Genomic DNA, 144,179 nt, shown 5'->3' with positions numbered 1-144,179 from the left:
AATCTTGTCTTACTTACATTTTTACATATGCCATGTCATGACATAGCATCATTAAATTACCATCTAATAATGGGCAAAAGAGTTTATTATTTATTTATTTATTTATTTGTATTTGTACCTATGGTTCTCTAACCATATAGGCTGGTGTAATTTGCCCCATGACTAAGCATTTAAAGAATTCAGGGGAAGCATTTAAATAATCCTTTGAATCCACTTAAATAATGCAGAATCGGATCGTTATAATCGCAATCGAATTGAATTGAATCGAATTGTTCTAAATTGGCAAAAATCATTCTTGAATCTAATAAAAAAACTATGAATTATGAATCAAATCGAATCGCTGCCTACCCAAAGATTCACAGCTCTAATCACAAGGGATCACTTGCAAGTTCACCATTTTATCCCTGAAAGAACACATATCCGGGCTGGGGTCTCAAGACAATGTGAGAGTCTACTGGACCAAACTGTAGACATGTGGATGGATCTCTCTGTAGGGCCTGGAAGACCAAAGAGAGGTCCCAAGAGGGGGTAAGGTGCGGTCTTGGAGGATTCAACCTCCGTGCATTTAAGAAACCTAATGATTAGGTCATGCTGTCCCAAAGACGTATCACCTGCAGTATCGATGGTGTTACCACTGCCACATTCAGGGTGGACGCAGAGAACCACTTCTCTAGGCCCTTCCTGGAGGAAGGAAAGCAATGTCCCAACAACATATCTATGTGGGTCTTCACCTTGGGAAGAATACCATGTAGTGAAAAGGTATCACTTGAAGACATATAGTCATCTTGAGGGGGCTCTTGCTTGAGTGATGGCATCTATCAATGTTTGTGATAGCCTTGTGAATTCCTCCTTGTCCCATCCAGGGAACAGACATGAAGGTTCCAGAGGTCTGGGGGCAATTGTCAGATTGTGACATGCTCTTGAGAAGGAAGGTTCCAACACCATCAGTGTGAGCTCTGATAACCAAGTCTGTTTGGGCCACTATGGTGCAACCAATAGAACTTGTTCCCCTTCCTCCCGGATCTTGCACAGTGACTGTGCGATGAGACTCACTGAGGGAAACACATACTTGTGCAGACCCCGGAGCCAGCTGGGTGCCAGTGCATCTGTGCCAAGGGGGATTTTACTCCAGAGAACTGCCACCTTGGGAAATGGGGGCTCCAAGAAAGCGCACTTTCTTTGCATCCTGCATCTTTGCAAGGTTAAGCCATAGGCGACGCTCCTGGACCACGAGTGTGGCCATTGCCTGACCCAAAACTTGGACTCTATGTCCGGGGGAGTGGCTGGCATGCAAATCAGCCAATTTTTATAGGCCTTTTCTGAAACATCAGAGGTGTTTGGGGCTCACAAGTGCACCTACCAGTGTCAGTAATTTGACACAACTTAAGGAAGTATTTAGTTTGGTTCATTTTGTAATAATGACCAACTGACTGTACATTATTAGGGAAGTCGTGGCCTAATGGTTAGAGGGTTGGACTCCCAATCGAAGGGTTGTGGGTTCTAGTCTCGGGCCGGACGGAATTGTGGGTGGGGGGAGTGCAGTTCTCTCTCCACCTTCAATACCACGACTTAGGTGCCCTTGAGCAAGGCATCGAACCCCCAACTGCTCCCCGGGCGCCGCAGCATAAATGGCTGCCCACTGCTCCGGGTGTGTGCTCACAGTGTGTGTGTTCACTGCTCTGTGTGTGTGCATTTCGGATGGGTTAAATGCAGAGCACAAATTCTGAGTATGGGTCACCATACTTGGCTGAATGTCACTTCACTTCACTTCACTTCACTTATAATTATATCTGTTACGATCGGGATCCCAGTGAAACGCAGGAGACGAGAGATCCAATCGCAGTATGGGTTTTAATGGGTAATCCAAAGAGAAATCAACAAGCAGGGGTCAAAACCATAAATCACTTCATGAAGGAAGATGAGGAAACCGGGTGACGGAAAGAAAGGACTCCATCCAGACAAACAGAAAAGGACTGGTTAATATAGGGAGGATAATGACTAACAAGTGAAGACACCTGAGTGCAATTAACAGGAGTGCAATTACTGTGATGAAGGTACAAGGCTTTGTGGGAATTGTAGTGCCTACAGTGAGGTGCCTATGGGGAAGTGAGACCACTAGTGGAGACTCAGGGAAACAGAGATCAGACAGCATGACAATATATATATATATAAATTATTTTTTTTATTTTTTTTTTGCCTTTACATATTATGATTAATGTCTTGTTAACATACATTGTTCACAATAAGAAAAATTGCAGCTTACATATTAAAAATAATTGTTTTGAAGAAGAACAACTGTTCCTTTAACCCTCCATGGTTCCAATTACTGATTTACTGATTAGGTTTCAAATCTCATCTTTATCTTAGATTAATGACACCAGTCCTTTTAACTGCTAATAATTCTACACTGAAAATAAATAAATAAATAAATAAATAAAATAATACTTTGAAACCAACTTTAGATTAACAAAAACAAATCTCATTTTTTTTTCTCTAATTATATTTATAGTTTTGTTCAAACCATAAATTCAGATTCCTTTAAATTTACCTTAACTTTTGTTGGTAGTGGTGCTCCACACTTAACAGTGTGTTTATTAGTTGTTTATCTGTCTGTGACATCACCAAATCTGGTGACATCCACAGAAAATAATCCTTAAATATAATGCCTCCACGTATTTTTCAAGGGGATCTACTCATATGATGGAGTTTAATTGTCTAGCATAAGAATGGATGGCGCTGCTTAGTTTAAAATGCAAAGTGTGGACATTATCTGGCCTGAGATTCAAGCACATCCATCACGCTATGCTAATGTAGCCAGTTGGTTAAGATATTCCAATATAAGCCACCCTGGAGATGTAGTGAAATTAACACTGATAGAGAGGGGCGGCACCGACACAGAAGGGTCAAGAGATAGAAAGAGACAGAGCAACAGTCAGGAGACATGATTAGCCGTAAACACACACGCACATGCACACACACACACACACACACACACACACACACATACACACACTCAATACTAGGCTTCTCTGTCCAGTACATCGCCTTCAGTAAAACTAACAAAGATTTGGGACCATTTATGATCCAGACACTTTGACCCGAACAAGTTTTATATGACATTATGCACAATAATTTATTTCTGACACAGTTTAACTCTGGGATCTGTCCATATTTTATTACCATTTTCTTAACTATAGCAAATTAACTGTGATGATGCTTGAAATGTTGAAGGTGTCTGAATAAATTTTGGTTTGACCTTACTTCAGTTGCTTACTTTTGTTTGGAACAACCCTACAAAAAGTGTCCTGTGGGAACTGGACACTTTTTGTAGGGTTGTTTGAAACAAAAGTAACAGTTTATTATTGTCTAAGTTGGCAGTTGTTGGCCAAAATAAAGGTTCGGCCATATTTACTGCTGTTTAGTGACTTTTTAGTGACAAATTCACACAACTGCTAATTTTGCATAATAAAATAATTCACAAAGGGTTGTTCAAGGTTTATAATAGTTACCTAATAATAATAATTAATTACAAGTCATAAAATAAAAATAATGAAATAAATCTATATAGACATACTTAAGAATTATTAAAACCAAACTATACATTTAATAAAAAAAAATGAACCACCAACCTTCCAGTTTGTAGACAACCTACAAGAACCACTGGACTCACATATATGCCACACATATATATATATATATATTAGCGGTGGGCCGTTATCGGTATTAACGTGCTGCGTTAACGTGAGACTCTTATCGGGCGATAAAAAAAATATCGCCGTTAATCTATTCTCAAAGTTGGGTTGAGAGCTGGGTCTATACTAAGCAAGCTATGATGACTTTCACCTTGATATTTAATATAACCGACTGGCTGAGGCCAGCCTAAAAAGATGCTCAGGACAGTTTACGAACCAGTGCTGCGCATCGTCACGAAAGCTTATCTTTTTCACGTGTGTGAAACAGGCGTAAGGTTGTTTGCACCTTGTGCAATATGGAATTAGTTTACAGCTTTCTCAAGCACTTTGTGATGCATTTTGGACACAGGAGATGAGCCCCTTTTCTAATGCACCACCTATCTTGATAAACCCCTTCTCAAAGACTTACTGTTTGTCAATTTTATTTGGGTAACACACATATTCTGAATGCCTTCGGCAGAATTCGAATGAGCCATTTTAATCTAGATTAATCTAGATTAAAAATTAAATATATATATATATATATCATATAAATATATATATGAAATATAAAATATAAAATACAAAATATACAAAAAAATATATGGTTTTGGCTTTGGTTTTTACTCTATGGACAATAACCTTATTTTGGGCCAAAATTTACCGTGATACACCTTGAGCTGTAAAGCAGACCAGACTGTATGCTGGTAGTCAACAAGACTGACTATATGTACTGTACAGCAGCTCCAGTGAAGAGAGCTCTGTTTGCTCCTCTACTCTCCAGAGATATCTCATCTTCTCCCCAGAGAGCGAGTGGGGTCTCTCACGTGACACGTTGCTCTAATTCCTCCCTGGCCTTTACTTCACTTACCCGAGCTGCAAAGGAAGGCATTATTATCATTATATTAATGTGACATTAATTGCTTTTACTTTTTCACTCCATTAAGTGTGCTCTATCTCTTTGGGAGGCAGGCCAGATGGTTTATCACTCGCGGATGTTGCTAGCACCATTAATTGCTGAAGACACTGGCCTATAAAACCATTGTGCCAAAGTGTTGAAAACATTCACAGGGCTAATTGAAAGCTAAATGTGAAGGTAAAGTGCTGAGCGTCCAGCTGTAACGAGCCAGATTATTGATGAGGAGGTGAACACGTGTCCACATGTCTGGAAGGAATCAAGCAGTTCAAACGGATAAATTCACCAAAATCAGTTTCCTGTTAATTGTTGACAGACTCTTGAGTTGATGCAAACCTGTATGCTGTTAACGTTCTTTTGTTAAACAGAGAAATGTGGAATAATCTTTGCACAGCTGTTTATCATACCAAATGACAGCTGTTGTCAGTGAAGCAATTACATATAGTCTTAACCAGGGTCATTATAGTATAACCTAAAAGTGAAACCATACAACAATTGTTACAAATAAAACTGTAAAAACATTTCTCATTTTCATATACAGTAGTTTAACTACTGTATGTACTCAAATTAATAATGAATAAAAAGAACAAATATATATAAAAACTACTTTATATATACATATTAAGAAAAAAAAATATGAAAATGACAAAGAGCACACTACAAATTTACTAAAGCTTTCCAGCAGGTTTATGAAACGAAATCCAAAAATATGACACTTTCTAATTAACTGAGAAAAAAAAATGTCAATGTGATTCTCAGGAGCAGAAAATACTTGTATGTCGAGAAATAGCCATTTAATGTGCTAATTAAATTTGCTGAAATTATTTTATACATTTTATTAATCTCTGGAGAAGATTATAATAATAACACACATAAATAAATAAATAAATAAATAAATAAATAAATAAATAAATAAATAAGACTGGCCTGATGACACTGCCACACAAAATTCAGCACCGAAATTTTGAAAGAAGATTGAATTTGGACATTTTTATTTTAAATCAGAAACATTTGTTACGAAAATGTACAAGTAATATTCATGAGTCAAGCACCAAACTCAACAAAAGGTATCGTAACGGTAGTTCATATGACTCACTATATTGCAAGTGTTCTGATGCTTTGTGTTTAAACAGACCTACAGTCTTTATTAAGTGAAAGTCTCCCCCTCTGCTGCAGCTCTTAAATCTCATTCTCCATTCAGTGTCTTTACAGCTGGCACGACTTGCTTTGTTACACGTGCAACAATCAGTGTCCCTTAGCATCAGTGACATCAAACCTGGTGTGATGCATCAATGTGCCATTTTCTGAATATGAACATGAATACAAATGAGATTTGAGAGCTTCGGTGGAGGGGAAGATTATCAGAAAATGACAGCTTGTGTTTTTATGGTGGGAACGCATGCATGATATTTTTAGCCCTTTCTTGTGATCTTTTGGGTTTTTTTAGAGTTCAACAGATAAAATGACAAAAGGCTTCTTTTAAAATTATTGCTTTATTGCAAAAATAGCAAATATTTACTACTTCATATACTTTATACTGGATCTAAACATTCTAATTTGTTGTTTTGTACACATAATTGTAATGCATCCCCAATTATTCCTGAAGTAGTGTCATTCTACAGATAATAATTACAAAAATGAGGAAGGCTCACTGATGATAGTCATCCTCACTTTGACAGTCATATTACATTATTAAGCATGACCATTAACAGCACATCAGACCCATAAAAACTGCACATATAACTGCACTTTTACGTGTAGCGTCTCCATCAGTGGACGTATATGAAATACATGTATGATTTTTATGCTTTTGGCATAAAACATCAGTGAGGGATCTCATAATTACTACAGTTTTAATGATTGCATTGTCTACAGTAATTTCTTGTCTTCATTAATTTCTAATGAGTATTATATGCAGGGCCGGCACATTAAAATGTTAAAGAGATCAAGCTGCATTGTAAAATATCATTAATTAAGCAATTAATCAACTGCAAATAACCGAGTGAACTTTTACAGCACTAAGATATATATATTTCCTGGCCAATTGCTAATTTAATTTAGTGTCGCTTATAAAATGGATGTCCTGTAATCAAGAACAAAACTTGTAACTATTTCTCTCCCTTTATTATGAAGCACATTATTGAGAAAATAAAAGGGGATTCCAGGTTTTTGTTAAGCCTTGCATTTTTCTCATAAATATACATTATACAGTGATGCCTTAAAGGCAAAGATGTGTCTCATAAACACATATAATCTACAGTGCTCATGACATGCTGCCCAGCCTGGATGAGAGTGCATTTTAAGATATTAAAAAATACAATGAATGCATGTATGTTTTCAAGGTGCTTTCAAGTCTTCTCATGTTTAATAGTTGTAAACAAATGCTTTAAACATTTAGCTCTGAAGAGGAGCTCAATGTCTGAAGAAACTGTTGCATCAGCACTGAGTGCTGCATAATGTAAAGTTTTCCTAATGCTGTTTCTGAGCACAATACTGTATAACAACAAACACGATGTAAAACGACATGATAGATGCAGTGCTTTTGTTTTATTCTTGTGGGTTTATGTTTAAATCTGTAGATTAGAGAGAAACCTCCGACTATCCATAATGTGGCATTCACTATCAAGTGAATAGTAAATAGCAATAGTGAATAATGATTTTGGATACAGCGATGCTATTTCTAAATGTATTTCAATTGTTCTGTGTAGTTGTATGTTATATAGGCAGAGAAAGCCTCTTAATTCATCATTGCATTACATTGTGAGAGATGATGTCCGGCTGTAACACACTAAAGCATTATGCCTGTTTGCACAAGACGACTGTTAAAGGTGTTTGAAGTGTTGATATGGGCATTCACTTAAGCCATCATTACTGAAACAAAGCAGCCTCTCAATGATCAGCCTCTCATCGACTCAACCTTCCTCACCTGTCCACCGTATCGACACACATTGAGCGGCGGTGAGTGAGTAGATTGTTGTACAGGGACTATATGCATTAAGGTAAAACATGCAGGACCATATGATGCTACAAAAACTTATTTAATACAATCATGCTGGACAGATTTGGGGAATCTTAAATAAATTGTAGAATGAAAAAAAAATGGTGTAACAATTGTGAAATTGTGAAACAATTTTTTACTCACAAATTGCTAGTAATAATTACAATTAATAGCAAGCATGTTTAATTAAACTCAACATTTTTAAAGGGGGGTGAAATGCTATTTCATGCATACTGAGTTTTTTACACTGTTACAAGAGTTGGATTCCCATGCTAAACATGGACAAAGTTTCAAAAATTAAGTTGTACGTTTGAAGGAGTATTTCTGTTCCCAAAATACTCCTTCCGGTTTGTCACAAGTTTGGGAAAGTTTTTTTCGAGTATGGCTCTGTGTGACGTTAGATGGAGCGGAATTTCCTAATATGGGTCCTGAGGCACTTCTGCCGGAAGAGCGCGCGCTCCCATATAGCAGAGCACTGAGAGCACAACAGACTTCACTGATCAGAGCGAGAGCGTCGCCAAATGTCACAAAAGAAGTGTGTTTTTGGTTGCCAGGGCAAGACAACCCTGCACAGATTACCAAAAGAGAAACAGCATTAAGGGACCAGTGGATGAAGTTTATTTTTACAGAGCATCAACGGAGTTGTGCAAGTGTTTGTGTTTGTTCCCTGCATTTCGAAGATGCTTTTTTTACAAACAAGGCCCAGTTTGACGCCGGATTTGCACATCGTTTATTTCTTAAGGATAATGTAGTCCCGACGTAAAAGGGTCATGATCATGTGTTGGAACCGCATGTGGTGAGTAAAACTGCTTCAAATATCTCTGTGTTGTTAACTTAGCTATTGGCGCATGAGCACATCAAGTAAACAACATGCGATGTTGTCATCAAACTGCACTTTCCACATGTACAGCTTAAAAAAAAAAAAAAAAAAAAGACGACATAAAGTGGAACTTAGTCATTTTCCAAAACCGCTAAGCAAATATATACAGTTTCAGTACATACCACATAGAGACTGATTGCTGATGCTGCTCTCATTCAGTTTCAGCCTCTGGATCTGATTCTGGATCATAAATATACGCTTAATCTGACTGTTAGCCATGGTTTGTTTTGGATGTTTTTTCCTCAAGGTAATGTCACAGTTTCCACATGCTCTCAACGCAAAAGCTTACTCGCGCTCGTGATTCTTTAGCTCCGCCCACACGTCACGCCTCCAGCCGCTCGTGTTTTTCCGGGAAAAATCGGTACAGACTATCTTTCTCTTATGAATATAATAAAACTAAAGACTTTTTGGAGTTATGAAGGATGTAGTACTACTCTATAGGTACTCAAGATTAACAGGATATTGAGTGAAAACGAGCATTTCACCCCCCCCCCCACCCCCCCCCCCCCCTTTAAGTAAAATGACTGAATTAGTATTTTCTTATAAAATGACTATAAAACAAACTATCCACAGAAGCATCCACTATAGTGCTTCTTACAGCAACACTGAGAATGCAACACATATTTGTGCTGTGCTATGAATTGTGTTTCAGGTCGTCAGTTTTATCGTTCTCTGCTCTTTTCTCTCAGAAAGCAAACAGAGGGACACACACACACAGGTGAAGTGATTACCAGTGTGAGGTCAGGAATAGGTTTTCCCCTGGCAGCCTCATCTGTAGTGTACAGAGTGAAAAACTCTTTGAGAATCCCAGCCGTGACTTCCTCTGCTCTGCCCTATATACAGTAGCTATACCATCCTCTCTCTGTGTTATCAGCACAGAGGCAGAAGAAATATGGTAATGATATTTAGCCTGCTATGGTTTGACTGATGAGAAGAGCTTAGATTGAACCAGAGTTAGACATTTTCTCAAGAGAGCATTAGAGGTGACTGTGTGTGCAAAACTCACCACCATAGTACCATAGGCCAGAGTGGTTACTAGGGTGATCTGGGTTGCTAGGGTGACCTGGGTGGTTGGTAGGTTGATCTGCCCTCCTGAAAAATCCACCATAAACCATCATGATTTCCATGCAGGTCCAAGCTGGTTTATGCAGGTTAGTGCTGGTCCAGGTTGGTTAATGCTGATGTAGTGCTGGTCTAGCAGGTGGGACATCATATTCATGCTGATCTCAGGTCAAATGGAGCTGTTAAAGCTGGTTCCCCAGCATGGTCTTGAAGAGTTGAGTGTGATTAGGCCAGCTGTTTCTATGCAAACAGTGTTTTGTGAACTAGAATCATTTAGCTTGCATATTTCTACATTTAATAGTTTAAAGGGTAACTAAACCCCTGGTCAGAGCCTGACTCCACCCACTGGCAATATTTGAAAATTGCTGAAAAGTGGGCAGATCACAGCAGAGATAGAGGGGATGAACCGAGGGCGGGACTGAATGGGTAACACGTGAACCTGAGACCCGCAGTGATGGATTGATTGACAGCTGCTGTCAGAGTCGCTAAAATGGAGATTGACTGTAGTGACCCAAGTAGCTTTGCAAACAGAGCGTTCATTTAAAGTAGAGGACTTTTCTCCCCACCTTCACCTGAAGTGGAGGATGTCGAGGTGTCTGTGGACACAGGGCCAGGACCTGAGCCATATCAATTTGAGCCGCTGACTCAAACTGCAGTCTTAACTACCGCATCGCGATCGGCATCCGACCATGCTAGCACAGCTACTTGCAATTCTAACTCCTGGCTCGATACAGTGATTATGATGGGACAAGATGGTTTTATACTGCCAAGGGCGTAGTAGCTCGTACCAAGGGCGTGGTGAGCTGGAAACTGCTTACGTCACTTGCCACCGCAACATCCAATAGGAAAAATCAACTGCAGTAGCAACCGTTCAACCTGAAGAGGGCAGCACTGAGATGTTTTTACACCATATACCGTAGAATTAAAACACTTCATACTCAAATGTCAAAAAAGTTACTCGAATCATTGAACAGCACTAATAAAGCCCCATTCTTACAGATAATTATCTTTAAAAAGTTGTTTTAGGGTTTAGTTACTCTTTAATGAAGCAATACTATTTATTTATTGCAATCTTTAATGATTTATTGCATAATCTGATTAGAACTTTGTAATTTATTTTGCTCCCTCTGTCAAAAGTGGTAGAACTAAAAATGTTTAATTGTTTTAGTCATGCTATTCAAAGTTTTATTATTCTATTATTCTAACAGTAAAACCTTTCAAAGTATCATCAAAGAGACTAGAAAACCAAGGAAAATGCCAAATACACGCATAATTAAGTAGTTTGTAAGTATGTGTAATGAAAGTCCACTGAAGGTGATCGTTGTGAGAACCCAAGTGTAGCTTTATTTACAGTGATCCAAACATCCAAACAATAAACAGACTTGACAAGGCATGAACCGACTTGACTAGACATGAACAGATTTGACCAGAATAGACCTGACATGGCATGAACAGACTAGACTCATCAACAGCAGGTTACAACATCAATACACCACAAGAGACAATGGCAAAGACATGGCTACTTACAGCAAACAATGAGGTTCACATCACAAAGACAAACCAATGAGGAACAAGGCACATGACTAAAGCAACCAATGAACAAGCAGAACTGATAATCACATGACAAGACAATAATCAATGAGAACATGATAATGAACGAAAGGAACCATGAAGACAAGAGGGCAAGGGAAGCATGACAAACAGCATTAATCAAACTACAAAATAAAAGACATGAAAACAAGAACATGAATCAAAACCCACCAAAAGTCCAGGAGGGTTGTAGATAGAGGTGGAACTGGGAAAGGGACGGAGGGCCAGGCCCATGAAGCAGAGGCAGGTCTAGTCTGTGGAGCAGAGGGGCAGACAATGGAGCAGAGGGGGACCTGGGCCATGAAGCAGATCCAGTGCAGATCCAGTAATTTCTGCTCATCTCTTGTCTTTTTTTCTTTGCTTGTTGTTCCTCTCATCATTAGTGATTCTGCTTGTTAACCACAGGTGTCATCACTAACAGCCAGTCAACACTTGTAAATTGAATCTACTTCATTTTCTTAACTACAACACTGTTTTAGTGTTCCTTTTACTCTCTATATATTGGGATCATATGAAAACTGAGCAGTGTTTGTTTTTCAGTGTAACTAGATTTTACTGTGTACCAGTAAGCATGTAACCAGCAACATCCATTTCTCTTTATTAAATAATTTATTCAAAACAATTTTTTAATTAAAATTTTCTTGGAATATGAAGCGATGAGAATAATACCTGTATGCGAAGAAAACTAAAATAATTACTTTATTCAACAATTTGTCTCCTCTGCATCAACGTAGTGCCATTTTGGAGAATTGTTGAATAAAGTTGTTATTTTTGTTTTCTTTGTGTACAAAAAGTATTCTCGTCGCTTCATAACATTACGGTTGAACCACAGATGGCAGATTGACTATTATGACGATGCTTTACAAACTTTCCTGGACTTTGACAGTGTAAGTTACTTGGCAGTCTATGTGACAGTCACAAGACTCCTGGTTTTCATCCAAAATATATTAAATTATGTTCCAAAGACTAACTAGGCTTTTACGGGTTTGGAACAACATGGGGGTAAGTGATTAATGACAAAATGGTAATTTTGGGGTGGAGTATCCCTTTAAGATGATGATTCAGTGACTTTCATGCTGACGCGCTGTGTTTCTGAAAGGCCTGTGTGCCGTGGCTGTGGACAGCTGTCAGGTGACAGAGCTCAATGTGTCATGTGCACTCATTTGCCAGTGTCACAAGCATATTGTTCATAAGGTATCGTCCGCTACCATTGTCTCAACTCATTTATTTCAGTCAAGGTCCACAGATATAAATAAAAGGAAATGTTACTGGAGCATTTTAACTGCATGGCCAGCCTTGAGCGAGGTAATGCTGTAACCTATCATCAAGAGTGCTGGATCTCCCTCTGTCACTGAAAGTGATGTGCAGCTCCTTCAAATGCTCACCATATGTCTAATTCTCACCCATGAATATAGCGATTAGACCGGTAGACCAGTCAGGCCCAGTCAGCTGGCCATGGTGAGGTTATCCGCACTGTGGCTGATCAACAGAAGGTAGTTCTTAACCACTGGATTATTAACTATTCTTGTTTTGTTGTCATTCTGAGTCAATTTTATGTCAGCTATTTTGCTGTCATTATTTCCACATACTAGCATTATGCACTGTTCACTATCAGCACCAAACACTGAAATAAAACAACACCACATGGGTCACCCAAAAGTAATGACAAAATAAAAAAATAGAAAATAGATATGGGTGTTTCTGTATCTGTGTGATCCAAAGTATCTTGCTTGATTATTGTGGCTTTTTTCAGCATTTGTGTGTGTTTGTGTGTTTGTTCTGAAAACTCATCAGTTATATAGTTGTACAGGACATTTACTGGCAAATCTTTGAGTGCATAATAATGAAATACACCTGCAAATATCAGGTTCAAGCGTTGTTATTTTAGTATTGATTTAGGATTGATATGCAATAGACATACTATAAACATACTACAGTGCCTGGCAAAAGCATTCATACCCCTTCATTTCTTTTTTTATCACATTTTGTTATGTTTCTGCCTTTTGTTGGAATGCTTTAAATTACTTTTTTTCCCCACATCAATCTACACTCAATGACAAAGCAAAAAACAGGGATTTAACATATTTGCAAATCTAAAAAACAACAACAACAACAACAACAACAACTGTGACTCAGCTCAGCAGCATTCAAATCACTTGTAGATATTCCTACTGTATACTTGGTGTGTTATCCTGTGGCAAATTCAATTGGATGTGAATGATTTGGAAAGCCACAAACCTCTCAGTAAAAAGCATAACAGCTAAAAATAAACATCAGAGCAAAAACCAAGCCCTGAGGTCAAAATAAATGCCTGTAGAGCTCAAAAACAGGTTGCATCAAGCCACATCTGCAGAAGAGTTCAGAAAAAAATACAATTCTGCTGCATTGAAGGTTTGCAGAAGCATGTCATTTCCATTACTCTTAGTGAAAGGAGTTTAAAACAACCAGGACTCTTCCTAGAGCTAATTATGATAGCGACAGAAACTTTTTAAAGAGAGAAACACTTCCCATAGCTTTAGATGTTGGTGTGAAAGCTTGTTTCTAATCAAATAAATTAATCTGTTCGACAGCACTGATCACTTTTGCAATTCAACAAGTGGTCTACAGATGGAGCTCTTCTTCTCATTAAAGCGTATTAAGGCTTGATCACTACTGGCTCCTGGGAGGGTGAAGTGAAATGCATTAGATGTGTGACCCTCTGCAAGCAGCGGATGGTGAAAACGGTGGCGTTTATTAACATAGGACTCTTTTCTCCTTTACTTAACAGTCTGCACAGCATCAAATGTGTCAGTGGGAAAAGTACAGTTGTCTTGTGTCCCCTGAAGCACAATGACTTAATTTAGCTGTCCATGGAGATCTTATTACAATAATGCACAGAGAGGATCATTCAGTGCTGTACGACTGCTTCACAGGTGCTTCGCTCACCTGAGAGGGAAGACGTCACAAACACACGGACACTGGAAAGAAACGAACACTGCACATGCCAGTGATGCCACGAATCAATGCTGTCTGACAATCAGTGTCGTCAAACCAGGTGTAATGCTGAAGAAACTAACTTAAGTCAAGCAAACCTCTAACACAATTACGTTGTTATAACTCTTATAAACGTGTACATTTTTTTTTTTTTTTTTTTTTTTGACAAATGACAAAAAGTTGTTTTGGAGGTAAGCTGATTGAGTATCACTTTTAAAAAGTACAGCTAATTTGATGTCATTTTCTATGATTCCCAGTTTTATTAAAGGCGGCTAAATCCATATTTTTCTGAATAACTGTTGAATAAGTGAAGGGATTGGGGTTTGTCAGAATGCAGCAACTATGAGCATGTGTTTTCTGTTGATCTGAAGTGAGCGATGTAATCCATTTTGATGTGACATCAACACAACATTGTACTGAACTAGACTGAATAGATCTGAGCAGTGCGACTGTCTGCTGTAGAGCTGCTTTATAGCTGAATTGATGAATTTTCCAAAATTAACAGTCCTTTTTATTAATGTGCAGCTTCTTTTAAAACTATCTGTATTTTGTAAAGCACTTCAGAAATAAATGTGACTTGACAGCACAGATTGATTAGTGTAATAAAGCTGTACTAACACTGTAGTTAAGCTAACCACTGTAAAATAACATATACAGAGCTAAAAAAAGTTACACCTGCTTTAGTTGCTGAAGAGGGAATTTTTTACAATTATGCCCTTAAATATTTTTCAGAAATAAACTGATTGATATGCAAAGTATTTGCATGAAGTGAAACATGTTTAAAAGCTTTTACTCCACTACAGAGTGATTTTTAATAATTGATTTGCATGTAAACTGTGATCGACCTATATTCTGTAAATTGCGTGTCATTGGCTGCTGTCTTTCTTGTCTCGGAGCCTGTGTCCACACCGCCACTTCATGAAAACGTGTTTGGATTCACTTTGTTGGTCTAATTGATATTTTGTGAGAAATCTATGTGCCAGACATTCTCGATTAGCCGTGTGGTGACAGTGCTAATTCTCTTGAAATGCCTCCCAAAAAGCCTGCCAATATGTGCACTTTACTAGCCCACATTCATTAGAGCAACGCCGCGGCTGTGAGCAGGTGTATTGATCAGAGTGTGAATGCCATGGCGCTTTTCTTTGTGCCTTTGTGTCGTGCCGTGGCAGCCTGATATTGTGAAAGACACTTTACTGCATTACAGCCTTTTACAGCGTGCAGAAGCTCTCCAGTGTCGAGCTGTTTTCTCCTAACGGTTGTAAAAGAGAGTTGACTGATGGACTCGGGACTGTCTGCGTCTCTTCTGGTCAAGTCCTGCAACAATGCCTGATATTAAAACAATCTAATAATGGAAAAACACTGTAATTATGGACAGTTAATAAGGTCAGTAATTAAGGTCATCTATTTGTATCTAAATAATCTTTTCAAACGTGTATGTTGTCTTGTTTTCACTATAACAGCATTAGGCACCACAGCTGAATAAAATGATATCTAAAATATCACTTCCCCATTTGATTAACCACAGTTGCATTACAGGTTTTCTGAAATGTTGTTTGCATATGTAAATGATGCAATATCTAATTCATATTCACACTTTTTCATAAATTCAATAAATGTGAGCAAAATCCTCTGAAGTTATTTGATTTTGTTGACACGCTGGAGCTAAAGGTTTTCACAGAGTGGATTTTGGATATCTCTTTTTATCACTCCATAAATCAGAAGATACAGTATAATAATAATGAATAAAAATAACCAAGTTAATAAAATAATATGTTTTATAAACTAGTGTTATATGAATAAACTCCTTTGTAAAAACCTTCAGAATATAGATAGGAATACAACTCTAAAGTTTGGTGCATGTAAGAGAAAAATCTCTTTAAACGCATACTGTAGATTGGAATCGAAATCTACAAACACACACACAAAAGTGTGATACTAGTCTGAAATAAGATATAGACAAAACTGCAATCAAAATGATTCAACCCGCTTTACCTGCTGCAGAGAATTTATAATTTTTTTATGAAAACAATTCAACAGTAAACTATTAGAGAAAGTGTTTTAATACACATTTGAGTGATTCTGGGAATGCAACGCTGATTGACTCTAAACATTCATGTTCAAAATGATTCAACCTCCAAAAGCTGAATTTTGTGCAGAATTTTTTAAAATTTTAAAGCCACCAATAAACGCAGCCTATAAGAGCTCAGAAGCCTGTCACCTCTCCACTGCAGTCTCTTTCCGATCACTGATAATCTTTGGTTTGCCCATTGCCACTGCTTTCTTCAAATTCAACCAAATATTTTCACTGAGAGTTAAATCTGGACACTGAACAGGCCACTCAAGAGCATCCTCTGACTGATCCCTGAACCAAGCAGAAGTAGATCTGGATGTGTACTCTGGGATGGCTCTCTTGCAGGATAGGCCATTGATCATCAGCTTCAGTCTTTGCATCAAAGGCATCACAATTCTTGCCAAAAGGTTTGACCATGTACTGTAGATGGTGATCTTCTGTGTACAAGCTTTGCTTTTTTTTTTTTTTTTTTGCAGCAGCAGCAGACATACTGCCTGTGCTTTTTCTTTAACACCCTAAAAGGTTTTCTAGTACAACACAGTTTAAGCTGAGGAATAAGGCTACAAGCTGTTTCTATAGGAACTGTTTTAATGTTTTGGAAATCTTCATGTAGCCAAAGACTTATGCCATAGAAGTATTTCTTCTGTGGCTTTTGAGAGAGCTCTGTTGAATTTACATATTTGCTACCCATGTCACCACATGCATGGTCTAAGTTTATGTATACATTTTCTAAAGGATTTATTGTGTTTTTACAATTTTGTTCCTCACCATACACACACACATACACACAAAGTGTAAAACAGCAATGTTGAATAATTGTGACATAACTCTGTTATTATGAAATCCTATAACAATAAAAACAAATATTACATTATATACTGACATTATCACTTATAATATGCCAGTAAAATGTTATAGATGCAATTTTTATAAAATCCTGGATCCTCAGAAAAGCTTGTACAGGTGCATCTCAATAAATTAGAATGTGGGAAAGGCAGGGCAAAGCAAGTTTATTTATATAGCACATTTCGTACACAATTCAAAGTGCTTTACATAAAATAAAGTAAAATAATAATAAAGAAAAATAATAACAAGAATAAAACAAGCAATTTTTTAATTTGTAAAATTATTAAAGAATTTACTTATTTAAAATGAATTTAAAACAGTTAGAAAATGTTTTTACATAAAAAAAAAAAAAAGTGAAAATATAGTGCACTCAGTTCGGACATAGCACAGTGCTCATTCAATAAATGCACAGCTAAACAGATGGGTTTTGAGTCTAGATTTAAATGTTTTAGCACATCTGATCTCTTCTGGAAGCTGATTCCAATTGCAGGCAGCATAGTAACTAAAGGAGGACTCCCCTTGTATTGTGTGGACCCTTGGTATTTCTAACTGACTCGATCCTAGTGATCTGAGTGCTCTGTTAGGTTTATATTCAGTGATCATATCTGAAATATATTTCGGTCCTAGGTCATTTAGTGACATGAAAGTGAAAGTGACATGACATACAGCCAAGTATGGTGACCCATACTCAGAATTGGTGCTCTTCTTTTAACTCATCCAAAGTGCACACACACAGCAGTGAACACACACACACTGTGAGCACACATCCGGAGCAGTGGGCAGCCATTTATGCTGTGGCCCCCGGGGAACAGTTGGGGGTTCAGTGCCTTGTTCAGGGGCACCTCAGTTGTGGTATCGAATGTGGAGAGCACTGTACATGCACTCCCCCCACCCACAATTCCTGCCGGCCCAAGACTCAAACTCACAACCCTTCAATTACGAGTCCTACTCTCTAACCATTAGGCCACGACTTCCCTACCTTTTTTATATGCCAGTAAAAATACTTTAAAATCAATCCTAAATGTAACTGGAAGCCAGTGTAAGGACCTGAGGACTGGTGTGATATGCTCAGATGTTCTGGTTCTAGTCAGAATCCTGGCAGCAGTGTTCTGGATGAGCTGCAGCTGTCTAATGGTCTTTTTGGGAAGGCCGGTGAGGAGCCCATTACAAGAGTCCACCCTGCTGGTTATAAAGGCATTAACAAGTTTCTCCAAGTCTTGACTGGAAACAAAACATCTAATTCTTGCAATGTTTTTTAAATGATAGTATGCTGATTTAGTTACTGCTTTGACATGACTACTGAAACTAAGGTCTGTCTCCAGAATCACACCAAGATTACTGACTTGATTTTTAGTTGTTTGACCCCTAGTGACAAGGTATGCATTCACCTTGAACACTTCATCTTTGTTTCCAAATGCAATGACTTCAGTTTTTTCCTTATTTAACTGAAGATAGTTCTGGCACATCCAACTATTAATTTCATCAATGCATTGGCAGAGGGAGTCAATGGGGCTGTAGTCATTTGGAGTTAAGGCTAGGTAAATCTGGGTATCATCAGCATAGCTGTGATAGGTAATTTGGTTCTTTCTCATTATTTGACTTAGTGGGAGCATATACAGGCTAAACAAGAGCGGTGCAAGAATTGAGCCTTGTGGGACTCCACGTGTCATGGACGTCCACTTAGACCTATGCTCTCCTATACTCACATAATAGCCTCTCCCTTCTAAGTATGACCTGAACTATTTGAGTACCATCCCAGAAAGCCTGACCCAGTTTTCCAGGTCCTCTAGTATTATGTTATGATCGACAGTGTCAAGTGCAGCACTGAGATCTAGCAATACCAGCACCGATATTTTTCCAGAGTCAGAATTTAAGGGAATATCATTTATTATCTTAATGAGTGCTGTCTCTGTGCTGTGATGCGGTCGGAAACCAGATTGAAAATTGTCTATTTTTGGGTTTAAATATTGTTTAAGTATTTTTTCAGCTGATTAAAGACTACCTTTTCTATAATTTTGCCCATGAAAGGAAGATTAGATATTGGTCTAAAATTGCTCAAAATGGTGTTATCAAGATTATTATTTTTTTTTTCAAGGAGGGGCTTAACAACTGCAGTTTTTAAGGAGTTTGGAAATGTCCCAGAAAGAAGTGAGGCTTTCACCACATCTAAAAGATCTGCTTCTACGCAGTTAAGCACACTTTTGAAAAAAGATCAGCTCATAATCCAAGTTGCTTGAAGTCCAGTGTTAAGTTTCCACAGTCTGTGATGATTTGGGTGCAGTGTCATCTGCTGGTGTTGGTCCACTGTGTTTTTTGAAAAACAAAGTCACTGCACCCATTTACCAAGACATTTTGGAGCACTTCATGCTTCCTTCTGCTGACCAGCTTTTTGGAGATGCTGTTTTCCTTTTCCAGCAGGATTTGGCACCTGCCCACACTGCAAAAAGCACCAAAATGTGGTTGCTTGACTTGAATTTTGCTCCAGGATCAACAAGGGCATTGATCCAGGAACATGTTGTACTTGGTGAAATCACGCTCACCGAATCTAAAGAGGATGATGAGTAACACATGATCCCTGAACAACATTCCAATCAACCAATCAGAATTGAAGGATAACTTTTCAGGAAATATCTGTTTTAGGCTTACGACCAGGGTTAGGCAATTTCACACTGATTATAGACATAAATTATGGGTAGGGTTATGTTCAGGGGTAGGGATTGGATTTAGACTATATTTTTGGACAGTATTGACGATCCAGGAACATGTCTTACTTAGCAAAATCATGGTGACGAGTATTGTCCAGTTCAGACTTCCAGCACTGATCTGACTGAGGATGATAATGCTCAGGAAGAATATGAATGGCATCTACACAGCCACCTATTTACGAAAGCTCCCTCTCACAGCAAGGTCACCGCGGCCAAAGACCAGAGACGTGATCCGGAGCCCAAGCACTGATATGAACCAGAGCAGCCGTGCACTTGCGATGTGAATAATATTCCTGCGTGAACCGCCACAGACTTATTTATTTACAGCGTGTTTTGCACTGAACTCATAACACTGTAAATTACCGGCCGGTCAAGGCTCCTTTCTCAAGCGCGAGACGACAAACTCTATGATCTATAAGACATTTAATCCCAGAATCACATATGATCTGCCCATTTCCATATATCAAGCTTTAAAGGTCATATTTTAAATACAAATCACATTTCAGAATATAAAAGTGTGAATTATGACTGCTCATATGCATTAAGTAAATTGATGAAGTCTGGAAAAGCGTTCGACTTCTTTGAGAAGAATAAATGTGCAGCTGTTTTGCTTCTCACTCTTATGTGAACTTTTCTTTCAAACTGTAACTATGGAATAAATGTGTGATAATGATGTTTATGTGAACAAGTACAACATAGATAATGCTATCTACTGACCAAAAGTTTGAGGTACATGAAATACATAAATCATATACATTTTATTTCAATGAATTAGTGCCAATGATATTTATGTATCATTGAGATACTGTTATAATTTGTTAAGATTTTGAATGTTGTTTGAAGATTTTCTGTTTTAATTTTAATTAAAATTTTGTAATTTTTATTATTTTAGTTTTTATTAAAATGTTTTTATTTTATTATTATTATTAATTTTCATTTCAGTTGTAATTTTAGTAGACCCACATCAAGTATAAGGTCAAAATGAAAAATGTTCCCTTTTAACTATCTGAATTTATTTATTTAGACATTGTGAAAGTTATATATATATATATAATACCCCTGATTAACACAGTTTGAATATATGAAAATGAACGTCAAAAATCTACTCTGCATGAAACATTTGCAGTTAGGGATTTGCTGAAAGATCATTCAAATATTTTCTACTTTGAGGCCTTAAGCAAAGAGAGGCGAGTATTGAGCAGAAATGTCAAGAAATGATCAGTTAAGAAGCAAAGAGAGTGAGACACAGACAGCGAGGGTTTGTGGGTCATCTGCAGCTTCCCTCGAGAGCGTCTGTGTGCAGCTGGAGACAGATCTTCACTGTAACGGCAAACAAGAGCATTTCTTTTAAGGCCAGTGGAGATTTCTAACCTTTGCTTGACATGCAGAAAAGGTCGAGTCCATCCCGTCCCAGAGCAACACATGCACCTTCACTAAAACACCGCATCAGCTGCTTCTTTCTGCGCTCGCGCCCATGACCCAATGCCTTTAATTTTAGCCACTTATTTCCATAAATGGGCCACAAAATAGATGGTCAGTGAAAGTAGCATCTTTCAGAGAAGAGTGTCAAATTAAATATATTAGTAATTTTAGTCTTTATTTAGTATTTATCTAAACTGAGATTTGCAATTTCTCAGAACATTCTGAAAAAGGTTTTCTCAAAGTTATGAACGAATGTGCTTTCAGTAGCATTCGCTCAAAGTTATCTCGTCTTTAATAATGTTCTAAAATATTATCATAAAAAAAGGTTATTAATACATTGTCCATGTATCTTATTTATGTTTTTCTTAAAGATCATAGTTGGACATTCTTCTGATGTGTTTAAATGTTACATTTGCAAAGTTAGAAAATGGAATGTTCAATTAATGTCCACATGACTAAGAAAAAAAAGTTTCTAAAACCTTTTTTTTTTTTTTTTTTAACTACATGTACATAGGCAAAACGTTCTTAACACATATTTAGCTTGGCTAAATCAATAAGCAATTAACATTAAACAGACATGATAAATAAACTGACATTTTACTATAGATAAATGTGAGATGGGTAATGCCAGTTCCAGCTTTATTACTCTGTAACTCAGAGCTAAATAATTAAAGTAATAATAGTAAAAAGTAAAGTAATAATAGTGTATGATTTGCAGTGCTGTATACAGGTCAAGACCTTTGAGAGACAGTAAGCAACATTTTATAACAGTTTATATATCTTAATGTCCTAAAAAAACAACTTTATTTATTATATATATATATATATTTCATATCTATTCATATAGTCTATTTTAATAATGAATAAAATGTAAAACTGTTATGTGGAGCCTTGTAAATTCTAAATACAATTCAATGCAATACTGCAAGACACAATATACACTAAACCTGTTGTTTGAGAATCATCAACATTTTTCAGATCTATTTCTCAAGTCAAATATCTAATTTTAAACTAAGAAAGCAGCTGGAAAGTGTTAAACACCTGCGTTCTACATTCAACAAGCAGAAGCAGAGCCGGAGAGCAGTGAGACACGCGCTGGACCAGGAGAAGCTCCGAGACGAGAGCCTGTTGAACGATGAAGCCTTTTATTTGATCTCTGAAGCAGTGGCTCCTGTGGGATTTCTGCACGCTCCGCTTCAGTCCTGAGTGTAGTTTTTACTCTTACTTTATGCGAAGTGTAAACTGCAGCTCAGTTCTTCCCTCGGCCATCAGCGCTGAGAGTAATGGAGATGTGTTAGGACGGATACAAGGCCTTGAACACGTACTGATGGGCATTCATGCTTTGATGAATACAAATCTGTCCACGCAATGTGACGCAACACTGCATGCTGGGAAAACCAGCTTTGACTACATCGAACAACCTGGGCCAAAATCAAAATATTCACCCCAATAAAATTGTATTTCCAACAATATATAGTAATGCTGTAGTTAAGTGTTACTAACACTATACTCACAATATAAGGCAATATCCTAAATGAAATGCAATTTCAATGGAGATTGATGTTAGTAAGTTTTTTATATATATATACACACACACACACACACACACACACACACACACACACACACACACACACACAACAATTTTAGTTTTTGCCCCCGTTTTTCATGAACTGAGCTCAAAGATCTAAGACTTTTTCTATGACAAAAAGCCTATTTCTTTCAAATATTGTTCAAAAATATGTCTAAATCTGTGTTAGTGAGCATTTCTACTTTTCCGGGATAATCCATCCACCTCATAGGTGTGGCATATCAAGATACTGATTAGACAGCATGATTATTGCACAGGTGTGCCTTAGGCTGGCCTCAATAAAAGGACACTCTGAAACTGGCGTGCTGACTGCAGGAATATCCACCAGAATTGAATGCCTTTGAATTGAATGTTCATGTCTCTACCATAAGCCGTCTCCAAAGGCGTTTCAGAGAATTGGTTTTCACTGTACAGGGCAGATTACAGACAGCGTGTATGGGGTCGTGTGGCTGAGCGGTTTGCTGATGTCAATATTGTGGCCCATGGTGATGGTGGGGTTAGGGTGTGGCCAACGAAAACAGGTGCATTTTATTGATGCCACTTTGAATGCATAGAGATACCGTTATAATTATTTGGGTGTGCAATTCACTATATTTTCTATAAAATTGTTTTTGAAAGACAGCAGATACTTTATTATGTGTGTGTGTGTGTGTGTATATTATGCTTTTTATTGTATACTGTATTTAGTTTGTGTAATGTTGATGACTCCTGAGACTTACAACAATAAATTAAACTGAACCGATATGTCTATAGATATGTGGTATATTATATATGTGCAATATCATATAGCATGTGTTCATTAATACCATCCAGGATAATGACACTGAAAGCGTGGCTGTGTGTGACACACTTCAGATCAGCAGCAGGGCCGAGTGTGTTTTCTGCAGCACATGTCAGTTCTGGGCTGTTTGCTCTGCTGTCTCTGGGGCTCTGCGGGTCGTCCGGTGTCTCGGAGGACGTCCAGCAGCACTTACACCTTACATTACTGAGCCACGCTCGCTCTCTGAGAGACTTCAGCAGAGCACATAAAGGTCATCGTCATCCGGCTCCACTGACCACACTTACAGGACAGTAATGCGTAAGTGAGTTCAGCACATGGCTTCAACTCAAAATCATGTGCAGATAAGTCCTTAACAGTGCAAATAAAAGATTAACTTCATTCCTTAAAATCATTAATTAAGGCATTCCTGTAGCTCAAACAGTAGAGCGGTTAGACACGAGTAAGATTGTCGAGGATTGCATGAACTCATAAAATGTAAATGCAATGTAAATAGCTTTGAGTAAAAGCATCTGTCAAATGCATAAATGTAAATTTTCGTAAATTTGATGCATTAATTAAAACATCCTTCTAACGTCTTAAAATATCACTTCTAAATTATTGTGCTGTTTAATAATCAATTTAAGAAGTGTAATTTGTTCAATAACACACTCACAAATATGAAAATATATATTGTCATGAGATCTTACCTGAAATAACCTCCATCCTTAATGAAAAATATATTTTTGTTACATACAACATTTATAAATATCTGGTATAAATGAAAGTTATTCTGGCAGGATGTTTTGAGAGGAAATGAACAGCAGTCTATCAGAGCTTTGAGAGTACGCCTTTGTTACTTTTTCATTTGTGACATAAAACAGAAAGTGACACAGGTTTTTGTTAAATGAACAATATTATTGTACAGTACAGTGTGGCCAAAGTGATATAATATACACAATCAATATCTTGAGGAGAAACACAAAAGCCTTCGTCATTTTGAACATTGAGGGACCAATTCTGACCCTGACATGCTGCAGAGAAGCAAATAAATAAAAGACAGCATTTACAGATATGCATCTTTTCCTTCCTAAACCGTGAACGGAGAGCCACAGATCAACATTCATGCCACTCACACATTAATGTGTTTTTGGGTAGATGATGAATGTGTCCAAGTGTCCCGTTGTCAAAAAAAGTAGAAAAAAAGCACCTAGATCTGTTCACCAAACAGGACATGGTAAGAGTGTAGTGTGCTTTGGTGGTTAGTATGGTATGAGAAGTTAACCTACTTATCTAGTGATACCAGAAGTTGTGTTACCGTCCACACGACAGAAACGGGTGAAATAAAGGGCACTACAAAACAGAGGAGTATTTACAGAATGTCCAGACGTGGATGAATGATGAGGTAGCTACGTGAATGTTGCATATATGTTCATTACTATGTGTTCATCTCAGTGTAGGACTAACAGATGTTCATGAAGCATTAAGGTACTATTGCGTTATGTTATGAATTGCGTATTCAAAACTCAGTGTCATGTGAATTTAGCATTTGTGTGCTGTAGCTTGAAGCATGATTTCAATCAGAATTGATCCCTAATGCGAATCCACACAGTTGCGCCGCTGCATATAAAATGAATCCCTGTATTATCTTCTCGCTCGCTATCTCGTCTGGTCGGCTCGAGATTGTTGCAGAGAGAGATTCGACCTTGGGTGCGTTTCCCAAACATGACAAAACTCGCTGCTTAACCACCAAAGTGCAATGCAACTAACTAGTCACAACTGTTTCCCAAAACCGTAGTAGCACGTTCACACTTCCGTCGCTGATAACAAAATAGACCCGTCGTTAATGATTTCACACTCCAGTAGTGGAGTAATAATAACTGCTAATTATTCAGTTCAAGATTGCAAACAAGATGTGGTCACTTTTACAGGCGAAATCTAATCATAATACGCGTTATCGAGAGTTTTGCAGTCACGCAGATTTAGTTCACATGAATATACCATGCAACAGCTTTGAAAGTGCTTCAGACATTTTTGATAATTTTATTACTTTTACCATACATTTAATGTCTGATTGTTATAGTTAATTTCCACGAACAACAGAAAGCCATTTGTTTTTTAAATCACATTATCATGTGTTATGTAATTGGTTGCTTTATTTCAACATTTAATCCAAACAATTGAATTGAAAATGTAAATGCAATGAAGGCTATAGAATGCACTGCATGTTATCTTGCTTAATGTGAAAACTGAGCACGATCTATTGAAGTCTATATCATTCCAACAAGACACTTATGACCGCAGGTCGAAAGTTGTATTTCCAGCCACACTAGCTTGTGATGGTCTTCGCGAACATCTGGCTTCGGGAAACACCGACTCGCTAAACGACTGTATGTTGGTGACCATAGCTGCTTTTGGGAAACGCAACCCCAGGACACAATCAAACCCTGTGACCCTTCAGTCACAGCATTGAATCCATTCCTAATGGATATCTCGGACTAATGGCCGTACAGTGGTCTGCTGTCAAGTGGATCGAGGGGTAATAAGCTGTTTATGGTGCCGGCGAGTTCGAAAGCCATTTTCGAAGCGATGCTATTGTGTCAACATGAGGTCAAACACCCCTCCTGTTCAATCTGCTGTCGACTTCCAAGACCTAAAAATAAAGCTGGTGATAAAGACCTGCACCTGCCGCCCACCTTCATTCAGATACATGGCTATAAAAGTCCTGGCAGGGTCTGAGCAGATGATGACGGGCACATCGTTTCCTCCGCCGGTGGCTTAACAAGCCCAAGATAGGTTGTTTGACATATGGGCATCTGATTGTTTTAACACGGAGCGTCCTGGACTTCTGCCACACGTCGTAAATCCTTTGAAACTACATCCAGGCCAAAACATCAGCGACAACAATAACAAGTCGTTTAAAAAAGCAGTACAGTGCAACTCAAGAGGTGGCGCTCCTCATCGGCTCGATTTATTGCTGAGTTACTAGAGTAAGATGACTGAGATCCCGGATGAACGCGTCACAAGCGTCGTCCTCCCAGGATTCAAGAAGAGGTATTTTCAAGGACGTCAGCAAGTTCACATTTAGGGAAGAACCGGCAGCAGCTTCCACATCCAGCCTCGGCCAAACCCTGCCATGAATATTTACAAGTCCTCAAGGTGTCCTGGCGTCGTCCGAGGGCCGGACTGAGGTTGTTGGCGACACGTACGGAGAGTTAGCAGAAAGAAAAAATGACTATTTGCTGAACTGAAATGACTTACAGTGTCTTCCATCATATATAAGCACAGATTAAGAACAAAAAGCATCACTGTACAAGTACATAGTATTTGTTATAGATTTTTAAATTATTTTTCCATTTATATTTATGCTTTAAACCCAGTTATTATTTTTTTCAGGTCTTTAAAAACGTCTCAGGCTGTGCTCCGCAGTCTCTGGCTCGATGATGTCACGCGACGAGCAGCCAATCAGACCTTGGCCTCCAGCATCTCCAGGAAGAGTTTGTGCATGGGCACCTTGCCCTGCATCTTGATGCTGTAGAAGTGCTGGATGGCCTTGGTGGCTGTCTGCCGGAGCAGCGGCAGCGTCATGAGCAGCTTCCCCGCCCGCCGAGGGTCTTCTGTGTGCTGACAGCTCTCGTAGTCCTGCAGCGCTTCGTGAAGGGCGTCCTGGAGCTTCTGCACCGACTCCACGTCCTCTATGTGCATGGAGTCTGTCAACAGAACAACACACATCACACATGCTCAGTACACAAACCTACATAGTATTTTGAGGTCACTTAGGATGTAAAATGCAATACGCATCACATATTTTCATGATTTCTGAAGATCATGTGACACTGAAGACTGGAGGAATGATGCTGAAAATACAGCGGAGCATCACAGAAATACATTACACTTTAACAGAGATTACCTTTTCACTGTTTGTTTGTTTGGTTTTTTTGTGTTTTTTTGGAAGATACTTCTTTCAAATTTTTTTTAAAATTATTTATTTTTAAATCCAAATTTTTGGAAAATGGTGTAAATGGTTATAAATATGATCTATACGACGGTTTAGAGGATCCATATGTCCTGTAATTAATCATGTCAATAATTAATAATGCGCATTACAAAAAATAAAATAAAAAAAATAATAATAAAAAATAAATTGTACAGTGTCTTAAGATATTAAGTCTTGTTAATTGAAAATGTATATCAAATTTAAGTGATTTCATGTATAAAAACAACAACAAAAAAAAACAAAGGGTCAGAAAAACAAACCCAATTCAAATAGAGATAAATTTTTTGACTCTACTGGTTTACACATTAACTCACTTAATTTTGATTAATTTTTTTCAGTTGTCATTTTTCAGTTAATAAGACTTAATATCCTTCTTATTTAGCTTCTCAACTTTTTTTTAATTTAAGGCAATTTAGATATTTATATTGGAAAACAAGACAAAAATACTGAGGAAGAATCACGTTTCACAGTGTGAAGCAGAGAGAGAAAATGTGTGTGTGTGTCTGTGTGTGTGTGTGAGGTGGAGGTTAAAAAAACACATCTGAAGAAACAATTTCCTTGCAATTCATCAGAAAGAGCCTGTCGATACGACTGATAAACTGCTAATTACAAAATCAATGGCTATGAATTTTCACAGCTGTCAGACAGCGGCAGTCCCGCGAGAGCCATCGGACTGAGCGTGTCCCTCTCTCTCCCGTCATCCCGCGCGCGCCAGAGCACACCATCAGCGTTTTCATCTCTCAGCCAGACAAAGAGCGACGCAGAATAAAACGAGGCGCATGCGGGCCGCATTGATCAGGAGAGGAGAGGACGGGGCCTGCCTTCTGAAGAGCCAGCTGTCGATGTCTTCTCCTCCGAACGCTCGCTGATACTCATTCCATTCGACTTTACACATGATATTGACAGCCCTGGTGTTCCTAATGAAATGCTAAATCGGGCCCCGTGGCTACACTTATGAAGAGAGAGAGAGAGAGAAACGGGGCTCTTCATGTCACCAGAAACGTGTGAGTGTGCTCGAGTATACTGTACTGATAAATAACGCATGTACTGTACACATCAGGTAGGCCAATCTCTGTGTGCGGCTCCTTTTCAAAAATTTAAGTGACGCAAATGTAACAGAGTAGAATTACCAATAAAAATACAACATTACAGTCGCTATTTTGGTTTTGGTTTGTGTACACTTTCAGTAAAAGGTGATATTAATAAAAATGGACTGGGATTGACTGGGATTCCTCTCTGTTACTGTAAATGTAAAGGCTGAATGTGATGAGGTGACATCGTGCTTGTCGTTATTTAATAAAAATTCTTACTTGATAATTATTTCATATGTTCATATTTATCCCATATTTTAGAGATTTGTGAGTTAGGTTAATTGATTTTCTGTGCAATTCTTGTCTAACAGTGAAATGTGTATGAGAGGAACAAGTGAAATATGATGCTAAAACATAATGCCCACTGTATTTTCAGCATCATTCCTCCAGTCTTCAGTGTCACATGATCTTCAGAAATCACAATAATATGATGATTTACTGCTCAACAAACATTTCTGATTATTATCAATGTTGAACACAGTTGTGCTGCACACTATGTCTGTAGAAAATTCACAGATGAATAGAAAGTTCAAAAGAACAGCATTTATTTGAAATAGAAATTGTTTGTAACATTATAAATGTCTTTACTGGCACTTTGGATGTGCAATTTAATGTTTCCTTGCTGAGTAAAAATATTAATTAAAATAACAACAAAAAAACGGACTCCAAACAACTAAATGTTAGTGTATGTAAAGCAATCAGATCACTCGGCTGAGACCTGAGTTGGCGAGTGCGATGGCCTTCAGCGTGACAAACTCCTCCTTCTCCACCTTGAGTTTCTTGTACTTGCGCACGAGCTGTAGGATGGACACGTAGAGGTCCAGCAGGCCCGTGAGCCGCGAGTGCTCCTCGTCCATCACATAGTCCTCGGCGTACACCAGCTCGTCCTCGTAGGGCAGCGAGCGGAAGACGATGCTCAGGATCAGGATCTCCATCCATGCGCTCTGCAGTAAACTCATCTGGTCTCCCAGAGACAGGCTGGAGAAACCTGAGCAAGAGACATCAAACCATTAAACAGCCTGGACTCAGTTTACTGAAGGAATGCAACATACTGTATATAGAGCATAATATACACACACATATGTATATAGAACGGCAAGGCCAGGGCTAGTGCATGACAAACCACACTACAAATACAAACCATACTTCATTTCCCCACCAGCAGTGCTGTGTTTAATACAGGAACACCCCAGCAAACACAGGATGAGGGCATTATCATTGTGTTTCCTCTGACAGCTGTCAATAATGTGTGCAGCACATCTCCTCGACACCTCCAGCTCGCAGCGCTCTGATGATTAAAATGATTGCTTTACAAGTGGACTAAAGAAGCGCTTCTGCTCCGCTCGCCATTAAAGAGCTGATAGATTACAGTATTGATCGCCTCACCCCGCCACACCTGACCCCAAACTTTCATATGAATGCAGAGATGAGCGGCCGATGTCTATCTGACACTCGGGAGTGTTTGTGGGCTGAGAGACAGACAGAGCCGGAGGAAAATAAGAAAGCGGCAAAAAGAGAAACTGAGTGTTTAATTTCCTTTATCAGTTGGGTGAACAGCGGCCGGGTGTGCTGGAGGATACATTAATTAACAGATTGCGATCAGGACCTGACAATGTGAAGAGGGATCAATAAGGGCCTCAGAATGGAGGTGTGGGATGAACGGGAGCCGCTGGAGATCAGGTCAGCGCAGACGTGCTCCACACATACAGTCACAAACACTTCTTACTACACTTAATGTGAAAGACGTCAGTGATCAGGGCTCAGGACTGGGCTAATGTGAGCTGATTCAGATGCAAAGTGCATTGATTGGTGCATGAATGCCACACGTCGATCACGGCCACCTTTTCCTGGAAGGCCACGAGTGTCTTTGACAAAACAAATGGACAGCCAGGAAACACTGTACACAACTCATGTTACGTCCACAGCGTAGGACATAGTCTTGAGTTACACAGGATATTAAATAAGAAGAAAAGATGGGACTTGAGTTTAGTCATGGAGAAATTATTGTTATAAACCAGAGTGAAGTCATACCTGAAAGGCAGTGTAAGAGAGTAATATATGTATATATATATATATATATATATATATATATATATATATATATATATATATATATATATATATATATATATATTTCTCTAAGTAAATTAATAAGATTATTGAAGCACGTTTTAAAAGAAAACACTACTTTATTATTATTATTACTTAAAAATTTAATGTTTAATTAATTGCTTTGATATTGTTATTTGTAAAATATGCTAGCAATTTCTGAGTGAATTTTTTTTAAAAAATGTTTTCATTTTAGATATTATAAAACAGATTGTTATGATCATAAATTCTGATGAGCTGCATTTAACAATGAAATGCTGATTTATGATGCATATTTTATAAGAAACCTGAAAAATTGCTATATTGCTTGAACAAGAAAATGCTTACGGTTAGGCTAATAATACTTGGAGGTAGAATTGTTTTTTCTGATAATTTATTTATGTTGTGTCTTATACAATATAGCTTCTTCTCAAAGCAGCTTCATATTAATAAACAGGATTTTAATAGTCTGTGTTATAAAGTTCATCAGTTAAACAGCAGCTCTACAGAAGACCACAGTGTCATTATTGAGCTCAGTTTAGTTCTGTGTTAGGATTCAATCAGGTTTATAACAGTGGTGATAACCACTTGCAAAGTTAATATCATTATTCAGTTCAAATTTTGTTCTCATTCAATAGTTTAGTACAGTTAAATCAATAATGCTACTGATTATTAATATTAATTGTATTTTAAACCCCAAATGTAAAACACTTTATTGAACATTGGTGTCTTTTAGTGTCATTTTGCTGTTATTGAGGTTTGCATTGTGGGTGTTTCAGTCAATGTTGAAAACACACTTCTCTTCAAATGAGATTTACTTTATAAAAACCTGCTTTGACTTCATGTTCATTTACCCGTGTTGAAATGTTTCTGAAATCTAGCTTTTTACTCTCGATGCAAAAGCAGCTGTCATTGTGATCTAACTTAAGCACTAGTAAAAAATGTAATCAGGTTTTAGCTTGATTTTATGCAGCCCAATGAAATCCACTGCTGGACACATCTTCTATAACAAAGACAAGCTCGGCCATCTCCCCGTGATATATTTCACGCTCGCTAAATCAAAGCCAGCAATTCTGAAAATAGACAAAAGCCGAAACCTTTGCAAAAAGGCCTTTTATGACTCCGGCAGCCTTTTATAAACAAAATAGCCATAAAAACTGACAAGTTTTAATCTACCGGCATTCACAAGCTTATGTTTGAAAATGTATTCCTGTCAGTTTATGGCTCTGGTCTCCTCCTCCTCCTCGTTCTGATGGTTTGTGGTTGGAGTTTGTGTGAGTTTCACTGTCAATCAACATCCTGTCCCCAATGAAACTCTACACCACACTGAAAATAACAGTAAATCATTCTTAAGACATTTGCATTATGCACATATCATGCCGTGCCAAAGGATGTTTGGTGGATAAGGAGTCCATCTGTGAATTTAAGGTGATTAGAGCACCTTATTCTCAGGGAATAGCATTTACAAGTCATATGATGAAGTCACGACCCACTGGCTAATAAACAAAGTCTCGTTTGTTTTAATTAGGGCAAGATATCAAAGGTGAATAGAATAAAAGTTTAACATATATACAGTATCACCATACTTCCCCAGCTAATGAATCAGTACATTAAGACAACTGTTATATATGACATCATTTCTGAAATGTTATGTTTACATTTGCAAATAATTTAATAAGAAATGACATAATTTGCATGGTTTTCCAGAACAGAAATCTGAAGACTGGATAAAGCCAGGTTTACAGAAACGTTCTTGTTTGAATTTGTTGACACATTAAAGGTTTTTCCAGCGGGGATTTTGGATTTCTCTTTTTATCACTGATAAAACTATGACTATAAATCTGAAAATACTGACAACAGACAAAAACATTTTCACCACGTTTTTGGGAATATAATGTTAAATATATATCAGTGTGAATGATATGTGAGCAAGGCCCTCAGTAAACCCATTGAGAATACAGATAGGAATAAAAAAATGTTGTTGTACTTTATGTAAGTGCTATATAAGTGCTCTTTAAAAATATGGGTAGCACTTTATTTTACAGTCCTGTTCCTCATGCACATACTAGGTATTTATTATAGTAATTACAATAACTATGTAATAACTAGGTACTAACCCTGAACCTACCCCTAAACCTAACCCTACCCCATTGTAGTTACCTTGTATTACCAGAACTTTCTTAGATAAGTACACTATAAGTACATGTAAGTATATGTACTGTGAAATAAAGTGCAACCAAAATATGTAATGTATATAAATTGGCTTAATACATAAATGATGTGTTAATGAAGATGTTTGTGTGAGGGTCAGAGTATAGAAATGACCCCTTACTCACTATAAAAGCTCACTATAAAAGTCTCCATTCTGATTAAAACAAATGTTTGTTTGCGTGATTCCTCTACATTCGGCATGACATCATCAGCTGCGACCCAATCAATACATGTCTGCTCATAAATTACGCTGCTCCATAAATAATTTAAGCATCTGTCTCACCTCATCTCACGCCAACCACGACAGAGAACACAATCAAATAAAAGCAAATAAAAGTGTTTATGTCATTCCTGATCATATCAGCCAGAGGAACACTGCTACAGTCTTATTAAGTAAAAAACGTCTAAAATTTGACATATCAGAACTTAATTTCACATTTCTGCCCATTCAGAATCAGAAAATACATACAATAACCTTGAAGTTTAAAATGAAGTCAGATTTCATAATTCATAGTTTCAATGTGAATGATTCATCAGTGACGTTATTCCACATATAAAATGTCTGTCTTCATAATCTTCCTTCAAAATGTAAAACTTACTCGGAATTCCTTTGTTGAGAAACCATGCCTTTTCTTATGTTCTAAGAGTATTTTGCCGAAGTTCCAAATGAGTTATGCAAACATTATTTCCATTTGCTTTCTGCACATTTAAAATGTCCTCTTTTTTAATGTATTTAATAGTGTTCTCATAATGTTCGCACAGGAGCATTATTTTTATAGTGTCCATGAAATGTTTTTTCTGAAACATGTTAGTTGGGCATTTTTTTTAAAATGTAATTAATTTTTATAGAAAGTTCAGAGAACATTCAAAAGTGAGGTTTCCATAATGTTTGCAGAACAATAAAATGGCATACCAATAGAAAAAAAAAAAAAAGATTTAAAAAAAATCTGCTGTCAACAAATGTTCTATTACTATCTATCTATCTATCTATCTATCTATCTATCTATCTATCTATCTATCTATCTATCTATCTGTGTGTGTATATATATATATATATATATATATATATATATATATATATATATATATATATATATATATATATATATATGGAGCTGGTTATGAGATGAAACCATCAAAATTATTGACAATGCAAGGTATCGTTCAGAAATAAGTCTTTATTAATGGTTAATTTGTCCCTGTAATCATAATATGCTTGAAAGGGAATACAACTAGTTGGGAGAGGCACGTTTTTCTAATGAGCCTGTGTTGTCCATTACGGAAGCACAATGGCTTCTGAATCCCGTTTCATGTTGAAGATCTATCTGTACTTTATTAACGATAAGTGTCCCATCAGAACCCAGTGCAGGGCTAGAGATCATTCGGTCAGTGAAGCATGAATGATATGACGTTTGGTTCTGTTAAATACAGTATTACCCTTGTCTTAATCTGCTTTCCCTGACCTCCTGACCGGCCCGCACCACTGCGTACTCGTCCCCAGAGACACCGCTGGGCCTGACATGAGCCGCTCAGCCTGATGACAGGCCAGAAACGAGGTTTAATCATTCATGTAATTACACATCATTTATTTCCACTGCTAAACAGATTCTGTGGTTAATGAGTAGCCGTGCAGTATTGACGGACCTGACCCTGCAAAACAGCTTCCTCAAGGGATTGACTTGCCATGTCTTCTGTGTGTCTTTAGCTTTGAATAATAACCTGTAACGGACAAATTAACGGAAAGGAATTTATGTGAGAGTGAAAGTCACATTTCTGAAGTGCATTTTCAGTAAACTACACAACACTTGGACAAGACAAATCAAAGATTGAAGTTCAGTTAAGGCCCCTATATACTCAGGGCAAAGTTGTTTTTTTCATTCCTTGCTTAGGGTTGGAAGGGAATTTGAAATACTGGCATCACAGACCAATGGTAGATCGAAATGTAGCTTTTACGGAAATGTAGAGTCTGATCAAGCTGTTTCACAAACTTCGGACTAGACTGATTTTGTTTGAAATGAGGTCACACTAGTTTATTCTTCGATTCGATTGTAATTACCATGGACCAATGGTAGTTGAAAAAGTGTTTCAGCCTGGGTGAACTTTTCTAGAAATGTTGCTTTGGCAAGCTGTTTTAAACTCTTGAAAAAACTGGACGTGAACTTCAGTTTGGCCTGATTTTGAGAGAAATTATGACACACCAGTATGGTTTTTTAATTGCGCTTGTAATCGCTTTAGACCAATGGATGGTTTAAAGGGGTTTACCAGCCGGAGCATGTTTCAAACTTTGAAACAAACTCAAAATGAACTTCTGATGTTCACGAAGAAGACGTCACACTAGTTCATTTCCTTGGACCAATGGTAGTTCAAATGTTTTTACTAGCCTAAGCAAGCTGTTACAAAAAGTAACTTTGGCAAGATGTTTAAACCCCTTTAACTGTCACCCCCATTTTTGAACACAGACATCTGAACATTTTTTATTTTTTTTAAAGAAGACAATCAGCAAATTATTGCAGAAGTGCAATCATTTCAAAATATTAAAGTATCTAAGTTATAGAGGTTTAAACTTACTGTAATGAAAATGTTATGTACTATTTTTATTATATAAAATAACAAAATTTTACTCTAAAATAAAAAAAAAATTACTAAAAAAATAACTAAATTATTATATGACTAAATTTTATTACGTCTAAATTAATTATGTTGCAAATTTGAAGTTGATAATAAAAAAAAAAAAAAAACTGAGGTTCATGTGAAATTCTATTTAGGGCCATTATACCACAAACAGCCACCAGGTGACAGCCAATCTACATTGCATTTTTAGATGCATTATTACGTCAATCACAAAATAATAGCCAAATATGGAATCATGAGACTCAAGATTATGCATTTTTTGAATGGGTAACAAACAGCGACAGTTAAAGGGTTAAACTCGCGAAACAAACTACTTTCCTGGGCAAGTAGTCAACTAAGTAGCTCTTGTCCTCTGTGGCAGATGCCCCTCACTCACCTCTCCCATCTCACACATGGGTGAGGACGGGGTCAGATCTGAGCTTCGATTGCCCCATCCATCATGATCACTGCTGCTGAAGCCCGTCATTGGTTAAATTGAATATACTAAGGTCTGTCGGTCGGTGTCTATATTTAATAAAGGCCGCTGATGAGGTGCTGATTTATCGGCCGGCAGTATTCACACTCCATTACAAGGAGATTACACAGCTCGAGTTGGATCAGCCCCGGCAACACAGTAAGGAGATTTCACCGTTTAATGACAACGAGAAAACAGCAAACCCAAGAGATGGGCGGATACACGTGGAACCACTCTATGAGCGAGGGGAATTATCTGCTGTCATGAGGAGGGATGTGATGCCTGTTAAATTTAGGCTTGATGCTTGTGATTCAACTGCGTAAGCTTTGTCAATCATCAATGCCAGTCTAATGAAGGAGCCCATTAATTTATTCTGGCTCAAAAAATATATATAAAGACAGGGTTTGGTTCTGGCACTTCTTCAGGTAAATTTCACGGGGGACAAAAAAGGTCAATCTTCTCTTGTCAATAGTGTAGTGATGTATGAAGCATGGCTCACATAGAAATTGCTTTCAGACCAAGCAAATCTCTGTCGAACGTGGGGAAATTGCAGACCAACTGAACCCACTGCGAAATCTGCATGGGGAACTTTTTCAACCTGAAGGCCTTCAAATGCTGCCTATGTAGGGAGCTCACTGGGTTTTGGAACAGAGCCATTATGTGTCAAATCAGTACGCTCCTCTTCAATCAGAATGACATCTTTTGAAAGCAAGACAGCTATCCTGCCATGTGACTTCCCACAGCGGACGCTTCAGGTTGGGAAACAATTCTACACATCCTCAACCGCAGAATTCCCTGCTGGAAAAATCCGGCCCTAGGAGTCAGGGGTCCGGAGGCAGGTGATCACCAGCTGTCTAATCTGACAGGGTTACGGTGTCTGACTGGTAACGGAATGTAAAGCCTTATTCCAAACCACATCTGACAGCTTCTGTTGTCCAGAACACGTCCAAATCATCAGACACTAGTTCTGCAGTTCCAGTGAAAGGTAAGCCGTCACATTACGCATGGCAGCTTTGTCCGTTCTCAAGCTTCCACAAGGCCTCATCAGAACTGCGATCGTGTGGTTTTTACTGTGAAGCGGCGTTAGTATGAGAGTAAGGGATCTCCAGGACTCAGACAGACTGAAATGCGACCCACCCAAGAACAAGAAGCTAGTGTATGTATGTCAAAGGTCTTTAGCACCTTAGCGGCAAAAAAGTCGTCTGTCAACATGTTCCACGCATCAGCTTTAATGAGACGCCACTCAAACTATTTACAGAGACCTCCTCTCTCTGCCGTGCCAAGCAGAGCCCAGACATTCAGCGGAGGGATTAATTAACAATTAATCAACGGCTGATTCGATATGGCCTGACCATACCAGGAGGCTGTTTATGGCCGTTTACTGACAGATGAGATGGGAGTCTAAGCGCGGTGTCCTAACGTGCACTATAAAAGGCTTCACTGTGACACATAAATATGATTGTACTTTGGACAGGTGCGAACAGGGACCCGCGAGTACAGAAAACCAGTGTGTAACGCGTGTACACTAATAATATTAGTGAAAACCTCATCTGAAAGACACTTGATGGATAAAAACAAACCCCATCCGACATGTCTGCCTCCTTCACTTAGAATTAGATCACCTTACCAGAAAAATGAGTCCTGCTTTAAATGCATGAATTGATATCATAATGGATATTTGTAAAATTGAGAAAATAACAGCAATTGTAAATCACAACATGGAACAATTTGTTTTACACTGGGAATATTTATCAAATATGCAGCATCTCATAGACCTGATATAATTTTCTTTATCAAAATTCCTATGTAAAGGAAGATTACTCCCTATATGTCCATAGTTTTTCTTTCTTTTCCTTTTTCTTTCTTAATATCTACACAACATATGAAATCTGTGCATTTCAAATCATGGGCACATATAGGTATGTACATGTAAATGTGAGTGTAGAAGTGTATTTGCTTACATATGAATGTATTGAGAAAACTAACAATTTAATGCTGTTTAGTACAGAAACTATAATGAAAGGCCCAATTAAAGTGCAGATGAATCATATTTCTCCATCACTGACTGTAAAGGCGAAGACTAATGTCTGCTGTAAATGTGCTTGTTTTGTTTAATACACTGAATATTGGGATAATAACACCTAGTCCTGTTATGTAAATGGAAAAATACTACTGAACAATACGGGATAATTTAACATCTGATATATTTATACTGAAAATATAATGACAGCAAATACATTTACTGAAAAGCTGAATCTAATATATATATATATATATATATATATATATATATATATATATATATATATATATATATATATATATATATATATATAATAGACAGAAAGCCAAACAAAACAAATATTTTGAATTTAAGGGGTGTGTGTGTGTGTGTGTGTGTGTTTGCAAGTTTATCCTCTATTGTGGGGATCACAATAACCAGAAATATTTGACATTGTATGTTTAGCCAGCGGGAAAAAAAAATGCTTAATGATTATTGTGTGACAAATGTAAAAATAATAGAAGTTTACTGTGAGGGGTAGTTTTAGTGGATAGAAAATATTTTTAGATCTGTATATAAAAAAAAAAAAAAATAGAAGTCTATGTCAATTCACCACAAAGATAGCCGTGTGTGTGTGTGTGTGTGTGTGTGTGCGTGTGTGTGTGTGTGTTGAGGAGCAGTTTGAGGAGACTGTGTTTTTGGGTCAGAAGTGATCCAGTCGCTGTAAGCTCCTTGCTGAAAGGCTCTCAGTGCTGACGCAGCACTGTGTGTGTGTGTGTGTGTGTGTGTGTGCGTGTGTGATTAAGGGGGTCAACATCCTCCTAATCCCCTTACTAGATAGCACTTCAACCAGCTAATGATCCCCATCTTCCCTAAAACACAGCACTGAGTCAGCATGTGTACACAACTCTTCCTTTAACTGCCACACAGCTAAATGCTTTCACACATATTGTATGCACAGGTCTCTAGGCAATTCTCCATGGCCTTTTTATTTGTTAATAAATAATAATCTGAGCTCTGCAGGTGGTAAATATAGATTTGCACAATGAATCGGGCGTGTGCTGGTGTCGAGAGCGCCTCCACTGACCTGGGATGTGTTTGGCCCAGCCGATGATGACCACCAGCTCGCGGTCGGCCAGGTCACACAGCGTGGTCAGCGCTTTGATGTCGCTCTCAGGCATGGTGGGGTCTGGCATGGCGTAGATCTTCTCTGGCTCCGCTACCAGCAGATGGGACACGATCTTCGTCACTGAGGATGAGGAGGAGGCACAAATAGAGTCATGATGATGTGAAATCACCCGGACCATCATTTACACTGGACATGTGATGAACAATATAACTTTAACTATGTGTTTCTGCCTCCCTGCAGATTGTGACCATTGTGTGATCATGTTCATACTCATTAATAAATCATTATAATACATTACAACATACAGTATCAGAACTTTCATGTGCCACAGTCATGATTTTTGATGTTCAAAATACTGAGTATTGAAATACTGATGAGAATTGATATCTTTTGTTATGCTACTGTTTGTGTATAATGATAAACAGTACAGTAATAAACCATGCTGAATGTTACTGAATGTTTGAATGTCTTTCAAATAGGATGTATTTACATATTCACAAGTGTGACATTCAATAGAGCAGTTACTGTAAAACTTTTGGTCATGTTTGCAAAAACATGCAAGTGTAAAAAAAAAAGAATAAATCATATTTGAAGGATAATATATATATATATATATATATATATATATATATATATATATACATACAAGTTTATTTAAGGTTTATTTATTTATTTCTTGATTAATAACTAAATTAAATATGTGAGCGTGTGTGTGTGTGTGTGTGTGTGTGTGTGTGTGTGTGTGTGTGTGTGCATGTGTGTGTTTGAGTGTAAGTGTGCATGTGTGTGTGTGTGTGTGTGTGTTTTTGAGTGAGTGTGTGTGTGTGTGTGTGTGTGTGTGTGTGTGGGTGTGGGTGTGTACGTATGTGTAAGTGTACGTGTGTGTGTGTGCATGTGTGTGTGTGTGTGTGCGCGTGTCTGTGTGTGCGTGTGTGTGCGCGTGCGCGTGTATGTGTGTGCGTGTGTGTGTATGTGTGTGTGTGTGTCCTCACAGGGTTTTTTGGCTGGCGGTGGCAGTGTGAGCCCCAGGTAGGCTGTGTTTTCTGCATCCATTCTCCTCTTGTATTTCTGTCGGCCTCCTCGTACGCGATCTAGCCGAACACCTGATCGAACACAAACGATATATCACACACAGAAATACACTTTAAAATCAATACACATTTAATCACATCTGTGAACAAAATGTTTTTTGAGTCTAAAGAGCATACACTTTTTTTTGACAAAATATTCACATGAGTGACATGAGAAATCAAACTACCAAAGCCGTTTAAAGAGGATTTAAAAGTTTACATCTGTGTCAAAGTTCTGTATCATGATACACACACAAATACAGCATCTGGTACGAGATATAATGAAACATGATAATATGACTGATAATAAGACTCTATTATTGATATACAGTTTTATTGTAAGATGATTGTTCTACATCTTGCTTTTAAGAGACATGGTCACAACTGTTATAAAAATAAATAAATAAATAGAAAGATTTGAAAGCGTTGTTACATTAAATAAAATAGTCAAATGAATTGTTACTGTGTTTACAATTTTCTATCAGGACTTACTTAACAATTATCATTATTATTATTATTATTATTATTATTTTTACTGAAAGTACTGTATGTGTTAATCAAAAACTGTAATTTAATATAAAATTAACTTTAACTGTAATTAAATAATAAATTTATTAAAAAGGTAAACTTATTTTAATTCAGCTAGTTGCCCAGGCAGCATTTCTCATCTTCATTTAGTTTTTGATGCACTAAAATAATTAAAACTAATATAAATGTATATAAATACAATTTAATAAAAATAGATAAATAAAATGACATAACAAAATTACTAAAATATTGACTAAAATTAAAATGAAAACATAAAATAAAATAAATAAATAAAAAGTTTAATAATATTAATAAAAAGTATAACAGTATCAGTATCAGTATAATGATACTAAAATAACACTCAATGGGATTTTTTCATGTGAAATAAGAGGGAATCTGTGTAAAATATGTGATATTTTAATATTAATTTGCAATTGGCCCAGTATTTTCTTTGTAGGTTTTTTTTTCTTATTTTTTCTTTTTTTCTTTTCTGAGACACACACAAACACACACACACAAACAAGCCTCTATAGTAACAGTATCAGAGCTTAAATAAATCATTTCTCCTTTAAGAGAAATTTAAACCAAGGAAAGAGCTGACAGATTCAGCAAAACAACAACATACAAGCCTGAGAGGCAGACAGACGCGAGCGAGGTATCAGCGGGACGAGTGCTGCGCTCTCAGCGTGTGACCGAGGTGTCAGGCCTCCATATGTGACACTACACGCCTGCCGCACATCTAAACAGATGAATATTTAACACAGGGTCAATGAACTCACAGACGGACCTTCTCATTATTAATCTTATCAGCAGCACCGCCGAGAACACTCATATACGCCATCAGCTGCAAAACTGGCCACTTTCCACCGCAAAACAACAGCTGTTGAGCAGTCGTACTTAAATCACACAAACATTTTTGAAGTTTTGCATGCTTCTAACACACACGCTATAAATGCCACACTAACATCTTTTTTATTATCCAATTATTTGATAAGAATGCTTTTACATGTGTACATTACTCACCACTCTTAAACCTGTAATACTTGAGCTGTTTGTTTATTCATTCACGTCAGTTTAAATATGAGAAAATGACTGCATCTGAATCTAATTCTGACAGATGAGGGTTATACTGTACACACAAACCTAAAATCAAGCTCTAAATCAGAAATCTGGACTGTTTTGTAGAACTGGACAAAAATAACAGCTGAAACTGTGATTGCAAAGACCAAAGGTTTGTGAATGAACATAATTATTTTGGTTAGTATGTTAAGCATGTTGTGTTTTTATTTTCTTGCAAAATTGCATTTTCACCTCCATCCATTACATTTATATCACAGTCAGACAGAAAATCTTGTTGGCAAAATAATCACATTTTACACATCACATTAATTAAAAGTGTTACTTGCTTTTTCTTTGTAATTATTTGTGAAATTCACTAGTAATTTCTGAGCATTTTTTTTTTTTGTACTGTATATAGATTGCCTAAAATATATAATACTATATACTATACTAAACTCTATTACTATACTAAACTATAGTGAAATAAATATATATACACATGTATACAGAACAGACCAAAAGTTTGGAGACACCTTCTCATTCAAAGAGTTTTCTTTATTTTCATGACTATGAAAATTGTAGATTCACACTGAAGGCATCAAAACTATGAATTAACACATGTGGAATTATATGGAATTATATACATAACAAAAAAGTGTGAAACAACTGAAAATATGTCATATTGTATGTTCTTCAAAGTAGCCACCTTTTGCTTTGATTACTGCTTTGCACACTCTTGGCTTTCTCTTGATGAGCTTCAAGAGGAAGTCAGCTGAAATGGTCTTCCAACAGTCTTGAAGGAGTTCCCCGAGAGATGCTTAGCACTTGTTGGCCCTTTTGCCTTCTGTCTGTGGTCCAGCTCACCCCTAAACCATCTGGATTGGGTTCAGGTCCGGTGACTGTGGAGGCCAGGTCATCTGCAGCACCCCATCACTCTCCTTCTTGCTCAAATAGCCCTTGATGCCTTCAGTGTGACTCTACAATTTACATAGTCATGAAAATAAAGCAAACTCTTTGAATGAGAAGGTGTGTCCAAACTTTTGGTCTGTACTGTATACAACTCTAGGATGTCATCACATGCTATAGTAAAAAAAAAAACAAAAAAAAAAAAAAAAAAAAAAAACACAAGCAACCAGTTAATGTTCTCTAGTGGCTAAATGATTAAATCCCTCTACAACTAATGTGTCAGAGGAGGTTTGTGTGCCACTACAGCAAATTACACTCACACAATTCTCCCTGCTCCCTCTTTATTGAACAATATAGAGTGTAAGATTAGAACAGGGACAGAGGAGAAGAGAAGAGAAAAACACTGAGTGGAGGAAAGCACACATAATCAGCCGACAAATGAGAGCAGCAGTGTAAGAGCTGGACACTGTTGCATCAGCGTAACTCAGATGCAATGACCGCAGCCTTACAAACCTTCATTCGACTGTATACACTTTGCATTTGAAACTTTTCCCAGAAATGTACAGCTGCTAATTGCATTTGATCTGAATTGCAATGTCTGTTTCATCAAATATGACACAGAAAGCGCAACAAAGAGCAGCGACAACAAACTGCATTATCTTTTTAGAAGTCAAATCAGGAGATTTCTTCTCCTTATACAAATTATTTGATTCCCTAGAAACAGAAATCTGATTAGGATTGTCTTTCAATTTCCTGACACTGACAACCCACTAACCTAATTACCCGCTGGTCCCCGTGGTCCTACTCTTCCTCGCAAACTCTGGGAGATCATTTGATGGTTGCTAAGTCGCAGTAAAATCTAATTTCTCCTAACTACAATTTTAATATTTTTATTGATAGTCACAGACGGTGGGGAGAGAGATAAAATGATTTTGAATTATGCTAAAGATTGGACTGAGCAAACGGACCGTAAATATAATTTAAATCTGGCCCAAATGGTTTGACTTAACAAGCTTATTATTACAAAATACCTAAAGGACTTAACTTTAGTCCTAAACAAAGGCATATTCTCATTCTTTGTCTAGTCATTGAAATTGTCATGCTAACTAATCTGAAATATAATGCTAATGCTACTAACATTAAATAGATTTAAATATAACACTGTGGTCTAGTTTTTCTCATGAGCATGAAAAATATCCATGCTGAAACTAGTCTCAGCTGGTTTAGTTAGTTTCCCCAAACCATTCTTAAACATCAAACTAGGTCAGATAAAACCATCAGGATTTTTTTTTTTTTCTTTCATTTTTTTATATTATCACATTTGACCGCATTCTCCATTCGTCAGGTTTCTCTGAAGATCTCATCGACCAGGCAGAAACAATCCATGTCACATGCTACCGTCAGCCATCACAAAGCCGGTGTAAAGATTCAGAGGTACATAGGTGCCTGTTTTAATTAGAACAGTAACTGGCATAATTAAACAGATGCTGCCAGGAATTAAACCTTGGCACTCTCTAGTTTCCTGTTACACCCGAGGCAAGAGGGTAAGGGTGAGGGAAAGAGATAAAAGAAAAAGGCCGATTTGTAATGGATCGGGGTGTGATATGAGGTCTTTAGATCTCACTGGTTTGATCAGTGCAACATGTATTGTGAACTTACAGCTATACAGTCAAATGAGATGCTACTAGATCATTCATTCATTCATTCATTCATTCATTCATTCATTCATTCATTCATGCTCAAGTGGTAGAGCATCAAGTTAGCAAGCGCGAAGTTAGGGGCTCGAATCCCAGGGAACACGTTAGGAGAAAGTTGTCATCTTGAATGCAATGTAAGTCACTTTGGATAAAAGCGTCAGCTAAATGCATAAATATATATCATTAGTGGATGTTATTCAATTGGAAAACAAAGTTAAAAAGTATTCACTTTGGCACCAGTATTCAAACCAAATTTGACATTACTCCCCCCCTCCTCCCTCCAAAATGGAACAACGGGGGTCCAGCAGACAGAGACCACAGAGGCAGGAACCAGGGAGGAACCTGGAGCAGGAGGAGCCAGGCGGGACCCAGGCTACAGTCATGATGGCAAACCATGGTGGAGCCAACGGAGGGAGGAGCCGATGACTCCAATTGGCGGACCAACGGTGGCAGAGCAGGTGGAGGAGAAGCCTGAGGCAGAGACAGAGAGCCGATGAACCAGGCTGACACCAAGGATCTGGAGGGCCAAGGCGGAGCAGATGGCGCCAGCGACCGAGGTCAGAGGTGGAGCCGGAAAGCAGGAGGAGCCTGACAGAGTTTGCGGAATGAAGGCGGAGCCAGAGGAATGGAGTCCTGGGGCAGCGGATGGTCGACGGTAGACACTTTTCGAGGAGCGGGCAATGGAGGGCACATTCTAGGAGTAGGCACTGGAGGATTGGAAGCCCCTTCAGGGCTGGACGAGGAAACAAAGGACGAAGGAGGGCTGGACGGGACCAGCAGAGACGACGGAGAGAGGAGAGGGGACAGTTCAATTTCAAGTTCAGACTCCCCATCTATGAGATCCTCCTCCTCATTTTGGCTCTTTTGCTGCACCATATTAAGTTCACCCTCAGCCACGGTGCAGGGGGCAGAGCTCCTCTCCGCCTTCACATCTTCTGTGGCTTTCTCCCTCGTGGCAGGCGGTGTTGCTGGCTCACACACCTGGACTGATATCATGGCCTCTGGCTCCGGGGCGATCCTCAGCTCTGTCGCTCCATGGGATGATGGCTTGTCGGTCAAAGCAGGCTCTGGCTCTCCATCATTTTTTTTTATTTAAAAAATACTTTACGGTAATGTCACAGCTTCCGGATTTTTACCATTATAGGCTGGTTGTTTCCACACTGCAGCCACACAACAGTGTCCGAATACGTTATAAAAGTGATTTTTGGATAATGGGTCACCTTTAAAGTTAAAATTTGCACACTTTTGTGTGTGTGCTGTACAGTTCGGGTATAAAGAATGTTTTTGCTCAAAATAGCAGGAATGTCCACATAAAAGAAATGCTCAGCAGGAAAAACTAAACAAAAAACAAACAAACAAAACAAATTTGAGGGACTATAGAATAAGTGCACTGAATGTGTCTTTTGAATGGTTTCACATGCTCCTAATGTCACATGCCACACCAATTCTCACCAACTAGCCTGCATATTACTAGCATATTGTCTGTTTATTAGTATTTATAAAACACATATACATTTCTTATTCAACATAAGCATATTTAGATTCATTAATCCTTAAACCCCATACCTAAACTTAACAACAACCTTGCTAACTATTAATAAGCAGCAAATTAGGAATTCACTGAGACAAAAGTCATATTTAATAGTGGGAGACTCATGCATGTTATTCCAAAAGACAAACAAATGTTTGTTTTCATATTGTTCTATTAAAAAAGTAATAATTTTCACACCAGTATTCAAACCCAATTCGAAAGCCCTACATTGGGTGCCATTTTTTTTTCTGTTTCTCACTGTAGTTAAATGCAAAAGTAAAATGAGTTATGAATTTTGTCATTTGATATTTATGTTAAGACAATAAGAGCACTGAATGCATCTTTTGGATGATTCCACATACATGAGAGGAATGAGCAGCTTAAATTGGAATATCTTTAATGAAACACGAGAGCAATGTATTTCTGAAAGCCAGTGTGTTCTACGGTGTTGTCTGCCCCCCGATTCACAGCGAGTGGATCTCGAATGTCATTTCTTCAAAGAAGGTGGCGGTGTGGGAGAGAGAGGGCTTAGGGCGAGTGCGGAAAGCATCTGAGTGTGGATTAGCCCTCGGGCCCGTAACTGCATGAGGGCCAGCTGACCCCAGGCTCCTTTTCCTCTCTCAAAACAACAATCCCCTCTTGAGTAAAGCCCCTGCAAAAGGACTTGTCCCAACTCCTGTCGGTGGTTCGCTGAGGGTAGCTGGACCTGGCAGGGGCCCTTATTTTTGGTAGTTTCACCTGTTCTGGGTGCCTGTCATCTGGACGAGGGGAAAGTGTCAACATGGCTGGGATGGTTGGCAGTGCCTCAGGGAGCTTAGGCTGACCCGTTTTTAGCTAGGAAATTCACAGAGCCGTGTCCTAAGGCCACGGTGAACTCTACCATTCATGGCTGCCGACAACCCCCATCTGAACAGGCCCCGTGTCAGCACTATTTCAAAGAGCCCTGCGTTTGGCAGCTCTTGTGTGTGTGGCATTTTTCTTCACGTACAGTGACGAGAGATATGGCGAGGACAATGCAGAGCTGACATATAACCCAAAAACACCTGTGTCATGGCTTCTTCTAGCACGACCGGACCCAATCAGGCACTCTTCCCAAAGATGGTGCCAGCAAAGGTGGAAACTCACGCACTACAATCCTGCCAGAGGTCAACTGGATGTTGTTCACTGTGGATTGATGTAATTTCTGAAATCACTCAAAAAAACTGGACCTTTAGGGGTACTACAGTTTAACCTCATATGGACATCTTCACTCCTAAAAGATTCAAAGTAGTACCTTAAGGGTACATATTACTCCTCTAAGATGGTAATATGCACCTTTTAGGGATGCAAAAATGAGGTACAAATATTTTATACCATGATCTGTCTGAATACTTGATTCTGCTTGGCTGGCTTCCTAGTCAGTTTAATCACTGTTACCTTTTCCACGCTGAATTCCACGCTGCATCCTATAGAGGGCGCTATTGGAATGCTGTCAGCATGACTAGTGTTGAAGCATTAATGAAATAACGACAATAAACTTGCAAATGAGCTACTGCTGATATACAAGGGCACCTGTAGAACACATCATACTCTTTTTTTTGTCTGAGGAGACCTTGTGTACGAAGCACATATGTGTTTGACTAACGAAAGAGAAGGATGAGCTCATTGTTGCATTTGCGGATCTACTAGAGCAGACGTCTGTACTCATGCTTTTTTGCCAGTGTTTGCACGAGTGCCTTCACCTCCTGGGGGAGTTGAACAAGTTTAATGCAATGCATTCGCGGCGGTTTCTGTTCTTGCCTGATTCTTGAGGGAATTAAGTGTTTGATCAGAGTGTGTACGGCTCTCAGGAGAGATAGTCATGCTGCGGTGTGTTATTGCATTGAGAATGCCTTATTTTCTTTGAGAATTTGGCGCCTCTCACCCGAATTTCGGGTCTCACGGCTGCCGAGGCAGTTAATCAGGCTGATCGCCGGAATTGTAGGCGGGGCATGGAAGAAATCGGTTGAGGAATGCTTTTCTTCCAGAGCTCCTTTTTGTCCTATTTTTTTAAGAATAGAAACAGGGTATAATGTGGGTTTCTACATTATTGGTGAAGGAGGCTCCTGTATGGTATAACAAAGAAAATAAAAAATAAAGGCACATTTTTTTAGTTGTTAGGCTCTTGTTTGAGCCTCCTCTGAGCCTCCTTATCCTCTCAGCTTCCTAGAGCTCTGCTTAGACAGAACTATTAGTCTGTAGGCTCTATTGTGAGCCTCAATAATTGTGTCTAGAGTTTAGTAGTCAGGTCTCCTCTCGTTTTATAAAATCATTATGTGGAGACCTCCACTCTTATGAGTTCCTCAACGAGGTTGGATGTTGTTAGGCTTTCTCTTGTCTAAGAGTTATTCTGCTGAAGCCTCTGCTCCTCATAGCTCCGCTTAGACAGCACTATTGGTTTGTAGGCTACTTTTTTGTCAGCTAATGTCGCTCGCTAATCTCGCTAATTGTCTTTAGCGCTGAGTGTTGTCAGGCCTTCTCTCACTCTCGAGAGTTGTCATGTTGAGGCCTCCACTCTTCAGAGTTTCTCTAAGAGGATTGAGTGCTAGGCGTCCTCTCATTTTAGAGAGTCATTCTGCTGAAGCTTCTGCTCCCCAGAGCTCGCCTAGGCAGTAAGGAGAGTGTAGGCTCTTTTGTGTTGAGCCTCACTAACTGACTGTGACGCTGAGTGTGGCTAGGTCTCCTTTAATTTTAGAGACGTTATGCTGAGGCCTCCACTCTTCAGAGCTGAAACTAGGATTGAGTGTGTAGGTTTCCTCTCATTTAAGAGAGTCATTCTGATGAAGCCTCCACTCTCCATAGCTCCGCTTGGACAGTACTATTGGTAGGTAGGCTCCTCTTATTTTTGTGAGCCTCGTTTATTGTCTTTAGTGCTGAGTGTAGTCAGGTCCCTTCTCGTTTTAGGGAGTCGTCATGCTGAGGCCTCCACTCTTTTTCTCCAATAGGGTTGAGTGCAAGGATTCCTCTTGTTTAAGTGAGTCATCCTGGTGAAGCCTTCTATCTTTAAAGCTCTGTCATGGACATAGATATGATTTGTAGGCTCTTTCTTTTGAGCCTCCCTTACTGCCTCTGGAGCTGAGTGTAGCTAGGTCTCCTCTCGCTTTAGAAAGTCGTTATGCTGAGATCTCCACTCTTAAGAGCTCACCAACCAGGGTTGAGCATGGTAGGCTTCCTTCTCATTTTAGAGAGTCATCGTGCTGAAGCCTTCGCTCCCCAGAGCTGATGCTTAGGAAATTAAGTACACATGCTGAGCATCTGTGTACTTCCTGAAATCCACATAGTGGTAAGTGTGCACGTGAACACTTTGCATACTGTCTTAAATCCACATAAGTGGTAAGTGTGCACGCTAGCAGCTTTGTACACTTTCTAAAATCCACATGAGTGGTCAGTGCGCACACAAGACTCTGGAATCCTGTATGGTAAGGGTACGCGTATTAGCTTTGTTCTCTTTCTTTGAGTTGGTTAGACACTGGTACCTTGGGCTCCACTCAACCAGTGTGTCTCTACTAACACACTAACTGCCTCTGGTGCAGAGTGTAGCCAGGTCTCCTCTCGCTTTAGAGAGTTGGTATGCTGAGACCTCCATTCTTAAGAGCTCCTCTACCAGGGCAAGCGTGTAGGTTTCCTCTAGATTTAGAGAGTCATCCTCCTGAGGCCTCTGCTCCCCAGAGCTCTGCCTAGGCAGTAAGAGGAGTGTAGGCTCTTCTGTTCTGAGCCTCACTAACTGCCTTTGACGCTGAGTGTGATTAGGTCTCCTCTCATCTTAGAGAGTCGTTATACTGATGCCTCCACTCTTAAGGGCTCAAACTAGGATTGAGTGCAGGTTACCTATCTTTTAAGAGTCATTCTGATGAAGCCTCCACTCTCCATAGTTCCACTAAGACAGTGCTATTGGTATGTAGGCTCCTCTCGTTTAAGAGAGTCATCATGTTGAAGCCTTCACTATTCAGAGCTCTGGCATGGGCAGTGAAATGAGTTTGTAGGCTCTTTCTTTGAGCCTCGCTATCTGCCTCTGGCGCTGAGTGTAGCCGGGTCTCCTCTCGATTTAGAGAGCCGTTATGCTGAGACCTCCACTCTTAAGAGCTCACCTACCAGGGTTGAGCATGGTAGGCTTCCTTTCATTCTGCGAGTTATTCTGCTGAAGTCTCTGCTCCCAGAGCTGGTGCTTAGGAAGATAAGTACACATGCTGAGCATCTATGTACTTCCTGAAATCCACATAGTGGTAAGTGTGCACGTGAACACTTTGCATACTTTCTTAAATCCACAAAAGTGGTAAGTGTGCACACAAGACTCCATGCACTGTCTGCAATCCTGTACGGTAAGGGTTACACTTATTAGCTTCATTCCCTTTCTCTGAGTTGGTTAGACCCTGGTATCTTGGGTCCCACTCAACCAGTGTGTCTCTACTAACACACTTTGAAGCATCTCTCCCCTCAGCATGGAGGGTTATGGTGAGCAGGGTGCTCCTGTTGACTTCCTCTCTGTGTGGAAAGTGAAAGATAGGCAAAAGATAGTTTATTTGAATTCTGGCGCTCTCTCGTGACACGTGCTCTGACACACCTGTCATCTGATGGAGGCGCAACTTAGGGAATGCCTTTTTCTTTGTTTGTTTTATTTTTCAACAGTTTTCATATATGTGTGAGTGTGTTTTATGTTGAATGTGCCTGTATCTGCAGGATTACCATATGTTTGAGTGCAAATCAGCTCACTATTACTGTGTAATCATGGCTATCAAGGCTATAGATGAATGCCATCTATATGAATATAGAGTGTTTTTTTGACTTTATGGCGCATTTGTGTTACAACCATCTCTATAACTGGCCATCGGCACATATTTTCATTTTAATTAATTGTAAATGCTGCATTTCTAGCAATCTCAGGATGTTCTGTAATTGGCATACAAAGTTAAATAGTTTTATTTATTTATTTATTTTTCTTACTCAAATTATTCTTATTGGTCTCCTCTTGGTTTAGACAGTCGTTATGCTGAGTTAGTCTATGATTGATGGCTCTTGAGCCTGCTGAAAAGCCTAGCAGTTTGGTAGTAGGGATGCCGTTCCTCAAGTCCTGACTTGGGGAAACGGTTACCTAAGCACTATTCCTCAGCATGGCGGCATTGGTATAGCATTCTCATAGCGCCCTCTAGAGGACGCAGCGTGGAGTTCTCTTTTGAAAGGGAATGTCTCAGGTTACGCATGCAACCATGGTTCCCTGAGAACAGGGAACGAGATGCTGCATCTCTGTGCCATGCTTATGCATCATGCCTGTGTCTCCTCAGACAAAAAAAGAGGATGATGTGTTCTATAGGTGCCCTTTTATATCCACAGCCGCTCGTTTGCTTACGTCATAGGCTTCCACCTGCCAATGCCAAGTTTATTGTTGTTATTTCATTCATGCTTCAACACCGGTCATGCTGACAGCATTCCCATAGCGCCCTCTATAGGACGCATCGTCTCGTTCCCTGTTCTCAGGGAACCATGGTTACGTGCGTAACCTGAGACATTCTAGGCCCTATAATACACCCGGCGCAATGTGACGCAATGCGCAGCACAAGTGTATTTGCTAGTTTCGCATTTCCCCGTCCAGCGCCATGTCGTTTAATAAGCAAATGCATTTGAGTTCATTTGTGCTGGTCTAAAAAAGAGGTGTGTTCAGACGCATTGCTATTTTAAGAAGCTGAAAATATACTGCACCATAAACAAACTCGAACCTGGTCTTAAGTCTGGTGCAATGTTTTATCTTTGTTATTTAAAGAGAGTGTTATTATAGGCGGGACCACAACGTGCGTACACGCTGCTTATTAAACAAAGGGACGCACAACAGCATACAAACAAGCCAAATATTAAAAATTAAAGGTAACGTATTATGTATTGCAATACATAATATTTTTTTGTAGGCTATTTAAATATATATATATAAATATATATAAACATCTCTGTCTGATTTGAAACACCATTAACATATTTAACTTCTCAATGCTGGCAGATGACAATGGTATAAGCAGGATAATGAAGATCTAGCTGTGCATTAAACAAATTTTTGGCAACCTCCACATCGTGCGTTAAAATAGTTATCCATGCATTATCCCTTACATATATAATTGGTCTGAACAAAAGTGGCAGAATGAAAATGCACTGGAAAAGCAGAAATACAGAGGTCACACAAAGCAGTGCTGTGCTTAAAAACACTACTTTCTTAGGCATCATACAGCGACAATGTCTTCAAAACTTTTCTGAATACAGTCAATTCCTTTTAGATATACAATTATCGAGTGGCCTGACTCCTCTGATGGTGCATGAATGGCTTATTTTAATGTCAGAGCTGCACATTTCACAGAAAGGTGACGAGTTTACATATCTGTACAGTGCAAAAGTATATTACACATCGAAATGGACTGTTTACTTTCTTACTTTCTTAGTTTTGACTACATAATCATCCACCCAGCCAGAGCTCCAACATCCATACATCATATATCATCATTTTCTTTTTTTTATCAGACCCGACCATCCTTCCCTACAAAGATGATTTGACTCATGATCTGTTAAGTTCAGTACGTGTCTGCTCTTTCTTTAGACTGTGAATGTGTGCTTTGTGATCAAGCAGTCATCTATCTCCCTTTAGAGATGATCTACAGAGTGTCGTCCTCGTCCAGCAGTGATCTAGGCTCTCTGATGGAAAACACATGTTCACGCCTGCGGTAATCCTCTCACCTGTTCAGACGAGGCCTCAAGGGAAGCCACCACCACACACACACACACACACACACACACACACACAGTTCTCACACTCGGATATGTGTCTAGAAGGAACTGCTCACATTAAATGAGCATTCTGTCATCATTTATTCACACTCATGTCCTTCCAAACCCATACGTTTTTTTTTTTCCTCTAGCTTTGTTTCGGTGCCTTTGTCTTCTTTTTGACAGAATAAATCACTATCCACTTTCATTTCGTGGAAGATTTATGTTTCTTTGTAAAGGGCATAATAACATGAGGCCAGAATAACATAATGGTGATAAAAAAAAAAAATAAAAAAAAATAAAGTGTTTTTGACGAACACATTATTCTCTTTCGATTTTACGGCAGATGGAAATCAGACGTCTAGATTATTCTTGAGAATGTGAGCGATGTGAGTCTTGTGGGTTTAAAGAGTCTTTGGATTACGTCAGTGTAATCTCTCAGTAGTATCTGCTCCTTTCTTCCCAGCTCCGATTCGCTTCCATTGATCAGAGGAAAAAAACCTGTAGTCCCTGACATCCGAGTCCTCTTATTGATCACTTCCTGTTTTGAGGGAATGGAGCGGGTCCAGAACTATGCAGTAAATCTCACGACTGAAAACATCCTGCGCCCAGAATACTGAGCCCTGCATGGCTGATAAACTCTTTAGTTTTATCAGCTTTGAAATGATGCTTCAATCATTATTTCAGTCATCTGTTAAAGTGTAATTTATTTATGTGGTGCTCCGCTAGTATTTTCAGCATCATTCCTCCAGTCTTCAGTGTCACATGATCTTCAGAAATCAGAATAATATGATGATTTACTGCTCAAGAAACATTTCTGATTATTATCAATGTTGAACACAGTTGTGCTGCTCAATATTTTTTGTGGAAACTGTAATGCATTATTTTTCAGGATTCACAGATGAATAGAAAGTTCAAAAGAACAGCATTTATATTAGATATAAATCTTTTGTAACATTATAAATGTCTTTACTGTCACTTTTGATCATTTTAATTAATCCTTAAATAATAAAAGTTTATTATTAATGAATTAATTAATTTCTTCAAAAATGATCTTGAAATGTCGTTTCTGAACAAGTGTGTGTAGCAGCCTTTTAGTCCAAGACAAATATGAAAATATGATTTTTTAACAATTCTGCAATAATAGAATTACTTAAATTATTAATACTTAATAGTATTGTTAGTTCTATTAAAACATGCATGTTATGTTTTAATTTCTTTTAATTGTATAATAATAATTAATAGGCTATATATATATATATATATATATATATATATATAGTCAAAAACAGATATAAAACAATAAATAAAACTCAGTTTTGCATATCAGTTATCACATGACTTAAGTAGTCCTAAACATTTGGTCTACTAGAGATGCTCTTTCTTCAGGTTTGTCTTTGGTAAATGCAGTGTGAGAATTGGAGTTAAAGTCCTTAAACAGAAAGGAAAGTTTCCAACAGTTGACGCCTATGCTGTCCTGTCTTGTAAAGTAATGATTAGCTGAGATGTCTGCATTCAGCGTGTGACCTTCGCTCGTCTCACAGCCACTCGGCCGTTGCTCCGGTCTTACGGTGAGGGTAGACGTGGACGGACGTGACCCTCTGCATCTCATTTCCTTGTCACCTTGAAAGGCCTGATTGATTTGGCGCTCACGTAGAGTCGGATCGGAGACAGACAGTGACCTTGCATTTGAGGCGGGACGCGGGACAGCCAGCAAGATGCCTGTTCATGTCATCCTATTTATTTGCAAAATGTATGAACAAATTTATATGATGTTGAAAAAGCTGGGTGTGATTTTAACACTAGCATAAGACAAAATGTCTTAAAATACAGTGGTTTTATTATATTATTATTATTATTATTATTATTATTATTATTATTATTATTATTATTATTATTATTTATAATATTATTATTATTATTAACCAAGTAAATAAATAATAACAATACATAAAAGAATACAAATTACAAAAACACAAAAAATAATACAACTTTAAAATTAAAACAGAAAATATAAAAATAAAATCTAACAAAATCAAAAAAGTATTTTTTTTTTTTTATTAAAAATAAATTAATACTTTTATTATTGTAAGCATTAAATTTATCTAAAATGACAGTAAATACATTTATGATGTAACAAAATATTTAACATTCAATGAAATGCAGTTTTTTTTAAAATATACCTTTCTATTCAACTGTGAATCCTGAAAAAATAAGTTTCCACAAAAATATTGTGCAGCACGACTGTTCTCAACATAATAATAATAATCAGAAATGTTTCTTGAGCAGTAAATCATCATATTATTGTGATTTCTGAAGATCATGTGACACTGAAGACTGGAGGAATGATGCTGAAAATACAGCGGAGCATCACAGCAATAAATTACAGTTGAACAGATTTTCATATATTTATTCTACAATATTGTTTACTGCTAACATCTCAAAGCTGCTGAAGTGCAGACTTCATCTTATTGTTTAAGCGCCATTTTTTGCCTCAATACAATAATTCATTTCTGACAATCCCTCCCGATTTTCTGGGCTCTTATTCCTCCAGATAATATATTTGCATTAATTTTTCATCAGCGAGTAATGCGATTCATTCTCGGTGTCTCGTGCAGTGGAGAGATTCCGTTACTTCATTCAGCTCCACACAGACAGAAGAGCTTTCGCAGATGGATTGTGGGTGAACTACACACATTACATTACAGACCTGTTTCACACATGCTCTTATGTTACTCTTGCATGCACATCAGTGTGCATGTGTTCACTGCATTAACATGAATGCCGTGAGACATGAAAAAAGGGGAAAGTAAGAGGGAAAGAAATATCTGTGGGCATATTTAATTGTCACAAATTTCTTACATGGCAGGACTTTAAAAAAGCATCCGCAGGAAGAGAGCTGAGATGTTCGGAAAACATTTAGCAGATCAATACGTCGGGGAGAGAGCGTGTGCTCTGGGACAGAAGGCTTTCCAGTCGGAATACTGTTACACTTCTATTAGTCAGGCACACGGATCGACCTATTCAGCATATTTCTGTCTCTCTGCCCAACAGGCACAATTATTTAGTGCTGTGTTGATGCATGCAAGTGCAGCTCTGGCCAAAAGGCCCTCAGGTCCAGCGCGGCTCTGACACAGGTCCGCCAGAGCATTTACAAGTCTAACATGGCTTGTGTGTCTCTGGAAATTAAAATTAAAACAAAAAATATAAAAATAAAATCTAACAAAATAAAAAAGTCATTTTTAAATTAAAATATATTAATACCTTTATTATTGTAAGCATTAAATTGATCTAAAATGACAGTAAATACATTTATAATGTAACAAAATGTTTACAATTCAGTGAAATGCAGTTTTTAAAAAAAATTAACTTTCTATTCAACTGTGAATCCTGAAAAAAATAATAAAAATGTGTTTAGGGTTCAGATCGCGATTTATGTGGAAAATAATAGACGGCAATCAGTAATTGTTTTAAAAGTTGCATTTATATTTTTTTACTAATTAACTTTATCTATCTATCTATCTATCTATCTATCTATCTATCTATCTATCTATCTATCTATCTATCTATCTATCTATAATTTACAAAAGCACAACAAAATTACTAAAACTAAAATTAAAACTAACTAAAGCTAATTTAATAAACAGAAAATACTATAAAGCTTTGTATATAAATAATAAAATAACACTTAAATAAAACTTGTTGAGGTACTTTTTGAGGATGACGGTGTCACACAACCTGTCTATGTTCATCTGTCTGGCGAAAGATGAATTTCTGACATACGAACTCTGACATCAACAACACAAAATATATAAAAAAAATGTTCTTATTATAAGACACAATACAACCTGCTTTTACTATACTAATTCAACTATAGGATCAGTCTCTTTCAGTGTTGGGGGGTAACGCATTACAAGTAACTCGAGTTATGTAATCAGATTACTTTTTTCAAGTAACTAGTAAAGTAACGCATTACTTTTTAATTTACAAGAACATATCTGAGTTACTTTATCAAAAAAGTAACGCCAGTTTCTTTGTTTTTCCATTTATTGACTGACAAGTCTCCAGTCCCCATACTGAGAGAAATCAGAAGTACAGAGGCGTTGTGTGCACTGTGTGAACATGATGTAGTTCTAGACTAAATGTGAATGTGTATTAATTCATCCTACTCACAAAATAATTTAGAGTTAGTATTCATCAAAATGAATTAAAACAGTGAAATACAAACTTAAAATATGACACAAACCTGCAATAATTAAATGTTAAATAACACAAATGTATCTAATCCCATTTTATGAACTTTGCTGCTGTCCTTTGATGATCCAGTTCAACCATACTAATAAGCAAAAATGACTTTAGATAAACTAAAAATTGTGCTTCATTGTTTTTTTTTATTGCTGAAGAGTGTTGAATCTTCTTCTCCTGTGTGCTACTGTACAGACGTGAATGTACTTTTCCTTCAGCCTGAGGTTTATTCTTTACACTTTTTGGTGTGGAAGGGCTTTTACATTTGCTATAAATAGAACTTCTTATATTAAAAACAATCAAGCCCTGCTCATATTTAAAAAGTAACGCAAAAATAACGTAATGCATAACTTTCCATAAAAAGTAACTAAGTAACGTAATTAGTTACTTTTTTGGGGACTAACGCAATATTGTAATGCATTACTTTTAAAAGTAACTTTCCCCAACACTGGTCTCTTTTAGAATCTGAATTCATGAAATTAGGGGTGCACCAATCCGATCCTCTGTATCATTATCGCTCAGATGTTGCCTTTTTTTGCCGGATTGGGAATTTTCAGACGAGATGGATCCAAATCCGATATTCTGTGTATACTATTCTGTGTGTTACTGTTACGCCTCATGAAAGACACAAAGCCATATCGAGCACCATAAAGTTTTTGCATGTATACTTCCAAGGACTAGGACTAGCAGGCACTGTTGTTGGATACACACACAGTAACTGAAATGTTACAACTGTTCAAAGAAAAGACTCGACCGCACAGATATAATACACTTTGCATCAGTATCTCTTCTCTTTGTGCTCTGATCTTTTCTATGCGGTGAGCTGTGACTCTTGTGTTGCTTTGAGCGTGTCATTCTGTGCACGGGATGCGCGTAAGCACTATGTGCCGCTCCATATAAGAGCCTTTCATATTATAATACTTTTGTGTAATGAAAGATTATTAATAGCCATACTTGTCCTGTCTTATCTATCATATCATTACACATACTAATTGCATTAAGTAAAGCGAGTTATGTAATCAGATTACTTTTTTCAAGTAGTAATGCATTACTTTTTAATTTACAATAAAATATCCGAGATACTTTTTCAAATAAGTAACTCCAGTCACTTTGTTTCACCATGTATTCTCCTCATGTTGAGAGAAATCAAGTGAGTGCAGAGGCTTTGTTTGTGAACATGATGATACTGTGGTTCTAGACTAAATATGAACAAGCATTTGCTCATCTCAATTACACAAAAACACATTCGGCATTCATCAAAATGAATAAAAGCAGTGAAATGCAAACTCACAATATGAAGCAAACCTGTGATAATTAAATGTTAAATAACAAAGATCTTATAAGTATTTTATCCCATTTTGTTACTCATTGTCTTTACTGCTGATCTTCGGTGATCCAATTCAACCATACAAATAAGCAAAAATAATTATAGATTATAGCTTTTACATTTGCCAAAAATAGAACTGTTTTATAATAAAAACAAACAAGCAAGCCAACCACAGATGAGAAAAAGTAACGCAAAAGTAATGTAATGTATTATACTTTTTTAGGGAGTAACTCAATATTGTAATGCATTACTTTTAAAAGCAACCTCCCCTCACCTTCCTTCAGCATGCCCACTTTCAAGCACTTCATGAAGCGGCACGCCTGACAGGACTTGCGTCTTCTTTTCGTGATCTCGCACTCATTGGTGGCCGGACAGCTGTACTCGATGTTACCTGGTGGGAGACAAAGAGAAAAGAGAAGTGAGGTGCTTCCCACTCGCAGGACGTCGCTCCCGTCTGCCCATCCAAAAATAACCCAACGAAAACAAGCTAATGCAGGAGAGTTTTACAGCGTGCCACCGCATCCATCAAAGTGATCAAAAGAATGCTCTATAAATCACTTTATTTATAAAATCATCTTTTACTCAATTTGATAAATTGCCTGTGGCTGTGAGACTCTACAGAACAGGGACAGCGTGTGCTGCAAAGATGAAGAAACATGAGCCAACAAAACAGATGAGACAGGATTCAAAACAAAAGATCCCAGCGTGCTTTCAGTGCTTACATTCGAATTGCACCTCGCCAAATTACATTCACAAATTCAGCGCGCATTTGTGCACGCCGCTCGGCCCGCTTTACATAATACCTGACCCAAACCGAGGCCGGTTCTGCTGCTCGCTCGCTATTTACACAGAGAATAACCAGCTACTGATACATTATTCAAGCTGAGCTTCAGCGCTTCATACCTGCACAATAAAAGAACCGTTTGAGTGGCATTGTGTGAGTAACAATAGGCAAAGTGCTTGATACACTCGGCCATTCTGCTTGTGTCCGTGTACATTTAACTGCGGCGAGGCATTTCAATTAGGACATGTATGGGTAATGGCAGGAGCGACGGCTAAATGCAGAATGACAGTCGGCAGACAGCGCTATTGTTCTCGTGCAAGCGTGTGGTTTGAATGTCTATGCGGACAGCGCTCGCTCAATTTATTCAGGCTTGTCTTGATCACTGAAGATGGTGTGCTGAATAAAAACAATATGCTCTCTGACATATACTGTATGGCTGAGGAAAACAACACTCGCTATAAGACAACAACGGGATTCACCAGAAAACATCTCTAGAGCCGTATCTCTGTGTCGATGAGTGTGTAACTTTTATATAGTTGGTAAAGAGTGTTGTTTTAGAGCAATGGGATAGAGTTAAATGGGTTGTGTCTGGCAAGCAAGTCGTGAAAAGATGCACATATTTAATGCATTTTAGGTCTTTTTATTCATAACAAAATATATGTTTTCAACTAGGGTGTATTAAGTGTAAATATGTCTGTTAACCCTAAATACATAGTTCACTCAAAATGTCTCACTGATTTTTTGCTAATTATGGCCATATATATATGGTGTGATATCACATTATTTGCTTTAAAGATGAATGTGAATAGTGTGTTGCAATTAAATATATAAACCTGTGAAATATACTATTCTTCAGATAGCAACTTTTAACACTATTATAGTATTTTTCACAAATTCAGAAACTGCGGGGAGCTTCTGTGCAACCGCGCTCAGCTCTGTCAAAATAAAAGTCCCTTTCCCAATACTTATTAGCCAAACAGAAAACATAACCACTGATTACAAAATGAAAAATGATAGACTACTACTCAAGTCAGATCACAGTTACTATATTTCTAAAGCACAATACAGATTGTTTTCAGAGCAGATTCACAGTAATAATAACAATGTTAATGTTGCAAAATTCATCAATTATGGAACAAACTGAATTTCAGCTGTAAAGCAGCTTAACAGAAGACAATAGTGTCATCATTCAGATCAATTCAGTTAAATGTTGATTCAGTTCAGATCAATTACAGTGTTAAGGGGAAACACGTTACAAGTAACGCAGAATGTAATCAGATTACTTTGTACGGAACTGGAAAAGTAGCACATTACTTTTCAATTTGCAACGAAACTGAGTTACTTTTCCAAATAAGTAACGCAAGTTAATTTGTTTGCCCATTTATTCACAGATATCTCTCTTGCCCCCGTATTGTGAGAAATAGGGAGTATTTTCAGAGACTCTTCCTTAAGCCTGAGGCTAATTAATTTTTTTTTTGGTGTGAAAGGGCCTTTACATTTGCCAAAAATTTAACTTGTGCATTTTTGTTACATAAATAGAAACAAGCAAGCCCAGCCCAGGTGACAAAAGGTAACACTAATGCAACATAATGCACTGCTTCCCACAAAAAGTACCAAGTTTAGTTACTTTGTATGGAGTAAGGCAATATTGCACTGCATTCCTTTTAAAACTAACTTTTCCCAACATGAGTTCACAGTATTTTAAGCCCCAATACAAATTACATTTGTTATAATTGACACATTTTATATTAAGTAGCTTCACTGTCCAGTAACATGTAGTATTGAACTACTTCTTCAAAAAAACAGACTGTCAACAGTTCAACTATGTTTTTTTGACAGATACACCTTTTTTAAAGCTTTCTTGTTTAATTACATATTTAGTCATTTACATTTTACACCGGATTAGTGCATGCAGTTGGTACAGTTATACTGTAAATCCATTAATGAACAGGCCAGTAACAGTGGTAGCTCTAAAATCTTCCACAAGCGCTTCCATCCCCCATTCCCAACTTATGCAATTATGCTAACATTATTGCACAGATCAAGTGGAGGGTCCCAAGATGTATTAAATAATTAGACATTCCCCTTTTTATCTGGGTTATACAAATCAGTATGCAAATGTAGCAGATCTCTTTGGGTTTGGGGTAAATAAAGGTGTGAAAATGATTGTGATAAACTCTGATCGCTCCTATTCCTGTTTTCCCATTTGTCGCGATCAACTAAACAGCGCTAATCAAACACATTTCCTGTGCGTTTCCAGATAACAGACGCTTTTGATTCATGGTTTTCCCACAACTAGAATGTGCAGCGCCCTCATTCCTCCTTCATCCTATCATATTTTCTGGAGAAGGAAAGGCTGAGACTTCCTATTCTGGGATGCATCCCTGCGGGATCGTTTCAGCAGGATGCGTCTTGAATTGCAGTGTTGGTTAGCGCATCTTGGACGTCTGATTGGCACTCAATCAGGAGACTGACGGCTCTCATTCTCTCTCAGATTCGCTGCTAGTCTCACTTAAACACACTATTGGCATAAGGTCTGGTACATGTCAGAGATTATTCTGACCTCAAAGCACAGCAGAGAGGAAGAGGCCAGAATAAATTACATTGAGAACTAGGCCTTATGCTGATAGTGACTAATATGTAAGGCGGACAACCACAGCTGAAATTAGCAGAAGTCATTAAAAGGCTGATCACTATTTTTGGATACCTTTGTTAGGGCTGCACGATTTGGGGATTATATATATATATATATATATATATATATATATATATATATATATATATATATATATATATATATATATATATATATAAAATAAAAAAATAATAACAGCAATATTATTAATTTAATTAACTAATATTTATGAATTTATGGATTTGTGGAAAATTTAGCTGTGATAAAAAGTTGTGATTGTGATTTAAAATGTGATTCTATATCAATATGATTTAAAATACTACTAAAAACAAAGATAATAATAAAAAATAAAATACTATAATGCTAAACTATTATAAATGGTGTACATTATTATTATTATTAATATTATTATTAATAAACAAAATTACTATTATAATTTTACTCTGGACTGTATTTAAGAGAAATAATAATAACAAACAAACAAACAAACATAAAAAAAGGCGAATTCAGTGCAGTTAACAAACAGTTCAAATGTACTATTGAAAGCATATCTAGGTCATATCACATAAGGATTTTATTTGTAAACAAGAGGTAACATTTAAGAGGACGAGCATGTGATTGCATCAGTCTGCTCAGAATGGATCTACTCAGAAATCCTATAAAAGTTATATTCTTCAAATAAAAAGTCTCAGGATTGGAGAAGACAAATAAAGTTTGTTTTTGTTTTTTTTTCCAACATTTATCTGCTTTCATTTCTTTGATGGTTTTTCAGGACTGGTGCCAGGCCATGGTTTGGGGAGAAGCTCGGGTCAAGTAAGTAAATTATAGTAAAATGAAAGGTCTTCCTCATCAAAATTTACCCTGACTTTTGCAGGCGTACTGTCAGCCTCAATTACTGCATAGAAGAAAGAGATGTAGCTTTCATACACGTTTACACCTGTGCTGAAAATGGCCAGCAGGAAGAGGCTGAAGAAGGTGTTCGGGGTGGTCACGGTGGTCAGGAACAGTCATGTGATCAGAGATGACGTTCATTTAGACCGCCTCTGACTGTGATGTGCTGCTTTGGAAAAAGCATTGAAAACAGCAGACTGACCAGCTTACTAATAAAGATTATTATGTCAAAATAAAGATTATTATGAGTTTACAGCAAAAGTGGAAGACTGATTACTGATGATTGAACATGTTTAGTGAAAGCAAACTATAAAATAATAATAAAAAAATAAGCTTCAGATTTAGGGTTAGGGTTAAACATATGTAAGTCTATAAGAGCCTATTTAAATTCTGATTTCTGGTTCTGATTTCATGTAATGTTCATTAGCGATTACTCACGGTTTCATCAACTCAGTACTAGCATGCTTGAGATACTTGTCAGCTCTTTATTGCCAATTGGACCAAATTCCAAACAATATTTATCAATGCAAGCGTTATTTCTGAACTCGTTTTTTGACATGTTCAGAAACCCTCAACTTCAGCCTGTTGTCGACTTTCTTAATCACATCTGATCCTCATCTCTCGTGCCTCTTTTTTGTCTCGAGTCAGAAGCTCATCTTCAGCCCTATTCTTCAGTATCTCAACCTGTCCTCTTTCTTCCACTGTCTAAAATCCTCCCCCGTTCATCCAGAGTCGTGCGTCTACTTATTATGCCATTAGTCGTCCCGCTCCGGCACGAGACAAAAACCAGTCCCTCTTCAATCTAAAGAAAGTCTTGGGTTTCTTCCCCTCCTTCCTGGCCGCGGCTGAAATTACCCGGCGACGCGTGCCTGCGTTTCTAATTGTGCCGGCCGTCCCCGGAGACGAGCCCCTCCCCCCGTCCTAATGAAAAGCCTCGGCCTTAATTACTCCTGCTGAACGCTGATTGTTATTGACAAAACTCCTGTGGCTCGGACAAACGGCTCTAGATTAGCTCCATTACAGGCAGCGCTCCAAGAGGAAGAACACAGAGATAGAAGGGGAAATCACCATCTGACAATACAAAGAGAAGTGGATGACGAGACGTCTGAGACACGTCGTGTAACTCTTCTCCTCTTAATTGTACAAACCGTGGTTCTACTCAAAGCGCTCGTTTATTCGAGTGTCTTGTCATGGATGCTTTTGTGCATCTGTCAGTGTTTAAAGCCAAACACTAAATATGTGTTTGAGGGACACCGCGTGTGTTTCGCCAACAGTGGGGACTTTTGAATGACTGTGATTGTTTGCCTTCACAAGGTACATAGACTGTTTAAAGCCGATACAACACAGCCAACATCAGAGAGTGTGTGTTTAAGAGCTGGCGGTCCTGAGATCTTCTGAACTGTGAGAGTGGAGTCATGTTTGTCTTCACAGTGATTCATAATTCATGCCGTATGTCGAAATGAACAAATACAGTAGGGATTTAACCCTGTAAAATCTCACATGTAAAACAATAGTGAGAAAATGGAACAGAGCCTTTAGACAAAATATTGAAAACCAAAAATTCTGCATGTTTTTTTTTTTTTTTTTTTATCACATTTGATCCGTATATGCCTCATATAGTCTGATACAGTGAGAATAGTGAGGAAAAAACAGCTCAATTTTATTCAGACTCAAACGGAGCAAATGTATGCAATTAAAGGGGGGGTGAAATGCTGGTTTTCACTCAATATCCTGTTAATCTTGAGTACCTATAGAGTAGTACTGCATCCTTCATAACTCCAAAGTCTTTAGTTTTATTATATCATAAGAGAAAGATAGTCTGTACCGATTTTTCCCGGGAAAACACGACCGGCTGGAGGCATGATGTGTGGGCGGAGCTAAAGAATCACGAGCGCCAGTAGGCTTTTGTGTTGAGAGCGTCTGGAAGCTGTGACACCGTGAGGACAAAACCAACCAAAACAAACCATGGCTAACAGTCAGATTCAGCCGTTTATTTATGATCCAGAGTCAGATCCAGAGGCTGAAATTTAACAAGAGCAGCATCAGCAAAGGCGTCTCTATGTGGTGTGTACTGAAACTGTATATATTTGTTTAGCGGTTTTGGAAAATGACTAAGTTCCACTTTGTCGCCTTTTTTTTTTTAAGCTGTACATGTGGAAAGTGCAGTTTGATGAGAACATCGCATGGTGTTTACTTGATGTGCTTACGCGCCGATAGCTAAGTTAACAACACAGAGATATTTGAAGCAGTTTTACTCACCGCCTGTGGTTCCAACACACGATTGTGACCCTTTTTCGTTGGGATTGCATCATCCTTAAGAAATAAACGATACGCAAATCCGTCGTCAAACTGGGCCTTGTTTGTAAAACAAGCATCTTCGAAATGCAGGGAACAAACACAAACACTTGCACAACTCCGTTGATGCTCTGTAAAAATAAACTCCATCCACTGGTCCCTTAATGCTGTTTCTCTTTTGTTAATCTGTGCAGGGTTGTCTTGCCCTGGCAACCAAAAACACACTTCTTTTGTGACATTTGGCGACGCTCTGGCTCTGATCAGTGAAGTCTGTTGTGCTCTCAGTGCTCTGCTATACGGGAGCGCGCTCTTCCGGCAGAAGTGCCTCAGGACCCATATAAGGAAATTCCGCTCCATCTAACGTCACACAGACCCATACTCGAAAAAAACTTTCCGAAACTTGTGACAAACCGGAAGAGGTTTTTTTGGAACAGAAATACTCCTTCAAACGTACAACTTAATTTTTGAAACTTTGTCCATGTTTAGCATGGGAATCCAACTCTTTAACAGTGTAAAAAACTCAGTATGCATGAACTAGCATATCACCCCTCCTTTAAGTAAAGTAAGATGAAATACTGATAATGATAATAATGAGATCTTTATAACAGTAAAGCAGATACTGACATAAAATTATCTAAATATCAGTCGTAACTCTATATCTCCAGTAATATGTCTCAATAAAATGAGATTGTGTTGATGTTGATGTTCCAAACATAAAATATGATTGAGAGATTAAGAAATAAAGGGTCCTCAGAAGATATTTGCAATTTGCCTTAAGAGTTAACAACTAATCACTAAAACTCAACATTAATATTTTTTATCAGTGTGTCCTTTACCTTGTGTCCTGCTTTCACACGCTTATGCATGTATGCCATTGTGAAAAGTGTGTTATTTTGCAATTAATCGATTTATGAATTAAGCAATTCCATGAAGCAATCAAGTAATAAAGAAACACTCTTAAGGAGTGAGGTTCCTACATGCGTGTTGCTAAAGGTTTATGAAAGCAGAGCAGTGTGACTGGTGTCGGTCAGACTCTCTTTCTGTCTCTCTCTGAGCCATCACACACACACACAAACACACACACACACACCAGTCCCTGTGATTAGTATCTGGTTCAGAACACACTGCTCCTCTTGTCTGTGCCAATCCAATCTGACAGTGGGATGCTGCATGTCTGTTCTGACCTGAACATCACGCACCACAGAAATCTCTGCATTACAGTGCTCAGTTTAAAACACTCACAGCACTCCACAGAAAACACTGTATCTGTCCACAGAACCGAATAACCTGTCAGTCACAGATCATCCCAGCCATATTCAAACATGACAGTTTGCTTATGCTTGTATGCATGCTTGTACATATACCGTATGTAAGCCTTTAACATAAATAATTACTTTATGTTCTTTTTGATTGTTATATAACAGTCAAATATTACATGACGTATATTTCGAAACTCAATAGAGTCAGCACACACAAAAGCACTTTCTCAGTATAACAAGCTCAAATCTGATTGGCTGACATTACATAACTGCAGAGAATAAGTATGTGAATCTATTAAGTTTTAATAGCATTAATTAACCCCATGGTTTTCTTTATTTTTATTTTATTATTGCCAATACTTTTGTACTGCAGAAGAGTTGCAAGTCTCCAGTTTCGCTATTGAATGAATGAGTCAATGATTTGGTGATTCACTCATAAAGAAAAAAACACTTCTTAATGATTCAACCATTTGAACAAATCAGCTGAATGAATGACTCAACGACTCACTTATTAAGACAGTGAGTTCCTGCCACTTAATGGCTTTCAGTTTCATATTTAGAGTACCATTTTATATAAAATAATAATAATAATAATAATAATATGTTGAATCTAAATATTTATTTCTAAAGCAATTATTATTACCATTATTGCAATATCTATTCAGTGTCGTTCTCACTTAACAGAATAATGACTTTAAATTCTCTTTTTTTGTGCCAATTTTATTTATTTATTGTGTGATTTCATTTCAGTAAACATTTATTTCAATTAATTAAGTTATTTATTTATTTATTTTTATTTATAAAAAAAAATACAAATACAAATAAACCTGCCCCTAAACAGAAAACAGGCCTAACTGTGATTGCTTGCTTTACATGTCTGTCACATGCTCTTTCTCAGCATTTGGCCAAAATGATACACAATGAGGACCAGATTTTGTCAATGTGAAACCCTTTGGTTTGTCCATTTCATCTGTGCTGTTGTGAGAAGAGACGGTGATGTAAAGATGGCTATTTCATCTGCTCTTAGTGCCTTCTGGTCAGTGTGGTCATCTCATCATATGTCTCTGTAACAGTAAACCTCTTATAGGCGATCAAATGGATTGATTACTATAACGTTGCCGCTGGCGCCACACCATACATCACCATGTCCATGTCAGGATAATGTCAATATGTACATTGTCTTTCTATTGACAGTTAGCCATCCACGGTTCATTGTTTCTCATTCTTACATCATGAAATGAAATGTAATATGCATATAAGTGGTGTAAATCTGGAAGTTTGCTTTATAAGAAAATTTGAGGAGAGTTATTTATTTATTTATTTATGTTTTGCACCACTGATAGAGTATTATACAAACATTTAATGTAAAGCTGCTTTGAAAAGAGCTATGCTAAGATAAACTTGACTTGATTACTGTGTTTCATTCCTGTTTGAAGCAAAAATCGTATCACCAAAGCTGCATTTAGGCAATCAAAAATACAGTAAAAAGTTAAATATTATTAGTTTAAACAGCTGTATTCTATGTGAATATCTGTGAAAAAGTAATGTAATGTGATGTGCAGCTGAATTTTCATCATCATTCCTCCAGTCTTCAATGTCACATGGTCTTCAGAAATCATTCTGATATGCTTTACCGTTCAAAAGTTTGGAGTAAGTAAGATTTTATATAAAAAAAAAAATACTTTTATTCATCAAGCACATAATACATTTATCAATTATTTAGAATATTTCTGTTTCAAATAAATGTTGTTTCATTTCAGTCTGTCACATCGATGACAGATGAAAATGGGATATTGCTTCGATAGACCTATCTACTTCGAGTGTAAACTAAATGAGCTGATGCACATTGGCATGCAATTATTGCATCCAGCTGCCGCTGATCACAGCGTGAATATAAGAAGGCAGCAGGTACAATGCATACCAGCTTTTCGCTTCGGAGCCGAGCGTTAGTATCGTTCTGCTCAACTGTGTCTGCTGTGAACTACGATTTCAGCATGCTCTCAGAAGCTTAGTGTGTTGGCGAGATGGAGCTTCGGCGGCGGTCGTTCCCGTGTCGAGTGGGTTGCACACTTCAGGCTGCACTTCCCCCTTTTGTGTTGCAAGCGGCCAATTCCCCTGTGCACCTCAGCACTAAAAGAGCATTTCCTAAAGAGCAAATTTCTCTAAAAGAGCTTCACGGGTGCATTTTTGTAAAGACGACAGATCGTCCTTATAAGGACGCCATTTCACATTTCCAGAGACCTCTCACTGCCAGGTGTTCTACTCCCTGACCGAGGGAACACTCAGCACTGATGCACTGGCACACAGCTGGCTGCAGGGACTACCGAAATATGCGTTTCCCCCAATGAGCCTTCTTGCACAGACAGTGTGCAAAGTCCAGAAGGATGAGGAGCAAGTCTTGCTAGTAGCACCGTATTGGCCCACTCGGACCTGGTTCCCTGAACTATTGCTACTCGCAACAGTCTCTCCTTGGCCGATTCCTCTGAGGAAGGATCTACTGACTCAGAGATGGGGAACCATTTGGCACCTGCATCCAGACCTTTGGAAACTCCATGTCTGGTCCCTGGACGGGATGCCAGAGGTTCTAGGTGACCTACCCCAGGAGGTAGTAAACACCATCACTTCAGCAAGAGCACCATCTACGAGACACGCTTATGCCTTGAAGTGGCACCCGTTCGTTGAGTGGTGTTCTTCTCGCCGAGAAGACCCCGGAGATGCCAGATTGCGGTCATGCTTTCCTTTCTGCAGCAAGGGCTGGAGCGAAGGCTGTCTCCCTCCACCCTCAAAGTCCAGGTTGGCGCTATTGCTGCTTTCCATGGCCCCGTGAATGGGAAGTCTATAGGTAAGCATGACCTTGTCATCAGGTTCTTTAAAGGGGCCAGGAGGTTAAATCCTTTCCGACCCCACTCTATGCCCTCTTGGGACCTGACTCTAGTGCTTAAATCACTACAACAGGGCCCATTCGAGCCTTTGCATTCAGTTGAGCAATTTTTTCTTTAATTGAAAACTCTTCTCTTGCTTGCACTGTCCTCCATCAAGAGGGTAGGGGACCTGCATGCATTTTCAATTGATGATTCGTGCCTAAAGTTTGGGCCGGCTGACTCTCAGGTAATCCTGAGGCCCTGGCCCGGCTACGTGCCCAAGGTTCCCACTACAGCCTTCAAAGACCAAGTCGTGAACATGCAAGTGCTGCCCCTGGAGGAGGCAGACCTAGCCCTGGCTTTGCTCTGTCCCGTCCAAGCATTGAGATGCTACGTAGAGCTGACACAAAGCTTCAGGACCAGAAGTGGAATGCCCACTGGATTGTGGATGCCATAACCATGGCTTATCAGGCTCAGGGTGTGCTCTGCCTGTTCAGGTTGCGAGCTCACTCAACTAGAAGTGTTTCATCCTCCTGGGCGCTGGCTCATGGCACCTTGCTGACAGATATTTGTAGAGCTGTGGGCTGGGCGACCCCTAACATGTTCGCTAGGTTCTATAGCCTTCGTGTAAAGCCGGGACCCCCCTGTGTTCTCACCTCAAATGGGTAGTGGCACCGAGAGGCCCCGGTGGAAAGCCTTCATGATTATTCCTTGAGAACCATGGTAGGCTGGGTTCCATATTCATATGTGTATAGTCCACGGTATAGCCTTAGAGCCTGTCTTTCCCCGGCAGAATTCTGCCATCCCGAGAGGGTTTTAATCATCTCAATCTCAATCTCAATTTAATCATCATTCTCCATATACACCTAAATGGATGCTATATGTGTATTTGCTCCTGCAAACTACTTTGGGAAGGATGTCAAAACATTACTGTTTTACCTGTATTTTTGGATCAGATAAATGCAGCCTTGGTAAGCTATTCAAAACCTTTGGCCTTGAAAAAAAAACCTGTGTAAAAAGCAGCACATGCATACGAAATACCTTGTATTGTTCTCTTGAAGAAGGCCTTGCAGGCTTCACAGGAGGCCACACCATAGTGATACCCTGACGCGATGTCTCCACACACCAGGCACAGGCGTTTTGGGATGGAGTTGAGCATGTACTCGCACTTGATGGAGCCAGGGTCCTCCAGTAACGTGCTGGAACAGTCCTCGTAGCGTTTGCGGCAGGCACTCCCGGCCGCGCCCAGCGGCCCGCCCCCTGTGAACATGGGTGGAGAGTCCAGGCCGTTGGAGTGACTGTTGATGACGCTGCCGTAGCCGCCGCTGGCGTCCGAATGTGCGCCGGGACTGGGGTGGCTGGCCGTGTCCACCAGAGAAGACGGACTGGAGGGCTCTGTCTTGATGTAGGAACCACAGCTGGACGTCATGTGCCGCTCCTCAGCAGCCATCCTGTTCAGCAGCCTGAAACACATACAGCGGCGTGAGACGCAGGACACAACTGCTGTACTGCCATTAAAGCTGCATTTAATATGAGATCAAAAGTGCAATTAGGTGCAGTAAAGGTGTTGCCCTACAGAACATTTTAGTACTCTTTCAACAAAATCCACACTGCAACCCAATTTACACAGCACGTTCACGTGTGTGAACAGGGCTGAACAACAACAGTTAAACTGATTATTGGGATTCTGTTGTACGGAAATTCTAATTTTGATTATTAATAATTTATTTTTATACTGTTGCAATCACATCTGCAAAACAAATCAAGAAAACATCAGCATAACATCTGAATGAACTGTTTTTTACTCAATTCAGAAATATTATTTAACAGTGGTACCTTATATGTCTTTTTTTTTTTGTTAAAACATTGTATTTTGGCACAGAGGTTGCATTTAGTGCATTTATTCACTAACAACAATCACAAAGAATATAGTTAAGATCCATGTGCAGATTTACAGATCTACAGTTCATCAATGAGAAGGACTGATGGCAGGTTTAATAAGTAATTACTGGGCAGAACATGTACAGATTTAAGAGAAAAGCTCTGATTGGTGGATTTAAACTCTTGACATCCAGCAACCACAGGCATTAAAGCTGTAGTGGAGGCTTGTTACCTGTGCAAGATAACAAAAATGCCAAGAGAAACAATGTCTTCAGGATAAACAACTAGAACAATATCACAGGCAATTATGCTTAGTTCAAGAGATAAGCAAAAATAATGATTGCAATTCAAATATGATTCACAGTGCAGCCATAAATAATGTTTTAATTAAAATATGGTCCCTTAAAACAACTATGAAGACAGAATTCACTTACTCTTTTGCTGAATATTTACCTTTATATTTACAGATGTTATGATTGTCATAGCAAATCAAAATATTTTCTAATATTGTCGTAAATGGTATAACAATAATGTAGAAATCTGCTGAAAATCATTTGAGGTTGCAAGAATCAGAAGAAAGTACAGCAACACTTTATGTATAATGCATTACATAGGTATTCATAATGCACTTTGTAATGCATGATATCTTTTCATAAATAATTGTAACCCAAGATAAAACACTTTATAATATTTGCAGATTCTGTGTTTTATCTGAAAGTTGTTGATTTTCTTGTGAATGCATTATACATTATACTTACTAAAGATGAGACAAACAATCTATAAGCTTTATAATGTAATATAACTGTGGTTATATTTATTAATGTAAACTTAAAACAAGTTTACATTAATACATTTTTATTTTAAATACATAAATACATTTTTAAACTTTAATCAATGCATTACAATATTTTGCAATGCATTATATGCAGAAGCTTGTGTTACAGCATGATTCCGTTGATGATGTTACAGCCAACCAGCGCTATTTTACTTTTTGTTAAGATGTTATTAGTGTTTGTATTTATATTAAAACTGTATAATGTAATATCATATAATATAAGACAATGCATACCTTAATATTAATATAATAAAAAATAATAATAGTTTAAATGTGTTTGTTATTTTTCTTTTAGTTTCAACACATTTTGGTGTTTCACTTATGTTTGTTATCTTTTAATTTTATAGAACATTTGAAACATTTCTTTAGCAACTAGCTGAAATTATTATTATTATTATTATTTTTCAGTTAAACGTTATTTTATTAGAAGTTACAAGATGTTTTGTAATGATTTTCATTTTAGTTAAAATTAAAATATGAACTCAAATCTGTAAGCGAGTAGCGTGACTTGGTGAAACTGCATGGCTGCATTTAGATGAAAGAGCAGAGAGAGCGCACACCTCCTTCAGACAGTCTGCTTCTCTGACTGATTTAATTGTAAGTGCGGGTGATGCTGGGTTCAAGGCCTGGGGTCGAAGGTCAACCTTATTTTCTCACCCTGGTTTCCCGTGCACATGGAGATGGGGTCAGTGTGTCAACTTAAATCTCATTGCAGCGTCTCACTGCCTCTTGTGTCATGTATATTCAACGCTGCAGCAGGTGCCACCACCTCTGGAAATTCACAGAAAGGTTAACGGCTAAAATAAATGATAAAAAAAAAAAAAAAGTTCCTTGTTAAAACACTGACCTTGTGGAAAAAAGGCCTGTGCCAGAGAGTGTGTGATGGCTGTGTCCTGAACGCTGCACAGAGACTGGCCGGATCTCAGCTAATGCTCGTCGAGTGCTGTATTAATCATCTTCAGTGAGTAAATAAATCTCTTTCCTCAGCTGAAGTCTGAGAATGATCTGACCGATGTACAATAACATGCTTACTCAGTTCAGTATTACTAAAGAAATTAACAGTTGATTATATTGATTATATCAGTTGATTATCTAAGATATTATTATTATTATTATTATTATTATTAATTTAGCAAATATCCTTTAAATTGATAAAAAAATTGATAAAGACATTTATAATGTGACATAAGATTTTTATTTCAGATAAATGCTGTTCTTCTGAATTTTCTTTTCATCAAAGAAACCTGAAAAATTTTACTCAGATGTTTTCAACATATTAATAAATGATTTTTGAGCAGAAGATCAGCATATTAGAATGATTTCTGAAGGATCATGTGACTGGAGTAATGATGCTAAAATATAGCTTTGAAATCACAGGAATTATTCATATTTTCAAATAAAGAAATATTTCAGAATGTTTCTGTTTTTGCTGTATTTTGGATCGAATAAATGCAGACTTGGTGAGCAGAAGAGACTTCTTTAAAAACATGAAACATTTTATTGTTCAAAAACTTGACTGGTAGTCTGGTAGTGTATGTTTGCCTATAGTTTGAAGTTAAAAAAATATTAATTTTAATATTAATAAGCTGAGTCTGGGATGTTTATTTGACAGTAAGTTCACATTTCTTGTTTGTATGAAGGCTAAAAAAAGAAAAAAAAAAAAAAAAAAAAAAAAAAAGAAGAAAAAAAAGAAAGAAAAGGTGAATATTTATTTATTTGTGCCATTTTCTTCTAAAATATTATAGTTTTATATGAGTAGGTTTCATAGACTTGGCAATTGATGTTTCATATATTTGTAGGTACAGACATCTGTTGTGGCCATTCTTGGCAGTTTTTATGAGGCTTTTTTTAATAGTGTTCATATCAATATCGGAATGATATCGTATCGACCGAAATTAAGAAATATATAGTGATATAAATCCTGCCCTACGCTGATGTGAAACGCAGGAGGCTGTTCCTGTGTTGAATTCATTCCCTCTCAGAGTCAAACCTTCAGCTTTTGTTTAGAGCTGCTGAATTAAGATAAATGTGTCCGCACCTTTCTGCACATTCATTTCATTATTAACAGCCATATATTAGCATCAGAGGCATACAGGGCAATTTCATTTAGGCTTTATTTCCAGACTTCAAGGGGAGCTTAACCCCGGGTCAAAGGTCACGCTAAAGGTGACACTTAACATAATTGCATAAATGTCTGAATGTCTTTACGTTCATATATAAAACATGCGCTCAGCAGAGAGTTTCTTCAGCCTCACAGCATCATATATGTGACAAAATTTGACATCTGCTGCTAAATATGTTATCTTTTGGATGTTCATAAACATGAATGATTCTAGGACCAATGTTCACATCAACTGCAGATTTCCAGGACATTTAAGGAAGACTTCAAAACACTTTAACTTAAATAAATAAATAAATAATAAATACTTTTTTCTTAATTATTATTAAAACTCATAAACACTTCACAATAAAGTCCCATTAGTTAATGCACTGAAATGATGAGCAACACATTTGTTACAATATATTATATGTTAATGTTAGTTAATAAAAATGCAATTATTAATGTTTATTTCATGTTGTCAGGTCGAAGAAATATTATTAACAGATATTTTAATAGACATATTTTGATTTTTAATAACATATTAGTAAAGGTTAAACATGCTCATAAGATGATTTATTTGGCATATTACAGTTATTACACACAGAAACTAATTTAAACCCAGTAGGACGAGAGTTGTGATTCATTAGAGATCGTGACTGATTCACTGAAGGAATCGGTTCAGAAGAGTCATTCTTTAGTGAATCAGACTACTCTGCATGAAACTACAGACGACGATGCAGCAGTTGATTTGTTTTTCTTTCTCATCTCATCCATCTCTGATAAAGCAGCATTCCTCATGCTGTATAGCTGTAGATTCATAAGAAGGACCAAGGAGCCGTTCACTTCCTCCTCCGATCCCCTCACGTCTGCTTTTGTTCTCGCTCGACCCATTTACATTCATGCTGAGTGGAGTCCACCGAGCATCATGTTCAGTGCGGCCCTAATCTGATTCCAGCCGCTCACACTAACAGAGTTTCAGTCGCTGTAATAGAATTGCACTACAGTCAGAGCGCTGGACAGCAGTTAGCCTGAAGATCTCGTGCCCTGATTCTTAACATCTGCTGTTACAGACCCAGCAAAGGACCTGGATACAACAGGTCTTCAACTATACTAGACCTCTCCTCCAAAACTGCCGTCAGACCACGTTATGATAAAAGATAATAAATACAAAGAAACAGCAAGAAACACACTGAACTAAATGTGAAACGTTAAATGATTCTGTAATCCAGCAGATGAACTGGTTTACATGTTGCTTGTTTTTGTGAGGTTGAAATGCATGTAAGTAAAGTAAAGATATATTGTAGATTTCATTGTAATCATCTTTTCATCAACACCAGTTTATTGTACTTTTTTTTTGTTTTCTTTCTGTGAATCCTGAAAAATAAAATGCATCACAGTTTCCACAAAAAAATTGTGCAGCACAACTGTGATACTACTGTGATATTCAACATTGATAATAATCAGAAATGTTTCTTGAGCAGTAAATCATCATATTATCATGATTTCTGAAGATCATGTGACACTGAAGACTGGAGGAATGATGCTGAAAATACAGCGGAGCATCACAGAAATACATTACACTTTAACACAGATTCACACAGAAAAGTTCTATTAAATTTAGAAAATATTTCAAATTGTTCCTGTATTTTTCATCAAATAAATGCAGCCCTAGTGAGCAGAAGAACTTTTGAATGGTAGTGCATACTGTGTGTAGAAGTTAATTCTTCTAATGCAGTGAAACTTTCATATTTGAGTCTCATAGAGTCAGCGGGTTCGTGACGGTCACACACACACACACACACACACAGTATCAGATGCCCCGGCGGGTGGAGGGGAGATCGGTCAGAGGACTGCAGCTGATTGGGCTGATAAAGGAACTCAATTAACTCCTGACGTGCTCTCGGACTCGTGCACAAACACTGTTTAGTCCACTAACAAATATTGTGAATTATTTCATCCACTGTCCAAGCAGATGGACAGAGCTCTACTTCATGGATGAAATGAAACAGGGTTTGTCCAGGGCTCCGGTCGACCCGAGTGAGAGCCCACCGAGGGACACTTAGAAATATCTACCCATAAAAAGGCCCCAGGTTAACAGCTACCGAGGGAATACGGGGCTCGGGCCGTCCCCGGGGCTGTTCACTTGTGTGTGTGTGTGTGAAGCGTGGTAACAGGGGAACGCAGCACTCGCTCCGGCCCCTGGGAGCCGCTTTAATCTGCGGGCCGCAGCGGAGAGCCGCTCATTCATTAGTGCAGAGATAAACAGAGAGAAGGGGAAAGGTGAAGACGAGCACTTTGTTAAGAAGCGAAGGAGGAATTTGACAAGGATTTATGAGCGACTGATCTAAGGAGGTGGAACACAGCCAATGAGAAATGAACAGAGAGAGAGAGGAAGACTGTGCCCTTCAGACATCAACAACCAGACTCCTGTGATGTTTTCAGCATCGTCGCTCCAAAGGGAGCTGATTTCAATGTCAAAATATCACCAGTACCAATGAGTTCATTTACAGCCGTGCTGTATCTTTGGAGTAATGCTGAGGTCATGAGTAACCGCAGACATGTGTAGCTCGCATGCTCTGAAGTCTCTTCAGATTAAAGCATTAACTGAATACATGCAGGAGAATTATTACAAAAGTAAGAATCATTGACACACAATGTGTCCATCAATATCAGGGTGAAATGTGTGTGATTTTAACTAAGTTGTAGATATAATTTTTACTAATCTTTTCGTCAATACTACAACATTTTAAATGGTGCTATGGTGTGACAATTACATTTTTTGAAAGTATAAATATTCATATAAAAGCCAAATGCTTTCATGTACTGTAAATGATTACAAATGTAAAACCAAATTACTTATTTTTTTAATTATTATTATTTCTTTTTTTAATACTTTTATTTAAGTATTTATTAACACATATATAGTTTTTCAGGCAAAATGTATAATGTTGGTTTTGGAGTAAAGCTTAATGTTCATATTGTTTTGAAATATTAATATTATCAAATGATATATTTTCTGTATATTAAATTATATTATATATATCATGTAATTTATGTATTATTAAAAACAAATTAATTCTGTATTTATTTTATATATAATGTATTTATTTATTTATTTATTTCATTTTTTATTTAATTATTCACATATCACAAGTCTGAAAGTACTTATATTCAGTGTCATCTCTCAACTGACATGATCTCATAATAATTCTATAATAATGAGTTTTAAAAGACTTAAAATAGTGAAGCATGGCACACTACACTACAGAACATTTTTCAGTTTTATTTTTTTATTCTTTTAATTTTTGGCAGCATAAATTCACAATTTCCGATGAAAGTGGAGATGCATCAAGTACAGCTGAAACGTTTAATATCAGAGATTTGTGTACCTCTCTCAAAATACATAATCATGCATAAAAGTATTTATTCATATACTTTTATAAACAATAAGCTACAACATCAAAATACATAATTTGGGCCCCCATCTATTTGTTTCCCTTGTTTAGTAATCTAGTCCAGCAGAAAAACTCCTCACTGACTGAATGAGATGCTGAGAGTTTGAGCCTTGGAGGGAGAAAGAAAGAGAAGGAGTGTAGAAAACAACAAGGTGAGAGAGAGACAGATCAATATTTGGTGATGGTGCCCGGTTACTGCAGGAGGAGAGACCGACCCGGCCCGGCCCAATTAAACCCCGGGGCCAAGGATTCAATTTAGTCCGTCTGCTGTCTTTATCAAACTATGAGCCCAGCCGCACAACACCACAGCCTTTAGCACGCGACGTCCCAGAAACAGATCACATCCATCGATCCTGTCACAGGAAGTGAGGTCCCTAACTAGTGCCCTCATCACACAGAGCCGCCAGCCATCGGCCCGTTACCGCAGCAAACCCAATCCATGCTCAGAAATAACAGCTTGCTCAAATCAAAGTGGAATCAAAGGACTGGCCTCCCAATAATTTCAAGTCAATGTACACAGTGTTGGACAGTCACTAACTAACAACACTCAACTGCATTGCTTCTCCAGTAACAAAGCACTTTTCAGTGAAAAAGTTAGCAGCAAAGTGTGATAAAACAGCATCTCTGGTTTCTTTTTTGTCACGCTTTGTAGATGTAAACTACTAAACTGAATCATTTTAATGAATCAGTTTATTTATAGGATCATTTCAACTGCCTCAAAAATAAAAACGAATATTTATGTATTTATTACATATCTGCATGTCTTTTGTTAGAAGCTGCTGTTCATTATTACATTTCTGACTAAGTGAAATAAAGGACGGGGATTTATATTTATTTTCACAGTATGTGCGCCTGTGTGTACTATATTAAATAAGGAAGAAGAATAAAAACAAAATGCTTATATAATTTAATATAAATAACATAATATAACATGATAAAATATAATAATATAACTACAAAAAAATCGTAAAATGTAATATAAAGTAATGTAAACAAACAAATGTATATGTATATATATATATATATATATATATATATATATATATATATATATATATATATATATATATATATATATATATATCCCAACCTATTTTTTTTTTTTTATCTTAATGTTTAAGTTTTCAAATGCAGAATATATTTAATGGATATTTAATTTTCTAATATACAATATTTAAGCCAATTTATCCCATATTTCCCCAAAGTGATGTATTTTTAGAGTTACACATATACGTCTGTTGCAACAGAAAAGAGTAGCTATTAATTATTTCTGTGTGTGTGTGTGTGTAAATCTGATGGTCATATATTTAAAAAGATATTGTCCAGTCTAATAGCTTTAATGTACATTCTTGAGTAGTTTGTAGCCTTCCAGGTGATGCAGTTTCAACACAATGAGCTCATATACTGTGTAATAAAGGAGTGTAAGTCAGGCAGTGTGACGAGTGCGGCGGTGAAAGAGTTAACATGTAAAAGTGTGTGAGCCCAAAGGTAAAGCTCCCTCTTGAATTGAACAGTTCATCATGTGAAAAAGTAGTTCATTCCTCGCGTGAAGCACACTTGGGAAGGTTTTTTTAAATTCGTTCCCCTTTTTTTTTCTCTTTACACTAGAAATAATGCATATTCCTCATTTTTCTGCTAAATAATTAGCTGCCAAATCAAATATGCTCCTAATGTAAGACACAGAGCCAGATGAGTATATGATTCATGAACGAGACCGTCTTATACTGTGTGTGTATGGCTTGACACATTTATTTGCACAAACACTCTCACGTATAAAGATAAACCACGAATGTCTATTTTCATACCGTCTTCTGAGAACTAAGCTTGCAATTACATAATGCCATAACAATCCTAAAGCAGGAGACGGAAACAAACCGTACCCCAGTCCTGCATTATGAGATGTGTACGCCACTGAACGAGTCCTTCAGCGTTACAGTAATGTGTGTGAATTACAGCTGAAGCGATACATGCAATATATAATAAAACTATAATATCTGGCCTGCGCCTGCAGTCAGATTATTCTGAAACAGATCTGTCCTGACAGCAACGGTTCCTCACAATCAGAGTTTGGGAGCGGATCGCTGGGATCTTGACTCGAGCGAGGAGCAGATATTTTAGTCAGATCGTCGTGGTTTTCACTCCATCACGAGTACATTTCTTCCCAAACAATACTGCATATATCTAGCAAGAATTCACGTTTAACATATTCAGCTGACAGAGAGGGATCACTCTAATCAGAAAGATGATGACCGCAGTGGACATGAGCGGAAGTCGTTCCTTCTCGACACTGAATATTTCCAGCTGAACGCACGATTTAAACAAGTACTACAACACACGCAATCGCTCTCTCAATAAAGCGTTCAAACTAATGTAATCTAACAGTGCTACTTCATCTGTATACGATTTCAAATGAGCAGAAATCTGTAAGAAGTGTATCGATCCGTAGGTAAGATAACTAGAGATGCAACGATCGATCGGCCAGGGATCGGAATTGGCCGATTTTCGAGCCAATATGGGTTTTTTTTTTTGTTTTGTTTTTTTACCAGTAGCACAGGCAATAACATCAACATCATTCTCGCTCTCTTCTCTCCAACGACCTTTTCTCTCTCACACGTCTCATTCACTCTGGTTAAACGCTTTAATTTCTGTAGTATTTATTACCTAGTAGTTTCATAGTTTTTTTGTTTTTTTTCTATTGCATTTATTTTTTCTGTCTTTTATTTTTTATTAATTTTTTTGTTCTTATTTTATTACAAACTTTTTACTTTTTTTTTTTTTTTTTAATAAAACATTGTGTTGAAGAAAAGTAGATTTTTATTTGTATATGCTGTCAATTATAGCTCTTAAAATAAAAATAAAACCAAATTAAAAAAAAAAAAAAACTATTGGAATCAGCATCTGTAGATCACAATAATAAAACAAATCGGAAATCGGAATTGGCCAAGATAATTGCAATCAATGCATCTCTAAAAATAACAGCGGAAAACATACTGTTATTTTCATCAAAAACTAAATTTGCACTGCAAAAAGCAGCAATTACAGCTTTTAATGTCATGTGGTACACTAGTCTTCTAATAAGCCCCTCTGAAACTCTCCTGTTATTATATTTATTTTGTTTTTCAATGTATGTTTCAAACAGAGCTGTGTTATTGTAAACATACTGAAATACTTTAGACGTGGAGCGAAGGCGGAGCGGTGTTTCTGATGTCAGTGAGCGAGGAGTGGAGCAGGAAATGGTTATAACCTTGTTACAAAAGAGAGAGTTTAACATGTGAACCTCATAACTAACTCAAATAACCTCCGTCTGTCTGCGGTCACACGTTTAGGTCTCGAAGTAGTAGTGTTTGTGTAAATGTTAGTTAAGCTCAAAACAAATGACACCTATGTCATACTTGAATAGAGAGAAGTTAATCCCAAACGTTTAAACGAACAGCTCAACAGTGTCTTTATTACACTCCTCTCTGTAAACTACAGCTACTGTTCTTTAATGAACTGCATGTGTCCGTCTGTTCACAGCTATGCATCACATCCAACAAAATCAGCACCGAAGCAGCTGTATACCCTCGCCTTTTGTTATTTTATCAACTATTCTGTCTGATTGATTTTAATAACACTGTTCAGCAATCATTCAGGGATACACTAAGACCAGATGTTGATCATTATTATTACAGAAAAGCTTCTTCTTCACCAACCGTTATGAGCTCTAACACAACTCAGTCAATGTGGAAAATTACAGATGGTAAATGAGCAGCGCATGACAAACTCAGGTGATGCACAAATATCCTGTCCCCGTCACTGGCGCAGGAGGTTTTCCATGTCATCTGACTGCAGCAGATTTCCACTGTAATGTCCTCTGATGATCTGTGAGCGTTCACAGGTCAATATGAGAGCACACGCCGATTTGAAACACCGTAGACAGAGACCACCAAAGTCTTACAGCCTACATGATGAAGAGTACATGAATACAAGCAGTCAGAATCACAAAATAATCTTATCAACTTTGTATCTCTTTGTTTTGTTGTGTGCCCAGTGAACAGTATTTTGAGACCAATTAGTAATATTAGACAGATGTCAACATGCAACGGTCGAGCGACGCACTTCTTGTCAAGTGTATAAACAGGGTCCTGAATTAAAGACACTTGGGTGTTGACAATAGACTTACAATTGAGTTCAGTCAAGCACTGTACGTGTTACACTTGGATCGACAAACAACTAAAAACACATCAAAATAACAACATTTAAGATAATAATAATACTTTAAAGGAGAATTGTGCCTTACTGCAACACAACTGAATTACCTGTCAAACAGTAAGCCCCGCCTCCAAACTCACGTCATTGGTTGAATCAGAAGTTGACATGTTGGGCATCTCTTCAGGAGAAACTATTTTAATATAAACTACCATTTAAAAGTCTGGGGTCAGTAAGATTTCAAAAAATAAAGGTAGTTAATGTTTTACTCCGCAAGGTCTCTTTAAATCGATCAAAAGTGCCAGTAAAGATATTTATAATGCTACAAAAGATTTCAAATAAATGTTGATCTTCTGAACTATCTATTCATCTGTGAATCCTGAAAAATAAAATGTACCACCGTTTTCCACAAGAAATATTGTGCAGCACAACTGTGTTCAACATTGATAATGATCAGAAATGTTTGTTGAGCAGTAAATCATCATATTTTCATGATTTCTGAAGATCATGTGACACTGAAGACTGGAGGAATGATGCTGAAAATACAGCGGAGCATCACAGAAATAAATTACACTTTAACACAGATTCACACAGAAAACAGCAGTTTTATATTGTAATAATCAAAACTTTTTTTTTTTTTTTTTTACAGTATTTTTGATCCAATAAATTCAGCCTTTTAAGCAGAAGAGACTTCTTTAAAAAAAAAAAAAAAAAAAAAAAAATGTACTGACCCCAAACTTTTACATGGAATACTTTTGTTTTGTTGATAGATATGAATGCAAACCAAGCGTGATGGGACAGAAGATCCAGCCACAAACTACAGAATCCTAAAAGGCTCTCGGTGCATCTCACACACCTGTGGCGACATCATTTCCTCTCCTAAATCCCACCCAGTTCCTGACCGTGTCTCTGGACGCTGCACACTCAGTTTGGCTGTCAGCTGGAATCAGAGCAGCAATGGTGACCGACCGTTTCAATATTGATTTCATAAATAAACAGAGCTAACCATCGATCCTAATGTTATTTTGCATTTCAATTACTGCTCAGAAACATAACCTTCAAACGACTGGCCGCTCAATACCAATACCATTCTCTGATAAACGCCCCTCGGACATCAGCCTCACATCTTTCTCCCCTCTTTTCTGAAGTGTAAATTAACGGACTTAGCATTTTCCCCCCGCAACATTTGATTACCGAGCAAATCAGGACGCGGCGTTTACTCTCGGTGCGTGGGATTGATGCACATACAGAGCAAGTGCTGCGGACGGGCCGCGGGTTAGCGATGTGAGATGCATTGAGCTGCACGTGAAGATTTACATGCAACACAGGTTATAATAGCTAACGAAAACTAAAATAAAACAACAAAAATTAAATACAAATAAAATGTTAACTGTAATAATAATAATAAATTAAAAAATAATCTGTTAAAAGGTATACAAGCTTGTTTTATTTCAGCTAGTTCCCAAAGCAGCATTTCTCGTTTTCATTTTGTTTAAGTTGATTTACTAAAATAAAATTTAAATATAAATTAAAAACTACATAGACCTATTAAAAAAAGGTGACAAAAAACTCAACAAAATAATTAAAACATCAACTAAAATGAGATGAAAACAGAAAACATCAAATTTTAATGGTGATGTTAACATACACAAGACTGCAACTTTGTAAATACAGTAAAACAAGCATTTGTTACAGATGAGCTGCTGTCTAAAGCGTCCCTGCTTCCTCTGTGGTCTCCTCCGAGTGTGTGTGTGTGTGTGTGACCCCCCGTGCGGCATGCGTTGGAGGGCCATTATCTTCAGCACACTAACGGAGCAGGGTTTATTTTTAAACCTGCTGTCACGACACGGCCAGGATGCCAAGGTTAGCTCGGTGAGAGCTGGGGACGGATGGGCGACGCCGGGCGGCTCGGTGACTGCTGCAGGGTGTGAGAGCACTGAAAGTGACCCTACGGTGAAGACACGCTGAGACCACAGCGCTCACACTACAACACAGCCCTTCTGCCTCAACACACATTCAATTTGGGAATTTACACATGCTTTATTCAGAAAAAGTGCTATTCTTCTATTGTTTGAGAGTTACATATCACACAACACTCAAAGTTTGCAATAGGATGCTTTCACATCGATGCCACCGAAGAACCATTTTTGGTTTCTCAAAGAGCCTTTAAGCAAGCAGTTCATTTTCTACTAATCTAAAGAACCTTTCTCTATTATAAAGAGCTTCAGTGCAATGGTTAGCTTCCACAGACGTCTCCTGATATGTCTCCAAGCTTATGATGCCTAAAACAAGCTGCTTTGAGAGAGTTAGAGGTGTTCGAGTGTGATTATATGTGCACAGATGACAAATAAAGAGCAGCAAAGACCCTCAGCAGAGCATGTGTTAATAGTAAACACACAACGGAAAGATGGCAGGTGAGTGACACGCTGCATGTGCATATAAAAACATTACTCTGCGCTCACCCAAAACAATCCCGCTGGTACCCAGAGCCTGTGTGTTTGTTTGAAAAACCATGCAGCGAATCGTTTTGGCCAAAGGTCAGCTGGCCGGCGAAGGGCTCGTGAAGAGAATCGAAACCCTCTCCAGAGCTCATGAATATGTGGGCTGACCACAGCCATGGATCTGTGTGAGTAATGTTTTCTGAAACCAAATTACTGTAAGCTGATCCCATCTGGATAGTGTCAGAGCCGGCCGCTTTGGTTACCCGCGATAGCATCTCCTCACAGACAGCAAAAATCTGATTAACCCAACAGCACTGAAACACTTGCTCAAAGACCGCCGAGCTTTTAACTTAAGATGCACTAATGCAATTCCCACAGCTGCTTTTGTCCCAACCTAATGCGATAAAACGGAAGAGGGAAAACGGAAATGCCGGAGATACACGCTTTATGCTCTCGATCCGCCAACTCGGTAATGAAGTCAAACAATTGCTCAATTGAGTTTGTGCTTATGGAGGTTTTCTGCATACGAACGTAATCCAGCTGTCATCCCGACCGAGAGAGAGCCTGAAACGAGGCCGCAGTGAGCGAGAATACGTCCAGTCAGTGTTCGCTCCGGGTCATATTGAATATCCCAGCTGAGTGCAGAAGACGTCGAAGTGACCGGCTGCATGGCCACGGATCTACACATGAACACTCAAACACACTGCATACTAACAAAAGCAGCACACACGCCAGTAAACATTAACTGGTGGTGTTTCAGTGCATCTGAGGACAGTGTGTGTGACACGCACTTAATTCACACACATGCAGTGTCCATCAGTAAATGAACCGCAGCCGTAATCACACACAGCCTGCTCTTTGTGTTCATTTTATAAAACACACATTTCATTGAATCACTTCAACAACATTTGTTGAAATATTTTAGGAAATGCTTCAACTAACTAAAACTAAACAAAGTGGATTTTCTATTAATACAAATAAACATATAAATGCACAATAAGGCCAGTCAAAAACCTAAAACAGGTTCCTCTATTACACAAAAAACACTATATATATAAAAAGAAAAAAAAAATTGAAATGCATCAGCAAATTATATAATGAAAATATATGTATTTATTATTTTCTATGCAAAGAGATTGAGAGATATAGCTGTTTCACTATTACACTTTTATGTATTAAAATAATTTGGTACACATTAAAGTGTAACATGATGGTGTTTAAGCAACAAACCAGCCCTTACAGTCACATTTATGAGTCACATATTTAATGACAGACAAATAAATAAAGAAAAAAATATTTTTTATCTTTTCAACATTTAAAAAAAATCTCCAAAATAATCAAAGCTCTAAATAACGAATTACTAAAGAAAATCTCACTGTAGTTTTACACTATTCAGATTGTAAATGTTCATTGGAGTCATTTGCACAAAACGAGCTGCTTAAAAATATGAAAATTCTATTTAATAAATTTATATTAAATAGAAATGAGATGAAGTCATTTTAAATAAAGGTTTTCTAATGGCAAAGGCGATGTGGAAATACATGCGTGGAGATGTCAGAGCATCTGAGCTGCACTCAACCTTTCTAATCCGTCTTAGTGTAAAACTACAAAGCAGCTTTAAAAATGTGTTTAGGAAAAATATGTGTTTAGGAAAAATATGTGTGGATGACTAAAGTGCGCAGAGTGTAATCTAGTGTAATTTACCCAAAACACACAGACAGTGTACATTTGGCCCATTTCATTCTGTCAGAGCAGCTGGTGCGACACGTTACTGAGAGTACATGAACAAATCCATATCCAGAAATCCATCAATGGATCAACGCACATAGTACTCTGTATTGATCATGTTTTAAATTAGAACTGTTTTAGTTACTGTTAAACACTGTTTTAAGAACAGATGACGGTTCTTGTCAATACATGATTTAAAAACCTTGTGTATATTACTGTATGTGACATACACACCCTTAATGTTAAAAGAATAATAATAATTCAAATGCAAAATAAAAATGTGCTTTAAGATAATTAGGGGAAAAGTGTTTCATGCAGAATAAAAAAAAAAAAAAGTAAAAGCAGATGATTTTCAGTAAAAAATTAAAGTAAATCTTCGGTAAGTTCTTTTGGTCTTTCTAAAGCGAGTGCATTATTCCACAGCCTGTGATCTCAGACGGCCCCGGGACACTGCACCCCTTCAGCCGCTCCTCTGGGGCCACTCCACCACCCAAAACACCTCTCTCATTCATTTCATTACTTTAATAAAACAACATCTGTCCTGTGCCTTTTGTCCCACCTGAACCATAAAGACTCTAGAAGAGCGTCCGGCTGCTGGGACGCATGCGTCACGCAACACACTACAAGAAACAAACAGCCTATTAAAAAGTGTCTGTAAACCTCCCTCTGCTGACATTAGGATCATACATGTGTGTGGAAAGCAGATGAAAACGCATCTATCACAGCAGCAGAAAGTTCAGCCAGTGCAAGAAAACTGTACTATTGACATGCAAAGAAGAAGAAAAACAGACAGACTGATGCTGAAAACAGGAAGCAGTGTTAGTGCGTGAAAGAGGAAGATGCACCTACTGGTTATGATAGCTGAGAGGATCAGGGATGCAAAGTTCGGAAATGTCCATCAGCCCAGTTGTAGCATTCCAGGAGGAAGAGAAGAAGGAAAGAGGAGACGCCGGACACTCGCCTCTCCCCCCAAAACACGAGCAAGCACCTTCAGAAAAGTTGCGGCGAAAAGCCCCTCCAGCAGCACAGCCCACCGCCAGCTCAGGTACACGTGTGTGTGTGTGTGTGTGTGATGGGGGGGGGTCTGACCGGGGTGAAGCGGGGAGAGAGAGAGAGAGCGAGGAGGCAGGAGAGTGCGCTACGATGAGTGTGTGAGCAGCGGAGGGGCAGAAATGAGTGTTTGCATGCTCAGTGTCGGCCTCTTTAAGACCCAAGAGCTTAATGAATATGGAACAGCTGCTGTTGGCTGCTGCCTCAGGGGGCGGGGCTTCAGTAACACTGATGGGGCGGGGCTACACTGGGGAGGGGGAGGGGAAGCAGCAGGAGGCGGGGCTGATGTGCAGTGTGCTGAAATACTCCCACAGACATCACACACACGACAGACTGAAACAAAAATATATAAAACCAGACGGATAAAACACAACTGATTTGTCCTGTCTGAGGAGGAAACCTTTTATTATCCTAGATTATTCTGTTTTGTTTTGTTTATTTTACACATCAGGATTATTTACAATGACCATTTGACAAACCTGTTGTCATCTACCTAGTGTGTTAACTGTAAAATGTTATTCAGAAGCATGTTTTTTCATTAAAAACTACTCCAAATTACAAAAAAATTAAATAAAATTAAGCATTTTCAGAAGTCCAATTTTCTGAAATCTGTAAACATGATACAAGAAATAAATGGCAATGTTACAGTAACATTATCAATGTCACCTTTTATATTTGTTTTATTATTTTGTAAGTTAAAACTTTTTTTTTAAATTAAAATAAAAATAAAAATGGTCTGTTTTTATGTAATGTCATGAAACATTTAAAACAGGAGAGATGCATTTGACAGATCTGACATGCCGTTATAATCACACTGACGATCCATTCGAATTTAGTGTATGAAATTATACTTCATTAAATCATTTGAACATTTAACATAAACATTGCTGGACTGTTTCAAGTCGTAAGTTGAAGTCTGGACACCCAGAAGCAGAAAATCTTTTAATCACCAGAGTCTCGGTGTTGATCAAGCCTTGAAGAATGCAGAGAATGCAGATATAGTGTTTCACAGTCGCTCTCGCTGCTCTATAGCATTTTATGATCAGAGAATCAGAAGAGAGCCATAGCGAAAACACACACATGACAAGTGTCCTGTTTGAACAGCTGCCTGAGTGTCACAGATCCACACACACACACGGCTGAAGCATGCTGGGTAACAGATATGCATTGCAGAATAAATCATGTTGATGAATCTACATCATTCAGATGTTATGCGAGCTGATTTGTGTATTTTTACAGGTCAACATATGCCTGTGACACCACATGACTCCTGGACCCCAGCTTGCTCTATTCAGCGGCTCGCGTTTCCATAATCAATACTAAAACATCACACGAGCCCTATTGATCATCACAGGACTCACTGCAAGCCTCAAAACTCAAACCCAGTGCATTCAGAGAGAGATCAAGAGTCTGAGACGTGCTCATGTATAAAAGGACAGACAGAATTAGTGTAAATCAAATGCATATATGTTGCAACATCTGAATACTGTTAGAAAAATAGAAATAACCTCTGCGTTCCTGTAACTGTAATAAATGGGCTATTCTCATGTCTTTGACAGCAGTTCAATATATGGATGCCTGTAAATGTGCGCATGCGGTTCACATAACAAGCCAATCGCAAAACACAAAGCTCTGACATGAGAATAAAAATAGTTGTGAGAGAAGCTGCATGTGCTTTTTAAACTATATCATCATCGTCATCAGCGTGTGGCTGATACGGAGTAGATGATTGATGTCTCTGGGATTCAGGGACATACAATAATTTAATTGAAAAACATGGAATTAAAGGTCATTCATCCACGAACCTAATCCATATGATTTGCGTGCAATCCCTCTGGAATGCTTATTAAGGTCTGGTCTTATGTTACACAGGATTTGATATCAAACGCTGATATTGTGCTTGTGTTAAATGATGAGATCTCTCTAGATTTAATTTAGCCGTGCACACGTCATGTGCAAACTGCACTTGATGATGCACAAATTCATTTAAATCAAATTCTATATATTTCGATATATTACAAAATAAATAAATATATAAAACGAGTCCAGGTAAAAGCTAATTCATATTTAGAGCTGAAATAATGTTTTCAGTGTTGTTTTAATTTTCAGTTTGGTCTATAAATTTTATTATAAATGACTATATGTACAAGCAAGAATTTTAGTTATAGATTAAATCACTGTTCTCATTCTGAACTCAGTTTGTCATATTAAATACATCACAATTAAATCAGTAAATTATGTAAAGCACACAATGTGTGTGTATTGTGTTTCAGGGAGTGAATAGTCCCTATTATATATGAAGAGCTCAGCAAAAAGCCAAGCTGTTTATTATTGATCACAGTGTTTGTATCAATGTTAACTACTTTATTCCTAACACACCGATTTTCCTCTCAAAGATATTTTAATTTGTCTGATTTGACACGTTTATCCAGTTATCTACATTTAAATTGGTTATACATATAAAACACTAAAAGAAAAAAATATATATTCACAATTAATTAGTATTGTATTAATGTCCCCCAAATGCACAAAAACTGCTAAAGAAATAGAGACTTATGCACACTGAGATCTGTGTGAATGTAGTTTGAGTGACAGTCGGTGTGTGTGAATTTTCGATCGCTCACTTTTGTTATAAACGTATTTAAATAAATTAACAAGTGCCAATTAGCCAAAGCTAATCGATAAAGCTTTGAGTAAACAAATAAACGAGTAAAAACACCGCGGTGTGTGAAAGTTCCCGCTTCTCCAGAGGCTTTAAACAGCGCCATAATTCACAGACATCAAGAGGGAGAAGACAGAAACGATATTTCAGGATGTAGTGCTCCAGAAAAGAACAGAAGAGGGGAGATATCGAGTGTACCTGCAGACACAAACTCCCGGAGCTCCTCAGGTGCGTCTCCATCTCCGAGTGCGCGCGTCTAACGCGAGGAGAGACGTTGCACGCGCATTTGTACGAGCTCCTCCTCAAGTCTCCCGCCAGCGCGCAGTCCAACTCATTTAAACCAGTGTTACCTTAACATGACTTAAACCTCACAAGTCACGCACAGTTTTCAAAAAGCATAGGTTTCACTTTATTCTGATGGTCCCTTTAACACACTCTGTTGACTATAAGTAACATTAGACTGGTATGGGTTAGGGTTAGACATGTACTTGCTAAGTTATACTTATATTCAGTAGAATATAAAGAGTTAGCGGATATTAAGCAAACTGTCTACGGATAGTGCAACATTACTTATTGTCAACAGAATGTTCAAAAGGGACCATCAAATTAAAGTTACAGAAACATATACTAATATCGATTACTCAGCTATTTTATAAATTCCATGCCATTGCGAAGGTTTTTTTTTTTTTTTTTTTTTTTTTTTTTTTTAACCTAGTTTCTGTTTTATATTATCTAGAAGCCAATGCAAAGCATATTTGGACTAGATTTGCACTGGTTAGTTGTGTTGGATAAGATTTCACTGATGAATAAATGAGAAGAACAACATGAGCGTCTGGACTGAGAGCGGTGTCTGTAATAATCACTGGCTGAAATGTAATGAAAAGAGGGTTTAAAGGTCTTTGTTTTGACCATCATATAGTTTAAATTAACATGCTGGTGATTTTGCATCTATTGTAATGAGATAGAAACAAAATGCAAAAGTTTTTGTTCGATTTTTCTTGTTTTTTATTCATATATAGATCAAGACAGACATGTCTTAAGCATGAGCAGAGCTGCTTCAGTGATAAGGGAGAAATGGTGCTTTCATAACACGTTGAAGCCTATCACTGGGACATCCCAAGGAAAGACATCTGATTCAGGGAATGACAGTGTGAATGATTCCACTAGACTCCACTAGAGGGAGTGCTGTTTCACCACAACTTAAACACCAATAAACATCCACTAATCACTGAAACCAAGACAATCACTTCCTTCAGCAAATCTAGTTCATGAAAACTCATTTCAGAGATATTCTGATAGCAGTTTATGTATATAACTGCAAAATACATTAGCACTCATGTGAACTGATATTTTTTTTTTTTTTTTTTTTTTTTGCAAGGACTGGAACTAGAGACCATAAGTTATGAGTATAATATTGTTTGCTAACGCAAGCGTCACAATTACTATTGCTCTTACTTATTATGCATTTGACCTGTAACCCGTCCTGCAGCGTTTGTGCTCCAGATATGAATGATTACTCAAAACTTATGGCTGGTTGACTTTTGGAAAACAAGTGGACATACAGTACAATAAAATGGACACATAGATCTACACTGATGTGTATTTTGGGATTGTTTGGCACAGGTGCAGTAAGTAACACCCTAGCAACCACCAAGAACAACCTAGCAACACCATAACAAATACTTTTGCATAAAAGTGTCTGCCAAACTAATAAATGTAACAAGTAAATGTAACTTGCAACAATGCACACTGAAAATATTTGGTGAAGGATTTCCTTTAAAACAGTTTCCACTCAGAATTAGCTATTAAATGTAAAAAATAATTACAAAGAAATGGCAAATAACACATTGAATAATAAAAAAAAAATAATAATAAATTGAATTAATTAAAAGTAGTAACACTAAAATAGGCTTTGTTTTGTTTACAACTTAACACACAAAAAAAGGCACAGTCAAGCTGACTTTTATATGTACAATGTAAAGAAATAGATATTTTTAACTTTTAATAAAAATGTTAATAAAAGATTACTGGAGTACATTTTAGAAGAAATTTCTATTATGGTCTTTCTACTTAAATAAAAATAATTAATGTAATTTCTTTGTAATTATTGTGAAATGAACTATCAGTTTCTGAATGAATACAGTTTCAAGTAAATCCTACAGCAGTGTTCACCTTTCCATCATGTTTCTATCAGATGTGTTATTAATATGCACTGTTTTCACATGCCACACATGCGCAGACTGTATTAATTTAAAAACAATAGGCTTGCATTTGTGTTTGCCGTCAGTTATAGAAGACAAACGAGAAGAAACATTTAGTACAAGAAACCCAAGATGGTCTCAGAACCACAGAAGAAATAAAAACACTTGAGTTAATAAACATGGATAGCCGCTCTTCCCATAAACCTTCATCATGTTGATCCAATACAGCTGAAACATCATGGAGTGTATTTCGGGTGGCTTCCCGGGGTCACGAGTGCTAGACAGCGGCTTCTTTTCCAAACTCCTGATACCTACTTATTTTTCCCTGCAGTCCCTGTAAATGAATTAGGACATCATGGCAAACTCAGTTACAGTCACTGGCGTTCAGAGCAGGAGACAGACAAGACCCAGTGAAATATGTCCTCGCATCAAACAGGATCAGGCATTAATCTAAACTTCTGTCCCTCTGAACATTGCATAATTCAAAACCCAAACATTTTTCTTTCCATCGCTAAACCAAATAAGAGTAAATCCACCCTCCGGTGCGCTCGTTTCTCCGTCCGTTCCTCTCGGTCCACTCAGTCCATCCACCCAAATTTCATTTGGAAGCCACGGTCCGGCTGCAGATTTACTCACTTAACAAAACTGGACAGGAGGCCGTAAGTGCTTTTTGAATCTCTGCGTGCACGTGTGTGTGTGTGTTTGTGTGAGGAACGGGGGGTGAAACACTCAAGAAATGAGGATGTCTACTTCATGGGGCCTGACAGGAAATCTATACACTGCAATGTTTATCATTCAGTCATTATCTCGCCGCCAAATGGAAGGACAATAATCCAATCATTTAGGCCGGCTTTACCTGAGGCTCTTTCGCAGGTTTTTTAAACAGTAACGTGTCTAATGTGGCAATGATAGAGAGAAGAGTCCATGAGTGTCACTGCATACATAAAATCAACTCTGTGACGGAGCAGCTGCTCTACTGAAGCCCAGCGCTCATCATTTATGCCTCATGCTATCAAACGGGTGCCTTTTCCAGTTCAAAAAGCCGATTAAACTAAATTTCTGTAAGATTTCAGACACTCTGTCATGTGGATAAAATGTGTTTATGTGCTAATAAACAGCAATGTACCATGACAGGCTAAATTAATACATTTTAACTATGTCTCCAGAAAGTAGAAAGAGTCTTATTTTGTTATTTTTTTCATGTGTTTTTGTCATTACTACACTGAGATAAACAAATACATACATGTTTGCATAAATAAATAAAGGGTTATAATTGTAATAGTAAAATGCTGCAGTAAAAAACTGTTAACTGGTACTGTAAGTTCATACACGATAAACTGGAAAAACTGTTATAGATTAAAACTTACCATACTTTAAGCTTACAGTAAAATAATGTTACCATTATTTGTACCATCTTTTGGAAGCAAAACAGGTCATCTTATAATTCACATTGAAAACTGTAAATTGATAATTCAGCAGAGAAGTCAAATGTTTTCCTTTATTTTATTTATAAAATACAGTTTAAAATTATAATATTTAACAGTTATTAAGTAAATATGTTACATTTTACTGTAATTTTATAAAATCATTCTGTTGACCATGGCTGAGAGTTATTTATTTATTTTTTGTAAAAAATAAAATAAAAATACAAGATTGTGTGTGTGTGTGTGTTTCCCAGTGTCAATCTTATGCTCAAGGTCATGACACTATGAGCTTTTTATTAGATATTTAATGTGGATTAATCTACAAATATGCAGATTATTCTGATTTATGAAGATCATGTGACACTGAAGACTGGAGGAATGCTGAAAATGAATCTTTGATCACAGAAATACATTTCAGTTTAACAGATATTCACACAGAAAATGTCTCTAGGTTATGAATGTAACCCTAGTTCTTCGAGGGAACGAGACGCTGCGTCGAGCGTTTTTTGGGGAACACCTTTTGCAAGAACAACTCTGAATATCGTGTGCAATCAGTTCAATGGAAGAGCGTGACGTCACAGGCGGGGTGACGTAGCAACCAGGACGCTATAAAGGCACGTGCCACGCAGCTGGCTTCAGCTTCGAGTAGGGAAGCAAGCGCCGGCAGGGGTGCCGGGAGTATGGCTCTGCGACGAAGCGTCTCATTCCCTTGAGGAACTAGGGTTACGTTCGTAACCTAGGGACGTTCCTCTTCGGGAACTCGAGCTGCGTCGAGCGCTTTTGGGGAATGATGTGCCAATGCTGCCAGACTACCAAACCCCTGCCTAGTGTGTATCCGAAGAGCACAGCTAAGGCGAGAGGACAGAAGAGCCAGGAGCCATATCAAGATTGTAAAATCTGGCGAATGTAGAGGGCGTGGACCATCCCTTAGTGTTGCAGATGTCCAAGAGGGACACACCTGCTAGAAAGGCCTTAGAGTCAGCTATACTCCGTGCAGAGTGAGCCTTGGCTCCCAAAGGAAGGGGAAGACCAGAGGACTCATATGAGACGTTGATAGCCTCAACTATCCAACGACTAAGGGTCTGCTTAAAGGCAGGGTAACCCTTTTTTAAGAGGATTGTAGCAAACAAGCATTTGGTCAGATTTTCTCCACAGGGCAGCTCTGTGGACGTATGTGTCCAGTGCTCGCACTGGACACATACAGTTTAGCTTCTCCTGGTCTGGCTCCCGAAGGGAGGAGGACAGAAGGCCTGCAGTACGACAGGTTGTGGTGTAACACAGGGAACTTTAGGAACATAACCCGCTCGAGGGTATAAGAATGCTTTGGCCATACCAGGGGCAAAGTCTAGGTAGTTGGGGGCCACCGAGAGGGCCTGAAGGTCTCCAACTCTCTTTAGAGATGTAATCGCCAGTAACAGGGCAGTCTTAAGGGTCAGATGTCTGTCTGAAATATCTGGCTCGAATGGAGCTTTACAGAGAGCCTCCAATACCACAACCAAGTCCCACGGGGAAAAACGGGACCGTACTTGAGCTCTCAGCCTCAGTGCACCGCGAGGAAACGTGTAACTAGGGGGTGCCTACCCACTGACTGGCCATCGAAAGGGACATGGTAAGCAGCTATGGCCGCCACGTACACCTTTAGGGTGGAGTGAGTTAACCCTGCAGAGAGCCTAGCTTGTAAAAACTCCAGAACTGTACCAACTGGGCAGTTAACAGGGTCAAGCTGGCAGTCTCTGCACCATGAGGAGAAGGGTTTCCACTTCAGGGCGTACAGTTTCCTCGTAGAGGGAGCTCTGGATTGGAGGAGGGTCTCAACAACCTCGGTTGAGAGACCGGAAGCTAGGAACTGTGCCCCCTCAGGGGCCACACCCACAGCTTCCACAGCTCCGGGCGAGGGTGGATTATTTTGCCCTGCGCCTGAGAGGGTGACAGATAGCTTGCAAGCGTCTGTTCAACCCGGGCATCGCTCTGTACCCTCGCTCATCAAGCCCCGCGCCATTGCTGTAATATTGAGAGTCGGGGCCGAAGAGAGGGGTCGAATAAGGGTGTTTCAACGACCTCACTATTTCTTTGTGGAGGTCGGGAAAAAAGGGAAGGCTCCGGGCTGGAGGTGGCTGTCCCGGCCACAGAAACCGCTCATCTAGTTTACTTTTCTGTGGTTCATGTTTTTTTCTCTGCAGGCCACTCGATTTTTAATTTATCAACTGCGCGAGTTACCACCTCCAACAGCTCCTCATACTGGGGCGATAGGGGTGGCGAATCACTACTAATCGTCTCCACATCCACCTCATCGGAAGAAGAGAGGTGGAGTGTCGACCCCTCGCCCTGGGGGGAAGAAACCGACGAGCGTGTTTCCGAACCCAGGGTTTGGGCGACGGATCTGGCAGATGAGGAAGGATCAGCATGCTTTGACCCCAGGCAAACAACGCATAAATCATGTGTATCCCCAGCCGTGATGTAGCGTTGGCAGGGAGGAACACACAATTTATAGCGCGATTTGGATTCGCCCTTCACGTGTCTAGTCTTTGCTTTGGCATTGTTTCTTTATTGGGACGGACAACAGGAAATAAGACTTACAAGACAGACTTTTGAACATGCACACACAGAGCGCTTGCTGAAAGACGCGAAGCTGAAGCCAGCTGCACGGCATGTGCTTTTATAGCTTCCTGGTCACGATGTCACCCCACCTGTGACGTCACGCTCTTCCATTGGACTGATTGTACACGATATTGAGAGTTGTTCTTGACAAAGGCGTTCCCCAAAAGTGCTCGACGCAGCTCGAGTTCCCTCGAGGAACAGCTGTTTTACACTGAAATTATATTTTACATTTTTTACCTTTTTTGAATGTATTTTTGATCAAATAAATGAAAGCCTTGGTGAGCAGAAGAGACTTCTTTCAAAACATTTAAAAATCTTTGTGAAGGTGTCATCTCACCCATTGTTCATTTATTTAGTTTTGGCTGCTTTACATTTAGTTTCTGACTTCATTTAGGAGATTAATGATGACTTTCTCACTCAGAGTTTAGCATGAATACGTAAAGGCTGCAATTCTACAAAATAGGCCAACTACTTTGTGTTATTGTTTTTTACTTCTCATTTGCTGTAATTAAATTGTATTTGAAAATGCTCTCTTGTTTCAGCCACTGAAAAACCCATAGTGTCATCCGCTAGCACTGAGTCTGTTAATGCTGCTCACATCTGACACCAAAACTGTTAATCCCATCATAACAAGCAGGTCATTAGAAAGTCTTTGGTGGACAGTAAGCGCGTCGGACCCTCTTCACACCAAGAGGCGGCTAAAATGAAGTTTATCTCATTTGGGAAAGTGAAAGGAGCGCGTTCTTATCTGTCAATAAACAGTAATTAGATTTGTTGGCCGATAACGTCGATTGCTTTCTAATCTAGCTGTCAGCTGGGATGTGTATAATTAAAATCCTGATTGATAAAGGGGTCCGAGACTGGCCACAGGACCAGCGGCGCACGCTTCCTCTCCTCCAGACACATGCATGTACTCAGATCCACACCATGACTGGACGAGCAGCAGAAATAAAGGCCTGAGGAGAAAGAGAGGAGCGGACAGCTTTTATTGATCAGGGATATCTGCTATCAGTGACGCTCCTCAACAAAAGAGCCGTGGACGCTTGAGGGACCTTCAGCCAGCACCGCTGACACTTCACTGCACCTGCGTTCAACCTCATTTTCATTACTGTCCACTTTATTTCTGGAAAACTTCAGCTACACTTCATTGATTCATTGTCATTCCTGTTGTCTCCTTCTTCAATGAAACACAAAAGGAGATGTTGTCTCAGATGTACTTTCTATGCAATATAGTGGTGAATTTTAATGCACAAATTAAAGAAAGCAGCATAATAAAAGTATTTAACAGTAAAAATAAAGAGTATTTAACTGTTTTGTAACAGTATAGTCCACATGACATAATGATATACTCGAAGTAATCCAATGCTTTGTGTGAGGACTGGACTGAAGACGTTGTTGATCAGTAATCTCATACAGCTCCTTTAGATGCATCCATATCAAACTGATATCAGAAATGAAGACAAATTAAGAAAAAGCATTTTCATTACTTCAGTAAAATATTAACTGGAATAAATTTAAAAAAAAAAAATCTTTTTTTTTTTAATCTAGTAGCCAAGGTGACATTTCTCATATTTGTTTAGTTTAAGTCTTAAAATAACTGAAACCGAAACAACAAAAATGTAAAACTAAACTTAATATATATATATATATATATATATATATATATATATATATATATATATATATATATATATATATATATATATATATATATATATAAACACAACAATTTTACTTAAACTAAAATTAACATGAAAACATTAAATATGAAAAAAAAATACAAATATTTTAAAGAACTATTATAGCATATCAGTGGATCAATAAAATGGCAAGAGTGACACTGCAAGTAAAAAAAAAAAAAAAAAAAAAAAAAATATTTTTATGGAATAATGTATCTCACTGAAATAATCATGCCCTACGATATTAAATGTGAAAAATAGAAGAAAAAAACAACATATAAATAGCCATGGTCAGTTTATCCAGTTTGAAGCCAATTTTTCGAAGCCAATAATCTAGAAATCTAGAAAAATATGAAAGCACATGATACAGACATACACTTACAGTTTAAAAGAAATGACACACGTGAGGATGACAGTGCCTCTCAAAACAACACAACAGATACATCTCAGACAAGAAAACAACAGAATGCATGGTGGCAGAGGAAAATATCATTTTACAGAAATTGATGGAAAAGAACAGACAGACGGACAGAGAGAGAGACGAGAGTCTGCCAGTGTGTGACCTTCACTGTCCTGCTCAGCTCTGCTCACCAGACTAAAGTTGACCAAACACCAGCATGAAGGATGGCTGTGCACTTCTTTACCTCACACACACACACACGCATGCACGCACACACGCACACACAAACACACACACACACACACACACACACACACACATTTGTGCCATATTTCAGTGTTATATTCACTGACCAGATGTTATCATCATGCACATTTAAATTGAAGTCACTGGTATTTTATTCAGTGCCAACCTCGCCTCCTTTTTATACATAGAGAATTCACATAGAACAAGCCAGCAATGCTCCATTCACAAATAACACATAAAGGAATAGTTCACCCCAAAATGAGAATGTCCTCACCTTCAGGCCAACCAAGATGTACAGCAGATCTGCTTGTTTCTTCATGATGAACAGATTTGGAGAAATTATTCCATAATAACTCTTCCTACGGTGAAAAGGTGTTCAGGTCTGAATCAGGAGAGACATCTGCACAGATCAAGCAGCGTTTAAACAGATCTAAACAAATATGTGTCTGGATGTTGATGTGAGGGACAACAGCAGATGCACTTCTTCACTGGAGGAAGTGTTATAATGGATTGTAGACTATGTGAGTTAAAATCATCTTAATGCTGGATCTGTTTCAGCGTTTGTCTTCTCCAGATGTTCACTGATGGACTGGAGTGCTGTGGATTATTGTGGTGTTTTTATCAGCTGTTTGGACTCTCATTCTGACGGCACCCATTCACTGCAGAGCATCCATTGATGAGACACTGATGCAATGCTACATTTCTAAACTCATCCTGATCTGGGATGGCCTGAGGGTGAACACATCTTCAGCTAATTTCCATTTCTCGGTGAACTGTTCCTTTAAAGAGTGTATGAGTTTATAAGAGTCTCAAAGCAGCGGTCCAACACTTAATTGACTTCTTAATGGCAAACAAAATTTAGTCAGGAACACTTCCATTGGGCACAAAATGACTTTCTTTAGTTTTCAATTTGCGTGTCTATGATGGCGATTGAGATTGATGCGACGGCAGCTCATGCACGTCGGCTCTGAGAATTTACCTCATTTAACAGACTTGCATCATTTCCTCACCAAACAATGTCGTTTATTAACTTTAATCATATATGAGAAAAATCAGTGGTGGTTTTCCTTGGTGTTGCTCAGATTAATGCAAGCGTGTTCATACAGTGATACAGTTTGCTATTAATTGAAATGTCTGAATATGTTGCCAGTGCTTCATCCTTATTTCTCATTGGTTTCGTATGTGTTGCAGCTGGCCATCAGGATAAAGCTGTAAGATATTCAGCCGCGTCGAGCAGAGAGTTCAGAGACTGTTAAACACACAGTGGTGAATCTCCCTGCTGATTAAAATGGATGTCCCCATGCTGATCCTTCACGGTAAAGAAACTCCTCCATATTCCTGCCCATGTCTGGCTAATGTGTAAAAGTGCTGAATGGCAGGGGGTCGGAGGGGCTCTTGATTGTGCTTCACACGCTGAGCTGGACGGACTCCTTCAACACTTCTGTGTGCTGTTGATGTGACGTTATTAGAGTCGGTGTGACATATAACTGCTCAGAGATCAGAGATGATATACAATATTTTCATTGTCATTACTTACGGTGCTTCAAATACATCAAAATACCAGAGTCACAAACACAGGTCCAGTGACAACTTCTCTACTTTTTTTTTTTTTTTTCTGAGAAGGTATGTACTTTTACTAGTATACTCTGATATACATTAGCTCAGTTTGTGTGTCGTTCTGCAGTCCTCTGACCCTGCCATGCAGAACATGTGTGAAACACCATTATAACTGCATATTTGTTACCACGTGCATGAAGGCCCTTTAGTCAGTGGAGCTGCTGACCTATTTCATTCATTCTTATTTCATTCACTCTCATTTGGCTGATAGAAACCACAGTTTCACACTAGCAAGGCATGACACAACATGTTTCCAGTCATTTTTCTGTCTACAGTGAATGTAAAAATGCACAGGACACTTTACTTTCCAATCACAAAGACACAAACCAGATAACACATCCGGAGGGCTGTGATTTAATTAAAGAAATATATGACGCATGTGGCTTTCAGAGCGAAGCGCAACACTGTATTCATTTACACACGAGCAGCTCAATTTGTGAAAATACTGCTGCAAAAGCCATCACTCATACATTGCTTATGATGTGCATTTGGAAACATAATTACGACACCCAATTTGTAATGAGAAGCATTTATAGACGGGAGAGTTACTGTCTTCACCAAAATTAACGACTGAAAATAAAGAAATTTAAATATTAGTATTTTTATAATATTTTTATTAAATACTCATTGTCTTATTTTAACACTAGTATTATTACAATATATTTATTAAATAATAATCACAATAATAATAAAAAAATCATAATTATTTTGACCATATTGAATATCGAAAACAACTTTTTTATATATATATGGAATGAATAAAAAATGTAAACATGAATAAAACGTTTTACTTATTTATTTGTAAATATTTTCCATGCAGATGCAAAGAACCATAATCATTCTGAATGATTAATTGTTTCCAAATAGGGTTATTCAAGTCATCTTTTAATATTGCACTATATATTGCATAAAAACTTAATACTGCAACATCCGTTTCATCCAGAATGCTGCAGCCCTACACTAACTATTGAAAGGCTTTCCACCTCAGTTTCTAAGTTATTATTCTATTTATTCTGAAATACTATTACATGGCTTGATCCATTATTATTATAACAGTACTCCGCTGTCCTGTTATAGTCCTAGAGTGAATGTCACTTATTATCTCTTGAAATTTGGCATGTGGGATTAATGACTCTTTTTGGGCCACACACACACACACACACACACACGCACACACACACACAAACTCAATTTGCTCAATCATCTCCACAGTTTCATTCCTGTTCAATATTCCCACATCATTTCTGCACGCCGCTCTCCCACAGTTTCAGACGCTTCTCTTCTTCATCGCGGGCTCGTGTTGTGGCGGCAGTATAAAGGGCCGCCCGCGGTGGGAGAGATCCTAATTAACAGCCTTTTCATCGGAATGGGCTTTCTGTTGCTGTGCTTTGCGAGCGCTTGTTTTATGGCAGCGTCGGGAGCCCCGGCCGGGGATTTGGAGAGGGATAATTGCCTTTGCCGCAGGCTCCAGTAATCTGGTGGGCTAATTCATTATTTTAATAAGTTAGCTTCTCCTAGGGGGCGAGTGGCTCCGCGTCGCACCTCAGAACTCTGACAGCGGGCCCTCGTTATCGTGCCGCTCGCTCCACGGCCACGTCCGCGCGGGGTTAATAACAGTTATTAGCCCCTCTCCTCGGCCGTAATTTCTGCCCTAACTGGGTCCATTCAGACCGACGGCAGACTCTGATCAGCACGAGAAGTATCCGCTTCACTGGGGAACAGTCATAAAACATCAACAGTTGTAAAACAGTCATCGCGGCAGCAGATAGATCAGACCGATTCATCCAAACAAGCACTCGGTCGTGGGGTTTGCGTAACTAATGACTTCATTTCAGAGACAATCTTCTTCCTGCCTTGCTAATGGACTGCTGGCCGGCTTTGATGACTGCAATTCACACGGACATTTTACACCGTGCCTGATTAGAAAGCATGTCATTGTCATTTCAGCATTAAGGGGGAGGGCTGTACAGATATGCTCCTGATGCATCAAAGTATCAGAAAAACCCAAGAGGGCCCACATACATAGACTGATGAATCAGAAGAGTCGCAGCAAACAGCTCACTTCTGTGCTGCAGAGAATGGTGAAATTATGATCTATAAACCAGTATGATAATAAACTAAAATAATATGATGACAAATACCAGTTTGTGATATATAAAGCAGCAGAATGGACAGTTTTTGTACTGGTAAAATAACCAGAACGAGTGAGACCGCACACTCAAGTTACAAACGGCTGCAATAAAGGTGATAAATCAAGGTCTTTAATATCGAATCAGAGAGTCATTTGCAGAGGGAATCTGTTTCATTCTCAAATATGTAAATATTCACACTGCACTGACACAAAGAAGTGGCCTAAAGTGATGTCTGGAGGGGATACTTGCACAATATTTGTTTTTAATGACCCTACAAGTTCAATTAAAGCGTCAATATATGAAGTGTATGTTATTGGGAGGAATAAAACACTAAACCTGAGGCAAAAAGGCAAAACTAAATATTTTTGCAAAACTAAAGCTTATCATGGAATAGATCTCTGATGTACTAGGCCTAAAAGTACAGAAAAAACAAACATAGCATAAAAACAAAAGCATAAAAATAAAGCACACACTGACTATTAAAAAAAAAACCTTTTATTAGTATTTCATTCTCGATTACAGCCTCTATTCTTCTGCGCTATACTCAGTAAGCTTAGTTCGAATGGCATGGCTACATTTTTCCTTAAGTTCTCCCCAGTGCTGATATTCATTCATCAGCTTCGATTCAGGTTTAGATTGTTCCACATGTTTCAGTGAGATGTGCATGCATATGCTCAGACTCCAGACAGATCCTCCATATGCACAAATGAAGGATGACATTGGAAGTTCATCACAATTGCATGTCTCATCTGAGATTTGGAGGTTATTTAGAAACTTTCATACATTGAGGTGATTTTCATCAACGGTCTTCTTTGAGTGCTCTACATTTTGCATGTTATGTCAGCTTGGCCAAACCTACTAAAACCTACTTAAAATAATAACAATAATGACAAAAACACAACAAAATTACAAAAATTCTACTAAAATTCTAATGGAAACCTAAACTATTAAAATAAAGGCTATTAACAAAAAATATATATATATTAACAAAAAATGTTATCCTATATCACTGATACTATAAAAACAAGCACAACTATTTTTAATAATATGTGTGAATAAAGGACAAACTTCACTACTGTACAGGATATAAACAGACAGTTCTGACTCGTATGAGCTGCATTCACTCAAACTGATGCTCAACACAGATCTGGAGGGAATTTGTAAGACTGGAATAAAAATGCAGATCTGGAACTAATGTCATTTTTTCAGTCTTTCAGTGGATGTGTGTTGTGTGTGCTCCTGAGCTTTCTGATGCTCTTTAATACTGCATCGCTGCTTGCGGCGACACAGTCCCTGCGCTCCTGCCGACTGCTCGTGTCTCTCTGGCCTCTGTTTGTCAGCCTGGTTTCAGAGAGCCATTGGAAGGCACCCAAAATGCATGAATTTCTAGCAATGGCCCTGCTTTAGTCAAACCTTTTCCAATCAGCTCATTTCATTAGCATGCTTTCACTGTAAAATGTGCTTGACAGCAGCACTAATGTGGAAAGTCTTTTTTCCAAATTGATTCATATTGCTTGAGTATTCCCGTGACTGATTACATAATGTTTGTTTAAGACGGAGAAGGTCCGTGAATGGTGCAGATACACATCTAAAAGCTCAACCATCCGCTGTGGGGAGGATGATGTGGTCAATAACCCCGCATGTGATATCACTAAACTAGTTGAGCATTAACCGCTTAATGTCTGCCGTGAGCATCCACTCGTGGAGAACTGGCAGAGCAGAGACTGCTGGGAAACCCTGAGGCGTGCCGCGGGCCACTGCTTTCAAACACATGCGATGCATCTGCTTTTGCTGCTGATTGTTTACACACCATTGGCTGAACCGGTCAGTGGACATCAGAGACTGTTTGCAGAGTAATAGGATCAAATTATTATAGACTTAAAAAAATATTATTAAAACCGTGAAATAAAATATTTTCTATCACAAGGCTGTTCGAATTTTCATTCATGATGTCGTTCTATAGTAAAACAGTTTTAACAGTGAAAACTGTTGAGCTGTAAGTCAGAAAGCCATCGACTCACCTTGTACTAGTGTTGTCTGTCAGGCCTTTAGGGCATCAAGTGATGCGGTGGCTGGCATTTCATAGCCTCAAGGAACCGTATGCTGCCTTCTGTGGCACGTCTGTCCATCTGTATCTGAGTGTGTGTGTGTGTGTGTGTGTGACAGCAGGGCTGTGTGTATCTCTGCATGCATCACGTGTAACACAGCGCCCGCAAGGAGGATTAATTCTTGGATCAACATCTCTCGCTCCACCTGGAATCAAAACCTGATCCAAATTAAACTCCATTCTATTATGAAAACAATGGAAAATCAGTTATGCTCATCTTTAATATATTGCATCAGTTAGAAATTGCTCTTTGTGGGTGCAATCTCTGTTCCTAAAAAAAAAAAAAAAAAAAAATATCCAGAAACCACCAGCAATTGGAAAAGTCATGGAAACTCATTGGTCAAAATGTGTGGAAACCTTGTGAAACAATATTCCTGTCAAATGAACATAGTCCCAAGCCTATCCCTAATTAGGTTTAGCTGGTTAACATGGTCCCATTAACCCTTGCTAATGCTGTAACTACACTATCAGAGCCTACACTCCTAGAAATACAACATCTTTATTAAAAAAAAAAAAAAAAAAAAAAAAAAAAAAAACACCTTGAGCATTCATGGATTCCTTTCATTCCACAAAAGGTTCTTAACAGTGGAAGAAAGGTCTTTAAATTATCAAAATGTTCCTCCCACTAAGAAAAAACTCTATCTTTTAAGAACCGTTCTTTGGAGCACCTAAAATTGCTCTTCCACGTACTTAAAAATAAAGGTTAATTTGCATGGATGGTTTCATTCATACCTTTAACATTAATTTGCAAAACACTTATTTATAATGGAAAGGGTGCTTTAGATTATTAAAATGTTCTTAAAAATGGTTCTTTTAAGAACAGATCACTGAAGATATGTTTTAAAGTCACAGTGATGCCATAGAAGAGATTCCATGGCATTATTGTGACTTTAATAAAAGCTATCTGAGATGAATGAGAATGCCAATGGATTGCGCTCACCAATTATCGCTAACTGTAATAGCTGAAAACCCTGAATTCAAAAGGAGATGACTCTTGTTCAGCATTTGAAGAGGTTTGAGGCTCTTCTTGATTTGGAAACAGATATTTTGGCCAGTGCTGCATCTGGTGACCTCTAGGTAAGTGACGCTATAGACTGCTTATCGGCAACAGCGTCTCAGAGGCACATATGTCGTTTTAAAGCAATAGGTTTGCAATTAGCTGACACAGCGAGTGGATTTTGCAAGCTGTCCTATTCTGGGACGTGGGAGGACGGCCTGAAATAGGAATGGAACTATTGATTCGTTGGCCTGGTTGAGGATGATGCACATGGACTATTTTGAGGGCAGAGGGGAATTCGCTGCCGTCCAGAACATTATGTTACGTGGCATAGTCGAGCTCTTCAAAAATCAACTCGATATTGGCAGCAAAGCAAAATGGCTGCTATATCTCATGACCTCTGTGCTTCATGAGCAGAAATACATTGGCCTTTGCACCGCTGCAGTTGATGTGGGATGTCTGTAGTCACACAACACAAACCTGAGCCAGCAAACTTAATGTGCAAGGACTCAGCTGTAGCTATTTATAATTTTACTGCACTTTGATATAACTAATCAAATAAAATAAAAATTGCAGGAGATACACTATTTAGGGCCTTGGACGTAAGTTGTAATATTTTCAATATGAAACTTAATAGGTAGCCAGTGTAGAGTTTGTAAAATTGGGGTAATGTGATCATGTTTCCTAGACATGGTAAGGCCTCTAACCGCTGCATTTTGGACTACCTACTTGTTTGTTAAAGATGCAGGACAACCACCTAGAAGTGCATTACAATAGTCCAGTCTAGAGGTCATGAATGCATGAACTAGCTTTTCTGCATCAGGAACAGATAACATTTTCTGCAGCTTGACGAGGTTTCTTAGATGGAAGAATGCTTTTTCTGTAGCATGTAAAATATGATTTTCAAAAGGCAATTTGCTGTCTAATATAACACCCAAAATTTCTACTGTAGATGGACGTAGTTACCGTTTATCTTTCTAAAAATACTGGTCATCTTTAGCACACTCTGTTAGCTTACTTAAAAAATAAAATAAAATAATCTGCTTCTGTTGAAATGTACAGCCTATCATCATCAGCTTTTAAGTATCATCAGCTTATTAATGGAAATGAATCCCATATTTTCTAAAAACATTACCAAAAGGTAATTATATATATTGAGAATAACAGAGGGCCTTTGACAGATCCTTGTGGCACTCTATGTTTTGTGCGCATTTAATTGGATAATTACCAAATTAAATAACCAAAGTGGTAATGGTCGGACAAGTAGAATTTTGTTTATGTAATTCAAATTTTCATTACTTTAAAAATAATATAAAATGAAATAAACATTAACTAAAAAAAATGCATAAAAAATAAATAAAAATATTAACTTATTTTATTCTGGCTAGTTGCAATTCTCAATGTAATTTAGTTTACCTTTATGTACTAACATGGGGTTGACAAGAAAAACAAAAGAATGACAATACAACAAAATTCTTAAAACTTTCAAATTAAAATTAAAGTACAAAAATAAAAGCAAATTTCAAACTACAATAGCATCTCAATGATAAGAAAATTTGCACACAATTGGGTTACAATTCAGTACAAACCATCTTATTCTAATACCCTGTAGTTCAGAAAATCATCCAATGATAATTGGACTCTCTAGAGACATCTAACCAGCTCCAATCCCACAGTCACTGCTCAGCCTGTAATTTCCATGCCCTTAAATCTAGTCAGACACCTTCTATTGTGCTGGAGATCAAACAGGCTGAATTTGTCTCTCCCGCGCCACCTGATTCATAGATGTGGAGAAATCCCTCAGGGAAGACAACTGTAGCGGACAGACGTCTGGAGTGATAACGTGAACCGCACCAACATACACTCCTCTGATCCTCATGGGAGAATAACACAGATCAGAACGGGATAATCTGTGGCGTTACTAAAGCACTTCCACTTATCCTGTCAAATCACAACCTGTTTTTGACATGGTTAAGCCTCCAAGAAGCAGAAATTTCAGAGCTCTAGTAATTAAGACATTTTTTTACTTTAGGAACACTTTGATTGTACCCAAAACACCAAATACAATCAAATGCAGTGTGATCAGCATTGGACAATTTACATTTTATTGACTGGCTAATGCCCTCTAAATCTAGACCGCTAAAGATGACAGGATTCTACGGTTCATTTCACTGAATTCCTGCTTTAATTCAACCTGAGTGTTTCTAGTTCAAATTTTACCGCAGCCCCTCTATGGGGACCTTAACTCTTTCTGCTGTATAATTTCAATTGCTTTCTTTTTGTTAAATGTTTAACTTAAATTGGGAGCCTCATAAATATTCCAAATCACTCGCCCAGTGTTTGATGAGGAAATGAGAGTCCTACCCACCGAGATTCCCCAGGCTAGGAGATGAACACCAGAGAAATCCCCTACAACTTTTCTCTTAGAAGTAGACCTGCGTGCCACAATGCTGAGCTGCTGCATAACATGCCTGCTCCAAACCCTAATGGCTTGCCTGCTACAAATTTTAAGTGTCAATTTAACAGCAACACTCTTCTTCTCAATGTTTTATTAACAAATATTCGATAGTTCAAGTACAGAACAAATTCATACATTTTGGTAATCTTTGACTCGTATGACCATTTGGTGGTGATTTTACAATGTAGCCAAAAATGTGCTTGCATCACACATAAGAAAAAAAAAAAAAACATCATTGGTTGTTGTGCATTATGGGCAGATATCTGAACCCAAATACCATTACATAGAATTTAGTTATTTTTTTTATTTTTTTCGTAAATTACTGTATATAAACCAGTGGTTCTCAATTCCATTTCTCGCACCCCACAGGTCTGAATATTTTGCTTGTCTCTCCTTAATAACACAGCTGATTCAGATAACCAGCTCGTTAGAAGTGAGCCTCATGCATGAACTGTGTTCCCATTAACATGGTCACTACACAGTGTTCATTGCTCCCAATCCCTGAGCAGGGGAAATCTGAAGTCTATCTTACATCGAAACATTCATTCACAGATTTGCGCTGCGCAACATCTTAATACGGACTATTGCGACATCATAGACATCATATATGAACAAATACTATTTAAAATTCACGTCTCGCTCACTTCAATGCATTTTAAATGGGACATATTTGTTTGAAGGGCACAGTATCTTGTGATGTCCACTTTGCAGGGCATTTACGTTCGAATAGAACAAACATCTGAAGCCATAAGAGAAACATAAATAATGTGTAGATCAGAGGACTGGAATTGAGAACCGCTGTTATAAACTACAGCAAACTATACTAAAATGATCTCTTTGTTTTTACATTAATAATGTAATATAGTAACTGTATATTGTGTTGGTTTGAAACAACTTATTGGTTTTATTGAGAATACTGCCCTCTGAAGCAAGCATTTGCATTTAAAATGTGTATGCATAATATGCTCACATCCATTTGCTAATTAGTTTGTGCTATGCGTTTCTGTCTCTGACAAAGTTCTTCATCAGCAACAAGTGAGAGGGAGCGAGTGGCATTTCCTCCTCTTTTATTACTCTCTTCCCTTCTCTGAAGAGGCCTCGACAGACAGGCAGACAGACACGCGCTCTGTGCCATGTTTCAGGGTCACAACCTCGCTGTGGCAACCACACCAGGAAGTCTTCATTCAGCGGCCTCTCACTGCGCTGGTCATTTACATATGCAACGTTTCAGCAGCGTCTCACACACAACATGCACTACAGCTACACAGACTATCAGAATACAAATGCCACTCAGGGCATGAGGAGGGCAGGAGGAGGCATGTGGGTAAACTGTTAATTTGCTCTCTGGGGTGGACTGAGTGGAATAACAATGCAGATCAGAACAATATTCATATACAGTGTGTATGTGTAATGTTTCATCAGTTGGAAGACTAACAAGTTACTAAAGAGGCACAACTTAATATAAAATGTTATAAAAAAAAAAAAAAATCCTTTTTAGTCCTTTAAATCTAAACAGTTCACTGTTCAATATTGGTAGGTATTATTGCCAATTTTGACAGTCACAAGAACTTTGTTCTGTACAACACCTTGAAGGTAGATGGTCTCCAGCAGTGACCGTGGTGTACCACAGGGTTCTGTCTTTGGCCATATTTAATTTTGTTATTTATATGTCTGATGGGTTCTTGTTTTTCCCTAAAATGTCTATATGTATGTCATAAAATGTCTATTTATATTTTTTTGGAAGAAAAACAGAAAAGAAAAGAAAAAAAGACAAAAAAAAAAAACAGCTAATGAATGAATGTAAAGTGATGGGACAAATGTTATGCAGGATAATTATCTGGGCCTGGATATGAAATGCTGACTCTCAGCTCACATCTCGGTGAGGTCACCCCATTGGTATCGCAAGCACAGCAGTCACGTTGTGGCACAATGCAGACAGATTGCTTATAATAACCGTTAGAGACCTTTCATTTTTCATTGTCAGCTATTTGCCGGATAGTTTTGGCACCCTTTAAGAAGACAACCTTCCTATTAAGAAGATAAAAATAAACAAACTAGTTGTGAAAGCTCTATATCGGGATGAGCTAATCCTATTTACAGATCTCTGGCGTCGATACGGAACCTTGCATGTGACAATTTTTGCTATTTTTAAAAGCAAGCTACACTTAACGCCAAAAGGTTTCTAGTCCCAGAGCACCTAAGGGGATGAAACGTCACAATTAAAATCATATTACAAAGCCTGTATAAGAAGAAACACTGGCCATTTAATATAGGAGCACAGTAGAGATGGCTTAAAGCTCAATTTATATATATATATAAATATATATTGCTATCACTGGTCAATACTTTTACCAAGTAATTAAATGAAATGGTCCTAGGCTATTAACATTTTACAACATTGTTTTAAATCAACATCAGCAGTAACACTGAACCTGGAAAAGTGGAGGCCAGAGTATAACAAGTCAAAACAATGGCAAAATTCATGATGAACTTATATTAAAATGAACATATTGAATAAATTCAAAAGACATATCAGTATTTTAACATCACTTTATGAACAAAGAATGCATCCCAGAAAAAGCCTGTCTTGTTTGTAATCACCTCTGATAAAAGACTAATGAGGAATTAAAGACAATAAACAAATAATCACTATTTTAATGTCATCCAAAAGTCAATATCAGCCAGCAATTAATTTTTGTGTCTGCGTCACTCATCTTCCCAGAACGGCTAGTTAAGATGTGTTTCATCCAGACTTTCTACCAAAGCCAAAGGAAATAAAATCAATGACATATATATATATATATATATATATATATATATATATATATATATATATATATATACACACACACACACACACACACACACACACACACACACACACACATACACAGGGTTAATCCCTATCTTGCATTCTTTTTATGTATCTAATATTTCTCATTTACCACCAGCCAGAAAAAAATGACACATGAAGCCGTAAATTTCCTACTAATTCCAAATAATTCTGATTACATGGACGAGTAGTTTTCAATCAGAAAGATAATCTTGGTGATAGATGGTGGGATAATTGGCTGTCTCGGCGACGTAAATATTGTGTCGTTCTATTAATCTTGCCGAATGAGGTGTCAACCTGTCACTCATTCGTCAAACTGAATAAGAAAACATAAGAGATAAATAAAAGCACGCCGGTCAGGATGTGTGGATGTGTGTGTCCGAGTGCGTGTGTGTGTCCGAGTGCCGTTACTTTAATGTGACCGGCCCATAAAATGCAATGCTTTTATAAATTTAGGCAATATGGTTTTGCTTAAGGACCCAGATATTAAAGTATGTTGGACATCAGAAGTGGACATAGTCAATCATATAAAAAAGTCAATCATATATCACATCAATAATCAATCATATAAAAGAGAAAAATAACATCCTTATAATCAAACATGCAGTTTATTACTATTACCATGAATTGCATAAGCACAATTGTAGGCAAAATTATTAACAGTGCATGGACTGAGTTTGATAAAATAACAACTAATGATTATGACATACTACATAAAGGAACAGTTGACCCAAAAACAAAAATGAGTGGAAAATGTGTTCACCCTCAGGCCATCCAAGAGGTGGAGAGGTTGTTTCTTCATCAGATTTAGAGAAATGCAGCATTGCATCAGTGTCTCATCAATGGATGCTCTGCAGTGGATGGGTGCCGTCAGAATGAGAGTCCAAACAGCTGATAAAAACATCACAATAATCCACAGCACTCCAGTCCATCAGTGAACATCTGGAGAAGACAAAAACTGCATGTTTGTAAGAAAAAAATCCATCAAGTATTTTTTTTTTTTTTTTTTTTTTTTTTTTTTACAGTTTCTAGACAAAATAATCCATAACAATGCTTCCTTCAGTGAAAATCTCCTGTTGTCTCTCACATCAAAATCCAGACACATATTTGTTTAGAGCTGTTTTGGCTTTTAAACATTGCTTGATCTGTGCAGATTTCCCTCCTGATTCACACCAGACCACTTTTCCACTGAAGTAAGCATTATTATGGATTATTTAGACCAGAACCCATATCTTAAATGTGGAGGACTCTAGTGGTGTGGATTGTGTGTGCATGGGTTATTGTGATGTTTTTATCAGCTGTTTGGACTCTCATTCTGACGGCACCCATTCACTGCAGAGCATCCATCGATGAGACACTGATGCAGTGCTACATTTCTACATTTCTACAAATCTGATGGAGAAACAAACTCATCTACTTCTGGGATGGACTAAGAATGAGGATATTTTCAGCACATTTTCTAATTTTGGGTGAACTGTTCCTTCTTTTTTTCCCCCTTCATTATAATATAGGGAGTCTTTTATTACGTTTAAAAATGATAAGTCTATTTATATTGCTGTTTTAATTCTGTCTTATTATATAAGTAATTGCATTTTATTGTTTGCCTAGTGTTTCCTTTGTAAATGATCTACAGAAGAAACCAGTCTTTCTGCAGTTCTTCCTGAAAGACGTTTTCTCACTTGCAGATGCACAGTTAATTCACAGAAAGGTCATAAACAGGGTCTCTGTCGGGATTGTAATGTTCAATCTGTGATCACGATAGTAGATTAAAAAATAGAGGGAATCAAGAGCTGACATCTTCTTCATTTCATTTATAAAGATGATAATTAATGACCTCCTGGCAGAAGAGCGCCCGGTTTTAACGTGAAGACTAAAAAGCCTCCCTGCTTTTCATTGAATCCATTATTAACTCTCAAATATCAGTAATTTAAAGGAAAAGGTCAGCCCTAATGTAGTCCCTCCCCGCTTTTTAATATGCCATAACTCTCTTTAAGATACTCACCTGGCACGGCCATGCACCAGCTAATTGGAGGCAATTAATTAATTCAGCATCAGGTGTTGGTGAAGGAAAACAAAGCAGTGGAGTGCCCTTCCACATCATCATTAACAACCAGCAGGTTAGCGAGTGCCACTTTGACGCATGACAGATCACATTTTCTCTGACGACAGGCCACAGATTTATCTGGGTTATAAAGTAAGTGCAGAGCGCAGCATTCGATCACAGCAAAGGGAAATTGGATTAATGAGCTCATGATCACAACAACTCTGAAAGAAACCAATAAGACACCATTAGGCCCTGATGTGTGAAATGCAACATGCCACTGCCACAAAGAATTCAAATGTGAACCTTTGTTTTTGAATGGCAAGAGTGAAATTGCTGGTGTTTTTCTAAAACACATCAGTGTTGAAACATCATTTTAATGCATGCTTCAGTCGTCCAAAAAAGCATGCCACAGCATTTGGTGAGTAAGCACGAAGACTTATGGAGAATAATGTGGATTCACAGCTGAAGAAATCATTTTTTAGGGTCTGGACTGAAATTCAACCCTGAATATGAGGATAATGTGAGATCATTTGCCACAAAACTACAGGAGCAAGATCTGAGCCCAAACACTAAAGCAAATCCTTTTAGATTGGTAAAAACAGACCGTGTGTTCAAGTCCCTAAAGTCTTCTGGTGAGATGTTCAAGTGAAGAATGATATGATATCAACATTTTTGTTCTGTTAGTGAAAAACAGTACATGTTGAGTGCTTTTAGCTTGTACATGTGAATGTTGTGATTGTTTGGAAGCACACTAGTGGACTTCAACAAAACAACTGCTGAACTGAGTGTTTCAGAGTGAAGCACAGCACCGTGTTCATTTATACGTGAAGTCTTTGATCTGGTGTTTTCAGTATCTCATGTTTTGAACTTCTCTGCATGTGCTGCAAGTTTAATTCTCTTTCAGGAATGTCATGTGCACACGGTTTACATTTTATTTACAGATTTGTATGATTTCAAATATTCTTGTGGACCGCATATTGGGTAGCAGTGGACAAAAAAGTTTTTTTTTGCACAATACAAATATAATTTACAAAATCAATATTTTTTTTGTATATTTAAGTTACAAACATAAAACAATAATAAACTTTTTTGTTGTTGTTGTTATTCAGTTTGATAATGTCATGTCGACACCATCGCAACTAAAATGAGGGTTGAGTCCACTTAAAAGTGGAGACTTTTTGACTTATTACCACTTTAGAAGACTTCAGTGTACCTTTTGTCATTTTGAAACATGACAGTTGTGATCACTACTCTACTTTTCTGGTGCATGAAAATGTTGAAAATGTCCTGTTTCTTGGAGAAAATAAGGGCATGCAGGTTTGGAATGACTGTGATGTCTGTGTGGCCTGTCATGACCTGGTCAGGAAAGGGACACTGCTTTCATCCACAACACTCATTGGAGTCTCTGATATAAAGAGAGAGAAATAAAAGCCTGGGGTGAGTGAGTCTCTCCTGCTCTCTATCAATCTCTCTTCATGTGGATTAGAAGCAAAGGCCGCTTTAAGCTGCGGTTGTGCCGCCCACAGCACTGACACGCTGACATGCACTTCCTGTCACAGATAATTCACTCATCAGCCTTTGAACTGAAGTAGAGCATGGAGGAGGACGACACTCTCAGAACCTGCTGCGCTCCCTACCTAGACAGCATTACAAGGGTACATGTGTTTGAAAAAGCCTTACACTTTTAAAGGCATACTTATTGTGGAAATAATATACCTAAGTGTAAACTGAATGTAATGGGTTCTGGTGCGTAACTGCATGTTAATTTCAATTAAATGAAAAGTGTTTTACTTCAAGTTTATATTCAATGAAATGAGCTGAACTTTGATGCACTTCAGTAGATTTTCATATGTAATTTCATAATTACTTGTTTTCTGTTTGAAATATGGTTAAAGTACTTCTGAATTCACTGACATGCATTTATGGTCAACTTAAATATACCTTAATGCCATTTCTATTGAAACATTTCATAAATATATTTGTAATTACACATTTATAATGAAAGTTGCAATTTAGTACATTTTAAATTATATCAACTTGTAATATTGAATAACATGCTTCAGTTAAAATTATAGTTAAGTACTTTTACACGTGCCTTAGTATGCTAGTCCTCAAAATAAGTGTACTACAGAGCACAGAAAAAAGATTGTGTAAAAAAGTAATACTTTCTTTGAAATTGCAAAGTACATAGTTGTATTGAGAAACAGTTAACTAAGTATTTCATGAATATTATCTGCATGTACAGTTTGTTAAACAGTTATGATTTGAAGTACACTACAAGTGCACATCAGTACAGTTAAGCACACTACTTTTTGACAATGGCACATAAAATAACAGTTATAAACAATATAGACAGTTTTGTGAAGGTGACAGCTCACTTTGGAAAAGGGCTACTTTTGCCATTTGAAACTTTTTTTTTTGTGAATAGTTATGTTAAAATCACTGATATACTATTTTAGTTTATATATTGACTTAAACTCTTTGTTATATATTTTCATTTTCATTTAAAAAAATTTATGTCTATAGATAGTTTATAGAAATTTTTTGTTTCAGTTTGTTATTTTAGCACTTAAAAATAAATAAATAAATCAGTTATTAATAAATGTAAGGTTTTAGTTAATGATGATAACCCCGCATGTATCAGATGTATGTGCATGACGCTCTTTTTCTTTAATCTTCCTCCTCTTTATGAATGCAGAGAGTGGAGCGGACGGTCAGCGAGAGATGAGAATCATTCGCAATAACGGCCGGTACAGAGCGGCTTTTGTTTGGGCTGGTGGCACGTGGTGAGCCGTACCTGCCAGGTGTGTGAGCCGTGACCCGCGCTGCTCTGTTCTGGGCCGGGCCGGGGCCGCTGAGAGACACGGCTCTGCCCGTCAAAAGCCCCATTCAGACAGATTCACGGGCAGCACAGTGGAGGACAGTGTGGGCCCTCGAAACGTGAAACCCCGTGACAGCGGCACAGCAGGACCCCGTCCCATAGCTGCTGAAAGCTCCCGGAGACCAGCGGATGATGGGACACTGCTGCTATTGGGCCTTTTGGATCCCCACAGGCCTGAAAAAAAGAGTCCGGGGCTGAGCAGGGGGCGATAATAAGAGCGTGTCTGAGCGTCTGATAATCAGGATTGTCACTTCAAACACTGGATCGGTTGCACACAGGAACAGGTGTGTCTGAAGACGACCAGCGCTGTTACAGCTCTTATGTTCTGACCTGTCATATTAGGTTTGCTGGTAATGTGAGTCCAGATGCCTCCGTGTTCTGATCAATGTGCCGTATGAGAGAAAAAAGCTGTTCCAGGTCAGCTCAGGTCAGAATCACAAGAAGACATAACCATATGCACTGCATTCGTCAAACTCAAGAAGTCAAATAATTATTTTCTTTTATTCAAGGCAAAGATAATCTAGTAGCTCAAAACTAGCTAACTTCTACTGAGGGATTGCTTCTTTTAGGTCACATCTGCAATCCAATAACATTTAAACGAGTGACTGTTTCAGTGGATACGTCAGTGTAAATGTACTGGGTATAATAACTCCACATTCAATGTTTCATTTGTTTTCCTGAGGTCACAGCTTTCACTGACACTTTAATGAAAACATTTGAGTTTAGACTGTCTGTGAAAAATGAATTTACAGAATTTACAATGAATTTACATTTTTGTTTTATCGTTTTGAAAGACGTCTCTTCTGCTCACCAAGGCTGCTTTTATTTGATAAAAAATACTGTATAATTGTGAAATATTACAATTTAAAACGGCTGTTTTGTGTGACTATCTCTTCAAATGTAATTTATTTCTGTGATGCCCCGCTGTATTTTCAGCATCATTCCTCCAGTCTTCAGTGTCACATGATCTTCAGAAATCATGATAATATGATGATTTACTGCTCAAGAAACATTTCTAATCTTTGATGAAAGTTCAAAAGCAGAGCCTTTACATATATATATATATATATATATATATATATATATATATATATATATATATATATATATAAGTCTTTTGCAACATTTAAGTGTGTTTACTGTCTTTTGATCAGTTTAATGTGTCCTTTTATGAATAAAAGTATTGATTTAGTTGAAAAGATCTCACTGACCCCAGTAGTGTTATTAATTCATTTTAAAACTCTCGCTGTCACAAGCTGTCAAATGCTGCTTTGCCAGGCTGCTATGTAAATGAACTGAACTTTTTTTTTTTTTTTTTTTTTTTTTTTAAAGGGGAATGGACAACCATATGTCCTGCCCTGTCTTCCTGAATTATTAGCTCTTCATCAATTCATGAATCCCCGTTTGAGAAAACCTGTCCCCTGCTGCTGTACAATGTCATTGTTGAAGATTTGAATTCTGATTACTTGACACACATCATAAGAATGTTGATTAATTTTCCCTAACTGTGTGACTGTGATGTAGCTTTGTTCATCACATTACCCTTTCCATCAGAATTGATCTAAACCTTAAAACAGGGTTGGAGGTAAACTCTGCAGTGCACTGGCCCTCCAGGACAAGATTTGAATAACCCTGCCTTAAAACAAAAAGAAAGAAAGGAAACTTGATAGCATAAGGATTGCTATCAACAATTGACAAAAAAATAAATAAATACATTAATAATTGTTGCTGTTGGACAAAAGCATTTCTTTATTGAAAAGTAATAATCCACAATAAGGCTTGTGTTCTTAGACCGTGCAAGCAGATCCAGCTGTAAATCACTGATCCAAGAACACTGTACAGTGATCAGAACAGTGTAACGTTTCAGAAATCATCTTAAATCGTCCCTGAGCCCTTTCCGGTTCAGTGTTGAGCTCTGACCACAGACTGATCTCCATCAGCCATCAGTATCATCTCTGACACGCAAGGTCACCCACCAACGAGTCTCCATTCTCCAATTAACGGCGCTGATAGACAGTGCTAATTGGAAGGATTTATGGGGCTCTTTTATTGGGCTTTATGAGAGAGGCAAGTGGAGGACATTAGCATTTATGGGCCGTGGTGTCCACGCTGGGAACATAGAGCTGCATGACTGTGAGAGAGAGAATCAGGATGTTCTAGCGCTCAAAAACAAGAACAGAACGACACACCTCAAGACATATCTCTCAAAGTCAAACACTTTCAACTCCACAAAAGCTCATGGTGCAAGATGCTGAAAAACGGTGAGATTTAGAGACAGAATATTTCATCGAGCAGACTGCATATTGATGAGTAGGAAAGGCCATTTTACTCTGAAGTTGCAGGAACATTATCACAATCCTCCATCCTTTTTCATTTGAATCAGTGTTTCAATGAAAGAAAAGACACCAATAAAACAGCTTGTAAACAACATCTGTCAGGAAATTTGTATTTTTATTGGGGTTACCATTTAAATTATTAATTGTAATATAAATATAAACAATGACGAGAAACATTATTTAATCATTAAAAAAGGATTAAAAGATCCTTATATGTAATGTAACTGATTGTTGAAATTATCAATTTGTTGATTAAATAAGCATTACTTTTCAGACCAAATAAAAACGTTCATTTCAGTTTTGGTTTTTCAGGAAAAAAGTTATTTTTTTAGTGCATCACTTTATGGCTATATATACTGTATGTTGCTTGAAATTTTTCAATTTCAGGTTTCTACTAAATGCACACTTTTGTTTTCTCAATAAACAAAATAATTTTATAACATCACTAAATGGAATATATGTGATTTATACGTTATTATTCATTTCAAAATGACTCAAAAACCACAGCTTTTCTCTTGTGAGAGTTTTGTTGTTCATTTTGTTGGTTTTATTCTTGGGTTTTCAGTAAATATGCTGTAATAGTTAGGTGTTATTATTATATCCATCTTTAAGGATTAGTTCATTCAAATATTTATCGCACAGTTGTTGGTGTAGTTCTACACACATATAAAGCTGGCTGAAGGTTGATATGAATCTGCTGGTGGTTTATTAGACGGGGCAGTGAGCTGTGACTGACGGTATTGTCCACAGATGGACTGAAGTCCACGGCACACAGGACCCTGCGCGGCCTCGCTGACAATACAATCAATAACCACACACTTATTACATGACCTCCCTCTCTCCCGGAGCGCTCCAGTGCCTCTCTTCCTCTGCTTCTGCTTCTCCTGCTTCATTTTTAACCCCTTTTTATTTCTCCTTTATCCTGATTGTTGACTGAATGTCTTGTTTCTGTGTCTCTTAGGCCAGAATCATAGTCAGCATAAGTAAATATAGGCAAACGAAACTGCTTATTAGCATCGGTTAGTGACGCCCTGCTGGTAGAGATTATAACTGCCCGACTGCACAGGCAACAATCATCCATTCAGAAATCATAAGGACTCTCCTGAACCCGAACCAACAGTGCATTGTTCTCTACACCTGAGTTCTATTATGCTTAGATAAAATGAAAAGCCTTTTTTTTCAGTAAAGCTTTTTGTCTACTGTAGGAGTATGAATAGATTGCTGCATTTTAATAATAATGCTTATTTATTTATTTTTGTAATAGCACAAATAAAAAGTCCATCCTCCTTGAAATCAGATCCATTTCTTAACAGCATTTAAAAAAAAAAAACAGACCTCTAGAAACTAGCCAATCAGAAACATTCTCTGCCTGCTAATCATTTTGCACCTCCATGATTGGCTGACAAAATGATTTTCTGTGCTAAGTGTTCCTCAGATGCCTTTTGTTGACCAAAAGTAATATTTAACAGGAATATTCGTTTAACGAGGCTGATTGGCAGATTTCTGGCAGCCTGTTTGGAAGCGCATGAGCTCTCGTATGCAGTCGGGGGCTTCAGGGTCCGGGTCACCATAACAGCACAAGCGATTACACTGGAGCAGTCAGCCAAAACACAAAAATCAATAAACAATCTCAACGTTTTGGTGGGTTCCGTGTCTGACCTAATAAATGTCTCTATTCACTGTTATGACTTCATTTCACTTTAACGTCTTCTTCATGTGCATCTCACAACGATCAATTAGAGAGGGGACTGAACTCATGACATCTCACAGGGGCCTAATCCCGTTTTTTCACTTGATCACACTTTCGAGGCTCCTCAGCTTTAGCAGCATTTCAAACTCGTGAGCGCGCACACACACACACACACACAGAGAGAACTATTACGAAACATTTATCTTACATAAATAAATGTTTCTGATGAATCGACTGCTAACTATATGTCTCAAGATCTGCAAAGGGATTATTATATGTAACAAATCATGTAAAAATGTATTATATTTAATTGAAAAATTAAGCATTTTATAAAACTTTGATTTGCTTTAATATTTTCAACTATTAAGAAGGAAAAATAAAATCACCTGTCAGTTTCACCAAGTGAAGAACAAATTTATTCTCACATGCACTATGTGCAAGGTACATAACAGACGCTGACAGACAGCATGCTGAAGCTGCTCAAGCCATCATTTTCAGAAAGTGTATGACATAATCAAAACATTTGGTAGTGTGTGGATCTTCCAGGGAATGGTGTCCTGGGGCCTGTTCTTCGTACGTCGCTAACTCAGTTAGCTGGATTTGAATGTTGACGATTTGGCGTGATCTTGGATCATTTGGTTCTTCGAAGCTCATCCCGGAGCTGCTGTCATAGCAACAGGTCCGTAAGCTTAAACCTGCTGGGGAGCAGCTTATTTCATGTAAACAGGATTAGATCGCTTCTTTTCACCCTGAACTGATACTCAAAATATGCCTGCTACTACCGCTAATTTATTATAATAGTAACGTACTGATCCAGGGACAATAATTTAAAATAATAATCATTAAAAAAATTTTTAAAAAATAATATAAAAATGCTGTGTAGTCCATAACAGCCTACTATAGACACAGCCAGTTTTACTCACTGAAATATTTATTTGTCATAAAATTATTACTTCATAATTGTATTAGAGTCTTACACACATGCTGTACAGATAATAGAGTCGTGCATTATTTTGAGTGATGACTGCTATAATAAGAGTGGCTTGATGGAGCGCAGGAGATGCAGATCACATGATATTGACCCTTTAGAAACCTTCATTAATGCTGTCACGTAACAAATCTGTCCAAATATAAAGTGAAATGAATAGATAATTTCTACATTGAAATAAAAATGTAAAGACTGCACAACTATTATAAATTGCGAATCTAAAAAATTGGGAATAATGAAAATAATTATAATAAAATAAAAACATGTATCTATTATCACATTTATGTCGTTTTGTTTGCTTGGCTGTTTCCTTATAAAAGTCCAGAAATTTGTCAAGTTTTTCGTCAGGTGTCGCTTTAAGTTATATGACGTCATTACATTGCCGTCTTGCCACCAGCCAATCGCTGCACTGCTGATCATGGTTTCGAGTATCGATACATATCCCCTTTTAAGACAACACATGAATGCGCAATTATCTCACATAACTCAATCCAGCGATACTAATCATACACAACAGGTGTGTTCGAAGAACCCAATTAGACGGATCATGATTAGCACGATGATATCATCTTGGATGTGTCATTTGATCTCGGATGTAACAAGCGACGTACGAAGAACAGGCCCTGGACCTATATTAGTATGTATTGTGCATGTTGTTGTTGTTGTTGTTTTTTTTTACAGAAATCGATGTTGTGATATTCAAATGATGTGGATTTTAAAACGGGTGGATTGTATGATAATGAGGATTATTATTTAATGTCTAAGCTGGCAAGTATTCAAGTATTGTAGAAAGTAAAATGATTGAGCATCATGACTGTGTTATATCAATGTTTTTACTTCTAATATTCCAACCATCAACCAGCCTAAGTTCTTGACGGATGTGATAATGTATGTGTGGGGTGATTTTTTATTTAGTTTTGGACATGATATAAAGAGAGATATCTGAGAAATCAAGTTCAAAATGCTTTTTGTATAGTTCATTAGACATTTTACTAAAGTATATGAACTTTATTTTGTGGCTTAAATAAATTACATTTTACCTACTTGATGTAACCAGGAGACTGAGGCAGAGGCAGTATTAGAATCCATTTGCAGAAGTTTATTAGGGAAAGATCTTACAGACCAGGCAGGCATTAAACCAGGCAGAGAGTCAGTACCGTAATGGCAGTCCGAACTTTCAGCATGCACAAGTGGAATCTAAAAGGCAGAGACGAGTAGGCAGGCGAATGGGTCAAACACAAACATCAGACCAATCAGGGAGTAAATCCAATGGGGCAATCCAACGTCTGGCACTCGACGTGGATGTCCCCATGGTCGTGGTGCTGGTCGATTGGGTCTGGTTCGATGAAATTCTTCCATGACCTCTCCTCAGGTCCATAGCCCTCCCAGTCCACCAGATATTGGAGCTGACCCCCTCTACTTCTAGAGTCCAGCAATTCATTGACGTCGTAGGCTGGTGCTCCATCAACGTCCAGCAGCAGTGGCAGTTCCTGAGTCTCATGATTGGGGTCAGTATCCGGGTGGGCCGGTTTAAGCAGCGAAACCTGGAAGGAGGGAGTTAGCAGGAAGCTCTGATTGGTGTGTGACCTCATTTATTCTTCGTAGAATCTTGAAAGGACCAAGATATTTTGGGCTGAGCTTCCTGCTTGGTAGCCATAACTTGAGATCCAGTGTAGAGAGCCAGACCCATTGTCCTTGTTGGTAGGGAGGGTGTGGCCAAGTCGTTGGGCAGAGGTTGGTAACTCCTTTGGTGTCTTGGATTGGGCACAGACCTTACAGGCTTTTACATAAGCAGTAACATCATTGGACATTGAAGGCTACCAGAACGAGTTGTGTAACAGGTGCAGAGTGCAGGAGATTCCAGGGTGGCCAGAGCTGACAGAGATGTGGACCCATTGAATTACCCTGTGATGTAGACTTTGTGGGACATAATGTGTGTTAGATGGGCAGTTGGCAGAATCTGGTTCTAGGAGCTGTTCCGCTGTATCTCCTCCATGATATCCCAGGTAATTGTGGCAATTATTAAAGACGGGGGAAGAATACATTGTGGAGTATGACTGTCGAGGAGAATGTCATACTGCCTGGAGAGAGCATCTGCTTTGCTGTTTTTACTGCCTGGACGATAGGTCACTGTGAGTTGGAATGTAGTGAAGAAGAGAGATCAGCGTGATTGGCGTGGGTTGAGTCTCTTGGCACCTTTGATATATGATAAATTCTTGTGGTCGGTGATCACCTGAAAAGGATGGACTGCTCCCTCAAGCCAGTGTCTCCATTGTTCAATCAGGGCTTTCATGGATAATAGTTCTTTATTTCCGACGTTGTAATTTCTTTCAGCTTCTGTAAGTTTTCTCGAGAAGAATGCACAGGGAGTTTACCAGGTTGGCCATGGCATTGGGAGAGTATGGCTTAGATTCCTGAGTCTGAATCATCCACCTCAATGATGAATGAGGAGACTGGGGTCTGGATGTTTGAGAATGGGGGCTGTGATAAATATTACTTTCAGAGTGTTGATTGCTTGAATGGCCTCTTCATTGCACTTGAGTTTTGAGGGTTTTCCTCTTAGAAGTGATGTCAGAGGGGAAGCAACCATACTGTAGTTCCTAATGAATCACCTGTAGAAATTAGTAAACCCCGAGAACCTTTGCAGCTCCTTGACGGTGGATGTTAGTGGCCATTCCGTGACTGCCTTGACTTTGGCTTCATCCATCTTGACACCCTGGTGACTAATGTGAAAGCCAAGCCAAGCCAAGAAATGCTGTCTGTCTGACGTGAAACTCACACTTCTCTGCCTTTACATAGAATTGATTATTCAGTAGCCGAGTGAGGATGGTCTTGACATGGGTAATGTGCTCTGCTTCTGACTTAGAGTATACTGTATGAGAATGTCATCTATGTAGGCTATGACGTAGTGCTTTAGGAGGTCTCGGAAGATCTCATTTATGTATAATTGGAAGACTGCTGGAGTGTTGGCACATCCATACGGCTTGAACTGAAACGTATAGTTCCCCTTAGTGATGAGGAAGGCAGTTTTTCCATTCATTGCCATCCTTAATTCTGTTCAGATTATACGCTTTCCATAATTCGAGTTTGGTGTATATTGTAGCCTCCTGGAGCTGTTCCAGGGCTGAAGGAACCAGTGGCAAGGGGTATCGGAATTTTACCGTAACATTATTCAGTCCTCTATAATCAATAAAGGGCCTCAGTCATCCATCTTTTTTTCTCTCCATAAAGACGAACCCTGCTGCAACTAGTGATCTAGAGGCCCGGATAAATCCAGAACTCAAGGCCTCCTCAATATAATGCTCCATGGTTTGGGTTTCAGTTCGCGATGGCATTGGGGAGTAAATCAATATTACAGTCCTAGTGATGATGAGGTGGTAGTTGGGTTGCCTTGGTTTTGATAAAGACCTCTGCCAGGTCGTCATAAAATGGGGGAATCTGATGACGCTTGCTCGCTCTCATTGGCTATTGCCAGTATAACACCAGAGGCAGTCCAATCAAAAGTCATAAATATCAAACATGTTTTTCCATTTACACAAGTTGGTGTGATTCTTTAGGGTCTTCATGTCTGCAACATACTTTGGTTAATTCCTCAATGATTATGTAAAACAACAAACTTTTTACTTTGTCAAAACCAACTGTTCACAGTGACCAGTTTTGTTGTATGTCTCTTTAAAGGGGTCATGTGATGCAAGTTTTTATTTCTCTTTGGAGTGTTACAAGCTGTTTGTGAATAGACAATATCCCTAAAGTTGCAAACACTAAAGTCTCAAACTCATAGATATATTATTTAGAAATGAAAGTGAAAGTGAAGTGACATTTAACCAAGTATGGTGACCCATACTCAGAATTCGTGTTCTGCATTAATCCCATCCAAAGTGCACACACACAGCAGTAAGCACACACAAACCGTGAAAACACACCTGGAGCAGTGGGAAGCCATTTATGCTGCAGCGCCCAGGGAGCAGTTTGGGGTTCAGTGCCTTGCTCAAGGGCACCTAAGTCATGGTATTGCTGGCCTAAGACTCAAACCCACTACCCTAGGGTTAGGAGTCAAACTCTCTAACCACTTGGCCATTACTTCCCCTCTGTTAGGTTAAGTTGTATTTACAAAACTGTTCCAGATCAGCTCAACCCAAATATTCAGATGTGTGCACTGCATTTTATGGAGGACTGTTTCCTGATCCTGGGAGAGTAGACTACAATGCCGGCTGTTCTAACTCACAGTATGTAAATACGTTTACATATGTAAAGGATTTGTCACTGATGATTCAAACGCGAGTTTTGAGCAATGCATTGTAGCGATTGTTGTTGTCACAAATGCAGACATTGTTCCATGGTTACGTGGCGTGATGCAACACAACGCGTAAAAACACGGTATATGTCATTATAATCTGTAATCATGTCCCCACTGGATGCAACAAATGGCTCAATTGTAATGGGTTTTATTGTTTTTTGTCTTGTTACGCTTGAGTTCTGACCGGGACACACATCACCAGGGTTGCTGGGTTTTTATAAGAAAACTCACCCAATTGCTGCTCAGAACTGGCCAAAAACGAACCCAATTGATTTTTGAGGGGGTTCCCTGTGTTCCAGGGGGTAAAATACATGTTTTTGGTGGGGCTCCCAAGTAAAATTAGCATCTCAGTGGAAATCTTCGACTTGTCAACAGTGCTTATCACAGTATGGCAAGGGGCATAGCATTTCTGTCACATGCTTGAGGCATTCGGCCAATCACAAAGCACTGGATAGCTGGCCAATCAGAGCAAACCTCACTTTTCAGAACGATGAGTTTTGTAAAAACTACACATTTCAGAAAGGCGGGATCATAAAGGAGAAACTGTAATGCACAGTATGTGGAAAATGTTTTATTTTTTTAACCTTAAACCACATAAACAAATTTCATTACACCAAATAAATATGGCCCCTTATGATAATGAGCTCTTCTCTCCCTGCCCTTCTCTTCCATGGAAGAGGAAAGGAGATTTGCAAATAATCATAACAAACATAAAGTGTGAGATCTACCTTTCTGGAGCAGCAGCTGGATCACAAACAGTGGGTACTGATCAATCCTTGAGTTTTTACTTAGCAAAACCTGTTATGTTTTCGGGAGAAAATGAAGACTTTTATGTTCACTTTTACATCCAACTACAAAACACCTGCATTGCTTATGAGACATTGTTCTCAATACAGTTGCTCAAGCGCTGATTGTTTTGTTTAAAAGTAGAGGCTCTGATTTTTATTTTGGTGTATTGCATATTCAAATATTCATACAGCAGAATATACTGGAGGCCATCAAAACTTCAAAATCATCAAAATTGCTGGTGGTGGCTGTCAACTTTTTTCAAAAATACTGGCGGGGAAAGAGTTTAAATTTACAAGTTACACTTGTGCTTCTCACGGTCATAAATGACCACACTGGGAAGGAAAAGCCCAAACAAAATCTTGGATGAAAAATATTTAAAAAAAATTGTGAAATCAACTTCAAATTTGGAACATAGTTTGTTTATGACTTTGATATTCTTGCAGTTTTAGAGTAAATTTCATATGTAATTTAAAAATTTTATTTCTCAGTATTTTTAAACAGCCAATCAACTTCAAAACCTCAAAAAAAATAATTCATAAACAGTATCTTTCCCTCCTTGTCCTTTTCTAACCGCAGTTGAAGCCACTCGGAGCATCCATCCCATTTCTTCTCATTCTTTCTGGCACTGTAATCAGAACAGTATGAGCTCCAGTGGGTGAAGTACACCAAAAGCTGCATTTCCTGACAGCCAATAAAAACCCAATAATCTCCCCCATTCAAGTGGCCCTATTTTAAAAAACACTAACTAGTGCTATTACTCAGGTGTCGGGCGCTGCTGCCTCTCTGCTCTCTTCCCTTAATGCTCTTTTTATTTAATATATAGCCCATGAAAAATGACACACTCCCGTCTCGGTGTGTAGATATTTTGTTGCTGATGATGCGCGACGAATTTCCATCACGGCTTTGTTTCCAGCGGGCGAGCAGATAATCTTTTACAGCAGAGAGGGAGGGTGCCATGTCCATCAATCTAGTGTGCTTATGGCTGCCGCCCGTCACCGCCAAGAGACCAGAACTTATGCACACGGGCGAGTCAAGGGGACAAAACCTGCTGGAATGCCATGTTGATTAACAAATCATCTGCATCTAAATAACTTACTCTTTCAGCATGTAATATATTGCATATCATATAGGTTTTACAACATAAGGAGCTCAGTTATTTCAAGCTTGTTACAGGCTGTTTAGTATTCATTAGCTTTTGAACAGATACAGTATGAGTAAATTCTGGTCACATATTATAAAACATTAATACCATGCAATGTTAGATCATTTACTGGCTCAGTTAAGTAACATGTTTTGGAGTTGAGCATAAGATGAAATGTCACTGCACCGCACCACATTAAATACATTGAACATTTTTGTCCTTTATGACACTACAATTAAAAAATTTGGGGTTGGTGCAGCTGTTTTTTTTTTTTTTTTTTTTTTTTTTTTTTTTTTTTTTTTTTACAGAAATCAATACTTTTATTAAGTAAGGACATTAAATAAATCAAAAGAGACAGTAAAGATATTTATAATATATATTTTAAAAAATATATATTTAAAATTAGTACTGTTTTTTATGTTTTCAAAATTGACAATAATCAGATGTTCTATTTTTAATTTAATTTATTTATTTAAATCTGAATATTAAAATGATTTCTGAAAATCATGTGACACTGCAGACTGAAGTAATGATGCTGAAAATTCAGCTGCACATCAGAAATAAATTACAGTTTAACACAAATTGCAATAGAAAACAGTTATTTAAATTGTAATAATATTCCATAATATTACTGTTTTTACGGTATGAAAAGAAATCTTGGATAGTCAGAAAAGTTTATTGTTAATATAACGGTTGAAGTTCAATATTGGTGCAAACATAATTAAATACTTTAAAAGAATATAAAAGAGAATTAATCTCATGACTAATATGTATTGATTTCTATGATCTCATTTGTATGTTCTCATACATTCTGTAATTTTCCTGTGAAATTGAGCCATTCACACAAATTTTAAGGGGAAATATCAGCATAACAGAGTACAGAGGAAAAGAGGGTGCATGTACACAACCTTTTTTTTTTTTTTTTTTTTTTCTGGGAAGATGCATACTGCAATGCAATCATGAACTGTCCATCCTACATTATTACACAGCATCAGATTTATATGCAAGGCATCACTGGGAATGTATTTAAAACATTTCCCACTGATTTTGTTCAAAAACAGAACTGTATGAAACCAGTGGAACCGGGAGGTGTCGGTGGTGTGTCCGGCAGGCCTCGGTTGTGCTCCAGTGGCACTGAGGCTTCTCTCAATCATGGAGCAGCAGCGTTCTTGACTCTCTGCGGCTCTTTTCCGCCCAGATGCAGAATGCCTGATTGACAATAATAGAAAGTGGCAAGATCGATAAGAAACAAGCGAGGGGGAACGTGTGCATGTGTGTGTGTTCTCTCCGCTTGGGAAGAGTCAGAGTGGCTGGCGTCTCTGTGAGCGCGGGACAGGAGATGCGGAAGGCAGAGCTGTCAGTCTTCTCGTTATTCCCGCTTCACAGATAAATGAGGAGCTTCCGGAAGAGGGATGATCTGGCCGTCACTGTCACACTAATGCTGCAAGGATCTGATGTGTTTGTTAAATTATCCTTTATTGAGAGTCAAAAACTGAATGTTATTTCTTCTGCACATACTGTAGCGAGTCAGCCTAAACCATTCATTGGTGACGATACATTTAGTTTTTCCACTAAAGCCTTTTTATGCTTTCATTTGGCGCTTGCTGGGTGTTAATTTCGGACCCTGGCTGTATACATGAACAAATGAGCACGGCAGTGAGTCGCTGATTAAAGGAAAGATAAATTACATCAAGTGCGACGGGCATGGTGTAAGCGTATAATTAAGCATAAAATGACAAATAGGGATGAAAGTCATATTCACGGAAACAGAGCCCCGAAGAAAACAAGCTAAGAGATCCACTAGTGCAGAGAACATTGGCTTTCATCTACCACCTGCTGTCTGACACTTAAAAGCAGGAAAATCAAAAAGAATCAGGTCAGAGAGGAAGGGAAATAGATGGAGTGAATCAGGGCCACGTCCATGTGCTTCTTTCACTCGGATGGACGAGAGGCCGTGGCCACAGAGATACAGGAAAAGCTGCCGTCTATGCATCAGCCATCCCTAAACATGACACAGCTCGCAGGAAAGCATTGATTTTTCCCTCCATCTCTCCATCAATCTCTGCTGGCCGAGAGGGGGAGGGATAGACAGATGGAAAAACGGACAGCTCAAGATGTGATTTGTTACTCCGGTGCGCTGGAGAGAGAATTACCTGGCTCTTGACGCAAAGCAAAGTGGCGGCAGACATCTTTAGTGTTTTTCCAGGCGCTGAGATTAACAGTGGAGCACCTCATGATTGGGTTCAGGCTAAACAGCTGGAGTCGCATCGTTTGCTGGCTGTAACAGAGGGTCGCACCGCAGGGGCCCGACTGATGTGACATCACATGCAGACATTGTAAAGAATGTCTATCATAAATCAAAGGACATTCAGGTTTGACTACACTGTCTGTCCACATATTCAGATACAAATGTCTGACATGATGAACCATACAGTGCATTAATAACTAGGAGGGTGATTCTCAGGAAACAGTGCTGCATGTATCCTGTGACTTCTGCCATGACTTTTGCACAACAGTTGTGTTACATGCTTAATTCTAAAATGTAAGTGCAAGGTAATAAAAAATAAATAAATAGATAAATAGATAAATAGATAAATAAATAAATAAATAAATAAATAAATAAATAAATAAATAAATAAATAAATAAATAAATAAAATAACAAATATAATATGGGACCAGGTTTAAAGCTGACTGTGACAAATGTAGGGCTCTATTAAAACCTTATTTTTTTCCCAAGTTTCTTTTTTATTTTCCTCCAAAATTCTATGTTATCTGTTTTAATTTTATCTGGATTCTGTGTTTTATGATTTAAAGAAATGTATCAAGAAATTGTCATAAATAAATACATATAACTTAAAATTTTATGTATATAAAAAATAATTATATGAAATGTAACAATTCATTATTTTATTTATTTTTTACAAACAAAATAATGGGATTAACATCAAAAGGTATTTAAACTTCCAAACAACAAGGAAACACAGACAGGATCACCAACATAGACTGAGGGGTTGATGATCAATACTGGACAAAGAACTAGAACAAAACAATCCTTTAGAATAGAACTCCATCAGGGGAAGACGAGACACACCTGGAAACAATCAGGGAGCAGGAACCAGAAAATGACCAAATAAGGGCAAGGAAGGCACTTGGAGATCAAAACACCCACACGACCGAAACAGAATCTGACATAAGGCCCTCCTCAGGAAGGCTAGTCCTCATGACACATAACATTAAGGGGTTGGAGGGGGTCGCCTTGGAGGTCCCCCAGGACGGACTCATATGGAACCGGGACACGTCCAAGGCAGTACCAGATCCAGGCACCAAGATGGAGCAGGCAGCTCAGGAAGCCATGGTGGATCAGAGAGGCCGGGGAGGCAGTTCGGGAGGCCATGGCGGAGTAAGAAACACAGGGGGACATGACGGAACAGGGAATTCAGAAGGCCATGGCCATTTGGCCTCCATGGCCTTGGCCTCACCACTTGGCCCAGCCACTATGGATGGACCCATGATATCCTTGGGGAGAATATCGTCCTTGGAGACCCCTCAGTAGAACTAACTCGGGACTGGATCCCTCACTGGGCTAAATTTAGGGACAGGAACCTTCTCTGGGCTAAACTTGGGGACAGGAGCCCTCTCTAGGCTAAACTCGGGGACAGGAGCCCTCTCTGGGCTAAACTCGGGGACAGGAGCCCTCTCTGGGCTAAACCCTAGGCTTAACGGGGGATCAGAAGTCCTACCTGGGCCAGCTGGCTTGACTCCTCGGGGTGATGGTATGTGATCCCAAGCCAGAACAGCATCACATCAAAGGAAACATAGGCAGGATTATACACGTAGACTGATGGGGTGACGATCGATATGGGACAATACGGAACGAAGAACAAAAAACTCCTTAAATCAGGAGAAGAAGAGACACACTTGGAAGCAAATGTGACTCGTCACGGAAACCAGTGACACAAGTCGGCAGCACAACTTTCGTGCAAAATAAGCATTTTTTTTCTTCAAAATTTGTGATTTTAGTTTTTTTGCAGAATCTGGTAGTTGATATCACAAAGAAGTCTCTCTGTGTTTGCGATAGCAGTATTGGTATATTTAAAAGCAGGATAAGCCGGCTTTTGTTTCTTTTGTTATTGCCCCCTCCCTCGGAGGAAAGCATGGCTACTTAGTATGCAGCACTCTGGCCGGCTGAAGATGGACGCCGCAAAGATGAATGCAGACGAGCTGAACCGTGGCCGTTACACTGAAAATGTTTTGAAGTACTTCTTCGACAAGCCGGATGCTTATGAACAAGTGCTCACTGATTCTGAAGACGATCTGAGCAACGCTGAAAGCGCATAACAAGATAGTGAAAAGTGAAAGTGAAGTGAAAGTGAAGTGACATTCAGCCAAGTATGGTGACCCATACTCAGAATTTGTGCTCTGCATTTAACCCATCCGAAATGCACACACACAGAGCAGTGAACACACACACACACACTGTGAGCACACACCCGGAGCAGTGGGCAGCCATTCATGCTGCGGCGCCCGGGGAGCAGTTGGGGGTTCGATGCCTTGCTCAAGGACATGTAAGTCGTGGTATTGAAGGTGGAGAGAGAACTGTACATGCACTCCCCCCACCCACAATTCCGTCCGGCCCGAGACTAGAACTCACAACCCTTCGATTGGGAGTCCAACCCTCTAACCATTAGGCCACGACTTCCCTGTATAATAATAACTGTATAATAATATAATAACTATAATTTCTGTGTATAATATAATTTCTGTGTATAATAATATAATAAAAATAATAACTGTATAATATCCCTAATCTACAACTGAGCGAAGATGACGACGAGGAGGAATGTATTGGATTGGTGTCAGACGAGTTGGACTGTAAGATATATCGATAGTAACATTTGATGGGGATAAAGGCAGAGAAATGGGGAAAATCCGTAACTTTGACTGTAAATGCTACATGAGCAGAAAAGAGAACTCTCTGCATGGGAGACAGTCCTGTAGCCAGAAGCTTTCTCCAGACAATTATGTACAACATACAGCTGGATTCTTTAGCTGCGGAAAAAGAGTGGCAGGACATGCAAATTAATGGACATTTAGAGGCAAACAGATGCACAGTGCAAACTTCGGAGATGGTTACATCCGCAAAGAAGACCCAGACAAAGAGAAAGTGTGCCTGAACAACTTATTTCATTGGAGGCAATGAGATCTGCATAGGCAGTCCTAATGCCCCCAGAGTCCAAAGCAAGATAACAAAGAACCAACCAACTCTTCAACAGAACAGCTTTCAACATTAACACCACTAGAAAAATTATTGACAATTTCAATTTGGAGAAGAGATTGTCAAATTTGGGGCAAGTAATCAAGATGCAACGCTGCCCAGCACATGTAAACCCCATGAGAGTAATAAACAAGATCGTTGGATTGACTTCCCCCACCTAGCAGAACCAGACTGAAATTCCTAAGGGGGGCCTTTTAACCTCTGGTCTCCACAGAAATCTTTATGTCAGAGAAGGGCACAGAAACTGTCTTTTCAAGATGTAAATGGACAAATGTATCATATTCTTGTTATAGGAATCGTGTCCAAAATTAGAACCTGCAAGAGTGGGAAAATTCAGACCACGTGCTTGATAAGATAACATATGATTTATGATACCCCCAAGCCAAGACAATACCTGATTGGTCAAGACAACATTTGAGGTGTGGCCAACAGGCCAGTTTAAATACTCACGACACCATACAATTCTGCTTTTAGCTTCTAGCTTTGCTTCTTAGCTTTGTAACGACTGGAACACAGGAGACGAGAGATCCAAGAGCAGTGTGAGTTTTATTGGGTAATCCAAAATCCTAATCAAAACAAGCCGGGGTCATAACCAAACATCAGCCCAAAAACAAACAAACAAGAACAGGAACTTGAAATACTAGGAACACGAGGAAACCAGGTGATGGAAAGTAAGGACTCCATAACACAGAAAGAAAACAGACCGGTATAAATAGGCAGGATAATGACTATGAAGTGAAGACACCTGAGTGCAATTAACAGGTTTGCAATTACTGTGATGAGGGACAAGGCTTTGTGGGAATTGTAGTGCCTGCGGTGAGGTGCCTATGGGGAAGTGAGACCACTAGTGGAGACCCAGGGAAACACAGACCAGACACTGTGACAAGCTTTTGCTATTAGTTGTGTTTGCTTTAAGTTTGCTTTTAGCTTGTAGCTTTGCTTCCTAGCCATGCTTTTAGTCATCACTGTTCTTTGAGCAGGGTTCAAGCGTGATTTGGCCTATACGTCAGCTGCTACTTAGCCACGATGAGAAGAAACACCACCTAGTCTCGTCAAACTGTACTTCTGTCGTTTTACTTTAGTTTCTTTTCTTTTCCGTTTTAGAGTTTCGTGTTCAGAGTTAAGTTTTGTAACACCGTGTCTCCGAGTATGGCCTCGAGTGCCCGTTCAACTTCAACCAGCCCACACAACTCTGCGTCTTCAGCCAACGCCTGAAGAACTGCACAATCTATAGAGGCCATTTTCTCCCTTTTGAGCTTTTTTGAGTGCCTGCCTTCAAATGGCCACAACTTCTCCAAATATTATCAGATTTTCATGTGTTTTTCATGATTTTCTCATTGTTGGAAAGCTCGGAGACTACACTTTCAGAATCTGTGAATAACTCAAAATGCCCCAGAACCGACTTGTGTCCCTACTTTCCGTGATTGGTCACAAATTGAAAACAATCATGGAGCAGGAACAGGGATAACCAAATAAGGGCAAGGAAGGCACATATTGAGCATCACACACACACAACAGAAACAGTCTGACTGTACAAGAAATATTGAAGAAAAATTTTGTGATATTAAGTTTAATAACTTATATTATTGTTGTTATCATTAATTTCAGAAGTATATTATACTGCACAACATTAATATTTTTTTTCTGTCAAAATTTACTCAGAATAAATTCCATGATATTCCACATAATAAGATAAATCCCTTTTTTTAATAAATGGATTCCATGATTTCATATGTGTTTTCCACATCACCAAAATAAATACTGTTAGAAATTTTTCTACTGGCCTTCAAATCCAAAACTTTTTCTATAAAACAGCTGTGGCACAAAACAAATACAGAGATTCATGAATATTTAAGGCACACTGAAACTTGGTGATAATACCAGAACCGATCTTTTCAGTATAGTAATTGCAAAACCACTGTCATGAGATGGGACTGGAAGAATTGCACAATAAATGGTTTTGTGCAATCTGTTAGCACATATTTAGTATTCGGGCTAATAGTTTACAAACTGGCAAGATAAAAATCCATACTTATGGCTCTGGTTCTTAGAAAGGCATGATTTCTTGAAAGCTGAGCAGAGGACTATTCGTATGAAAAGACGTCATGTTTTCATGTTTATATCATAATACATTACGCATCAAACTCATTTGGATATCAGCTGTTCATTGTCAATCTGTTTTCTGGAACAAAAACATGAATTAGAGCTTAACAACAACTACCACCCCCCACCCCCGCCCCCTCGGTTAATGTTTCTAGAGTTTAACATTTCCTTTTAAATTTATATATTTGCCTCAAACTAGCCGTTAATGTGATAACCATTAACAGACACAGAGAGCTGAGCATGGATATTCATACAAATTTATTAGCATTAACTATTACTGAGTTTGTATATACATAATGTAGGTCTATGAAAGGAAACATAAAATATTGTCACTTCAGTCTCCATATTATACAAACCAACATATAATTAGTTGCATACGATCTTTAGGTTAAGTCATAAGTGTGAATATGTAATTAAGCAAAGTCAAACGCCCGCATCAAGTGATGTATGGGAGAAACAGCAGTGTATGAGAGGCATGGAAAGACAGACTGATAGAGACAATGATTCCATTTGGTCATAAAGAAACCCTAAGATAAAAATACAACATTGCTATAACTCACAAAAACACTTTGATGATTGAATCAGTCAATGGGGCACTGCTAGTGTCCAAATCTTAGATGAGAACTATATCCAGCACTCTTAAGGTGATGATACATGGGCCAAATTTTGAGCAATGTTGCGAGACATTTTTTATGAGTACTGCATTTGTTACAGCATTTATTAATTTTATAAATAACCTTATAATAGATAGTATATGTTAGCTCAGGTCTATGAAATAATATTTAAAGATACAACTTCTGATTTTAATAATGTATTAGTAAATGTTGACATTAAAAGTAATTAATAAATGTTTTTGACATATTTTTCCATTGCTGGTTCGTGTTAACGTTATGTTAACAAATGGAACCTCATTTCAAAGTGTTTTCTTCTCATGAAGGCAAACTTTTTAATGGAAAAATATGTATATTAATAATAATAATATTATTTAGTTTGTATGTAAGACAATACATCAGATTCACAAACCTATATCAACAGTTAACATAGGCTCATTGTAAAAACACACTACATACGGTACATTTTGGGATAACATATTCCTTTTTACACAAATTATGATTAGTCTTAGATTATAGATTAAGAAATAATTATTTTAATGCCGTTACTTAAAACTATTTCATGACCTCAGAACACTGCATGATTTGTAAACGAATACATTTTGTCGTTTGCATCAAATAACCAGATCCAAATATATGTTGTTGTTTTTTTTTTTTTTTTTTTTTTTTGACCAGAGTAAACTTGCTCGGTAGTGCACCCGGTACAGTATTGTAAGTCATGATACTGTTTGCTATGTGCTTACTGACATGTTCTGGGTGATTACTACAGTGTTACTACAGGGTTTCTATGTGTTTGCAATGATAAATCATTCAGAATACCATTTACTAACACAATTTCTTCCTAAAGTTGATGAGGCATTTGATTTATATTTGATTCAAAGACATTGAATAAAGAATACTTTTACTGGAAAACACAACAAACTAGTTTTATTCCATTGAAAGATGAAGAAAAAAGTGGAAAAATATGCCAATACAACAGGATAAGAATAATTAAGATGTTTTGATATTTTTACAGGCAAACAAGAGGATGGTCCTGATTTAGGGATACTTTAAAAATTATTTTTGTTTGTGCATGCCCTTTTCATCTTAATGAATGAAACACGATTCAGAGTGAAAGTTCATGTAAAGTTTATGATTTAATTATATCCCTGCATTAGCGGTCACTGGAACCCCCCATATCCAACACAGTAGGTGGAGACGGGAACGGGCATCACTCACGGAAACCCTCCTTGCTGCCTTTGTCAGGTGATTGCTGGCAGAAAAAAAGGAAAACAGATCAATACATCTCCTCTGGGGCTGACAGCTAATCTTTACCAAGGCTGAAATATGAGCAGCATCAGCCGCTGGATTCCTGTACTGGAGCTGGACGATTGACTGGGTGCACACACACCGCCCTCCTTTCCTGGTTCCTGCCCCAGTGAGGAAATTCATTTCTGCCCATCGAGGGCGGCGAGGGGCTTTATGGCTGGGAGGGGCTGTTCCTGTGGAAGGAAGTTGTCATGGTAACGACTAATTACAGCAAGTGGACAAATCTCTTTGACATGCTACAGAAAGGTATAAGTGGAAGTGACTGAACATCTCTGTCAGTGTGTAAAAGCCAGCTGCTTGTAACAGTGGAAAGCTGCAGTGTTAAAGTGACTTAAATGTGTTGAGTGGGGCAATTAGAGGAATAAATCCTGGACCAGTTTATTTACCCTCAATTTGTGACAACATATGTCAAGCTCAAAAAAAAAAAAAAAACACGGAAAAGAAAATAAAGAAATTAATAGCCACATTCATATTTGAAACACCGTGAAGATGAAAAAAACATAATGACAGAGCTTCCATTATTCAGTAAAATGAACCTGATAAGTTCAGTCTCCTCTAGATAATATTTTAGTTTGTATGTAAGACAATACATCAGATTCACAAACCTATATCAACAGTTAACATAGGCTCATTGTAAAAACACACTACATACGGTACATTTTGGGATAACATATTCCTTTTTTACACAATTATGATTAGTCTTAGATTATAGATTAAGAAATAATTATTTTAATGTCATTACTTAAAACTATGTCATGACCTCAGAACACTGCATGATTTGTAAACTAATACATTGTGTCGTTTGCATCACATAACCAGATCCAAATATATGATGTTGTTGTTTTGTTTTTTTTTGTTTTTTTGACCAGAGTAAACTTGCTCGGTAGTGCACCCGGTACAGTATTGTAAGTCATGATACTGTTTGCTATGTGCTTACTGACATGTTCTGGGTGATTACTACAGTGTTCATATGTGGTTGTTGCCATGTTCTGGATGGTTGCTATGTGTTTGCTATGGTGTTTCAGGCTGTTGCTATGATGTTATGTGGTTTCTGACATGTTTTGGGTGTTACTTAGGTGTTGATATGTGATTGCTGAGATGTTTTGGGTGGTCAATAAAGCATTCTAGATGGTTCCTGATGGTATGGTTACTAGGGTGTTACGGGTGGTTGCTAGGGTGTTACTAAGGTGTTGATATGCTCTTTTTTGACATGTTTTAGGTGGTTGTTATAGGGCTGTGCAAAAAATTTACATGCGCATCTTGTCAGTAAAGGCAGTCCTGTGAGTAGTAGTATATCTCCAATATGTGCGTTCAGATCAGGATTGCCAGGTTTTCAAAACAAAACCTGCCCAATTACTTTCCTAAAACTAGCCCAATCACGTATCGTCCTGGGCGATAAAATACATTTTTTTTTGGTGGGGTTCCCTATGTAAAATTAGCATTTTAGGAGCTAAACATCACGTTATTTGTATTGGGGGCGCTTCGACCCACAGACATTAAAAACAACCGCAGACTTGGCAACACTGGATGGCATTTACTACACAGAGCCATAGTTCACTGACAATTTACACAAAATCGATTTCAAAATCGGAGGCGATTCTTAGTCGATTATTTTACTGCATAGTTAATGGCGCTCCACCTGAACCAGTGTTGCCAAGTCCGCATTTTTTTTTTTCATGTCCGTGGGTTGAAGCGACCCCAATACCAATAACATGATGTTTAGCCCCTAAAATGCTCATTTTACCAAGGCAACCCTTGCAAAAAATGTGCAATTTTTCATCGGGAAACCTCCTGGAAAAGCGATTGGGCTAGTTTTGGACTAGTTTTCAGAAGCAAGTGGGCAGGATTTGTTTTGAAAACTTGGCAACCCTGATCTTCTAATCCCAGGACCGCCTTTACTGACGAGATGCGCATAAAAATAGCATTTGATTTTTTGCACAGCCCTAGGTTGCTAAGGCATTCTGTATAATTACTAAAAGTGGTTACTAAGGATCCACGCTAATAGCTATCTTATCTTACCTTTTGATAGTTCTATCGGTTAGGTTTATAGGTTTAGTGTTGGTGTTATGTTAAACAGTCACACTGCATGGCGTCCCGGACAATCTGAAAATGACTGACAATTAAAAAGCCCTTTTATGTATTTGACTGAACAAACTTTCATGTGTGAACATTTGAACATGGAAGAGAAGCCGCTGGAGGCCACAGAAACACACACGCTCTGTTGTGTTAATAAGCGTATTTCATATTCACGCTAATAGAGCAACAGAACCGTGTGAGGTCGAAGGGACTTCTGATGCCACACAATGTGCTACTACATACTGAGTCTTCTAATTGGTTCAGATAATAAAACCTTGCATTGAAATCATAGTTATTTTAATCATAGTCATAGAAATCATAGTTTATAGATTTAAATGTCCTGTGTGCTTGAAGACAAAGGTCAGATTGGACAGTTAAAATTGTATAGTTTACCTAAAAGAATTTCAACTCATCATTTACTCCTAGGCGAGCTTCCTTGTGTCACTCCAGAAACCTACATGACTTTGTTTGTGTAGAACACAAAAGAAGAATTCATATGGAAAGCAATATGATACTTGCATGATGTTATACCTTGTTTTTGGGCTTGATAGTAGTGGACACTGTGCTGTTGTATGGAAAAGAACTGCATAAGGATTAAAAGATCTAACTTTCACATAAGAAAATAACAGCATCACCATGAGAGTGAGTAAAAGACAGAATGATCATTTCTAGGTCAACTGTTGCTTTAAAGGCAGAGATTTTTAAACACCGCCTCCTCCTTAAGAAAATGGCCAGTGGAAGGCTGATTAACAGGCTTGATTGCATTAGCATTTCTGTCTGTGGATGGGCTGCAGACACGTGATTCAAAGCTTCCTCATATATAAAACTAAAAGTACTTTTGATTCAAATGTGATTTTCTGAATTCCTCAATGAGTTCTGAGCAGGCCGTAGTACAGTTTGAGAATGGTGATGTCATCACGTGTCCCACAATTTACTAGAGGCAGCACAGGGATTGACTCACAACATACTTTTATGGGAGGTTATTTATGAAATATAACTTCATAAAAACCATAATACAACAGACTGAAAATAACAGTTTCAATAGGGTGCAGTTTGTTTAGGGTTATTGCTATGTGGTTGCTGGGCGGTTCTGGGCAGTTACTGTGTGGTGACTGAGGTACTGTGGTTGGTTGCTAGGGTCCTCTGGGTGGTTAATAAAATGTCGATATGCGGTTGATAAGGCACTCTGGTTGGTTTTGGGTGGTTACTAAGGAGTCAGTATTTGGTTTCTGACATGATCTGTGTGATTGCCAAGGTATTCTGGGTGGATGCTATGTGGTTACTTAGGTGTTCTAGATGGTTGCTAAAATGTTGATAGGTGGCTGCTAAGTGTTGTGGGTGGTTGCTAGGGTGTTCTGGATGGTTATTGAGGTGTTGATTTGTGTTTTTTCTGGCATGCGTTTCTAGGGTGTTCTGGGTTGCTGTTAAAGTGTTGACGTGGTTGCTAAGGTGGCAGTGGATATGTGGTTGCTGAGATGTTCTGGGTAGTTTCTAGGATATCTTAGGATATCCTGACATGTTCTGGGCAATAGCTAAGTAACTGCTCTATGGATGCTGACACATTCCAGGTGGCTAATAAGACATTGCTATGTTGATCTAGATGGTTAATAACTGTCTTGCTACGTGGTTGCTACACTGTATTCTGTGTGGTTGCTCTCAAGTGAAAAGAGTCCTGCACCCTCATGTCTCATGCCAAATTTACACTGTTTAGGTGGCACAGAAGCGTTTCTGAAGTGGCATTTGAGTGTCTTTCCACATACTGTAAACCTTTCAGAAGTGACATAAATACATTTACACTGCAATTACAACTGTAATTGAGGTGGCTCACAACAGGCACAATTTAGTCTGGCTTTTATGCAAACAAGACAAGTTAAGGCTGTTCTGTGCCTGCTTAAAATTGAGTGTGAAGAAATCTTTGATCTGTAGATGTGGTTCAGATGCCTCATTTAAGGTACATTTGTAAGCTTTGGGGTTTATTTTATGTGTCTGATCACTAAGTAACGTAAAAGCACACCTCTCATTAACAATGCATGACTTTGAGGAGTCACAAGTTTAATACTTCAGATTAGTGGCTGTTGAAACCATTAAACATAAGCAGAAGTAATGGTGATGCATCCACCATTAATAAAGTTACTGAGCTAGGCTTGCTCCAAATGTAAGAAGAATGAGCATCGCAGACACTTTCAGATCCTCATCAAAACAGAGATCTTCCAAAGTGTGTTCCAGCGTGCACTGTCTGTGTCCATCACTTCGGAAGTTTATCCACGTTACACGGCCATTTTGAGATGAGCGCCGCATTGAGGGACTAAGGGGGGAACTAAAAGTGACATTGTGGCTCTAGGCTGTCTATCAGGATTAGACGGCACAGCACTCAGCAAACGGGCTTTTTGCTCAGTCCTATTATATCTGCTTGTGCCTCTTTCCAGATGAATTCCTCTCCATACGGATCCTGCACCGGGAGCAAGGCAGGATAATTGATTAATATTTCTGGAGGGAATGATGGCTAACCGCAAGATGTGTTTAAAACAAAACCCTGCAGTTTTGGGTTTACACATTGAGGGATTTCAAAACATCACATGACCATGAGAAACGGCCTTCAGATTGCAGCCAAAGGTCAAAATGTGCTCAGAAAACAGATTTGACATTGCATTAAAATTAATCAGGGAAGAATAACTCCGTATTAAATGAAATATATGGCATTAGGAATCCGCAATTTGACAGTGATTAAAAAGGCAAGTGTGTTTGTCTAATTTTAGCGCTATTGTACACCCGATAACTACACCTGCCGACTGTAGCTGATTAAGAGAAGAGCTGGCCATAAAGAAACCATTACACATCAACAGCCCCGAGACGAGTGGCGCATTTTGTAAAGTAATGATTTGGGATGAATGCGAGCTTCTTTATGTCTTAATGGGCCCTTGTGTTCAGTCTCTCAAGAAACAATTACTTCACGAGCGCTTCCCACCGGCCCGCCCGGCCCCTGTTTATTAATCAGCTAATTACACATTGACAGTAATGAGGCGGCTGATTCATATACTTAAAAGAGCACGACTAAATGTCTGTTTAATGATTAGCCTTTTGTGTGGCAAACCAGCATCCACTCGAGCGGTCATAAGGGGATGCAGGAACGGCGAATGGAAAAACGGCTCGATCCAGTCACAAAAGCAAGTTCTCAGCAGTCCAAACGATTGACTCATACACATACACATGAGGGGAAGCAGCTTTGGAATAGTTCACACAAAAATAAAAATTCTGTCAATATGTATCTGTGAATGTCTTCAATTCTCTTGTTCATACAATATGATGATTGTGGCAAAGTCCATAGAGGGGAAATATCAACAGTATCATAACAAGTAATAACATTTCAAGTTATAGTGAATAATGAACTCATATAACATCAGCAAATATTGTATTTCTCACTCTGTTGCAATAAAACGTATACTTTAATATGACATGCTGTAATGAATGGTGCATTAAAACATGTCCAGCGTTAGGCTCTCTGCTGCCCCCACCAGCACTTCTCATTCACTAACTGCATACTGTATATAAACCAATTTGTGCTTGTTTTCACAAACAAATCATGATTCATCAGAAACTTACACACTAATATTTATTCAAAATTTATGGAATAGCAGGGACAACTGAAATCACATGGACACATAAATAAAAAATCTAGTACTCTTGTGAGGCCTTATAAACATGTTAGATATAAACATATTTTCAACATATTTTATTATACATACAGTACACACCAAAAGTTTGGACACCTTCTCATTCAAAGACTTTGCTTTATTTTCATGACTATGAAAATTGTAGAGTCACACTGAAGGCATCAAGGGCTATTTGAGCAAGAAGGAGAGTGATGGGGTGCTGCTCCAGATGACCTGGCCTCCACAGTCACCGGACCTGAACCCAATCAAGATGGTTTAGGGGTGAGCTGGACCGCAGACAGAAGACAAAAGGGCCAACAAGTGCTAAGCGTCTCTCGGGGAACTTCTTCAAGACTGTTGGAAGAGCATTTCAGGTGACTACCTCTTGAAGCTCATCAAGAGAATGCCGAGAGTGTGCAAAGCAGTAATCAAAGCAAAAGGTGGCTACTTTGAAGAACCTAGAATATGACATATTTCAGTTGTTTCACACTTTTTTGTTATGTATATAATTCCATATATAATTCCACATGTGTTAATTCATAGTTTTGATGCCTTCAGTGTGAATCTACAATTCTCATAGTCATGAAAATAAAGAAAACTCTTTGAATGAGAAGGTGTCTCCAAACTTTTGGTCTGTACTATATATAAAGACATGCTCTCATCTTTGAATGTGTATATATGCAGTATATGTGTATGTATCCATGTGTGTTTATATATATATATATATATATATATATATATATATATATATATATATACACACACACACACACACACACACACACACACACACACAGAACATAAGTTGCTAAGAGTATGAAAGACTGTAATGGAAGGGTTATGCAGAAAGGCCTTATATTTACATAGTTGAGTTTTTATCTGAGTGAATAACCTCAGGCATGCAGCCTCTCATTTAGAATACAAATTAATTAAAATTAGAATAAGGTTCTGAACAAATTTTGGCAGATTTTATTTTGTGAGAATGTTTTCTCCTTTGTATATACAAATATTCCATGCAGTTATTGGTGAATGATTTCCGAAAAAAAAAAAAAAAAAAAAGCTTTTCACTTTAAAGGTGTGGTCACACTTACCACTGCGCAGTGAAATTTTAAGGGCACATTTAAGTCATTTCGGTAGGGCTACAAACATGAAGATGGCGACATCCATGAAACTGAAAAAAGTTTGTTGAAAAGTTCATACGTATTCATTCAGTAACAGCAGCTTAAGAACACAAAACTGACAGGAGCAGCTTTGGTGGAGAATAGTGACTGGATCTAAACCTTCAAATGACACACAGCTCACATCTCCGTCGCTGTGAGCTACCAAAACCACACATGAAGACCCACAACACACAGCAGACATGCATTTGTGCAGTGCAGAGCGGCTCTCTTAGTGTTTGACGGGAGAGACAGTGTTCTGTTATGTTTACCCAATTAAGGACTCAGATACAGGTCTTTAACATGGATTAACATGCCCTAGGAATCCAAGTGAACACAATGTCCAATCTCTGAAGTGTAGTCTATTGCACACAACTTTTTCATGCTTGGTCTGTTGACTGAAGACATGAAAAGCAGCCACAATAAACTGTTGATTTTAGCAAATCCAAATGTAAAAATAAATAAATAAAAATCACAGACAGGCAGAGACCTTTTCTAGACACCAGTTCTCTGTTTGATCAATTTAGTCTTCCAATGCTTCTGGGAAACTCAGCCATGGCTAGTTTTATACTCGGCTAAAATTTGTAGGCTTTTTACAGTGTCACAAAAACACATCACACTTCCATTACCATGAATATATAGAGTAACCAGTGTGAGTCGGGCACAGCGCAACAGGCACCTCAGCGGTGGGCTTTTGAAGGACGCGCGGAGAGAGGCAAGTACATGGAGTGAAGAGGCTGAGGGCAAAATACTGCGGTGGGCTGCAATTCTGTCAGCAGAAGCAATGGCTGAGCGCTGGCGTTATTTGTCTTGCGCTGCCATATGGCCCTCACACCAGCTCAAGCATTAATGAGAGAGGGGACGGACCGCCAGGCGAGAACACCAGGACTTTAGATGCAGGTGATCTGTCACCACGGGGAGAGTGTTGTGCAAGGATGAAAACGGAGGTGATGGAGATTGAAGAGGAAGACTAGAGGATGAGAGAACAGGAAAACAGCAGTCGGAAAGGCAGGAAAGGGCAGCAGAAGTGTCAGAAAGAGTTAACAATAACAACATCCCAAAAATGCTTTAAATGCCCTTGTTAGTAGATTAAGCTGTTTTTTGATAAAACTGTTACTGTACTAGAGAAACATCAAATAATTTAGTCCATGTTTTCACTCTAGCTAAATACAATCTTCTACCTTCATCTCGTTCAGGAGTAACAGTCACATTATACATTTATTATTTAGGCCCAAATGTGTCTGACTTACATACAAATATTTCATACATTGGGACTACACAGTTTTAACATAAACTCACTGATAGACTTAATATTTATTAATTAACCTTATAAATTAATTACATTTACATATTAATTTCCCAAAGGTATTATGGTTGTAGCATAAAAGCGATTAACATAAAACTCTTAATGTAATAACAAATTGTAATGTAATAACTGCACATGTAATAACTATTAGATTATTCATGTAATTCTCATAATGTAATCATTTTCCCAAAATGTAATAAAATCCTGAGTTAAAAATGCATTTTTTTACATAGTAAGAATGTATTACATTATAAACACTAAAACATTACCATATAAATCACAGTATCTTTTTAAAAACAGTAACATAGTGTTATTTTGTTACTAATAAATTTGATATTATTAAATATATTATACTGAAAGATAATTAGGCAAAACTTTATTTCATAGTCCTTGTTGCACAATGGCATGTACTTACTATGGTAAAACCAGTCATTTATGCATGGTTACATGCAACAACCCTAAATCAAATCCTAATCCTGGCTTTATGGTAAATACATGGCGTTAATTCATATTACACAGTACTAAAATTTACAATTATACGGTGACAAGAGCACCATAAAG

The 144,179-nt window shown here is 38.2% G+C and overlaps 1 protein-coding gene across 4 annotated transcripts; it reads right to left on the bottom strand.

Moving 5' to 3' along the window:
- Positions 1-24,379: 24,379 nt before the first annotated feature.
- Positions 24,380-89,568, bottom strand: esrrb (estrogen-related receptor beta). 4 transcript variants are annotated; one of them, XM_026229341.1, is made up of 8 exons: positions 86,411-86,781; positions 69,974-70,395; positions 58,482-58,598; positions 41,309-41,422; positions 40,078-40,188; positions 39,044-39,205; positions 29,289-29,558; positions 24,380-27,192 (listed from the first exon to the last, which is right to left on the bottom strand). In XM_026229341.1, the coding sequence occupies exons 1-8, from the start codon at positions 86,458-86,460 to the stop codon at positions 26,948-26,950; spliced, it is 1,491 nt and encodes a 496-aa protein (XP_026085126.1). In that variant the 5' UTR covers positions 86,461-86,781; the 3' UTR covers positions 24,380-26,947. The 4 variants fall into 4 exon arrangements, with proteins under 4 accessions (XP_026085126.1, XP_026085128.1, XP_026085129.1 ...); XM_026229343.1 differs by lacking the exons at positions 41,309-41,422; positions 86,411-86,781 and adding exons at positions 72,306-72,419; positions 72,496-72,694; XM_026229344.1 differs by lacking the exons at positions 41,309-41,422; positions 86,411-86,781 and adding an exon at positions 89,472-89,568.
- Between the last annotated feature and the right edge of the window lie 54,611 nt (positions 89,569-144,179).

The sequence above is a fragment of the Carassius auratus genome, chromosome 42, assembly GCF_003368295.1.
Source record: "Carassius auratus strain Wakin chromosome 42, ASM336829v1, whole genome shotgun sequence".
NCBI classification, from domain to species: domain Eukaryota; kingdom Metazoa; phylum Chordata; class Actinopteri; order Cypriniformes; family Cyprinidae; genus Carassius; species Carassius auratus.
This window is presented reverse-complemented; position numbering and strand designations above follow the sequence as displayed.

Excerpts from the sequence above, each read along its gene's own strand:
- esrrb (XM_026229341.1), bottom strand. The coding sequence starts at position 86,460 with ATGGACATTTCCGAACTTTGCATCCCTGATCCTCTCAGCTATCATAAC. Across the intron at positions 41,423-58,481 it reads AGTGGGCATGCTGAAGGAAG|ATGTGCGGCAGGCGTGTAGT; the intron begins GTGAGGGGAGGT and ends TCATCTGTTTAG. Across the intron at positions 27,193-29,288 it reads CATCGCACTCGCCAACTCAG|ACTCCATGCACATAGAGGAC; the intron begins GTCTCAGCCGAG and ends TTCTGTTGACAG.